This window comes from Lipophrys pholis, assembly GCF_963383615.2.
Source record: "Lipophrys pholis genome assembly, chromosome: 8".
In the NCBI taxonomy this organism is placed as follows: Eukaryota; Metazoa; Chordata; class Actinopteri; order Blenniiformes; family Blenniidae; genus Lipophrys; species Lipophrys pholis.
Window position 1 is genome coordinate 5,420,950 of NC_137630.1, and position 118,112 is coordinate 5,539,061.

General features: G+C 42.7%; 3 protein-coding genes across 13 annotated transcripts; all 3 read left to right on the forward strand.

Moving 5' to 3' along the window:
- Window positions 1-20,509: 20,509 nt before the first annotated feature.
- Window positions 20,510-42,107, forward strand: rbbp8l (retinoblastoma binding protein 8-like). 9 transcript variants are annotated; one of them, XM_080469326.1, is made up of 15 exons: window positions 20,510-20,824; window positions 26,231-26,301; window positions 26,422-26,464; window positions 28,958-29,053; window positions 30,199-30,311; window positions 30,467-30,542; window positions 32,049-32,111; window positions 32,672-32,826; window positions 32,916-32,956; window positions 33,587-33,675; window positions 36,467-37,187; window positions 37,278-37,374; window positions 38,573-38,637; window positions 38,742-38,871; window positions 39,162-42,107. In XM_080469326.1, exons 2-15 carry the CDS (start codon window positions 26,241-26,243, stop codon window positions 39,218-39,220), a joined length of 1,809 nt encoding a protein of 602 aa, XP_080325452.1. In that variant the 5' UTR covers window positions 20,510-20,824; window positions 26,231-26,240; the 3' UTR covers window positions 39,221-42,107. The 9 variants fall into 9 exon arrangements, with proteins under 9 accessions (XP_080325452.1, XP_080325450.1, XP_080325455.1 ...); XM_080469324.1 differs by having other exon boundaries at window positions 20,556-20,824; window positions 30,175-30,311; window positions 39,162-42,101; XM_080469329.1 differs by having other exon boundaries at window positions 20,557-20,824; window positions 38,576-38,637; window positions 39,162-42,101.
- A 15,354-nt stretch (window positions 42,108-57,461) lies between these two features.
- hck (HCK proto-oncogene, Src family tyrosine kinase) lies at window positions 57,462-90,598 on the forward strand. Of its 2 annotated transcripts, none has more exons than XM_080470302.1 (13): window positions 57,462-57,656; window positions 72,370-72,508; window positions 77,005-77,038; window positions 78,628-78,721; window positions 78,867-78,962; window positions 80,451-80,554; window positions 83,432-83,581; window positions 84,335-84,487; window positions 84,566-84,748; window positions 85,933-86,009; window positions 86,733-86,886; window positions 87,257-87,388; window positions 88,376-90,598. In XM_080470302.1, exons 2-13 carry the CDS (start codon window positions 72,389-72,391, stop codon window positions 88,576-88,578), a joined length of 1,500 nt encoding a protein of 499 aa, XP_080326428.1. In that variant the 5' UTR covers window positions 57,462-57,656; window positions 72,370-72,388; the 3' UTR covers window positions 88,579-90,598. The 2 variants fall into 2 exon arrangements, with proteins under 2 accessions (XP_080326428.1, XP_080326429.1); XM_080470303.1 differs by lacking the exon at window positions 57,462-57,656 and adding an exon at window positions 69,006-69,134.
- Window positions 90,599-93,475: 2,877 nt separating this feature from the next.
- On the forward strand, window positions 93,476-114,706 carry tm9sf4 (transmembrane 9 superfamily protein member 4). Of its 2 annotated transcripts, XR_013935525.1 has the most exons (19): window positions 93,490-93,527; window positions 99,058-99,168; window positions 99,595-99,694; window positions 99,780-99,936; window positions 100,064-100,208; window positions 100,936-101,059; window positions 101,537-101,658; window positions 102,345-102,456; window positions 105,615-105,685; window positions 105,835-105,967; window positions 106,311-106,392; window positions 108,957-109,032; window positions 109,105-109,188; window positions 109,602-109,777; window positions 109,882-109,945; window positions 110,027-110,146; window positions 110,633-110,722; window positions 111,690-112,288; window positions 114,108-114,706. XR_013935525.1 is itself a non-coding variant. In XM_080468942.1 (18 exons), exons 1-18 carry the CDS (start codon window positions 93,510-93,512, stop codon window positions 111,837-111,839), a joined length of 1,935 nt encoding a protein of 644 aa, XP_080325068.1. In that variant the 5' UTR covers window positions 93,476-93,509; the 3' UTR covers window positions 111,840-114,706. The 2 variants fall into 2 exon arrangements, 1 of the variants encoding a protein (XP_080325068.1); XM_080468942.1 differs by having other exon boundaries at window positions 93,476-93,527; window positions 111,690-114,706.
- The last annotated feature ends 3,406 nt before the right edge of the window (window positions 114,707-118,112 follow it).

The following is a 118,112-nucleotide window of genomic DNA, read 5'->3' on the forward strand; positions in this document are numbered from 1 at the left end:
ACGACAGCAAGGTTTAAAAAAAAGAGGGTTAGCTTAGCAACCTCTCATTTGACATTGCCATGGGCCGAAGTGTTGCAGAGAAAGGTCAGTAAAGTGTGAATATATTGACAACTGGTGAGGAGAATCACACTTCCCAGTGGTGCTGGCAAGTTGTGGAGATGATCAAACATGCCACCAACTGTCACTTTCACACTGAAAACCATGACATCAGACTGAATACCTTGCCTTTCCGGATTAAACGTCGGTTCTAGGTCCAGGAATTTGTCAAATAACTTTCCAAATAAATGCGATTTATAGTCAATTTTGACTTATAAATGTTTTTTTCCTCTTCGTGATGCATTTTTTGACTGGTTTGACTGGTAGTTCGGAAAATACGAGAGTCATTCTGTGCGTGGATGAGTAACAAACTTGGCGACATCCATAGTGGCATGACTCCAAGTCCGTATTCTAGTTTTATAGTCCATATTGGTACTTTAATATTTAACCCCAAATAGCATCCAATTCATCATCTGTCCATACAAATGTCAGGTACTCGCCATTGTGTTAACATTTATGGCGCATTATTCTCTGCATACGTGTATGTGTGGCTTCATCACAAAAACAAGCAACAGCGCCCACTTGTGGCCCAGCATAGTAACTACATTGTTGTCAGTATATGTGCCGCTGCAGTGTAAACGCAACACTTTTCTTTAATGGACAAGGTGCCGTCACTTGGAACGTTGTTGTGTAAACGGGTCCTAATATAGAGCTGATTGCGTTGTTACAATTGCTGCTCTCTCCATAGCCGCGGTTCCAATACGCAATACGCGCAGTACGCGCAATACGCGCAGTACGCGCAGTACGCGCCGAAGCGAGGCGGGGCGGGAGTGTACGGTACGGCAAAGCACACCGGGGCCCAAATCTGTAGCGCGGCTCCACCGCAGAAAGTACGGTTAAGATGTCGGCGGGGTTGTGAATGACGCGGGGATGTGTCGGGCGAAGAACACGGGAGCAGCAGGTAGCAGCCGGCTTCACTCAACGGGGGGAGGGTTTACGGCTGATGAAATATTTAAATATTGCGAGCAAGTCGAGAGTGACGATCTTCACTACCAATCAGGAGACGGCTGCGTCGTTGCTCCCACTCACAGACCTGCTCCTCAGTGCTCGGTACTTCAATGGAGGGGTGACGGAAAATCATAGTCGGTGGTCGCTGGTCCTGTACCATCCATAACGTTTTCAGCGGGACCACGCGAAAACCCGTCCCGCTCCGCTCTGCCCCATCCCAACATAAAAAGTGCGGTGGGACCGCGGCTCATGACAGTGTTACTTGTTAGTGGATGTTAACAGTTTGTGTTGAACCACAACGAGCTGACAGCTCAGCTCAGGAGGTTGTGGCTTTCACGACCTGGATGCACGTCAATTTAATTTAGCGGTAAATTGAAAAACTGGATCATTCGTTCCTAAAGGTTACAGACCCCTGGTTTAGTGTTTAAGATCCAGTACACGAAGGGTCAAACACATCCAGAGGCTTATTTCTGATCTGAGTTCATATTCGTGTGTGTGTGTGTGTGTGTGTGTGTGTGTGTGTGTGTGTGTGTGTGTGTGTGTGTGTGTGTGTGTGTGTGTGTGTGTGTGTGTGTGTGTGTGTGTGTGTGTGTGTGTGTGTGTGTGTGTGTGTGTGTGTGTGTGTGTGTGTGTCCATCCTCCTGCCTCTCTTCCTTCCTCTGGCCTTTGATGTGCTTTTAAAGTGGCCCGTCCTCGATCTGCTTTCCCTCTCACTTGACAATTGTTTATTAGTTCTGAAATGCTCTTTGAGGACCTGATGTGCTTCTCAATGGCATACTTAAAGAAAGAATAACTGGCTCGGAAACAAAGGGACTCCGATGATATGAGAAGGGGCAATAAAAAAAATTGGAAAAAAGAGGAAAATGTTTACGACTTCTATTTTGAGTTATGAGGGTGAGTTTTCGTGGGCAGGAGAGGTGCACTGTGCGGGTAAGTGACCAAAATGGCATCGTGGCGAGCAGGAGGCGAGTGAGCAACGAGAAAGTAGCGTTAGTGTGGAGGAGAAGGGAGCGGCGTCGAGAGTGGAGGAGGAAAAGAAAGACATACAAGGAGAGAATGAGTGAGAGAGAGGTGCCTGCAGACCACCCAGATGTCCAAGATTGATTCCTGCTTCACTGCCAGCTTCAGGTCCGATTCAAAGACTCAGCATTCACACCCTCATGACTCTGCACATCTAACGTCTGCTTCGATAAAACCAGACAGCAGGACTTGTATTGGGCCCTTAATACGATACGTGAGAGGTATTGAAACGCACATGGGGGTGGAAGGTCACCAAAGGAGAAAGTAGCAGGGCTAAAGTTCTTTATTTGTTACTCTAATCTGGTCAATATAGAAATGTGGAATCTTATCTTCCATTTCTCTCCTCTCCTCTTTGGGTAAACATGAAGCAGGATAGTACAACTCAGGCTGAATATCTTTGTGAACTCTGTTGATATTGGGCTGATTCATAAGCCTTCAACACACTCAGTGCAGAATGAGTGCAGTGGGATGTAATGCTAACGGAGGTCAGAGTGGTCAGTGGGCATTCCTCCAAGGAAGTATAACGTTTATCTTCTTATGCTGATTTTTATCTACATACGTCATCAATGAGGGTTTTTTTTACCAATGAGTCCACATAGAGCTCACCCTGGAGAACAGGCAGTACATTTCCAAATACTTAATTATTCATATCATTTTGAAGTGAAATCTGCAAACCTTCGAGGTGTTTTGATTTTTCATTTACACAACAATAGTGTTGGGAGTCACTGCAGGTGGCACATTTCAGGAATGGTTTTCAGGGTAACAACATTCTGGAAAAGCACCAATAACAAAGGAGGATTCTGCTCACTCGTCTTTTTTTTTACAGCAAATTCACCAACCGAATACAAACTACACCATCATCTGGCTCACATACAAAGACACACGTTTCTACATGCCCCAGATACTGAGTAGGGCCAATTCGATGAAGACAGTTTGAAGGAGCTTGAACGTTCCCATCGCACTTCTCATAATGCTGAAAACCCAACACCAACTAGTGGCCTAGCATGCAAACTGCAACGTTTTCAGCATTTGTGGCATTGCTGCTAGTTTGGAAATGGTTTTCGTGCCGTGTGACAGTGAAACTTTTCTGAAACGAAAATGGACAAACAGTCGGTTGTTGTCGTGTAAACAAGGCCATAGCGTCCTGATCACATCCTGCACTCACCTCGTGGGTCACTCTGCCAGCTGGCATTACCTGCCAACCGGCGCCATACGAACCAGTCGTAGTTAAGAGTTGGACACGGTTCAGTGGACACCCGTGGGTCCAAACTATTTTTCATCAGCATTTCAACACACAACCTTTTATTTCATCCATCTTTCTTCCCAAACTTTCTCCTGTCACCTCCTCCCTGAACTCCATTCCCTCACTTTCCTCACTTTACTCTTGTTACTTCTCCTCCTCTCATCCCTCTCCAACTCCCAGCCCCCCGCCCATCCTTCTTCCCTTCCCATCCCTCTTTTCTCTGCCATCCTCTGCCTTGGCGGCGGCCCTCCCTTATCGGACCGTGAAGAGGCTAAGAAAACAGTGTGATTTGGGATCTTTATAGTACTAGATGGTGTAATTGCCTAATTGCGTCTTCTTCTTTTTTTTTCCTCCTCTCTGTCAAGAGGGTTCTGCTTTCTGTCAGCCAGGCAGGACCCCATAAACACTGTCCAGCCATTCCCAGCATCTCCCTCAATGTCACCGTTTAGTGCACTTTGATTGGCTTCACTCCGAGCCCGGGTCCATTGCTCATTGGCTCCCCCCAGAACGAATAGCCCGACTGACAGCCAATGGGGCCACAGCAGGGTGAGAAGGGCCAACGAGGGAGTGAACAGCATTTTTCTGGAGTCAGAGATCTGCTTGGGTCTCTTTGTTGGGAATTCTTAGTCACTTCTATCTCAGTTAACCATTAATGGTAACCATAGTCAAATCTAAGCTGTATTTTTGGGGTATTTTAAGGTAACATTTCCTCCTTGAAGTTTCCTGAGGACAGGGAGATTGAATGTTCTAGGGTGCTACATGAAGGCCGTGGCCTAGAAACACAGCATAAATCAGGACAGAGTTTCTGCCTCTCTGTGTTTCCCTCCTCCAAACGCTCCGTCAGCTCGAGCACACTCACTCCATCCAAGGCTAAGTCATCCGTCTGCCGAAGGCAGAGCGGCGTGAGTGAGCGAGGAGCCCGCTGCATCGAGTGGAAGAAAAATTTTGACGAGCCTTCGCCTCATATTGGCCATCGCAAAACAATCCTTTACCACCCCTCCCCTCCCCGCCCTCAGAGAGCCGCTCTTCAGTGAACACGTCTGGCTGGAAACCCCCACGTGATAGATAGCCTCACTCTCTCTCTCAGACCCTCTGTCCTCTGTCCATCTCTATTAGCTTGAATGAAGATAGATTTGGACATTGTATATGTTCCCATGGTCATCCATTCTCAAGCCGTTCCATTGGCTGCGGCGTTGCGAGTGTGCAGTCCTAAAAATGGAGCCGTGCTTTTTATCAGCAGGAGCCGCGCTGGTCCAGCAGAGGAAGCCTGTAGGCGTCCTGTCATGGACGCAGTCAGGATACAGGCTGGTACAGCCAGGAAGTCTGTGGCAACACAACAACAGGGTTCACACAGTCCCCGCTGCAGCGCTCGCTCCACGGTCAACCACTGACAAACAGCGTAGTGCAGTACACAAAATGTTGGGAAAGTCCAACTGTATTTTCAACCCCGATTCCAGAAAGTTTGGCTAAAAATAAATAATAATAAAACATCACAAATATGATCGTTTTGAAAAAAAAAAATTGAAGAGCAGAGAAGATACAGATGAAAATGTATGAATATCGTGTGTATTAAATGTATGATGATGATGAGTGTGTGTGTGTGTGTGTGTGTGTGTGTGTGTGTGTGTGTGTGTGTGTGTGTGTGTGTGTGTGTGTGTGTGTGTGTGTGTGTGTGTGTGTGTGTGTGTGTGTGTGTGTGTGTGTGTGTGTGTGTGTGTGTGTGTGTGTGTGTGTGTAAACTAAATACACTCGTCTGCTTGTTAACACAATTATCTTATCAGTCAATCCCACTGCAGCAACCCAATGACAGAAGGCAGGAAGACACGTTGAAAACAAGCTCCGGACGACGAAGGTCGTCTCTGTGTGTTTGAAGACTGTGGTTGTTGGTCTCACCGCTTCGTATCGGTGTTGATCTTCACACAGAAACTGTAGCGTGACGTGAGGAACACTTCTTTGGGTAAAGATGTCTGTCAAAGGAAGAAAAGGTCCAAACTGCAGTCAGCAGAAGTTGGCAGACAAAGACAATGAACTGTGAAGCTGATAGTGTGCATCAGCAGACACCGCAGTGTCACTGCTGTCAGTGGAGAACAGGAAACTGAGGCTCCAACTCACACAGGCTCACACAAACAGGTCGGAAAACATCTCCCGGTCTGATGGGTTTGAATTTCTGCTGCTACATTTAGATAGTAGCCTCCGAATTTGGTCATAATTTGACCTCGTAAGTTCCAACGGAGCATAAAATCCACAGATTTAATAGGAATTGTTCTTGTTCATCTCGATGTGATCACAGTGTTCCAGCTTCTGATGGACACTTGGAGCAGAATAAAACACCGTGTCACAAAGTTTCAATCACCCTGAACTGGATTCTTCAACATTGTAATGAGATCAGTGGACTGAAATGTCCTCCACGCTCTCCAACAAACCAACTTTGTGATATTATAGAAATAAGATATGCACATTGAAATGCACAGCTGAAGAAATGTGAATATGAAGCTCTCAAGAATGTTTCTAGCACCATTTTGGATCAATGTTATGAAGAATGGAGGATTTTAAGGTAAGATACAAAAAAATTATGACATGATGATTCTGACGACAATGTGAAGCGTGTGTGTGTGTGTGTGTGTGTGTGTGTGTGTGTGTGTGTGTGTGTGTGTGTGTGTGTGTGTGTGTGTGTGTGTGTGTGTGTGTGTGTGTGTGTGTGTGTGTACTCAATAGAGGTCACACAATAGGACACCTTGAGACGTCCTATGACTTCTCAGTTCTTTCCTGTATTTTTACTGTAAACGTCAATATTTCATATCTACATATGATAAGAGGAAAATACACACACACACCCACGCAAAATTTAAATGGTTTGTCAACACCTGTGGTCTTGTGTCATAAAAACCCCAGAGACTGGCTAACCCTTTAAAACACACACACACACACACACACACACACACACACACATACCTGTGTACACACAGCTAGAGGATCCCCGCACACACATTCGGCCCCACTGGCAAGTTCCACCACTGTTTCACTATAATCTTATTTCTATTAATGGTCCCTCTGTCCCCCGTCTGTTCAGCCTCTCTGTCACCATCTGAAATATTTATCCTGCCTCTCCACATGTTTGACGGTCCGGTTTATTCATCGCTGGTGGCCTGGACCGTTCCCCCAGCCTCCGAAGCTCTGCTGACTCAGCTGTAGAGAGGACACCGCCTCAGTCATGGTCACAACTTTGCCAGGGATTGTTTTGTTTTACAGATTGGGAAGCGATTCATACGTGTAGAAACTGTTTCTGATGGCGATCTGGGTTCAGTAAAGTCTGGGGTGGTCAAGTGCAATGTTTCTCCGTCTGAAACAAAGCAGGGGTACGAATAATACTTTAACTTCAAATGATTTAAAAGGGATAAAACTCAAAAGCAGAAGTTCACAATTTGAGTTGAGTTTGTTTTGTTTTCCAAGTTTTTTCTATCCTGATTGATAAAGCCACCAGCCAACCACCATTCATCTACTAAGACCTTTCCTTGAACCGCACAGTCTTATCGAGCAATGTCAGCAAATCTAATGACCTACCGGTCCAGTCAATTTGTTTCTAAAATAGAAAAAAGTGAAAAAGTTGAGGCTAAAACTGGGTTTCTATTTCAGAAACAAATTGTGTTTTTCTTTTAATGTAAAAAAGCGGCGTGTTGCTGCAACTTTTTTACCTGTTTTAGATGATGTGGATCTTTTGTATATGAACGCCTGAGCTCAGTGTCTCCATATGGTTTATACTTCTTTCCAATGCAGCCTTGAGGTTCATCACTGGTTGTAGAGCTCTGACTCACTGGTACTCCTTTATTTATAAGGCCGTTCTTGGTCTGCTTCCCTGTTATCTGTGTGTTTTTATCATGCAGAGAAGTACCGGACAGTATTCTTTGCGTTCCCAGCACCTTTTTATGCTCTCTGGCCCAAACGCTCGGACTGAAATCGGGAAAAGGGTTTTGGGGTTTTCTGCACCTTCGGCCTGGAATCTGTTTTCAGAACGACTTAAAGCTCAAGGAGCTGGTGTCCGTAAAATGTTTTTAAATCTAAAATGAAAGACTTGGAAACGGACTCTATAAGATGTCGATATTTTAGCTCAGCTGTCTGAACACCTGACATCTTTTATGACTCGTTGAAGGCTCTATTTTAATCCACGGTGATGTGCGTTTGTAATTTGTACTTTTGTGTCTCTTTGTGTTTGTGTCTGTAACTTTGTGTTTTTGCTGCTGCCTGTCTTGGCCAGGTCTCCCTTGGAAAAGACATTCTTAATCTTAATGGGACCAACCTGGTTAAATAAAGATTTAATAAAGAAATAAATTCTGTTAATGGATCTTCTAATGTTACGGAGAGACGAAGAATCCACTGTGGAAACATTTGACCCATCAATCAATCTGGGGATTCACAAGTTTTGCTGTGCATTGATTGGTGGTGGAGGGATAGAAGCTGAGCCCGTGAACGCTCTTGTTATGTTGTAGAACTTGAAGCAGATTATCCAGATTATATATCTAACATTAACTTCAAGCAACATGAAGTCTCGTAGCGCTCCAGATTTTGAACTGATGGGTACACTGCATATCTAACTGACTTCAAGTCCAGAACAGGTCAGGTTCAACAAAGAAACAGGTAAGGTAAGGCAGTAATAGGTCATCTAGTGGCATCTAGTTACATGATGATATTGACCCGTTGGGCCTAATTTATTAAAGTCCTACATAAACTGTGCTGGATTGCATGGTCACACAAATAGAGTGCACTTCCTGTTAGCATGTATTTTGTGGTTGATCCACCAGGAACAATATCATGGAAGCCATCACATGCGAAGAGGAGGAGCTACCATAATTTCCAGCCTATAAGCCGCTACTTTTTTTCACACGCTTTAAATCCTGTTGCTCAAACAATGACGCAGCTAATTTGTGGATTTTTACTGGTTAACCAGCTTCATGCCTCCAATACATGGGTGGTGCATTCAGGTAACTCTTTCTTTTCTTTCTTTTTAAATTTGGTGGGTGCGGCTTATAATCAGATGCGCTCAATAGTCTGGAATTTATGGTATTCAAAAGAAGTGTGTGTGTGTGTGTGTGTGTGTGTGTGTGTGTGTGTGTGTGTGTGTGTGTGTGTGTGTGTGTGTGTGTGTGTGTGTGTGTGTGTGTGTGTGTGTGTGTGTGTGTGTGTGTGTGTGTGTGTGTGTGTGTGTGTGTGTGTTTCGGTAGCGAGCCGTCCAGCCGCCATTTGGACGGTCAATTATCGGAAAAGGCGGCTGAAAAAATAGCGGAGGTGTTGCTCAAAGCCTTTGAAATATGTGTATAATGGTCATCTGTACTAATCACCATCTAATTTAGTCTAAAATCATCTTTTTTCGCCAAAATATAGCATATAGAGCACACAACTGGCAACTGACTTCCGGTTGGTATTACACCCAGTAACAAACAATGTGATTGGTCAATTGATACCATGTGGTCTACACCTTTTGAAGGGCGGTCTCTGATTGGTTTGTAATTCTCTGACTCATCCTGATGTTTCAAATGCTGAAGGAGAAAGGAGGAATTTGGAGGAATTTCCTTTCCAAGATGCTGAGGAATTCTATCTGCAGAATCCACCCAGGTGGTACTAATTCTATTGATCTGTGATCTAACGAATTTTTCCTTTCTAAAATGTTGGCAAATATTTGGATATCTGTATTTCATTTATGTTTTTCATTGAAGAATGAAATATTCTTTCTGTGAAATTGTTGATGTTGATATCAACAATGGGGGGGGGGGGGGGCTCCCACAAGCATAAAATTAAATGTGACTTGGATGTGTTGATGGAGAATATTTTCAAACATATCGGAACATTACAGATGTTTTTTTTCTTCTTTTTTAAATGAAAAAAAAAGCAAGTTGGTCAATGATTAGTGAAAAAGTCATGTTTCTTTAAAAGGAGATTTAGAGCAAAATTACAAGAGCTGAGAAGGGAAAGAAATGTGTAAGGTTGTTGATCCACTTGATAAAAAAGCCAACCAGTACATGTTCCTTTTTAGAAAATTGAGGAATTTTAACATTGATCAAATCAGTCAAATTGTTGTTTTATTGTTTTATGATTGCTGCCCCCTGGTGGCGAGCTTCCTGCAGGTAAACTTTTATGCACAATAAGTTTTCTTCTGTATTCAAAAAGGACAAAATAGGAGGAAGCAGGAACTCAGGCTTTAGAGCAGGTCTCTGCTCATAATTTTGTCCTGAGATGACGGCTCACTTGGAGTGTACAAAGGTGAAATATGGCACCTTTGTTTCTCAGAGTGGTCCTACTATTAGTGTGAGTTTCCTGGCCTATCTACACACACACACACACCCAGTGAGTGTTTGAACATGGGCATGGATCCAGCAGACATGCTGTAGTAGCAACACACTACCATCGCTCCACCCACCGCTCCAGTCTCACACACCCACGACTCAGAGGCCAATGACCCGGAGCAGGGCGACACGTGCGCACACACACCAGCCTGTGAACGCACAAGCGGGGTGGGGAGGATGAGGTCTGGTGGACCACTGAGGTGTTTCATGTGCTCACGCCCACTCGGCCTTATCTGGACACCAGCACAAGGACGGGGCTGCCGGGGGGACAGAGCGAGTCTTCACACTCTGATGAGTTAGAGATGGAGCCGGCTGGTGTCGGCCGCTGGTTTACACTCCAGGAGAGGCTGATGTGCAGGTTGTGCTGTTCAGAGTCTCTAATAAGACTGAAGGCGAGAGCAGCAGTTCTTCCTGCGTCACTGAATCATGAGTGTTAGACATCATCAACAAAATCAAACTGTTTATGGGAAAATATATGAATTTATTAAAGACTGGAACTATTGGATCAGGCTCCCTTCTGCTTCATGTGAAGTGGTAACGTGACCTGAATGAAGCAATAAATGAAGGTTTGGCTGCTTATTAACAAAGGTGAAGAGCAGAGCGCTCGCTGAGCATAAAAAAACACTACATCTCCAAAGACTAAAATGCAAAGAGATCCCGAAGTCCCTGTTTCAACAGTTTTCAGTTTTCTACCAGATGAAACAGAGCATAAAGTGTGAAGATGCTTCCTGGGCATGGAGCTGAGTAGAAACTTAGCGAAGGACGTGTGTGAAGGTTAAAACAGCAGTTGGACATCTAAAGAACTTCGAACTGAGCTGGAGCAATGTGATGTGCTTTTTTTTCAAACCTTAACAGACAGCAAACCTTCAGCCAAGCAGGGCTGTGTGGAGAGAAGCCAGAGATCACAGCACGACTGAAAGAAAAACACAAAAAATGTCTCAGACATGGACCACGTCGTTTCTGGAATCAGGTTTTATGGAGACATAAATCCAAAGTAAAGCTTTTTGTAAATCGGTTCATTTAAGGTCTCCAAAGTTGAAGCCTATAAAACAAGGTGGAGGTACCATCATACTGTGGGGCTGCTTGACTGTGTCTACATACTGACCTGTATCTAAGGAGCGATGAAGTCTGGAGATTTTAGAGAGAAATAACGACGTGACGTGACATAAAACTGGGTCGGAGGTGAATCTCTTCAATGAACATGACAACAAATCGAAGTTCCAACCTAGTTTGCAAAATTGTGTTTTAGAAAATGGAAAAAAACTGTAATCACAGTCATCATACAGCAGTGGTGGAATGATGTCCCCATTTGGAATTTTGCAATTTTGCTGTTGTGACTTTTGCTGTTGTGTTGTGCTTGTTGATCCTTCTGGACCACCGTATATTTCTGTTATTTTGTCCCGGGCAATGGGAATATATAGAACATATTGAAGGAATTTCGAAATCCGACAACACAGTGAAAGCAGTATAACTGGACAAACAAGTTTCGCCGTCAGAATATTCAGGCGATAAATCAAACAAGACTGCGAGGAATGAGGGAGGCTGGAACCCCGCAGCACCACCCCTGCATCCCAAGATCTCCTGAGTGCACCTGTACGACCGGCCTCCAGACAATTAAAGACGTTACAATGGCACCCTCTTCAAAATGTGAAGGGTCCGGTAGATTCATAGGCAGCTGTTAATTTTTTTGCGCCGCTCGGCCGTGCTCTCCTCCCCCTAGTGCCTGACATGGAGAGAGCTGCATAAACATTTATACAGCAGTAATTTTTAAAGGCCCTCTGCGGTGTCTTGTAAATCTGCCCCATGCTTTGATGCCTTATCTGCTCTCTCTGTGTGTGTGTGTGTGTGTGTGTGTGTGTGTGTGTGTGTGTGTGTGTAACGGAGACGCAGATCAGATCAAACTTTAGGACCTAATTGTTCAAAAAGAGGATGACATCACAACATACTTTTCCTTCATTTGTTGACTGTTGTTTGACTGCGATGCCTTAACACACCCTCAAAACTATTTAGTCTTTGAGTAAGATACGGAAAAACCGTGACCATAATTTACCTGTTAGGCTGAAGAGGAAGAACAAGCTCGCACCCGGGCCGACACATTACAAGGAAAGATTTTATGGAGACACGTCCTCCATCTGGGAATGTTTCCTCTGAAAACCACCGATTCTTCAGCCGTCTCTCTCAGTCGTCTCCCTGTTGGATGAGAAATAGATGAACCCGTTCAATGAATTGAGGCCGCTAAAACAAACTACACGCTTCAATATTTTCTCAATATTCCCACAGAGACGGGGACGGTATCTTCCTGATTAGCGCCCCTTAAGGCCCGTGGTCTCCTCAGCAGATTTGTTAAATGCTGTTTATATAACAGAAAGAGAGCGAGAGAGCGACGGCAGTGATTTACAAGCCCGTGAGTGTTTTAGTGATGGCTGGTGCAGGTCAAGGTAATGATCATAAATAATAGGTGCAGGAGAAGAAGTGGGAGGGGGCGGGTGAGGGATAGAGGCTGCAAGAACATCATAACAAGGACGGGTTCAAATTCCTGTGGCTCGTCCGTGTCGTAATTTAGAGCAGCGCGATGACCCAAGGAGAGCCGTGGAAGTGGCTGTTGACATTGTAATCCGTCGAAATCGGGATTTACGAGGCGGAAATTTATATACTGCAGAGAAACTGGTGCTTTGTGGGCAAAAACATTCAAATCCAATATGATTTGCTGATATGAAAAGAAAACTTCTGCCGTTCAACCTTAAGTCTCCACTCTACCTGAGCAGAACCCCACCACCCACCACCACCACCACCACCACCACCCACCATCACCACCACCACCACCACCATCACCACCACCCACCACCACCACCACCACGCCCAGCTCACTGCAGGTTCCTGTGGCTGCCACCTCAAAGAGAAAGTCAAAAAGTATTCAAACACAGTAGAAGAGTGTGAGTGTAAAGCTCTTCCAAACATTGCGTGTTTGCAAACCGCTTTGGATTCACGCGGACCACAAATGTGCAGTTTGTGCACCCGGTTCCAATCATTCCACATTTCAAGGTTAAAACATAAAGTAACATAACGATCCCGAAGATATTTTGACTTCTGGTGGCGGCGTTCTCCTTTCATAAAGTTCTTGATATTTCACTGCAGCAGTTCTGCGACTATCTTTATATTCTTTTAAATTGGGATTGTTCAGACGGAGACACCGGCAGATCCGCTCAAAGTCGACGTCCATTGTTGTCGCTCGTTGTAACGAATGGGAATTGATAAGATTCTTAGGATTCTGATTCCATTTTCAATTCTGCTTAACGATTCGATTCTTTGCCAATTTTCTTATCGATTCTCATTTGGAAATGAAACCTGCAGTGTTAACAGTGGAGGATGTGCTGCTGCTACCCAGTTGAGACTCACTCCAGAGCGGATCAGAAACATTCATTCAAACTTATCGCTGCTGTGCGTGGAAATGTTTCTGCATATTGCTCGCATTTCCTCCCTTGGATGAAACATCCACTTTGCAAGTATTGCAAGTTGCCCTTTCGTCATCGCTTCACCTGATATGGAACCAAACTCTGGAGGGTTTGTTCTGCTTGGGCGCCATGTTTCCTGCTGGCTGCACTGGCGAATGACGTCATCGCGCACGTTGTGTAGCTTGCGTAAGTTACGCAACGCGTGGCGACGTCATTCATACCCATCGGAAAAGGTTTGTCAAATTTGGCAGTTGAAACATTAGAGAAGCAGTTCTCGGTTCCCCCCCCCTATATAACTCTGACACATGCGTGGTTGGTGGGTTCAGGCTGACTGGTCACATACATTGTTGGTCTCTGGTCTCACAGTGAGAATATCCACAGATTTATTCCAGGCTCCGGGGCCTTTGTGCTCGGAGTTTGCATATCTTCACTGTACATGCATGGATGTCCTCTAAGTACTGATTTACTTCTATAGTCCAAAAGCATGGTGCGCTCTGCCTTTCCTCATTGTGGGCTTCAATCGGCTCCAGAACCCCCAAGACCCAGACCTGGATGAACCTGTATCCAAGAGGGAAGGACAAATGGACGGATATCAAGTTTAAAGTTCTGACCTGTAGCACCACGGATCTAGTAATGAATGGGTATAACTATGTCGAATGGCATTAATTCCAGAGCGGATTGCAGAAAATTAATAAGAGGAAGTTTTCATTGGCATGTTGACCCAAACATTATTCATGGAGCTGTGAACATGCAGTCATCCAGGTCAACCTTCCATCTTAAATATGCACATAATTCAACTCTGAGTGGCAGTGAGCTGGAGTTCATCCCAGCTGACATATGGCAACGGCAGGACAGACCCAGGACAAGACTTTCTAACACGCTCACTGCTCACAAACACATCTTCAGGCCTTCCAGAGGCACTAATTACCTAAACGGCATGTTTTATTTCATGGGAGGACCCAGAACAAAATGCAAACAGAACCACCGCGTTCTGACTGAGATCTGGTCCATCTCATTCCACCACACCGTCGAGTGAAGTTCAATCAAACCTTCAAGACAGAATAATGTAGTTATTCCTCATACCTCACATACAAGATCAGATTTTAGAATTCAATGAGGTCCAAATTCAGGAAGTTAAAAGCGTTGATGGATTTTGTCGGCGACTGTGTGCGGGGCATCGAGAGAGACAGAGAAGAGACCCGACAGAACTCTGCTTGAACCCTCAGTCAGTTTTCTTCAGTCCCAGAAGGAGACCCGGCCGTTAATCCATCAATATATTCATCCATTCATTACAGAGAGTTTCCTAACAAACATTTACGTGTTTGTGGATCTGAAGTCTCTTTGCAACTCCTCCCACAATCCAGCACCTGGCAGAGGAAACGCTGAACTCCAAGTGTTTCCGTCAAAAGGTTTGACTGAATGCATTGACTCAGACATGCAAACACATGATCGCACCCGCGTCCATACACCTGCAGACCTCTCCAAAGTCTGAGTTATTGTTGCAGGAAGCTTTCGAGACAGGCTCTCCCAGGAAAACACACAGGCCTTTCTGATATGATTGTGTGGTTTGTCCACGCTCTCAGATCAGGGCTGAAGCAGCGACACAGCGCCTCCCCTTCTCCAGTCACTGAACGACAATCTAAAAGTGGAAGGAAAATGAATGCGACACCTGAATTAATACGACACAAAATAACACCCAAGACCAAAAATCTGAGATGTTAAAGCTTTTACTCCTCGTGCCAAAATCTAAAATCTCAGTCAGGTGGTTCTGTGGGACTTTCTGTTGTCATGGTCTTCAAACAGAAAACCAAAGAGCTCAAACGGACAGCCATCCTGCCGAGACGCAAAATAAATCAAACAAATCTTCCTTATGGATCCTAAAATTGTGAATGCAGCGCTCCCATGTGGCCAGAATGAAGTGATATTGTAAAGCCTCAGTGGATTCAGTAGGTGATCCTGTAGAGATGACTCAGTGATTCTCACTCACGTGCTTGAGGAAATCCACCACACAAGATAAAACAGTTTTCTTCCTTTTGAGTCCCGTTGACTTTTCAGAAGTTTTCCGTATGAACCTAAACGTGAACTCTTGTTCAGTGTGAGGTCTTGTGCACAGTCGATCCATGACAGGCGACGGAGCCTTTTACATCTATGGCCAAAACAGTACGATTGAAAAGTTCTTGCAAAAGAGGAGCATAAATTAATTTAAATCCATAAAATTGATTGAACTTCCTGCAAATCCCGTCAGAATCACTCTTCCCCGTCACTGCAGCGTCAGGCCTCGAGAACAATTCATCTCTCAGACTCTCCTGTTGAGACACGTTGTGCCCTCACCACATCAGGCCTGCTCCCACTCCTGCTAAAGTTAACTGCTCCCTCTGGTGGAAGAAAACAGTCATCGCACTATTAGTTCACCTCTGTCCTGCTTTAAGTGAAAAGAGGAAATAAGTGTTTCCTTTTACATGAAGTATTTCCCGTCGTGTCTTTGTGTTCTTTTTTCTCTCAGTTTTTTTTTGGAGGGGTGTAAGTTGGTGCTTCAATGTGATTCATAGATATTTTCTATATATTCTGTGTACTTTCTGCAGAGACTTTGTAGTGTTTGGTTACTGTGCCTCAGCAGGTGACTGTCTGTAAAAAAAAGATTGTGCTTGTTTTTCCCTCCTTCTGGTCGTTTCCAAGATTTCCTGTTGATGATCATTCGCTGTTTTGTTTTAATCACTTTCATTGTCTTTGTTGTCATTTCCTGTCGCTGTGAGGTCTTTTCGGTTGTGCTGTGGCTTTCTGGTGTCTCTCTTTCCCCACCGGGCTTCGTGGATGTTTAGCGATGTTCTTTGTTTGTTGGATTCCAGAAGAAAAACACACTGAGCTTTGTCTTTTGCCTCCTCGTTCTTTCTGCGAATGACGTCACTTAAGTTCAGCCTCCTGTCTGTTTGCTTTGTCTCTTTTCTTTCATGGCGTCCTCAGAAAAGAAGAATGTATGAGGCCTGCTTCTTCCTCATATCTTCCTGAATCCATACTCTTCAGGTCTGCTTCTTCTCGTCGTGCAGATTATCCGTCTAATGGTGGAATTTGACACGTCTTCCTGGATACTTGATACTTTGGGATGTTGAGGATTTTAAAGCAATATCTACAATTTGTGTTTGTTTTTTTCTCTTTAGATCATTTATTTTGATCACATTGGAATGTTCAAAATATGCTCCACTTTTCATTGTTAACTATGTCCAAATACTTTCAGTTTGTACTAGCTTCAATAGCACGCTGCAAGTTTCCAAAAGTATACTTGGCCTACTGCTACAAATTTCCACAAATTAATTTTAAAAAAAATGGATCAAAGTCAAGAATCACTACCCATGTGATTCATCCTCTTTCACCTTTCAGCATCGATAGTGACACAATCCCACCACCTCGTCACTTTTTTAGCCGTTTACTAACAACTGTCAAGTCATTAGAGTTTATCTTGATGTTCTTTTTCTAATATTAAAAGTTTAGACCAATTAGTGTATCAGTATTAAGTGATGTAATATGTTGTAGTGACCTGGTTTTACTGCTATTACATGAACTAACCCACTGAGCAAGCAACGTCCATAGACGTCCAAAACACGTCCGTCCGTCCCGGCCGTAATCTGGACATCTATTCAACAGCCAGAACTAGTTATGACCTGGTTTGAAATCCATCATTGATATATTTTTTTTATTACATTTTTAAAAAATTTTTTGGACCGGCTGTTTCCAAGGCTCAAGTAATGTGCGCACACTTTACTTTGGAATTCAGCGGCGTCACAAAACCTGAAATAAAATCTTGCCCCACCTAGTATTTACATCGAGAAACGCCACTGGCTATGTGAACTGTAGACTGTAGAGCGAGCGCCTGAGCCTGCTGAGTGGCGCCACACACTCCAGCTCGCTGTTAATGAGTGTAGCAGTCAGACTTAATCATGATTAGCATGTAGCGTCGCTGGTGTGTGAGCCCGGAAACCTTTTGGCATGTACACATGACGTCACATAATACTCAGCAGGTTATATCAACAAACTTATATGAGTACAAGTACTCTGTGCAGTATCAGACAATACCCGATACTGGTATTGGCAAAACATCCCATCAAGAGAGCAGGCAAATTGAAAAATCACCAGGTCACTCCGGGCTTGGCTTCTTTATCAATGTTTGAAACTCAACTAAGCCCTAAACTTCAAAAATATTCACGTCACCAATGAAGTCAACGATTACTACGTACCAACATGTCATAAAATACCATTTTAGCACAATAAATGGTCAATACCTTCATTTGCTTAAGGTTAAAAAGTAGAGTATGCTTCTGCAGGGTGGGTGGATAGCATAAACCAAAAATAAAAGCTGTCAAACAGGATAAACCCGCTCTGTACAGAAAACACTAAAAACCTCCTGAACTAAAGCAAATGGTCGGAGCACAAATCAGCAGGTGAACCGCCACCGCACCGGATGCAGTGCAAGAACAAAATAAAACTAGTTAAATTCCATAGATAATATTTGAATAAGCAAATAACGTGTTTTAAGCATGCACAACCAGAACTTGGATCAAAGCACATATTCAATTTCAATTTACTGCTTTATTTTGAAGAGACAACCTAATACCGTGCAATTGTCACTATTCTTAGATTGTTTTACAAAAGAAAAAGGGAATTGTTCAGCAAAGATTCATTATTTTCATATTATATATATATAAATTAGTTTAGCTCAAGTTAGTTTGCACCCTTGCATTACCCAAGTAAATGCATAACCTTGAAAAAAAAATCTGCTTGGCTAACTAAACAAGCATGCGCACAGTTTTCTCCAGAGGGGCTATAACTCCAAAATAGACATTTACCATAAAGTAGTGTTGTGCCGATACCGATACCAGTATCGGGAGGGGGGGCCGATACCGCACAAAAAGCTGGTATCGGTATCGGCAGGTACGAACTATTAACTTGCCGATACCCAGCGCCGTGTGTTTTCCTCTCTCCTGATTCTCACTCACTGCTGCTCTGACTCCTGATCCATGTATGGTGATGTATTCAGTGCATGCCAAGGAAAGCCTCATATCTGTATTATTTGTCATTTTAATTGAAATTTAACTGCGGTTGCACTACTGTTTTACATGTATTTACCTGTACATTGATATTGCACTATTGTTTGGCATTTGTGAGCTAAAACTCAGGTTTAAGAAAAGTTTATTCTTTTTTCAGTTCCACCCATACCAGGTAGGAAATAAAAAAGTTGTCCTACATTTACTGTGTTGGTGTTTTTTTCCTGATTGACAAAGGTTTAAGCAGCCAGATGAAGCCATGATAGCAATGATTTATACAACCAAGTGAATGTGCAGTTATTAAGATTTGGAAGAAAAACAGGCCATATCTTTTTTAAACACTGCGGTATAGGCAAGTCTCGTTATCGGCAAGTATCGGTATCGGCCGATACTATACAACCGGGTATTTGTATCGGTATCGGGACAGAAAATTTGTATCGGAACAACAGTACCATAAAGCAAGCAAACATGTATTAAGGAATCGCACCAGTGTATTTACAGAAATTAAAACAACAAAAGCAACATTATCATGTCATGTATTGTTCTATTTTTGGTACATACATTTTATATAATAATAATAATAATAATAATAATAATAATAATAATAATAATAATAACTGTATTAATCCATGCTGGGTCGGATCTTGACGTTTGAAAAAGGAAGCAGGCAAAGCAGGACAAAGACCGGCTGGACTGTCTCCCTCTGTCTTTTGACTGCTGCTGGATTGCGATGTTTGGCTGATCAGGTCTGCGCTCTTTGACGTCGATCTTGTCCTGATATGTACTCTCTCCTACGACTCGACCCATCAATCAGCCGCACTTTATGACAGACGGCTGTGACGTCAGCCCCAGCTGCATTCAGCTCGGGGCGCAGGAGATCTCTTGCATTGTACAACTTGACGAGCTACTGCGCATGTACAACTTTCAATTAGAGTCTATGGCCATTTCTTATTTATGTATTTATTTATTTATTTTTAATGTCTTATTGAAGGTAATGTGATGGGGATGGCGCCCTAGCGCCCTCTTTTGGCCAGCCACCACTGGTTCTGAGTTGTATCGAAAGCTTTCACCAAAAGTTCTTTGAAGGCACTTTTGAGATGTTGGGAAACAATGGGATGGTCGCCAATTCAACACCACATCTATTCCAGCCCATGACGTTCCTCTGGCAAAAGCGCCACAGGAGGAGATGTACCTGTACATTTGGGAGTAGTTGGGTACATTATGTACTCTTCTTGCCAAACCCACAAAGGCAAATTTGTGATTTGAATGCAAACAAGTGTCGCTAAATGCTATGAATGGGATTGCAGTAGATTAGCACTGTAGTGACGTACGTGTGTGTGTGTGTGTGTGTGTGTGTGTGTGTGTGTGTGTGTGTGCGTGCGTGCGTGTGTGTGTGTGTGTGTGTGTGTGTGTGTGTGTGTGTGTGTGTGTGTGTGTGTGTGTGTGTGCATGAGGCCATTAGGCCATTCCTCTTGTACTGTGAAAATATCTTTGTCACATGAAGCGAAGCATGACAGTGATGTCCTGCACTTCACAGTTACTCCATCAGCAAGTAGATTGTCAGGTCATTCTTTGAAAAGACGCCTTCCTTAGTTAATAGCAAGAGGGAAAAGTTCAGGTTTGTAACTGCGGGGTTGCAGGGATTCACAAGGACTCCCTCTTGTTGGAGAAGCACAAAGCTCATTAAAGTCTGTAGACTTGTTGGAGAGTCACCACGGTGTGTGACTGCAGAGAGCAGCAGGCCGCAGAGGCGCAGTGACGAGGCAGATGACCGAATCCGGCTGCATCAAACTGGTTGTGAGGAATCTGGTTCAGGCAGCTCTCTGTGCCGGATGAGCTTCTTGCATGATGCGTGTGCCATGTTGCTTTTGTCTCTGTTGTTGACCCGTCGAATTTGCATGCCATCGCCGCACTCGTCGGGTCCACCACACCCTGCTGCTCATTTTACACACACTGCGGCCCTCGTGCACACTTCTTGTCCTCGGATACCGGGCAAGCGAAGAGTTCCTCATTGTTCGTTGGCACAATAGACACTTTGATTATTATCGTGCCAAATGTGTAATCGCACTTCGACACAGGTCAAAAGAGGCTCGGATAGTCCTGAGACTTCCCTCTTAGCAAAACTCCTTTCAGGTTATAATTCATACATGGTTATATAAATATACTTTCTATTAGTGTAAAAATCCCATTTCGCCCCTCAGATTTGTATAAAAGGACGTTTGTGCAGTGGAGACTTCTTCTTCTCAGTCAGTTCTGTCCCTCTATCACCACAGGGCTTTATGCAACCGGTTTAACCGGTTATGTGGGATTTCAGCAGAACAGGAATATCAAGGGAGAACTTGCCCGGGCCTCGATGTTTGTGTTCCTCAAGGGGATAACCACTCCGACCGGTTTTCTGGGGTGGAGAGATGTGAGAAAGAGAGAGAGACAGAGAGAGAGAAAGAGAGCGAGGGAGAGAGAGAGAGAAGGTGGAGGAGGGTGTACATGGGGCGTTCTCCCTCCTCACCTCGTTCTCCTCTCTTTCTCGTCTTTATCCTTCTTGCGTGTCTCTATCACTCGGTCCATCTGTGAGCAGCACTGAAAGTTTGGCCAACGGGACGACCGACACGAGTGGAGGGTGTGATTCTCCTCACCCCCGCCCCCCCATTGTGCATGCTGAGCTGACCGCAAGGACCTGGGGAGGACTGCTGGCAGGTTGGTAGAGCGGTGGGTAGGTCAACTTAGAGGGGACAGTCATGGCCTTATCAGCTCGACGGGACTTTAGAGTGTAATGGTTGGGTTCCATATCTTGTTATTAAAGTTTAATTGATCAAAGTGAGACGTAGTGGATAATCTGTATAGATTAACCCGAAGCTACTCACCAGTCGGCCACAGAGGCCTCGAAGTATTCTATTTTGAAGATATTACATTTAAAATTAGAGCTCAAGTGTGACAGAGGAAAAGACTTCTATTGAAAACTATAGGCTATCATTTGTCATCACTCTTGCCAAGGCCACTTTATCTCTGTACACACCTTGCTGTGGTTGTCATAGTGAACCTGAAGGAGTGACAAGAAAGTTTAGCCGAGTCCCACGAGTCGGACACATGAGGCTACCGTGTTCCTCTGAACAGCATCAGCTGATTCTGAGTGTCCACTCTGACGGCTGGAGCCTCGTCCAACATCCCCCAGGTTTCGATTGAAACTAGTTCCAGGTGGGAGGTGTTTGAGGAAGTGTTTCTCACACTGGAAGGTGTGTGTGTGTGTGTGTGTGTGTGTGTGTGTGTGTGTGTGTGTGTGTGTGTGTGTGTGTGTGTGTGTGTGTGTGTGTGTGTGTGTGTGTGTGTGTGTGTGTGTGTGTGTGTGTGTGTGTGTGTGTGTGTGAACAACGATCAAGAGATAACGAAGCAGACACATAAAAGCAGACAGGTCTTTTCTTGCTCTGCTGAGATGATCTGAACACTCGTCTGACGTATCCTGACATGTCGAGGAGTCGAATCCACACAAATCAAAATGTTAAAAAAAATAATAATAATTGTATCACGCCCGTGTGTTTGCATGAACTTCTAATGCTCAGGTGACATAAACCTCTGACAAGGGCAGACTGACTGAAACACACAACTTCAAGGTTAAGTTGCCTCGGGATAACTTAGATTGCACAGAGAGTAACTGGAGGGAAAAGCAATAAGGATATAAAACCTCGTGCAGGAATGGAGTGGGATGGTCGGGTACGGTTCGGGTTTCCACAGCAATATATCCGCTGCAAAATATCCGCTCCAAAGGTGGACTCTTTTCTGTCACCCTTCTATTGGGGTACTCAGGACGACAGAACGGGTCTGATTTTGACGAGCTGTCTGCTGATTGGTCAGTGTTTTACTACACGCCCTCAATATTTTAATATGTCGACTGTAGGAATCCTCTGTTGTTAACATGTTCAGCTTTGCACTGGTTGTTTTTTGTTTGTGGGTTATTTTTGCTGTGCAACTTTCATGTTGGTCCAGAAAAAGCAGACGCGAGGCAGGGAGAGACAGGGACAGAGGCAGGGACAGAGACCGGGACAGAGACCGGGACAGAGACCGGGACAGACGTTACGGCAGTACACCGATGCACTACTGCTGGCCGGTGCGTAATTGGGTGGGCCGGTGGGCCGGTTCTCCATTGCGTGGGCCACCGCGTTTCGGCCCACACTGGTCGGCTCTGGAGCTCCAGTTCCCCGACGCTGTGGAGTTCCGGAATCTGCCGGTGTGCGACGTGATGCAGCACGACCATCGGACTTGGACTGTGTCCACACACGGTGCTCCAGGACAACGCGAAGTTGCGGCTGTCACATCCAGCGGCAACATTCGTTCTCTCGTTACCAACACGGAAGTTGCGGCTGTCAAGTTGCCGGTGGGGGACACCGCGGGACCGGAGCAGACAGGCTCCGGTGCACTTAGCCGGGGCCGGCCGGCGTTCACTCTCTCTCAACCAACACAGAAGTTGTTGGAAGTTTTAGGGATTTTCCATCAAAAACAACCAGGTTCTAGTTCAGGGCCAGTTCTTAAATGAGAACCGCCAAAGAACCGGTTGATTTTCTATTGTCAACGGAGCCAAGTGAGAGCCACCTCATTGCGTCACTCCAAAATGTGATACGTCACTGATTTCACCAATGCAGCGCTCATACAAGAACCAAGAGACGGCCTGTATTCAATGGTTTGGTCCGGGTCGCTCCGTCTAGTCTGGCCTGAACCTCGGATGCAGAGCAAAGAGCCAAAAAACATTGAGTCTCCTTGTCGCTCTATTGCTGTTTTTTCACGTCCGTTTTGTTTTAGTCCGGACCCCCAGAGTGGCCACTGAGGAAAAAATAATAATAACGTATGAATGAGCTTGGGGCTTATTTTTCAACATTTTGATATTACACAGTGAATTTCTGCTCCTTTCACTTTATTTCTGGGCGTGTCTGAATCAAAAGCTTCAACATGGAGGAATGGAGGTGTAGAATGATAGAACGCAACTCTTCAGCCGTTTCTAATGGCAACCTCCGTAAACACACTGATCAACAACAAAAGTTCTTTTTCACATGAAGCACCATTAAAAGGCTCATTTTATGGCTAAAAAACCCAAGCTTTCATTTACAGTAGTATGTAGTTTGTTTTGTAGTTGCTGATGAACCAAAGGTATGGCTTCATTATAAAGAAATTCTGTGGGTAGAAAATAACAATGGAGCGTCTCATAGTGAAGTAATGCAGCCTCATGCAGATCTCTGGCCCAGCTCTGGCCCAGCTCTGGCCCAGCTCTGGCCCCGCTCTGGCCCAGCTCTGGCCCCGCTCTGGCCCCGCTCTGGTCCCACTCGGGTCCCACTCTGGCCCCGCTCTGACCCCACTCTGGCCCCGCTCTGGCACCCATTTAGCCTCTGATAGGCTTGCGGTGGAAACACCAAAAAACTGCTGCTAAATTTGTCCCGAGTTCCGAACTAGTACCTGGTTCTTTTTGGTGGAAAAGCCTCCTTTTGAAACTTCTGTTACTAAATAAATGAATACAACTGTAGCATTTCAGTAGTTATACTTGTTTTGGTTTTGGGGGGGGGTTTGGCCAGAGCTCCTTCATTGTGAGTTGAGAATCAAAGATAATGTGGAGGATAGCCCTTGTCATTCAGGGTAGAGTTAGGTGGAGGCGGGGGTGGAGTGAGGCGGAGGGGTAGAGTGATGATAGTGTTAGAGGTGAGGGTAGGCAGAGGGAGAGTGTGAGAGTGACTTATTAGATTGATAAAGTTGTACAGTTTGCAGGAGCGAGTGTGGGTAAAGTTATGGGTAGGGGTAAGAGGAAGAGGTATGGATAGGGACAAGGGTACGGCTAGGGGTATGGTTAGTGTTAGGGTTACGGGAAGCCCAGCTAATATGTCCAAAATTATATTCCTCTTAAGCCAATCTGAATTCATTGAAATTGCAGTTAAAATGGTTATGGGTGACGTTTATCACTGCAAATAAAAAGAGATTAATGGATAAAGATATCAACGCCATTTGTGGTCATTTTAGTGGATGATGATGACATGAGGAAATGGGATTTGCCACATTGTCCATAAAAACAAGTCTTAGGATTGTTTTTCACTGTGGTTCACAAGTTATCCTCCTTCTATCCTGGACTTGAGCAGCTGATCTTTGAGAAATGAGATGATAAAAGTAAGAAATATTTAAACTATCCAAATTAATGTATGTGTTCTGTTTTTAACATTGTGTAGCATGTTTGAAAAGTTCCACATGTATGGATCTGTTGCCTTTCCACATTCCTTACAAATAAGTCAAATGTGAGGCTAAACAACAAGATTACTGCCTGCAAACTCCGGCATTATATGACCCATAGTCAGATTAACTACGGTTCATTTAAATGGCAAATTATGACTTAATTGTCTTTGTTCTGAAATGTTTTTAAAGAATAAGCTGCATCAGAAGTTTGTCAGTTTGTGTGTTGTTAGGGTTCGGGTTAGTTTCTGCACATTGGTTTTTGCAGATCATCAAAATCGTAATGAATCTTATTCTCCACTGGATTTGAGTTGTGTCGCATGGAAACGCCGTTGTTATTTGTGCTTCTGGATTCACATGACATAGGATGAGAGCCCAAAGTTTGAAAAAACATTTGGATTCTGCACATGAATAAATAAACTTGATTATTTTTCCCGATTGAATCTAAATTTCACACACATTCTGAATGGCATTTTATTTACAACACTAATATTCAGTTATCTGCAGCTCTCGTTTTCATATAGTAGTACTCCATATACTTGTAATGAGTAATAGCAGATCTGTGTTCTCATGGAATAGCTTATGTTACTGTACGCATGTCCGCAAGCTACGCTCATTTGACCTTGGGTCTGCAGTCTGCACTACTCTCTGTCTCTGTTGCAAATAACTGGAACAAATCAAACTGTTGCCCAATTAAGGAAATGAAGACATGAGGATCAAGGTTGTGGGTTTTTGTTATATCCAGTGGGATCATATGTTGTTATTTGTCTCATGAAGGAGGCTGGAAATATCTGGGAATATGTTTCACGCATTTTGAGAAGAAGTACAAAATGTGACGAGAAACCCAGATGCTTGCTGAGACCGTGAAGACGTTGTTTCTCATGCACTTGATTCACAAACTGCAGACATGGAGGTCCGACCTGACAGGACTGGCCCTACCAGTTTTTATCATCCGCAATATAACAACAAGAAATTTGCTCGCACATGTGAGCGGCGGTAAAGTTCACGACGCCGAACATAATCAGACGGGCTCCCGAGTCCTCGGGCTATAACGCCTGTGTACTTAATAACTGTCAGATTTGCTTTCCACTTCAAAGTTTTAGTGTTATTTCATGAAAGCGTCGGGTGAGGGCGTGGAATGTCAAGTCCAGTCAAGCCTGATTTGTCTCCACTTGAAAGTATTCAAATCAACAGCGGTGTCGCACACGGCAAGTCCAATTTGACCTCGAGCAGGCCGGAGCAGCGAAACAGCAGCACAAGGATCAGACAAAACCACAACTCTAAGTATCACAACTTAAAAACTGCAATTCGGTCTTTTTGCAAAATCCCAAAAGAGTTTGGATTTGCAAAGACAAATACGACAAATCAAAACAAAACACGCAACAAATCCTTTTTTTCTCTTTTATGCCTCATAAAATCTTCTTAATACACAAGAATTCTGCAAAGCCGGAGCCATGAAGTAACGGCAGAACTTTCCATTTCTTTTTAAAGCAGACTGTTTTACTGAAACTTTCATTTAATTAAAAAAAAAAGGAAGTGTTTCCCATAGATGTGTCATATTTGCACGTCAAACATTTTGCATGAATTGTTGCTCAACATTTTGTTTATCTTAAATAAATAAAAAAAAAAAAAAAGCAGCTGTCAAACAAGTTCTATGCTGTCGCATCAGATGCAACAAGTTTTTTTCAGGAAATAAAAAAGTCAGTCATGCTATAGATGACTCAGTAAATTATATATGAAATATGATACATGTTAATAGAGCTAATGTTTCTTTGCTCAGGATAAAAAATAAATATAAATCCAGCTTATGCTTCACAAGGTCTCGACCCTCTGGTGGTTTGGTGTCATCTATCCATCGTCTATCAACCAAATAAGTGATCACCGTTTTTTGTTTTTTTTGCACAGCAGAAACACAATGGATTGCTTCAATGATTTCCTACTCAAACTGCGGGAGGTCCACGAGCGAGAAGTGGAGGGTGAGCAGAAGTGACCGGGGGGGTCGGGGGGGGGGGGGGGGGTCAGTGTGTTTCTGAGAGAGTTCGGATGAAGGATTCCACAACTTTTCAGCAAATGTTTTATGTTTTTTGAATTCGCAGGGTGGCAGGTGAAAGTTCAGGAGCTGTCCAACAAGAAGGGCTGGTGAGTGGAGTCTTGTTTACACGGCGCCAACAAGATGTTCAAGCTCATCTTGAGAAGGCGCGGGTTTCTTAGTGAAGCAGCAGCCAGGCAGGTCCTCCACCGAGGCCCGAACCCGTTCAGCTTGACTGGAAACTCAAGTTTCAACAAGCCGCTGCGGTCTGAGGCGCCAAAACCTTTGTCTTCGTTCGCCTCCGAATTCAGGAAAGTTCTAAAACTTTGAATAACTGCTTTGAATTCTTCGCCAAAGTCTTCAGGTTAAGTGAGATTGGACAATTAATCTTTAGACATAATGTAAAGACACCTTGTAATCAGGGGCCACTGGTCATGAGGGGCAGGAGGGGCTGAGCGCCACCTGGTGTCATCAGAAAGGACTGCATGCAAAGTATGCGATTAATTTTTTAAGATTATCCACAATATGTCATATTCTGTGAATAAATGAATAAATCCAAGAGTGTAGCTCGCCCCTCTCTCACCATGCAGTGTGTATTGCATTAGTGTGGCTCGCCCCTCTCTCACCATGCAGTGTGTATTGCATGCAGTAAAGTGTAAGTGTGCATGCTCAGGCTGTGGCTATGTTCACACAGATCAAGTAATTTTGATGTTAAGTGGCGGTTGAAGCCCGAAGCCTAATAAACAACGTCATTGGGAAGCTCGCCGTTGGTTGGCTGGCACTGATTTAGAGCAACAGTTAAGAATCAAAATGAATTAAGTCCAATATTTACTGGACTACGAGTTTGAAACTCTTACTTTAGCGGAAAAACTGGAGGTAAACTGGATGACGCAGTGACGAACTCTTTCTCAGAATCTCACATTTAGGTAACTTTGCAGGTGGTCTAGCGTAGAATATCCGTCTAGGAAACAGTAGGCCTTGGTTCAATTCCTGATTCCTGCTCAACCTCTTCACAGGATCAGAACCTATATGGTTGTCATAATGTCGTGGCAAAAACGTTGTGCATCCACTTTACTTTGGCATTAAGCAGTGCCACGAGACCAGGAATAAAATCTTGCCCCATCAAGTATTTACATCTAGAAACGCCACTGCTTGTAATAATAACAGTAACACCCTCTAACCTGGAGGTCGATAAACCAGAATAATGAAGATGTGACTCCCACCAGAACAACACTGTGATCCACTCCAGTCTAAACCTGAGGCACGATGAAGGTACGAGCCAGTAGAGTCAGAATGTTGTTATGACAAATTAGCACCGAAGCAGGATCTTATTTGTTTGCAACCTTTATATCCGACTATTTACATTAAAGTAGTCAGACTAGTTCTAGACTCGCTTTATTCTTGGAGGCCCTTCAACTTAGTTCTAGGAGAGGTTGAAGTCCTGTTTTCTGATTATGATGAGCAAGAACGTTGATGGAGAAACTCCCCTCTCAGCAACAGACTCCAGACTCTGGAAAGCATCATTTTGGGCCTGTCTTCGACATGTGCAAGTCTGATTCTGATGACCTGAGGTCAGGCAACGCCACGGGCCCCAGTGGGTGTCTCCAGTGAAGATAGCACTGGATTAGGTTGTTTCAAAGACAAAGATCATGAATGAAAACAAGTGGTGGACACATTCCAGGTCAGATGACAGTTATTGATATCAAAGGTTGATCCATAAACCCATCTTGACACCGATTCCTCACCACCAGTCCCATCATGTAGAAGTTGGAGAATCGTTGTTGTGACTTACAATCTGTAGTCTGGTGGGGTATGGCGCGATGGCGTTGTGGAGGTCCAATGTCATGAGACGACTCAAAGCCGACTCTAAGATCTTCTGTCAGCGTCCATGGCGGCCTCACGACACTGCACGGCGACTCACCAGCCAATCGCGATGCAGCAGAATTTTATGTGACAATAAGTGTAACCATGGCACAACTTCCAAAGACAGACTGACAGATTGTGATACCGGGCACCTTAAAGCAGAACAGGCTTCCTGGAAATCTTTGATTGTAGCAGGAGACAAAAGGATCGGAATCAGATTCCGTTCACAGATTCTATGCAACAAGTTTCATGGGAGTTCCTTCAAAAACTTTGCTCAACAATATAGTCTGCTGTGAAGAACGGATGAGCGACTGAATCCTTTCGATAATTCACATTGTAAAAGCTTTTTTTAATCTCAAGCTGCATGAAAGCTGTGCACAATGCTGTTGGAGTGTGGATGAACATTGGTGAAGGAAAAAGGTTATAGTTGATCCAACAATGAAGAGTTTTACAATCCTTGAAGCCTTCAAACATTTTAAAAAATATATAATTAACTGTACTTCATGAATTCATTCCAGTTTGCTCCGATACAACAAAGATCCATTCATTCATCATTTGTCTATCATTGCTTTCAGTGTCACCATTTAAATTCCACGCATGCCTTCTTGTTACTGAAAGTCCCACTCCGGTGAAGCGCAGTGCGCTGTGAGCGGATACAGTGCAGCACTGGCACCGACGCTAAGACGGAAGCTGAATATGTCTGCTGTAAAACTGGAAATGGTCTTGTTTCATGTCGACAGTGACACAAAGCGAATGGAGGAACTGTTCACCAGAAACCAGCAGATGAAAGAACAGCAGAGATTACTCACCGAGAACATCAAGACGCTGGAGAACAGGTATCCTCCTCGTTTACGCTCGGCTGCTTCTCACATGTTCACTTTCCTAAAGCATGTATTTAGTTTAATGGAACCCAAAGACAACATGTCAACTGTTGCATTTAAAAAATGAACACTCATTTTGATTCAGCGATGAGTGGCAATTTCAAAAAGGTTTGGACACGAGCAACGAGAGACGGTCTCCTTTGTCTGGAAAGAAACCCTCAGCACACAGCTTCAGAAGTTACCGGCAACGTTGTGCATCTCAGATCTGGCAGAAGTCAAAAGGAGGCTCATCCGATTGTAATTCAAGACAGTGGTGAAAAAATACTGAATAGTGATTTAAGTAAAAGGTCTTTTGAGCTGAATCCATCCGTCCATTCATTGGTTAGTGTTGGTTCAGTGTCTGTAGTTCCAACTCTTCCTCGATGTTATTAAAACTGGAGCTGAGTGCCGACCAGAGCTCCGTTCAGAAAAACCTGGCACGGGTTTTAAATTCTTTTAGTGACTGTCGATGCAATGATTTTCATACAGGTGCATTCGGGAAACTATGATGCAACATACAATGTGAGCCGACAAAATCCATTTAACATCAACATACCAACAGAAAATGGAACCAATTGATGTGACACCCTTTTTTTTTTTTTGTTCTTTTTGCATAAATTGATATATTTGAAGCCTTTTTGTTGTTTGGCTCATTTGAACTTAATCAAAAATATTGTATTGCTAAAATAATTGAATATTTCACAATATTCACTGCAAGGTTTTTTTCAGTTTTTAAATGAATGAATGAATGAATGAATAAATAAATAAATAAATAAATAAATAAATAAATAAATAAATAAATAAATAAATAAATAAATAAATAAATAAATGAATGAATGAATGAATGAATGAATGAATGAATGAATGAATGAATGAATGAATGAATGAATGAATAAATAAATAAATAAATAAATAAATAAATAAATAAATAAATAAATAAATAAATAAATACATACATACATACATACATACATACATACATACATACATACATAAATGCTATGCTATGAGTATGTGAATCAAATCAATGAACTTCTCAGTAATATTCTACTTTTGAAGATGCTGGCCTGGACACGTGTCGTGTGTGTTTGCGTCAGTGTGGTTGTGGTGTTTCTCTGCAGGCTGCGGGCCGGGCTGTGTGACAGATGCACAGTAACTCAGGAGGTCGCCAAGAGGAGGCAGCAGGAGTTTGAAGCATCACAGATCCAGAGCCTCCAGCACATCTCTCTCCTGGGTATTCCGCTCATTTCATCCCCTCTTTCTCTCCTCTCACAGCGTTTTCAACTCCCGTGGCCTTGACTGTCGCAGGGTTCACCCCTTTTTTTACTTCCACTGAAAGATTTCAGGAGGGTCTCCCCGTTTCCTGTTCTAACGGTGACTCTGTTGCAGCCACGGAGATGAACAACCTGAAAAAGGAGAACAAGAAACTCAAAGATGACATCAGGAATTTGAAATCAGCTTTCGAGTGAGTATAAAACGTCCCACTGTTCTACAATGGACAAAGACATGAGAGCAACACTTTAGTTTTTTTATCCTCCCATTTTTCATGAGCTTGAACTCAAACCTCTAAATAAATTTTATGCCATTCATTTATTAATTCATTCGTGTACACAAAAGGCCCATTTCTCTCAATTATTGTGTGTAAATCTGTTAGTCAGCACTTCTCCTTTGCCGATAATCCGTCCGCCTCACAGGTATAGAATCTAAAGATGCTGATTTTACATCAAGATTACAGCACAGGTGTGCTTTAGGCTGGCCACGATAAAATGAAGAACACTTTAAACTGTGCAGCTTCAACACACAGCATGATGCCACACATGTTGCTAGAGTTTTGAGGAAGAGTGTAACTGGCATCCTGACAGCAGGAATGTCCACCAGAGCTGTTGTCCAAAGGTGTTTCAGAGAATTTAGCAGTACCTCCAGCCGGCCTCACAACCACAGACCTCGTGTAAGTACACCAGCCCATCACCTCCAACATTGTCATACGACAGAGTCACCACAAGCGATGATTCCTGAATACCCCGGCCACAGTGGAGAAAAACACTGTGTCTCTGTTTGCATCTAAAGTGGGGTCGGTGGAGATTTACGTGTTGGTTTTTCCAGCATTCTGATTGGCTATCATGGCTTCATGCTTCTCGTTGCACTGCCCCCTACGGGTTTGGCTGCTCATAGCAGCTCTGACCCAGGTGTACATTCGGGTCTGTGTCAATGAAGAATGAATGGCCTTAGAAAAGTTCAGCTGATAAAAAAAAGTGTAGTATTTATGTTTTTGTTCAGTATAGTTCTAAATTAAGCTTTTTATTTTTATGTGTGTATTTTCTGCGAACTAGTATTTTTTGGTACAGAGTATTTTAGATAAAAATTGAATCAGGTGTTAAATATATGACCACCACACATGCACCATCCTAAAAGCAGTACACACTAATGAACATAACTTAAAAACACATAAGTGTTGTTGCGATCCGATGCGATGTGATGTGATACAATATTTTCTCTCCTAAATGTCCTTAATTTTTTTGTCATCTTGTTGGTCATGCGGTTTAAGAAGTGTCTCATATATCAAAATATGTATGATCTGTGACCACTAGATGTCACTGTATGACCACAGAAAGATGCTACAGTGCCACGACAAAACCTCCATTACTGCTGGATTTGACTGACAGAGCAATAAGATAAAATATCCACAGAGAAAGGGAAGCAAAGGGTAATTGTGGGCTGAAAGCTGAGGAACAAATTCAAGCTTCTGGAGCTCTCTGTCTGCAGAGAACTACTTTCTGATCCCAGCACGGTGTAATGGAATATAGAGGAAACTGCTATACTGATATAACTGCTGAAATAAAAGCAAAGCGAACACACTGTGTGCATACCATAAATATGTTCCTCTTTTGTCCTGCAAACACCTGCCAAAAGATACGTCCTCTACTTCAGTAACTACAAACATCCATCTTCTATTCTGCTTTATCCAATGCAGCATGGCGGGGAGCTGGAGTCGCTCCCAGCTGACTGCGGGAGAGGGCAGGTCACACCTGAACAGGTAGGCAGTCCACCACAGGACACACACACACACACACACACACACACACACACACACACACACACACACACACACACACACACACACACACACACACACACACAGAGTTGGATAAAGTAGTAAATCTGGGCAGCTGAAGAACGCATTCCTGTAAATTATTTAACTGCAACCACTTCACGTCAGTCAGTTTCAGTCAATAATTAATACTTAACTCCGTAGTTCTCAACCACTGTTGTTACCTTTAGTCGTGAGCTGAAACGTTTTATCCACAGCGGCTCTGATGCACTTGCAGCTTTTCTTTCCAAAAAGTTGCCTGCATGTTGGTGGTTTCATGTGTTTTCTTGCTTCTTCTTCTAGTATTAGTTGATCCAGTAATCAAATTCCTTTCCAGATCAGTTGTTATGTTTGATTCTGCCCGGCTGCCAAACAGTGCCGGGCCCCAGGAGAGCACTTTAAAGCTTTCAGTGACTTGTAAAGGAAATCTTCTTAAAGAAGTGACCAGCAGCTGTGGTGTTTTTGAAACCTTCAGAACACGGGTGTTTGTGTGTTTGTGTTTGCAGCAGAGGAGCAGAGGTGAAGGGTCACAGTTCCCCCGACAGCTCGCCCTCTTCGGGGCCCGTGGCCCTGATCAGCACTGCAGCCAGAAGGGCCGGCGAGCAGCCGACAGACGCCGACGTCGTGGCTGTGAAGACTGAGGCAGAACAAAGATCTGAAGGTCTGAATGGAGAGAAAAACCGTCTTTACTTCTTTTGTTTTGTTGGATTGCTCCTTCTTTCATACATGTTTTCTGCTTTGATCAAACAGAACTTGAAGGCCGACAGTTAAGACCGAGCCGCAGCCACTTTGTAAGTTCCTCATTTGCTTTTTAATTCTGTGTTGAATTTGCATTATGTCAAATGTATGTCATGCTTTGCATCACCTGGAGGCAGTGAGTGCATTTCACTTTGTTTTTAGTTTTTTTTTATTAATTATTGATAATTGCTAACTAATTACCTGTAGGAGAGAATGTGACTGCATGCGTGTTTATTAGACAACCTTTCACTTATTATTGGCCCTAATGTTGAGTTGAAGTTTGTTTTGTACAGCGTTTTTTGATAAATTCGCCATTCACCAAAAGTATTTTTTAGTATTTCTTTATTCATCCTACAAGAGAGCACCACACAGACCCATCCTGCAAACAATAGAAATGATCAATTATTGCTTCTGGTGAGAACATCTCACCACCATGACCAACAGGACCATACAGTCAGAGGTTGGCCTGAGGATCTGAGAACAGTTCACTAAGAGGGCTTCTTAATTATTACCTTCACCAGCAAAGTTGGCCGAGAACGTTATGTGCTTGTATGTATGTATGTTACCAACTTTTCACAAAAACTATTTATTCAAAATGCATTAAATTTTCAGGGATGATACCAATGGAGCCTCAGCAAATGTAATCATTTATTATTGCTTCCTGCTTTTCTTCACTCTCACAGGACCAATACAAGTCGCTTCTTCTGCCCGGTATGTCATTACCGTCACCGTGGAAGACGGAGCGCAGCCCGACCCGAGCCGTGGAGAGGAGGTGAGACAGTCACAGTGGCGGCGCCAGATTTTGGTGGTGCTATGGGGGAGCTCGATCTCTCAGTGACGTGCTGGGGAGTTTAGGGATCTCGAGTTTATTTTCTACTGTAACGCCGACATTCTGCGAGCACCGTCGCACACATACTGTAAAAGTGCCGCTATTTAAAACAATATTATGCGACACAGTATGCAAGATATTTATCCAAAGTGATCAAGATGAAAGGTTTACTAGCCGGCCACTTAAACACACTGAATGGAAACTTTAACACAAGAATGTCACTGATGGAGCCTCAACAGCAGCGGGAAGCAAAACACACAGCAGGTTTTCATTCAGGCCTCAAACACAAAGACACTAACTCCTGCTGCCAGTCAACAAAACCACAACTGAAAGAAAATATTTGGTTCAATGGATCTAATGACATAATAATAAACACTACATAGAGAGAACCAGGCGTCAGCTCTCAAACACAAAACAGGCAATAATCATCCCTCACCATGAGATGTTATAATAAAACGATATGTCGGTTGTTGTGGTTTAGAGCAAAGGCGTCAGGGATTTTGGAACTTTTTATTTTTTTTTATTGCAAAAAGCGCTCCATGTTTCATTACTATTAGTCAGTTCCACAGTCACCAGGTAAACTGCACTTATAATAACAGGAAGCTGTACGTTCAAAGGTAAATGCATGCACTGCAGTGATTGGCTGAATCAGATTACACTGCTTTTTAGTTAAAAAAAACAAAACATAAATACATGTTTTGTTGGTGTATTTATTAATTAACCTGGCAACAAATTCTAATCTTAACACATAAAAAAATATATAAATAAACCACATTTTTAAAAAAAAAAAATTTCTTGGGGGTGCTATGGGAGTGCTTTTGCTATCCTAGGGGGAGCTGCAGCACACTCAAGCCCCTGGCACCGCCTATGGACAGTCAACACATTGAATACACAGATTTGTTGAGTTTTTCTGTTTTCTCTGCTAACAGCATGTAGAAATGACTGTGTTGTATTTGGTGCTTTATAAATAAAGTTGAATTGAACTGAATCCTGCACTCTCAGTCAGCCCACAGCTCCTTCTCCAGTCTCAGACCAAGTCAGAAATCTTCTTGTCATGATCTCTGGCTTCATTTTGAATGATTAATGATGACAAAATCAGTCTCTCTCAAAATGATACCTGAATAAACATATTGTCTGGTTTTGATTGTATTTATGCACACAACGTCATTTTTCTAAACTATCATTGACATTGAAACATGAAATCCATTTGTAACAGCAAAGAGACAAACAAAGCCAGCAGGCTGCTTCACTGTGGCCCAACATAAATAAGCCTGCTGACTATTTCACTCGTGCAAGAAACCAAACTACACATTTACTGCTTACAGCAACAAAACAAACATTTCTTATCAATATAATTTCGGTTCATCCATACCAGCAGCTCCTTCATGGTTTGACCCAAGCTGAGCAGCAGTCTCTCCTCCGTTGTCTGAAGCCACGCTGGAGAGCAGAGTGGCCCAGCTCATCAGCTGGTGTTAGTTTGGGGTGAAGTCCTCTCAACAGGAAGGCAATGCACTGCTCCACTTGTCCTCCAGGTGTCATGGTTTCTTTGACTTCAACTGATTTGAACTTTGACTCAACACACATTAATCACAGAAGAAACATATAAATGCACCGAGCACATGCTCCTAATGCAATATATACACATGAGAGTTTAGTTTTAGTTTAACACAAAGATCCCAATCAGGATGGCATCTATGAGTACTAACATCTTTGAGTACTAACATCTATGAGTACTAACATCCATGAGTACTAATATTTATGAGTACTAACATTTATGCGCACTAATATCCATGAGTACTAACATCTATGAGTACTAACATCCATGAGTACTAATATCTATGAATACTAATATCCGTGAGTACTGACATCTATGAGTTCTAACATCCATGAGTACTGACATCTATGAGTTCTAACATCCATGAGTACTAACATCTATGAGTACTAACATCCATGAATACAAACATCTAACATTTGCTGTAGCAGAAACCATTGAACAGTGTGGAAACACCAGCCCTACCTTTCTCCGCCTCACTTTCGCGCTGCCTGAGCTGCTTCACCAGACGTTACAATAAACATCGCGAGAGGGAGGACGTCAGGGTTTGAGTAAAGATCTTGAAGGCCCTTTGAGGTGTTGCTTTTAATTTTGGATTTGATGCAGAGGGACTGGTGTTCTTACAGGCTGGTTGAATTGAAGTACCGGCAGTTGTTGACTATACATGTGGGAAGACTTTGCAGAAGATATGGTGTGACGCTCCTGCCGTGGTACAGGACAAACGACATGAAGAAATGTTATGATTTATGTTGGGTTCACATTTAAATTGCAGTTCCTGCAACCATTGAATCATGTGTCGAATCGGACATTTTCTCTTGTGGGGGGTTTTCCCAGTTGCTGACTTTAGTTTAACAAAGAACTGATGCTGCAGTAAAACTCAGCAGTAGTCCCTTGATTGCGCACATCAGCGATTCTGCTGCAAACATTTACCTTCAGAAATATAGTCCAATATATGTCTCAATGGGTCAAATGCAAACCTGCAAGCCTGGATCATGAACGATAACTTAACAGTCTGAGGTTTTACTTGTTGAAAAATAAGTCTTGGGAACTAGAATCTTTAAGCATGAACGACAGGAACATATATTTGATTCTTCAATCCTTGTACAGATTGGCTGATGATGCATCAGTCACCATCTGCTCTCCTCTGACCTTAATGCGCGTGTCTGTGTTTGTCCCCTCTAGAGTTCCCAGCGTTGACGGACTTGACCCGCGTCCTCCCATCCTTCCTCAAGTTATTGTCCGGGGCTCTTCTTCCTCCATGAGTGGAGAGATGAAGCCCAGCAGACATGTGCTTCACGTTCCGGTCCCCTGCCATCCTCAGCCAATCAAGAGCAGCCCTGTTTCCCTCCCGTGGCCCTTATCTGAGCACTCTGAGTGGGGGTCTATGGCTTCTGCTGGCACCAATTCGGCCATCCCACCTTCCCCCAGGCTGAACATGCCACGCTTTCACAACCTGATCCCAAATAGCCAACATTTGGCTCCTCGAAGGCAGGTGTTCAACCCGTCCTGGCCAACGCAGAGCGCCCCCCAGCCCTCTGCCAAAGAGCCCACAGTCGTCTTTACGCTAAGCAGTTTGCCAGACTACGCCGAAAGTCAAAGGAAGCACCAGGACAAAAGAGAAAATCAGCCGCCCAAGGCTGAAAGTGCCTCAGAAGAAGGGATCAGCGAAGCATGCGATGCCCCTCTGGACCTATCGGATCGAGGGAAGTCCAAATCCAGCCAGACCCCGAGAACCAGCTCACCCACGGCGCCACAAAGAGCAAGCGTACAGAAGAGCCCAGATGTTGTTTTGAGCGCAAGTTCGAACACACCGGTATCGTCTCCTTCACCCGTCATCATGTACTCGTCCTGCTCCTCGCCTCCGGTCAAACAGGAGCGGGAGTCCTCCAGCGACCACGACAAGGTAGCCTCAAGCCGTTCAGCCGTCACTTTCAAAGGTTTAAGAGTACCGATCAGAAACTATATTCATGAGACGTTGATGTTGTGGCGGCAGGTCGACAAAGAGCAGGAGCAGAACGAGGAGGTGAATGGAAAGACGGACGAAAGCAGCGATAAGAAGGTGCCCGTCCTCACCATCTCCTTACGTCCAGGTAAGAAGTTTGGTTCGGCGCTCATCAGAAGGTGCTGTATGACAACGAAACCAGCAAAACTCTGAATATGTCGGCTGGTGGTGCATTTCTTAGGTGGAGCTCGTCATGATTCTTCCATTTCAGCCAGCGTTTATTTAGTTTGTATACAGTGTGTTTATAAAGCACATTTCAACAATCTCGCCTTTGGAGTTAACTCGCTGCTCATTGTCGCCATCGCCACACGACGTAGAAACGTGCCAGAACAAACCAGAACTGACTTTAAGCCAATCACCGAGCAGGTCTGGCCATTGGCGGTTCAAAAAGCGCCCCAAAACACATATATCAAGTTGATTGGTTTAATTTAATGTCATTCAGTTATATTGTTGATCAGTGATTGGTGAAACTGCAACGAAACCCCGCCTCCCTGGGACGAGCGTCCAAACTGCTCAAACACACACTACAGAGAGAGAAATCAACAAATCTATTTGTCTATCAACAAATTTATTGTAGATTATCAATAGAAAATGAAGCACATACAGTTCAGGGCCATTGTTAGTTTGTAGTTTGTTGGCCCAAACATATTGGACATTATTAAAATTTATTAATTTATTTTATAAAAAAGAATTGGCGTTCTGGCTCGGGGGGGGGGGGGTCTTCTATTGGCCTGAGGTGGAAATGTTAAAAACTGGGACTTGTAAGATTAGAATAAATTTAATTAGATTAGCGCCACACAGTGGTGTAGAAGTACTGTCGTCGTACCACAAATGGTCAAGTCAAAATGTAACAAATGATGAGCAACTAAAATCCATCATGATGTCAGGAGAGAAAACCTGAAAAAAAAAACGGTGAACTAATTTCTCTAAATTAATTTCTCCTGCGTAGCTGATTAATCTCACCTTCTTCCAGACACTTTTCTCCAGGTGATCGCTGTATTGCTCCATCTCTAGGCTCAGGTTGACTGTTATCTGTATGTTCGGGAGACTTTTACTTCTTTGTGGAAAACAAACTGTATCAGATCCTGTTTATTGACAATGGAAAGACGAGTCGAAAAAGAGCCGATATCTCTGTTTCCTTTCACCCTGAATTAAAGTCCAGCTCATTAATTCAGACCGTCTTCCTAGAAAAGAAATCCTGAGACAGTAAATCTGGATGGAGTCATGACTTGTTGGGCGTTGTTGACAACATGTGTGTATTTGAACCCGGCATGTTTCCTTTACAGTAGTAGTGTTGGAAACGCTGAACTCTGCTCTGCAAAAACAAGAGGCCTTATCGTCCAACGGCAAGGTAAGCCAAGCCGCCACGCAGACGCAGTGGAGGTTTCATTTCCTCTTTCGTTCTTTCAGTATCACTACCAGTGACGTGCCTCATTTGCTTCTGGTCGCCCTCAGCCGTCGTCACCGGGAGACGGGCCGGGGAGCAGCACGGACGAGAGCGGCTCGGGACAAGAGGGCAGCCAGGGCAGCAAGAGGAAGAGGACGACGTCGGAGACGGAAACCAACAGGGACTCGGACACAAGCAGTGAGAATCTGATCATCACCGGGATCTCCCGCTCTGAACGTGGCCCCCAAATCTTCTTTCTCCCTATAAATCCTTTCCCAGCCCCCACCTCATTCATAAAGTCTGCAAGGAAAAGTCATTGGGCGGCCAACTCCGGAAATGTCTCTCACCACCTTTACACCGCTCTGTGTAGCTTATATACATATGGACATTATATACATATATATATATATATATATACACAGCTCTAATATACAGTATATTTTAGCAAAAAGATCAATTTGGAGCATTTAACTTGTTTTCTTTTGCAGACCTCCATCAGGAGAAGAAAACCAAGAGCACATTGAGAGCCGAGAGGACGAGCCCCTGATAAGGAGGAGGATGCTACGTTGATGTCCCAGAAATCTGCATGAACTGACTCCATTGGACGACACAACGAGTCCTGAGCACTTTATTGGACGTCTGGATCGCCCTGTAAACCCGATTCCAGTAAAGACTCATACAACCAGCAGACTGGGAGCGACCTCCGCTTTGGTTTGGAGTTTCTAAGGATCCAATGAGAGGACTCTTGCTTGTGGCTCTGTTTCACTCTGATCGGCCTGATTAACAGCTATATTATATTTTACAACACTTTTCTGATCTTGACTGTCTGCTGTCTAATGAAATGAGCCAATTAAAGACAAAAACCTGCAGGTTTCATGAAAGTAGATATTTTCTAAATCTGCATTTACGCATTTTATTCCTGTTCAGCGTCAGCAGAAACGAGTAAGCACTTGCATTGTAGACCCCCGACAAACATAAGCTGACGGTTGTTTATATTGTCCAACAGGGAAATAAAGGACTTGAAAATGATCGGATTGGCAGTACGTAATCTCTGTAAAGCTCAGAGGTCTGTAGTACGATGCTGGATTTTCTCTTATCGATATAACTTCAAGGATTAACCCTGGGTTTTCTGTACTGCGATGTTCGCGCACTTCTCACCGGGATAAATCACCTGGTAACTTAAGATGAAGGTCTAACCAGGTTATGTTCTCGATAAGAGGTCAAAGCCCCGCCTCCTGACCAATCAGATCCCTTGGAAAATGACCTTCCATTCTTAAATTGATGGTGATTGGTGGGGAGGTTCAGCGCTGAGCTGCAGCGGAGAGGAGAAGATAATTCAGAGCGATCGTTTTGACATGATAAAATAAATCCTGGTTACTGAGGCTTTGAAAGATGTTTTTGTTGTTGACTTGTTCCAGGTCAGTTTATCTCCACGAGGGTTGATGTGGAATAATAAGGTTAATGAATTTATGGAACGCACATCTTCTCATGCTGTAGCAGTGATGAATTAACATTCCAACACAAAACACTGACATGAGAGAAATTTTAAACAACTGGATGGAAAATCTAAAGTAAAAGAAGAGCAGTGAGGAAGTTCAGCCCGACACGTTTCTGCTCACAGTGATCACAGTGGCGTCCGATTATATCGCAGATGAAATAATCTGGTATAATCTCACTAAATCAGCACAGTCAGGAATGTTCTGGCTTTGGCTGCCGCAGCAGAGTTGCTTTTATCCTGGTGGATGAGTTTCAATTCTTCATTTTCTCTGAGAGTAATTTCTCCTTCAGTAATCTGTAAACTGAGCTGCAGAGTGTCATCGTGTGTGTGATTGGTCAGAGGCCGCAAACTCCGCCCCTTTCATGTGAACGAGCACTCGTAGGTCTGGGTTGAACCAGTGAGTTGATGACCTGCTTTGTAGTAACGGTGATCAGGATGGTGTGTGTCTGGATCAGTCAACCCAGGAAACAGAGACATCCTGGGTATGCTGATGACGGTTCATAGTACTGGTGAACTCCGGCTGTGGACTTTTCCAGGCCAGACTGTGTTGAAATGGTGATTATATGGGCGACATTCTGTAAATGACTCATGTACTGTGATATGGAACTGCAGCAGAGCGATAACAATATCAAAAGAGTTTGCATTAGGAGGAGAATATAGTGGATGGATGGATCACACACCGGACTATAACTCAGCAAACTGGGGTTCTGGTCAAGTGTGGATATAAACGTCAACAAAAACTGAGAAGCAATGTGAAACAATGATCGCCAACAAGGTTTCGGACCGGAAATCATTAGATTCTGTCCTATAATATGAGGATGTGCTGCTTATTTCACATCCAAACAATCTTTTAATTGAACATTACGGTCTGTTTGAATTAAACTGTTTTAAAGTTGGACTTGAAATCATTTATCGAAGACTGTGGCGGGGGAAACGGGTCTGGAAGCACAAATGATGACAAACACTGTATCCACAGTTATCACCTCTCGGTACACAGCAAGAATGTTGCTGGTTCCAGTTCTGCTTTGTGGCCTTTAGCTGTTGAGTTTTCATATTCTACTTGTGTTTGTGTTGGTTTTCTCTGGGTACTACAAATCCCTCGTACATTCTCCAAACTCTACGCTGGTGAATTCACTTTTGAGATGTCACAGTTTTGAGAAATGCATGAGAAGCATCAGACCAGACGCTTGAAAAGACCGTGTTTTTAGAGAAAACTGTTTGCATGTTCTCTCTGTTGCATGTGTGGGGTTTCTTCCACATACTCACGTTTTCAAGTGAAAATTCTAAACTTTCGTTGCATTTTGGGGGTCCATTTACAAGACAGTGGTGGTTGGAGCCACTGAAAGCACAACTTTCTGAAAACAGCTTCTCAGGTGGAACTTTTTGAAAACGCTTCAACTCAGCTGTCGTGTAAAGGCTCTCCATGTAACACTGTTACAGCACATGCGCACCACAGCCGAAGTATAGAGTTCTCTTGCACACACCCAAAAACATAGACAATAACAACAATGGAGTATCATGATTCCCAGTCCATATCCTCCGGGAACTTTTTAGTTTTATAGTCGACAGTCACTGGAATAACAATCCAACTTTGTCATACATCTGTCCATACGAATATCTGTGTACTGCCATTGTTAATGTTGAGAGTGATTTGTTCTCTGGGCGCATGTGTGTGCAGCTCCCACTAGTGGCCCAACATTAAAACTACATTGTTTTCAAAACGTTCCATGTAAACGCCAAATTTTTCTGAACCGTAAACGCAGTAACGATGCGTTTTCACTTGAAATGTTGTGTAAACGGGACCTAAGTGTGTGTGTGTGTGTGTGTGTGTGTGTGTGTGTGTGTGTGTGTGTGTGTGTGTGTGTGTGTGTGTGTGTGTGTGTGTGTGTTTTGGAGCGGTATCAAATAAAGAAAATCTTGTTTTCATATCAAATTCACTCCATTTCTCTTCATGTTTTGTGTTGTTGAATGAGTGACGGCTCATTCGACCTATGAGAGCATTTACGAACTGTCATCCAGTAGAAATGTGTTTTTGTTTTTTTTTTGGCGACTCATCATTCTCACGGGCGTTCAGTATCTGTACTTCGGAGGATGGGGTGGGATTACTGTGTGTCTCTGCGAAAAGGCCTGCAATAGTTCTGTGTTCTCGTCTTCAAACCAAACCATGAAGTATTTTTGTTTCACTTTCCCGGCATCGCTGTTACTGGCAAGCTATTTTTTGTTTCAGCCACCCCCCCAGTCTTACATGGCTAACAAAGAAAGACAGAAGAGGCGAGAGAAAAAAATATGTTCCTCTTCCCCTTTTTCATTTTCGGCCGGCACATATTTTGCAAGTTTTTCCATTCACACCTGTGACAGCTTCTTGTTAAGCTGCTGGTTGGGCACCGTTAGGTCTCCAGTGTGTGTTGATATAAAGATATGGATGCCAGGGTCGGCCAGTGAGACGTGATTTCACCTAATAATTTTGTGAAAAAGCACATTTGATCCTGACCTCTCAGCCATATGAGTCCTAATGCTGTTGTATTGATTCCTACTGTTTCTCTCTGATGCCATTATTGTCCATTAGGCGCAAAATTTTGTCAATGTCCCGGGGATGAAATCATCTTTCCATTCCATTTGCATCTGTGTTAATTAACACATGATTGACTGTGTGACTGTAAGTCCTCTAAAGCTCTGCGACTGTCACACAATGCCCGTCCGTCAAACTACACACTCACCTTCTGCTCAGTCTTCTTACCAATATTTATTCAGAGAGGGAAGACACACATTTGAGAAACTGGACAAAATACAGAAAAATAAATATTAGGGGTTTTTTTGTCTTTCATGTTGCTCTTACAGATTAGCTGAGTCAGCACAATTCAGTCAATCAAATTCACTCTTCATCTGAATTTACATCAGTTAGTGGAAGAAAGATGCTCTATAATCTGGACGTTAGACGAGGAAGATGCTCCAAAGTCTGGATTTTGAGAAAGAAAAAGCTGATGATGAAAAGAAGCAGCAACAAAACAATAAAACAGCTGATTCAAAGCAACAACATGCAGAGGGCTTGTAGAGGGGAAGCTCATGGTTGCATAAGGTTGTTAATGTATCGCGCTGATCAGGCTAATTTCATCTAAAAATGTCACAAATTTAGATACTGAGATTGTTCACACAGATAAAATGTATGAACTTCAGAGTTAAAGCCCAACTACACTTTAGAGGAATACATATTGTTCATGTGGGTGCCACAACCCGCTGATAATATGATTGTCAGATGGCTTTTGTTCTGGCATACCGCCCATGTAAGGTCAAATTAGTACAACCTCTTTGCCTCTTTTGCCTCTTTTGCTCTTTTGCTCTTTTGCTCTCTTAAAGGATCAAAAGCAAATACATCAACCTTAGATGTGATGTGTCCCACATCAGTTCAGATACAGTAGTTACTTTGGTAACTAGACACCAAAGTGCAGGTCCAGGAACCGCAGGTGACATTTGCAGTACAGTTCAGCAAGAGGAAGTGACAAATGAACTATTTATTTATTTATTTATTATGAAAGAACTTCTTGCTTCCTTTTGTGAAATCTTTTCCATTTTCATGCTTTGTTTCTAAATATAAATGTAAGATGATTACACAATAATCAGAATAGAACTTATCTTATGAACGACCTAAACTGAACTTTCCATCCATTTATTCAACTTCTCTACTGATGTCTACGATACTTGGTCATGAGGTGCAGGAGCTGCTCACAGGCAGGTTAGACCATGGACAGGCGAGCAAGAACAGGATGGCGTTGTGTCCCAGTGGTGACAATTCATGTTTATCCTCATTATAGGTTTAACATGGTGGCATGGCTTGATTGGTAGGGCGGTTGCAGCCTCCACTGGTGCGCGAATGTGAGCGTGTGAATCAATTAGTCTTAAATGAGTGTTTTCAGCCTATGAGAGGAATCCAGAGATAATCCATGCTCAGTTGCACACACAGTGAGAACATGCAAACTCGAAACAGGAAACCTCTGGGACGGACGGGGGTTGGTCGGTAGGTTGCTTGAGTTAGTTGGTTGCTTGATTGCTTGTTTGGTTTATTAGTTGGTCGGTAGGTTGCTTGGTCTGTTCGTTGGTTGTTGGGTGGCTGGTTGGTTGATTAGTCAGTCGATAGGGTCAGTCGGTAGATCGGTCATGTAGTTGTTTGGTCGGTTGATCAATGGATTGATTGATTATCAACACTCCTTTGCCATCTGACAGTGTTCTTCTGCAGGCTCTGGGTTTGAATCCAGGAACTGTGTGTCAAGGAGGGCCAGGCAAAGCCTTTATTACGGACCTCTGAAGTCTGGAAATTATTTTCTTTCATATGACGGCAGTTGTGTCCTCTAGTGTTTGGCTTCACTGTCAGGTTTTCGATGAAGTAGAGGGGACAGACAGGGTCTTCAGCCTTTTATTAGAGGCCATCTGGTGAATGTAGGACATGTCGTCCACAAAACTGCAACGCCGGACGACTCATCCATGGATGAGATTTCAGAATTCTTTGGAGAAAATAAATCCTGTACAATATACTTTTACATATTATTATTTGTAATTGATTTTTTATATATTTTTCATATATCTAGTATATGTCCATATGGCTTTGTTTCTCTTTGTTTACCATTCTCTTAATGGTAAACAAATTGAACAAGTGCATGTAAATACATTTTTTGTAATTACATATAAATATCTTGAAGTCAAAATTAGCAAAAAATATTGGCATAATGTGTAAAATCAGATCAGTATTAGATAAAAATGCACTCAACTTATTACATAACGCCCTCATTCTTCCATATCTGAGTTATGGTGTGGAAAGACGGGGAAATAATTATACAAAACAAACATTGATCCAATTTTTTTAACTTCAGAAGAAGGAATCAAGCTGATTATTATTATGCTCCATCTGTTTGCCATATCAAATACGCTAAAAACACACAACATTGTCAAACTTAATACACTACCTGTAATGTATACGACGCATAATTATAATCTTCCACCTCATATCCAGAAGTTATTCAAACATAGAGAGAGTTGATATAACCTCAGGGGTACTGGGTTTTTTGTTAAAAAAAATTAGACAAGAACAAATAGAAAAAGTAGATTTTTGTGTCAAATATACATAATAATCCTTCCAAACGTGTCAAATATACTTTGAAGTCCAATTTTTCAAATCAATAATGCTGAAAAAATTTGTTCACATGACGAGTTGTCCGGGTTTGCAGTTTTGTGAACGAGTCGTCCGTGCACCTCATCTGGTTGAACCCCAAAGAAAATTAAAGCTGCAAGCAGCGTTGAATGGAAATGGGTCTTCGTCGACCCACGCACGTTGAAACATGATGCATGTTGAGGTTTGGCGCACGTCAGAGGACGACGATGGAAATGTGGGTTAACTCCACTGCTCAAAGAACTAAAGGGAACCCCTAAACAGCACAATGTAACTCCAAGTTAATCACACTGGTGTGAAATCAACCTGTCCAGGTAGGAAGCAACACTAATCGTGAATCAATTGCTCCTGTTGTGCAAATGAAACAGACAACATGAGGAAATGAGAGGCGATTATCAAGACAACTGCTATTAAGGAGAGGTTCTGGTTGAGCAGCTCATCCGAGATGGTACATCAATGTGAGCTAGAAGGTTTGCTGTGTCTCCGGGCACAGTGTCCAGAGCATGGAGGAGACGCCAGGAGACAGGCCAGGACACCAGGAGACGTGGAGGGGGGCATAGGAGGGCAACAAGCCAGCAGCAGGACCGCTACCTCCTAACTGATTGATTGATTGAAATGTTTATTTCGAATAAGGTGCGAAAACAAATAAGAACAAACAGAAAATTAACAACAGAGTTTTCCTCTCAAATAAAGAAAGAAATGAATAACAGTGATAATAATAAAAAAAATAAAGGAAGAAAAAACATCATCAGATGAGTATTCGAAAAGGAGTGAGAAGAAGTAAAACTTATTTACTCTCACCCCTTGTCCCAAGTCAATAACATAATTACTTCCTTCCATCTCTTACACACACACACACACACACACACACACACACACACACACACACACACACACACACACACACACACACACACACACACACACACACACACACACACACACACACACACACACAGGTGTCCTGTGCAGTACACAGAATATATATACATACACGTCCATTCATACATATCTACAGACATAAACACCTACACCCACACACAAGCCCACAGTGCAAGGAAAGAAACGAACAATAGAAATAACCAAAATAAATGACCAGACATTTGCCCCTAAAAATAGCCTAGTGATTGGCCACACCTTCTTCTTCCTCGTACCTTTTGAAAATCATATTTTCATATAGCATTTTAAACTGTCTCATGTTTGGACATTCTCAACTCAAATACACAATGGGCCAAAATGGAAAACTTGGACAAAGTCGTGGGCCAACATTGATATTTATTGAATAATCTTCTTCCAGAAAACATTGAAGGTTTTCATAAGGGTCCAAACTAGTTTTGCTTTGCTTTACATTGAATTTGGTACAAGCAAAGTTTAATACTATACAGACAGTATATAAGTTAATATTTCAGACATGCAAAATAGAATTTCAAATAAAAAAAACTACAACAATAGTATTCATTTCATAAATAAAATTCAAATTAAAGATCATATGCCTCTTTTGTATTTGCAGCCTTCTGGTTTAAATGTAAACAGTAACCTTTTCCCACAGGCTAATAACCATTCCAAAAGTAAAATAACAATAATAAACCAAATAACTAATAGTAGTATCTTTCAATGAACATGCAACCATTCAAACTCATTCCTTGAAGTGGCACAAAAAAGTGCATAAAGAAAACTTTCATTGGAGCTCAGTTTGCTCCACACTGATCTAGTCTGATGAGTTAGAGCCAGATACCTGGCGCCTCCGTTCCTCACTGTCTGGTCTCAGGCTCTGAGCTGAGGACATCCTGAGGATCCGGCGAAGGTGTTCATCAGTCAGACGTCTCCTGTGAGGTGTTTTCGTCTTCATCGAAGAGAAGAGCTGCTCACGTAGATCAGTGCTGCCCAACATGGAGGGCGTCTGAGCAGCTTCGGTGCGGAGCTGAGGCTTCGTGTCAGGGAGGAAATGTGGAAATTGTGCAGCGACCACCGCATCATACTTTGACTTCAGTGTGTCACTACACTGGAGTTCAACCCGCTCCATTTGGAGGTTGGTTGGTGAGTTTTCCACGTCAACTGCAAACGGATTGCTGAGCAGTTCAAACCTCCATTTCTGGACATCAAAATCGGCAAATCACCGGCGAGTTTTTCAGCAAACTGCACATGGGAACACGGTGGTGGAGATCTGTGTTTGCATGGTTTGGCAGCAGGGAAAATGGCCCAGGTTTTGTCGCAGCATCTGAGTCTCCCGCGGGCACAATTCAGTTTTGAATGCCCTCCCTGCATGTCCGCGATGATACTCTGAAGCTGCAGGTTCATCGAGATGGCTCGAGATGTCACACAAAAAGGCGAGCTCACACAGAGACTTTTACTCCCAAAGAGCTGCCGTGTCTTTCCCTTTGCTTTCTAGAAACTGACATATTTCCTCATGCAGCTCGAAACGTCTGTTCAGAACTTTTCCTCGGCTTCACCGTCTCACCTCTGTGTGATACGTCTGTGTATTCCGAAGCACACTCCTCCATAAAGACTGGAACTGGAGGTGATTCAGACCTTTGGCTCTGATAAAGTGAACTACTGGTGTTGCTGTGGTCATAACATGTTCCATCTTTAGGGCTTTGCCACACACTGATTCTTCATGTAAGATGCAGCGACAAACAGTTCGCTCACCTGCACAGTTCTCCTCTCGCATCTTTTCCTGACCCCTGCCCACCAGTCCACTCTTTTGACCGCACATCGCTGGCGCACCATCACTTGTTAATCCCACCAGTTTGTCCAACGGCAGCTTCATTTCAGTTACACATTTGTAAACCTCTCCACAGATTTCCTTTCCGGTGGTTGTGCCATGCATTGAATCCCAGAAGTTCCTCCGTAACACACCGGTTTGAGTCCACTCGGCGGATGAGGACGGACAGCTGGGCAGCATCAGATTGTGTCACTGCTCTCGTCCACAGCGAGGGAGAATGCTACAGAATCTTTTCCTTTTTCCATCAACTGCTCTTATAGATTGATGGCCAGATCACATGTGTTTCTGCTCAGGCTCACATTTGAAAATGCTTTGTCACTGGGCACACAAGCTCACAAACTTTCATCACGCACTTTTTCACGAACTCTCCCTCATTGAAGGGTCGGGCTGATTTTGCGATCTCTGCTGCCACAGTAAAACTAGTTTTTTTTTACAGCAGTTTCACTTTGTGATGTGACTTTTTTGAACATAGTGTCTGTTGTGAAACCAAACTTCTTTTCATCTCTTCTCCTTTCTGGCACCTTTTCATGTCCAGGACCTTGTAGTTGAAGTGGATTGGAGTTTCTCCTTAGGATGAAATCGCTCTAGAAAATGTGTAAATTTGGGCAAGAATTCACCAAAATCCATCCATTTTCTCCCACTTATCCGTTTCCGGGGGTGGAAGTCTGAGCACTGTCACCCAGATCACATTGCACCGACTAAGAACCTTCCTGCGGGTGGTGAGAACACACGAAGGTGGCGCCCGGCGTGGGACCAGCGAGTGATGACGTTGGACCTGTGGTCTTGTCTTTGGCTCACAGTGGAGCAAACAGCTATATTTTGACCGTCTATCAGAATGTCTTTGCTACTGAAGAAGTCCATGACTTGCTGCTTCAGTGTGTGGCGTTCAGCTCTTGGTGCAGCCTTACCCTCCCTGTCACCTGCTGTAGTCCATACAGAGGTACGACAAGTTAGGTCAAGTCCAGATGTAACAGGTGTGTTTAAACAATTGATCTATAACTCAACAAAAGTCCATCCTCAGCTCTTATTTTCATCTTGTATTATTGTTTCCATGTTTACTTATTTCCAATTATTCATTCATCCATTCGTTCATTCATTCATTCATTCATTCATTCATTCATTCATTCATTCATTCATCCACTCATTCATTCATTCATTCGTTCATTCATTCATTCATTCATTCATTCATTTTTTATATATATTTCTTTATGAAGTCTGCTGTGTCTCACTCTTTCTTTTATAGGTGTGTGTGTGTGTGTGTGTGTGTGTGTGTGTGTGTGTGTGTGTGTGTGTGTGTGTGTGTGTGTGTGTGTGTGTGTGTGTGTGTGTGTGTGTGTGTGTGTGTGTGTGTGTGTGTGTGTGTGTGTGTGTATGTGTGTGAAACCCAGAGGTTCCTTTACTGATTTAATTTTATTTTACACCAATAGGTGAGCTCATTATTTAAAAATGTTGTTCTTCTTGCATTTATTTTATATTGTTCATTATAAAACATAGAAAAATGCGACTGAGCCTGACAATCTATTTTTGTTTCCAATATTGTAATGTTGTTTGTGTGAAAACGTGCATTAACTGAGACGGCAAAAGATTCCGCTGAGGAGAGAGGTGTGTGTGTGAAACCCAGAGGTTCCTCTACTGCTTTTAGTTTATTTTACAGTGCTGGTTTGGAATAAATCCTGCTCCAGTGGCAACATATGGTCTCCGTCTCATCCCTTCGTACAACACAACTCAGAGAACTCAGTGAGACGAGAGTAGAGGGTCGAGCCCGACCCGGCCACACAGATATTACAGGGTTATTCTTCCATTCATGCTGCAGGAAATGTTTTCCTTTTCTTCGTCCTGTTCTTCCTCCTTCTGTTCCTTTTCTTCTCCTTAATTTTCTCATCCTTTTCTTTCGTCATGGCCGACAGTTGTTTCACTTGGTCCCCACTGCTCGGCTTAGACGAAGGACGTTTCCTGGTCTGATGGACGCTGTCAGAGCCAGTGGTGATGGAGGAAGATGGCTGAATATGTTCCTCTCCATCAATGCTGCAGTTGCCGCAGACCTCCATGTTTTTGACTGAAGATGTCTCTAGGTCTTCGTCTTCAACGTTCTCCTCTCTGCCACAGGATATGGAACGTGACAAGATATTCTCCTTGTTTGGTGAGCTGAATTCTGAAAGATTCAATGACATTTGTTTAGTTAAACAACGCTGGTTAAACATCTCATCAACCGAGGTTGGTGCTGCTATCTAAGTTAGCTCGATGTCAAATAAAGCCCGTCCAGCTGATGAAGTAATTTTTCAATGATTTTCCCAAGAGGTTGTCTTGTTATTGATGTTCTTACTTGGGTCACTGTCCAATGGAGTATTTTACTTCTCGGCAGAGGTGCAGTCAGGAGTCATGTTGTTACAAACCTTCATACATTCGGTAGAAGATTTCACACTGGAAGAGAAACGATCATTAAGCTCAAAACTACTTCATATATTTTTTGCACGATGACATTGAGTACTTGTACACACACTTACTAGCTGTGGTAGCTCTGATGATGGAGGTGGCTCATGGTGATGAAAGGATGGGAGAGGATCTGTTCTGGTGTGATCCTCTCCATAGCATCCGTGTGGAGCATCCTCTGCACCAAATCAACAAAGGAGAGCCGGTCGCACTCAACAGCTTCTTCATCCTCTGCTGGAATTGCAGCAGCGACCTTGAAGGGACAGAAAAGCAAAGTAGAAACGATTCAGCAAAAGAACTGAACTTGTTCAGAAACAAAAATGTTTTCCAAGAAAATTCAACTACCTTTAAAAGATCGCTCAGTTTCATGTTGGGGCCCGGGGGATATTCTGTTGACTCTGATGACTGAAGAGAGGAATGAAGAAATAATTAATTTACCTCCGATGCAGAAGGCAACAGAAAAGACACAACTTTCACTGATCAAACAGTCGAAGAAGAGACAACAAATAGTACCTTGAAAACCCAACCCTGGGTCGGATCACCTGAGCCTGTCTCATTGAAATAATAGTCACTATACATCCCGGCCTTCAACACGTTGTCTGGTGGCTGACCAATGAGTGATACGATCCTTTCCATCTGTGGAGTCAACACAGTGTCAGAGCATGCTTTCAAAAGACACACCAATAATACTCCAGGCAATACGTATTAATTGTCGAAGTACTAATTTGAGTGGAAGATGTATTACATCTATATCTATGCAACAACTAAGTGCTTAAAACTACTGACTACAAACTGTATCATGAATCACTTATTACACCTTCCTGTCAAAGAGGTTGGAATGACTATTTGTGTTCAGTCTGAATTGTATTACTGACCAGTTCAGCTTCCGACCAGATGTTAAACAGGAGGGTTCCTGTCAGCATTTCTCCAGCGATGCACCCCATAGACCAGACATCAATAGCGTGGCTACAAAGAACTCCCAGGACGACCTCTGGAGATCTGAAACAGACACAGAAACAGGGAAGTGGTTATGAGGTGGTTTGATAAAGAAACTGAGAAGTCAGCTCACAGTGTGGATCCAGATATGTTCCAGATATGCAGAACAGATGTGGTTTTCATACCTGAACACCAAAGTCTGGATAGTTCTTCCCACATATTTGTGCGGCTGACGCATCACCTCCCCGAAGTCAATCACTTCTATTTTAAGTGGCTGTTGGAAAGTGTCGACCAGCATGATGTTATGCGGCTTTAGGTCCGTGTGGATAATGCCATTGTTCTTCAGTAAACTCAGAGCAACGGCCATCTGAAACAGAAGACACAACAACAGGAACAATGAAATGCATTTCAGAAACTTCTATATTGTTACTATCAATTCAAAGAACTGAAGATCCACATGAATCTACAGTAACTAAACACGGTGTTAATCCTTTACTGTGGATTTCATCATTTCTTTTCTCTTACTTTAAAATAGCATCTATGTTATAATGAAAGCTGGGAATTTTACATAACTTAAAACATGAGATCAAGAGATATAAAACAAGATAAAAAATAAAAAGCCAAAAGAAGATAAGAAGGTGAAACCTGTTGGAGCATTGGCCGAATCTCTTTAAGTTGAAGAGGCCCCCGAGCGCCGATGTACTCCTTCAGACTGACGTCCAGCTTCTTGAACTCCAGGCACAACAATCCTTTAAACATAAAGGAGTCGCTGCAGCTCACGATGTTGAATTCTTCTGCGCCTAAAGCCGTCAAGGTGTTCAGCACCTCCACCTAGAATCACACAAGATCACATGAAATCAACGACTGATAAACATGAATGTGGTAATGAGTGTTTTAATGTGTCTCCTCTGCTTTTACCTCTCTGGCGTGTTGATCGTCTTTGATGATTTTCAGCGCCACTGTTTGATTGGAGGGCTTTTTAAGACACTGGACCACAGTTCCAAAAGCACCAGAGCCCAGGACCTTCTCCACTTCATACTCTGAAGTGGAGGACCAGATCGTCTCGGTGGAGTTTTTGATGCTCTCCAGCAGTACATCCACCTGAGGCTTCACAAAATAATGAGACATGCAATGTCAGGTTTGATCTGATCATCTATGACTTGAAACATCAGCCCAAATACAATGTTTAATCATACAGTATATCTATATGAAGTAGAAGTGAACCTGCCCTGACTAAGGAAATAGTACACATGAATAACTGAAGGTTTGCACTAAAGTTTGACTTCATATTAGTATCGACTGCTTCTGCTGTAAGTATGACTACATATTTTCAGTACTGAAGGAACAAATCTACAGATACTATAAGTTCTTTTTTCATCTCACTACAATCTCAGTAGCTTCTTCATTTACCTCCTTAGAAGGACGAAGATCCTTGTTATCTGTGAAGAAACAGAAAGTTTCTGATCAGTGTCCGTCAATGTGTGAGAGGAAATCTTTCTGTAAACTCATGATGTCAACGATCACATACCTTCAGACCACACACTGGCTTCAGGCTGGTCTTCAGACCACACACTGGCTTCATGATGGACTTCAGACCACACACTGGCTTCATGATGGTCTTCAGACCACACACTGGCTTCAGGCTGGTCTTCAGACCACACACTGGCTTCATGATGGACTTCAGACCACACACTGGCTTCATGATGGTCTTCAGACCACACACTGGCTTCATGATGGTCTTCAGACCACACACTGGCTTCACGATGGACTTCAGACCACACACTGGCTTCATGATGGACTTCAGACCACACACTGGCTTCAGGATGGTCTTCAGACCACACACTGGCTTCATGATGGTCTTCAGACCACACACTGGCTTCACGATGGACTTCAGACCACACACTGGCTTCATGATGGTCTTCAGACCACACACTGGCTTCACGATGGACTTCAGACCACACACTGGCTTCATGATGGTCTTCAGACCACACACTGGCTTCAGGCTGGACTTCAGACCACACACTGGCTTCATGATGGTCTTCAGACCACACACTGACTTCATGATGGTCCTCAGACCACACACTGGCTTCATGATGGTCTTCAGACCACACACTGGCTTCAGGCTGGTCTTCAGACCACACACTGGCTTCAGGCTGGTCTTCAGACCAGACACTGGCTTCATGATGGTCTTCAGACCACACACTGGCTTCAGGATGGATGTCAGACCACACACTGGCTCCATGATGGACTTCAGACCACACACTGGCTTCCGGCTGGTCTTCAGACCACACACTGGCTTCATGATGGTCTTCAGACCACACACTTGCTTCAGGAGGATGTTCAGTCCACACACTTGCTTCAGCATGTTCCAGCAGTTCATTCACATCAGTGACCTGTTTTCCAAGTGACTGGATTTTCACTTTCTGGTTGCTAAGCGTCTCCATAAACTTTGCTGCAACTCCCATCAATTTTGTTGCCAGTTCTGGTCGGCTTAGTGTAGGAGCAACCATAACATACTGTAAAACACAACCAAAGACAATTATTAAACCTTCCCAATTCTACTTTTTCAGAGTACCTTAGTAAATGTCTTCAATATCTCTCTCTCATGTCTTTTAAATCCAAAATTACATGGTTCCTCTGGAAATACGTATGACTTATAAAATGTATTTAACAACAACTTACATTCAAAAGCTGCACCACCTCGTGAAGGATTTTTCCTTCTTCATTATCCAGTTGTGGAACCAGTGGTATTGACATCAGGCTTTCCATTCTTCCTGTATTGTTATCGGTCCAAAAAGGATCAGGTCAGCTGGTGTAAAAATAAAGCCTTGTCAATTAGAAACCTCGGTAAAACTCTCCGGTTTGCCTCTCACAGGTGAACTCGCAATCAAACTGAAATGAAAGAGAAAAAGAAAAGGATGACGTTCAAGTTCCATTCTTTCATCACAAAAGAAACAAGCATTATGGAGGAGAATGAAGGAGATCAGCATCTGTTGCCATGGAGTTGCTGAGATCCAAATAGTGAGAGAGACCGACACAAAAAGTTTCCTCTGGTATCTAGAAATTTTAGCTTCACCACTGAAAGTTAGGGCAAGGTTATGTTTTTCTCTGTGTGTATTTATTTATTGGTATGTATGTATGTATGTGTGGATGTTTGTATGTATATTTTACCAACTTTTCATAAAAACTATTTATCATTCAGGGATGATTTGTCATGTTAAAGACTGAAATATTTTAAAAAGTTACAACATAGCATGAATTTCTTAATAAAAAAAAAAAAAAAAGCATATTTTCATACTTGAATGGTTTGCAGGAGCCGAAGTGAGTGAAAAAATGCAAATAGTTGTCAGAATCAGGATTCACACAATGAAATGTCTATAATTACCTGCGTGAAACTCTGTGAAAATCAATTAAAGAAGATTAAACTGGCAGAGGGTCGTCTTTGTAGTGTCACAATATCTGCGCTGTGGAGATATTTGTGTATAAAGTCGTCACAAAGCTCGTTCTTCTCCTTCTTCTTCCAGAGTGAATCTCCTGTGTAAGTGAAGTCTCTTAAAGACTACAGTTTAGTCTAAACTCTAGTCTTTAATGTCTTTAAAGTCTTTAAAGTCTTTAAAGTCTCTAAAGTTTCTTTATGACATCATGTGATGTCATCAACCTTTCATCTGATTAGCCACTCCTGGTACATGCCCTCACCTGTGATCCTCACTCACCACAGTGCCCCCTACTGGTCACTCCATGAACTGTTGACTACTTAAAGCACATCCATGACCCCGGCCTCTGCATTTCCTGTCATCAGCACAATTCACCACAACATCCCCAGACACAACAACATCAACCTCAACAAGCACATGCACATCCCCTCAGCTCCACCAGTGACTAAACACAAACATACACAAATCATCAGTATGGTTCTTTAGAACCTTCCAGCTCTTAAGCAAAGCATCTCTTAGGGACCGAGCACAAATCCCACTAAACACGGTCAAATGCTCACCAAAATTGGCAAGGTTATCAAGCCTGGCGAAAAATTTAAGTAAATGTAAGAATGAACCCCCAGAGTGCCAAAATGTGCTCTCTAGCGCCACCTCCAAACACTAAAACGGCCACCATGGCCCGTAGAAATGTCGTAGTGAGATCACACCAAAACTCAATTGTTTGTCTCCTCAAGACCTAAAAATCACGTATTGATACCCCTGACCTAAAATCAACAGGAAGTCTGCAATTTGCCTTTCAAAGTAAGATTTTCACCCAAAAAAGTCCCTCACGCAAATGCTATTGCCTCTGAGGGAGAATACTTTTTACCCACTAAACGCGCTCAAATGCTCACCAAATTTGGCACGCTCATCGAGACTGGCAAGAATATAGGAAAATGTAAAAAATAACCCCAAGAGTGCCAAATTGTACTCTCTAGTGCCACCTAGAAACACTAAAATGGCCACCATGGCCCATACTAATGTCACGGAGAGATGAAACCAAAAGTCCTCTCATGAAGACCTAAAAATCAGGTGCAGATACCCCTCCTCTCCTCTGAGGGTGAATATCATATCGGCTTCAAAACACTATTTAAATATTATTAAACTCTCCTGCTCAATAATTCAGTTCAACTATTTTGATTAGTCGAGTGGTTTTGTTTTTATTAGCCATCAAATTTCCGAACGCCGAATCTCGCTGCCTCCCTCTGCTCATTCAAATACATGGGAAAACCAAAAGTTGTTTTGCCAGTCTTGATGAGCGTGCCAAATTTGATCAACATTGGAGCGCGATTAGTGTTGTCAAATTTGGGCTCAAGAAAAAACAAGAAGAAACATTAAAAATAAAATAGAGTCCTTCGGAGGCCAGGCCTTTCAGGCTTGGTCCTTAATGATAGTAAGATGATGATGATGATGATGACGATGATGATGATGATGATAATTCCTTGAATTTCTATAGGGTCTCACCCAGCTGTGTTTGGGCTCGGACCCTAATAATAGATTGGAACGGGTGTTTCCTCCAGCCTGCTGTGCATGATATTATTTAATAGTAATATGTTGGATACATATCTTAAACCTTGCTCCAGCTTCCTTTTACAATAAACTAGATAAAGTGTGAGTATAACATGTTTGATGGATGAGTTATTGGGAATATTACACTGAAATACTGTTGAAACGACACAAATCATTTTGAGAAAAAGTTTCAACATAAACTTTTAATATTTTCTAATCTTCTTGTGTAACGACTGAACTGAGTGTTCGCCCTGTTAAATGAGGAACTATTTTCTGTCTCATTTACATAAAAAGCGTAAAAAAAAAAGAAGAAAAAACTGAGGCCTGCGTTTGGACGTTGAAACACACGATGTCTTCAAACTGCCTGTGAATCTTTCCTGTTTGGACATCCAATTTGAACCCTGTGTCGTCCTCCTGTCCTCCGCCTCTCATACCGTTACATGTCACCTTCTCCTCCTCCTCCTCCCTCCTCACGTTATCCGCCTCAGAGCGTGATCCGCTCCTCCTTCTCCATCACATGGAGAATTTTATTTCTAATCTCGGTCGATGATTACGGATTACAGGCTTTGTCTCATGTGTTAATACCAAGTTGCCTGCTGTGACTGAGGGGGAATCCAAATGCCCACCATGCCTCCCGCACCACCAGCCTCCCTCCACCCGCCTGTCGTGACCTGCGCGCGCAGCGCGCGCTCAGCGTTGCGAGAGCTGCTGCTGAATAATATCTGCATGTCACACCATGCATGTCACATCTGTCCACACACCCGGTGTTTCCCGAAATCCGACGCGAATTTAACCACCAAGTTGCAGAAAAGCGGACAACGTGTCCAGAAAAAGGAGGCTGGTTATCTGCGGTGCGCTTTTACGCACAACGTCGCGTTCTTTCTCTCTTTTTTCCATTTAATTGAGGCACCGTCGGAACAATCAACAGGCAATCAAAGGAGAAAAGGGGGCCGTTTCAGCAGGTGCCATTCAAGAGTGGACTGTTTGACGTGTGTTTGTGTTTGTTCCTCTTTTTCTTTTCACCGCCTCGGTCAGACGCGCAACGCTCCAACTTCCTCCTCCGAACAGTTGATGAGCTCTGCTCCGCCTCGCACAGCCGCCCTGTCCGCGTCTGAGCCCGAACCCGGAGCCTTCAGGGAGGGATGGAAGCTACTTAGAAGAAACACCAGGGACGGGGCTATTCTTCACACACACTTCCCAATCTAGTAGATCTTCCTCTACCCAGGAGCAGAAATATTCCAAAAGATCGGATCAACGGTGAGTTTGTCCTCCTGCGTGTGTGTGGGTGTGGAAATAGAAGGAATATAAGGGTGTAAGACGAAATACAGAAGTTCTTTTGGACAAATAACGCGCTGTGAATCAGCATTTGAAGGGAAAATGCTACAAAAAGATGCCCAGGACGGAATAAGAGGAAATAGAGTGTTGCTGTGTTGCAAACTAAAGAACAAGGCTTGAGGTGATGGAAAGAACCAACTCATTATTTCTTTCATTAATTCTTTTAAATATGCAGTTTGGAGAGCTTATCTTCACCCCAGCAGACTGTGTGAACGTACAGCAGTTATTTTTAGAGCGCCCATCTCACCTAAACCAGAAACTAGACTAGTTTCAGTTCTCACTTGTGAAGTGAAGACGCAAGCTCCACAAGAACATGGTTTTCTCTTGCACTGTCTGGTGGGGACCTGAACCTACTGCACACCGAGCCTTGTGGATCCTGTAAGCGTTAGGAGCATGGATTTTGATTTCGGTTAGGAAAAGGGATGGCTGAGTTTCAAGTGAGTCTCCAGGAAATGAATGGAAGTTAATGTGTTGGCATAGAAACGTGTGTGTGTGTGTGTGTGTGTGTGTGTGTGTGTGTGTGTGTGTGTGTGTGTGTGTGTGTGTGTGTGTGTGTGTGTGTGTGTGTGTGTGTCTTTAACAGTGCCTTCCTGCTTTAATCCCCCATAGTCTCACTGAGCGAGCCTCAGTGTTACATACACTGCAGAAATGCCGGTATTACATCATCACGGTGACAAATGGTTCAATTCCCCGTTTAAGCTTGCATTAGTTTCCTCCATCTGAAATGTTGTAAACACAAAAAGTCAAGAAGTCGGTAGTTACTGCAAACCAAAACTCTCAAATGACACAATTCATAAGAAGCAAAATGACACAAATAGTGTCTTAAATATTTAAAAAAAAACATGCATCAATTTTGTTAAATCACTCTAATGTAGTCATCTTGTGTGTACACATGAGAAGACTGAAACTTTGTGATCATTAAATGAGAGGGAAAAAAACCATGTTTCATGAGTTTATAGATGTTTCTGCCTCTAAAGGAGAAACAATGGGAAGCTTGATATGGATTCAGAAATAGAAGGTCTGTGTCATTTCCACTGCTCATGTGACTGCCCGCATATATTTCATATGGAGCTTAGTTTGAAAATAATGTCTAGAAAACGAAAGCACAATCTGAATCTTTATGAATTCCGAGCGTTACATAACATCTCTACAGTCTTACGGCTTATTGAGTTCATTTTACCGTCACTGGAATAATTTGGACTCCTCAGTTTTTTAGTAACGGGACTCTCTGAGTCATGAGTTCAACGTCAGAGATTCCTGAGTCCAGTCTCGAAGAAGACATCCGAGAAGGTATTCATGTGCGTTTAGAGCTCGATTGAGTGGCGGCGCCGTTGGCGTCTGCCTCTCGTCCGGCTCCCAGAGTTAAACTACCAACAACTTCAGCCATTGTTCCTCGTTCGTCTGGTTCTGCTTCTGTCGCTGGTCTGCGAGGAGACCGGATGCTACAACACAAAGTATCTCTGTTATGCTGGTGGGTTTTTTCACCTTCTGCTTCAACAACAAAAAATAAGATAAAAAGCTGAGAGACTAGTCAACTAGGCAGAACAAACCCGTCTCTGTGCCGGCAAACCATCAGTGCTGTTTCCTCACCATTCAACCAAAGGCTTGTTTTCCCTAAAGCAGGCGGTCAAACTCATCTCAGTAACTTCAATTTCATCTTGAGTGAGACGGACCAGTAACATAGAGCCACAATAATCTTTAGATTTAAAGTTTTTCTTTGTCGTGGTGCAGACTCTACATCATGAAAATGTCTATGTTTTCACGAAACCAAACAGTTTCCACAGAAAATGACAACAAGCTCAACATAAAGACAATTTTAATGAAACGTTCTTGTGCAAAAATACAGTCAACTTTACTTTTTTTAAATTTATCTTTATGTCATTATACAATGAAATTCTAAAAGTCTTCTGTCTTAAGTTTAAAGATTAACACGTAGAGTTAAAATCAATTTGAAAAGATAATAGATTTTGGCGCTGCAAGCTTAAAATACCTTCGACTTGACGTTATATCTTTACTAAAGACACCACAAATAATAAATGACCATAGCAGCGTTATGGCAGCGTTTGGTTCTCCTGCCCTCAAGGGAAAAGATTCAGGACCCATTTCCTGTATAATTCCACCCAATCAACCTGCAGATTCTTACATAAGTGTAATGAAATGTCTTTGTCAACTAACAAGATATTACAGTACGTCACATTTTCATCAAACATCTTCGTCTTCGTTGTCAGATTCCTTCTACTTCTTGCCACAGAATTTTATTTGTTTATTTCACAATGCGAGTTTTCCAACAAAGCCAGAAACATTTGGCGTAATTTTCCTCAGACATGCTTGTGTTTCATTATTTAAATTACTTTGACGCCACTAACAACTCACAGCCGTATTGCTGATGGAAAGTTCTATGAAAGCTAATAATAAAATAGTCTCTGCATCATCTGGGAAAACTTCACTTCTGTTTTCAAATAAAGAAGTGATTCTGTTGAGCTTTCAGTCACTTTAGAATTCCCGACCGTCCGGTGGCGTTCGCACGCGGCCATCGCCAGCGCTCACAGGGAAGGATCGAAAAAACCGGTTATTTTTTATCATTAGTCGACTAACTTTCTCCGTTTTCACGAGCTCGTGTTTGTGGTTGCATGAAGTCAGTCATTTTTTTTAAAGCTCATTTTTGTTTGACCATTTTACAAAGACACTTTGGACTCCAGGCTTTTCCTGGTGACAAGTTACTGAATAACAGAACTATGAGGACATTAGATCTTGCTTTCTTTCTTGTTGGCCTTATTCCAGGCTGGCAGGTGAAAATGTTTTGGCCTCAAGCAGGGAACGCACACACACACACACACACACACACACACACACACACACACACACACACACACACACACACACACACGCACACACACACGCAGCGCATAAATTATTCCCGTCCTTCGTCCCCCTGAGAGCTCGTCAGCGTGTGCGTCCTGCTGTTGGAGGATGAAACAGGGAACTTTCCTGGGATCTATTCTTATTATGTCTTTATATATAATATTATATCTCCGGCAGCTAAATGAATCCAGACGTGAGCCTCATCAGGCCCGGGGGCCTAATGTGGCTCTTCAGCTCCTGCTGGACCGGCTCTCAGGGCGTCCCTGGGGAATCCTGAATCAAAACAAAATGACTGTTTGTTATTGGTATTACGACATCTAAAATAGTCACTTTGTGATGGGCTGTTATTGCTTTATCGGTTGTGTTTGATTAGTGTTTCACAGTGGAAAGTAGATGGTGGATGAAAAAATAAAGTTCTTATTCACTTATTTATTGAACTTGGAAATTTGGAAAAATCTAGACGAGGAATCAGGAGTAGCTCATAAAAACCTGCTTTTTGATCAAGATATTATTCTTATTGGGCGAAGCTCAAGTCACTGTATGTCCCGGTCCCCAGTTGTAGTGTTAATTCTTCATGTCTAAAGGGAAAATGAGTCATGAGAATTACCTGTGGTCGGTTAGAACGTGTTGTGGTTTTGTTATCCTGGTTTGTTTGGGGGGGGGTTTTGCCTTGTTTACATGTTTTATATTCTCTCGTGTTTCCTTGTAAAATGTTCTGTTGTTCTGGCTTTATGTTTTATTTTAAGGCCACGTGTTTCCTTCCTGTTCAGTTCAGTGTCTCGTTCTTCCTCATGTCCTCCTCTGATGATCATCGGCTGGGCCTCATTTCTGTCCGCGGGTCTTTTCAGGCCATCGGGCCTCGAGACATTTTTGTAAAAGCTTTTTTTTTTTTTTTGTTCTTCATTAAAATCCACTGTCTGTTCTTTTCTCTCCCCAAAACCACAACGTCATGCACCGCCGCTGAGCCCTGCAACGGGATGTGGTTCATACCGGAATGGTCTTTACATCCACTGCTGCACAGGCGAAAGTCAGCATTGCCGTCGATTTGCATGATATGGTGTGATGAGGCTGATAGTCATGAAAAGGTTCTTATCTGAAGGCGAACCGGAGACAAAGAGACATTATATTTAGTATTTACAAGTGATGAAGTACCACAAAGAACGCACTCATCCATCTGTCGTACCACTGAAAATTCTACCCCATGTCTTTTAAATGAGGGCGAATCTTTCCGATACGACTCGTCTTCTCGTGAAGGGAAGAAGATCAACGAGCCGCAAAGCAGCTCTTCTTAACAGAGATTAGGGAAATTAGTTTTTTTTTTTTACTGGTGATTGTGTTTACATTGGGTAGATGTTCCCTCACAGGTTCTGTAGTTTTGAAGTCAACTTCTCAGTTTCACTTTGATGCCGTTAAACCTTCCCCACATTTTCCCGTTCTGTCCAGTATTTCTGTCACTAATTAAAAATCATTTTAGGTTCGTACCGTTTTCTCCTTCAAACATAAGTCTCTCGTTATAATAATAAAAGTCATCACGTTATAACATTTAGAACACAATGAATAGTATATTCTTATGGTTTTATATTAAACCAAAAAGTTGTAACTTTAGTTGAAGAGATAAGACGGAGCCTCTTCTCTCCTGTCATGTGCTTTACTCACAAGTGTGTGAATTGACCTGGATATGAAGCGTCCGGGGCGCCAAATATTATAACTGTAGTTTCTACGGAGCCAAGGCAGAAAAAAATGAATAGATCAGCAGCAGCGATGCACATCGAGTTGCACGTCGGGGAAACGCTGCTCCTTTCATGAGACTCTGGTTTTCCCGCTGTTAATCTGTAGGTCTGTAACAAACTAATGTCAGCTTATCGTGATGAGACGCTGCTCTGGGAGTCCCGATTCAGCTTTTTCTCATTCTTCCACTGCATCGGCGATATTATAGTCCGAGGGTGCGCTCTGTTCTTCGGGGGTTTTTTTTGCTTTTAGTCCTGAACTGTGTTTGTAACAGTTTATCCTGATGGAGCCTCAGTCATGAAGCAGCAAGATTTTCCATTGTACAGCTTTAAGTTGTCTGGAGGGATTTCGGTTTGAATTTGAATGAATGGATGAATGAATTTTATTTTGAACATGTATAAAAAAATATGTAACTATTTGTACATACAAAAGAAAGAAAAAGTAAATAAATAAATAAACACAGAACACTGCACATTGTTCAAAAAAGGAGTGGGAAGAAGTGCAAAACTTTTTTAATTTCCCACCCCTTATTACCTATTTTTTAGTTTGTACACAGATATCCTTATAATTATATAATACAGCTATATAGATATATACCATATATACATTTTATACATGTCTATATAAATATAGAATTACAAAAACATAAATATACTACATACATATCCTTCTAAATATATATATATATATATATATATATATATATATATATATATATATATATATATATATATATATATATATATATATATATATATATATATATTTAGAAGGATATATATATATATATATACACACACATATATATATATATGCACATACATATACACACACGCATTTATACACACATTTATACAGTTTCAGCTCAGGTGTAACGGTGTGATCAGTCAGCGACATAAATGGTGTCATGTTAACTGACGACCACATATCAGTTGTGAGGGAATACCTGTCAGTCCTTTTTTTAAACTTTATTATATAAACCTGGGATGGAAGAGTTTTTCCGTCATGGCAGTTCGTACAGGGCATCTCGGGTCTTTGTTAAGATCCTCTGGCTTGATGTGCAGCTCATTTTTATTTACTGTCATACCTGAAACAATGGTCAAGAGTATATTTATATTTGGCCTATATGTGCAGATGCAGCAGATTTTTATTTTTTCATGAAAGTAATGAAACTGATACCGTTGCTATTTTCAGGTACCTTTTTGCAGTGCTATTGCTCAACCCTAGTCCACACACTGTGTGTCCTTGAGAAAAACAGCGAAGCTCAGGTTTCCCCAGATTAACAGTATTGACCTTAAACAGGCTCCCTGCGTTTCACTGTCATGTCAGATTGGTGCATATGAAGTTCTTGGAGTTCAGAGATGGGTTTGAATAGATCCAAAGTTTGTGGATGGGATATAAGTATTTATTACCATTACCTGACGTTTCACAGAACAGACAAAGAAACACATCAGGAAGAAAACTTGTGCTTCAGAGGTACAACTCTTTACCAAGTTCCAAGGCGTTCCACTCCGAAAGGTTTTAAAGTTTTCATTTCAGCCTCCTCCAGATTGTCATTATCAGTGGTTTACGATGGCGCAGTAACAAACTGGGAACAGATGCTGGTATTAATCAAGAAGTAATAATTTCAGCTCCCTCTGGAATATGAGACAAAAAGAATTTGCAGACTGTCGAGTCTTCAGAGTGTCTTCAGAGCTGGCTTGTCCTCCGTGGGACTCAGAAAGATGGTTGACAGAACGATTGTCTCTGTAGGACTGTGACAACAGCAGCTGCTTCTGTATCGTCTTCCTACACGGAAAATCTTGTTTGAAATCCCCCGAGTTCAGACTACAGAAGGCGCTGTGAATGGACGCAGCTGGAGCAAGGCCTGGGGCGGGGGACAAACCGCAAGATCCAACATGTAGTTCAACTACAATGTTATTCAAGTGTTTACTAGACCATACAAATACACTCACAGCAACAACGCTTCAATACAAGGTGCTCAACCTCTTTCAGGAGCAATACGGTGTTCAATGTTATTTTAAGACATTTTAAGGTGCTTTTGGTGTCATTTACAAAACAAAATGATGTAAATCTCTGATTTAGTAATGTAAACTAATGTTGAAATGGTTTAACAAGCCAGCTTCATGCTTCTGAAACACGTTTAGAAAATGTCTTTCAAGGTCCGATATTATACAGTTTTTCAAACAATTTCACATCGGTGTCATTTCTCCAGCATTTTATTCAAAGTGTATTTCCCCAAATCCAGCCGTGGTCCTGAATCCAGTCCTCCTCCAGTCTAAAAGTCCCTCTAGTGAGTTCTACTGAGAACAGGCTGTTTCCTATGTCCGTGTCTGTCCATGTCTACTCCATGCTCCTCTCAGGGAGAAGATCAGTGTTGCCAGATTGGGCGATTCTCCATCTAATTGGGCTTCTTGAGGAGCCTGTTTGTGTTGCCTATTTTCTTTGTTCATTTAGTACAGTTGTGTGTCTATGATGTGTACTTTATTACTGTTTCTACAGAGGTCGAGATCTGAGCTGGTTTTTATTGAGGCGTACGGAGTTTACGTTGCGTTTGAGCCGAAAACAGTGAGTCAGATTTGGCAACCCTGGAAAAGACGCGACTTTCTAGTACCATGTGTTATTGTTTACGGTGGATTTATCGCTGTGGCTCGTAGGAAGACTGTTGTTCAACCAGTTTGAACCAGAATCTGACCCAGAAGGAGAGGCTTCTGAAGATGGTGGGTTAAAAATATTGTGTGTCTGAATATATTACTGAGTTTGGTCGTGTGTGTCGTTAAAGTTACTACCAAGTTGCTAACGCTAGCTCCTGCTCACTGTAAGGGGAACTGTTACGGTTTTTCATATTACACTGAATTTATTCAGTATTTAAATAATAATTGTAAGTTTTCAGTTAGCCGTGGGGGGGGGGGGTCAAAGTGACTATCCACTACCAGGGGGAGTGGTTATTTCACCACATGACATCATGAAGGGAAAATATCTGAATCGCCTGTTTGTGCACACGTTCACTAAAAGGTGAAGCCTTTGAGGCACTTTTCTTCTCTTCTGGGGCATCACACACAGGCTACGGGTCTCAAGTTACTGTTAGAAAAGCATTAGAAAATGAATTTTGCACAATTTTGGACCTTTGATGTCACTCGCTATGCTATAACCTCTGTTTCTGACCAATGTCATTAATGGTTCTACAGATATTATGGGATATGATAATGCATTGGTTTTATATAGCGCTTTTCAGGACACTCAAATACACTTTACATTGCATTATTCAGTCACTACTCAATGGTGGTAAACTACGTATGTAGCCACAGCTGCCCTGGGGCAGACTGACGGAGGAGAGGCTGCCAATCTGCACCATCGCTCACGCCGACCACCACCACCAACCACTCACTCTCACACTGCATTCCCTCAGGCAGTTTGGGGTTCAGTGTCTTGCCCAAAGTCGCTTCAGCATGTAGGCAAGCAGAGATGGGAATCGAACCTGCAAGTTTCCGATTGGAAGACGACCGCTGTACCAACCGAGCCATGCCGCATATGCTCCCATATCCTGCTTGTTATTAAATAGAATGAAGTATCAGGTTTTGCATTAGTATGGTTCATGGTGTGGCGGTAGCTGCAGTTTATCTTCTGAACTGAGCTTCAGGACATCAGATTAAACGTGTGTGTGAGGATTTAACAATGGACAGTGTTTTAGTTGCTCTGAACTTCATGTGCAAGTGCCTGTTATAGAGATTATTGCTGAATCAATTCTTGCTTTATTTAGGAAGTTAATGTTTCTTAGCCCAACTTGAGTTGGTTAATTTAGTTGATGTGCTTACTTCCTTTATACTTTCAGATTTAAATTGATAAAGTTTCAGTGACGAGTTAAAACAAATGTCTGAACGTTATTCTGTATATGGAGGCCTTGAACCATCTAAACCATCTTCAACAGAAATCACAGTGTTTCTGGGTCCAATAGAGCCTCTCAATTTAAAAAAAGACAACCTGAATCCACCTTCTCTGACAAGGACGTCATTAAATCCAAGGCAGACGGACAGATGTGAATCTATGCTCTGACACGATCTATTCAACACAGAGTAGTATTGAGGCCAGTTTGTGTTTATCTGCTTTAAATGTTAAACTATTTGTAATTCACTGAGATAATGAAAATATAGAAAAAGTGAAGTCTTTCAAAAATGTTATTTCCATTTCTCCAATCCCAATTAGATGTTTCTGAATAGTTGATAAAGTTGTTTAATGAGCAGGATGACTGTTACATTACATATAACATAGAGGTGCCTTTTATTTGATTATCAAATTATTGAACGTTGTCATATTATTTAGGATCAAAAACTATTGAATTGTCATACTGTAACATACATACATAATATATACATACACATGCATAATGTTCTGGATTCACATGTTATAATGTGCTGTATATAGAATAAGCATATTCACTAATATGGAAATTAGTCCATTACTCCAGCCTTCCATCTTCATAGTTAAATTTATATCTTTATTCTTACATCATTTTGCAGCTGCATGTGTCCAGCAACAACAGCTTCAGCCACAGGACAGAAAAATAGGTGGGGGGACGTCGATTTACCTGGTTTAAAGCGTGTTACTGACTAATTTACTGTCCTTACACATCAACCTCCTTCATAATACGTCATTCAGCACATTAGTTGAGTAAGAACCGCATGGTGACAACACTAAACCTGTTTGTAATATCCTCAGAAGGGTTTAAAAATGCTCGTGTGGTCTAATGCTGCTTAAAATATCTACGCGATGAAATGTTTTTATTATTTTCAGATGTTTACCCAGTTTGTGTGAATGATTCATTTATGTTCTGCATCCGTGTAATCTATCTCGGTAAACTGTTAATCATGACAGGATGACACATTCTGCTTTATAGTGTATATGGCTCGTATCTGCAGCTTTCGCAGCTACTTTTATGGCCCTTTTTCAAAAAAGGAGGACTTCTTAGTGGATACCGGCACCACATTTTCCTCAGGAGTTTTTCTGTTTTTTTTTTTTTGTTTGTTTGTTTTTTTGTAGTCTTCAGTTTGGATTCAGGCCTCGATGTTTGTTTCAGCTGCTCTACAGACGAGATGAGATGAATCAATGACTGCAGCATTTTCACCGAGACGAAGTAGGCAAAATCTGATCTGTTTGTACCAACGAAAAAAAAATAAAAGAGGGTCATAGTTCATCCTCACTTGTTATTCACAGAAGGTAAAACTGTCCTAATAGTTGAGATCAACTGTTGTTTTAATATCTGAAGATGAATACGATGTCACAAAGTCACAAACCTTCTCTTTTTTACTCAAACAATTGAGCCAAAAGTATCTCTGGAGGTGAGAAATGAACGGTGCAGTGGCTCAACCTTGTTTGGATTCCACTAGTCAGCCAGTTTACATATTTTACAAAAGTTGCATGATGCATTGGACTTCCGCCTGTCCCGTCTCATTTCCATAAAGTTGCCTGGATTCAACGTTTTGCAAATGAGCTGAGGGCACCTCCTGGGTGACTCAATGCAACAGGGCTCCAAGCATGCCGCATTGGTAATCAGCAATATTTGGTTTTCAAAATATTTGGATGTTAATAAACATCCAATATTGTGCATCGTAGTTCAGCCTTTTGAAAATGTGCAGCGTTTCTTTACTTGGCCCAGTTTTACGCCTTGAAGAACAGATTTCTCCCGTAATGTCTTCAGAAGTCATTGTTCGTTAGATTTGTTAATATCCTCCAGTACCAGAGGCCCACAGTATTACAGTTCCTGTGGTTTATCTCATACTCTTGTTGCCTTTTGGTGCCTTTGGTTCAGTAGTGCTGAACTTAATCTTGGACCCGGTGTTTGGTGTTTGGTTTACGGTACAGGCTGAAGGCAGAACGCCATATTGTTGAGGCTTAGCAGGAAGGCCACTCTCCTCTTTCTTCTTCGCTCCACATTCAGAATGTCATGGTGTTGATGATTTTAAGGTTGGCCAGAAAAGGCCTAAAGAAGCAGATGTCTTATTTAAAGAATTAAAAAAGGAAACATGGACTGTAGCCAGAAGTTCAAACCAGAACAACAAGAAAGTGACTTGTTTTCCATAAGAGGAAAACAAATTGATGGAAAAAACTAACAAACAGGAACCTAACCTCATAGACAACAGACCCTAACAGATGATGCAGTGTTGTACATATGCATACATTTGCATTTATATGCTGCATCCTTCTACACTGAGGAATCATGGTTACACAGTATTTCTGTGCTTCGTATGCGAGCTGCATAAAGAACGTTGAGTACTATAATCAAACTTGAGTAAATTATATTGATTTGTCTTCTAATTGAAAGTGAACAGAACCTAATGTCTAACCGTAAACAACGTGGCTCCATTTGTTTGTTGTTTTGAACCACATGTGCATCCACACAAGAGCATTTGAGAAGCAGAGCACTTGTTGCCTTGGTCCTTTTTTCTAAATGTGTCTGCTTTTTTGGTGTCTTCTCGTCACAAGGTTTGATCTATGCTGAAATAATGAAGTCAAATACGCCGAGATATCAGCGGAACCCTTTGCAGTAGGACTCAATCTGATTGGCCAAATGTGTCGTTGACATGCAGAGCATGAAGGCGGTAGAGGAGTCACACACGCTCCTTCCTTGTCAGGCACACAGAAAAAAAAACCAGTATGTTACAGATGCATAAGGTGGCCGGTGATGTAACAGTTGAATCGCTTCAGGACATAGAAGAAATTACCTGGAAGGGTTTTGTTTTGGAACATCTGGAAATCCTGACATAGGATCAGCAGCTGTGCCAATATGAATTATTCAGGATGAACACCGACGCTGTAAGTAGCACAGATGAGTCGCACATTCACTCACGGTTTGTCTTCACAGTCCTCTCACTGTTGTTGGGTTCATGGAACAACATCATGGGATTTTCACGCTTCCTCCACCCTAAATTACACACATTTTTAAAATACAGTTACAGTAACAGCTGCAGGCGGGGAAGTGCAGCGTCTCAGCTCAGTTGGTGTTACACGGTCTGCACAGCTTTGACATGATGACGAGGAAGCTATGAAATGGACTTTATGGTCATTCTAAACTCAGACTACCTGCTGGTTTTCTACTCTGATGTTGATGCAGCTCAATTTGTTTCATGTTTGCAGCTAAAATTAAATCTCATAGTATTTTTAGACAGAAGCACTTACTTTTCCAACAAGTGGTGGAGATAAATTTGTAGTAATAAAATCAGGTCTGTCTTTATAATGTTCTTGTAGATGCTCCATAATCTGTACGTTAGTGGAAAGAAGGTCCTCTATAATCTAGACATTAATGGGAAGAAGCTGTTCTATAATCTGGACATTAGTGAAGTTACAGCAGTTAAGAGGAGGAAGATGCTCTAACCGTCGCTATAAGTCGGGAGATCTGGGTTTTTAGAACCATGAGTGGGAGTGGTGTGGCTTTCAATGTCATTCAGGATTATTTAGCTTTAAGTGAATAACTGCTGCTTTCTGTGGCTGTGAGCATGAAGCATCGTTCCTCCACGCGTCTGCTGACTGGTCGTGAGGATCGAAACTCTCAACAAGTTGGCAATATTAAAATATCTCCTCTGTTGTAAACACTCCCGTTATTGTTCGCATACGCCGCTTTGCACACACTCATTGCTTTAATCACTGGGTTTATTGAAAAGTCGGTGCTCCACAGCCTTTTCACGAGGTTCAGACGCTCCTCTCAGTGACGGAGGAGGAGATCCAGCAGGAGACGGAATCTGCAGTCCAGATTGAGAAAGTTTATCTAACCCTGTGTCACAGATACAGGAAGCTTTGGATGACCTCGGAGCTGCCGTGAGCTGCGGCTGCAACTTCCACGTTTTCGCACCACTAATGTTGCCTAATGACATTACCGCCCTGCCTCGTTCACAACCCCGCCTACATTTTACCGCACTCTCTGTAGTGGGACCGTGCAACAAAGTTGGGTCTGGGTGTGCTTTGCCTTACCATACTGTCCCGGCCGGTACCGTCATACAGTTCGACGTCAAAGACGTCGAACTAACTTCCTTTTCCACTGAACAGTTTAGATTTGTGAAATAATAATAATTACACAGCTGCTTCAGCGAAAATGAAAGCTAACGGTTAGCCCACTGAGTCAGCGATAACCAAAGTAACAAAGTAAAAGTAACTTCTGTCTGGAAGTGATTCACTTACTTTAGATTTACTGCTCATGGAATAAATTAATTGTCAGAAAAACCTGTTTTGGACATCAGTTCTGGGGCTGGGTGATATGGCCTTAAATTTAAATCTCTATTGCTTGATAATTTGAAGCAGTAATGCTATGTATTGTGATGTGTGTGCGTCTCTCTCTCTCTCTCTCTCTCTCTCTCTCTCTCTCTCTATCTCTATATATATATATACATATATATATATATATATATATATATATATATATATATATATATATATAGATAGATAGATAGATAGATAGATAGATAGATAGATAGATAGATATATATATATATATATATATATATATATATATATATATATATATATATATATATATATATATATATGTATATATATATATATATAGAGAGAGAGATATATATATATATATATATATATATATGATGCTATATTATGATTATTAATTGTGCAAAGCTTATTAAAAAGAACAAAAAAAAGACTTTCGACTGTAAGAAACGGCACGTTGTCCTGACACAGCACCGCGCTGGGGGGATTGCAGCGATTATTTGGATAAATGATTAAGATAAATTAATATCCAGATGACACCACAAGGACCAAATATTCAGATAATTGAGTCCAGCCCAAGTATTTGGGCCCGTTTAGTGTCTGCACAACTTGAAATTTGCCAGGAAAAATCTGTCTGTTGTCCGTGTTTGGCAGGTTGTGGGTTCATCCAGGTGTGTTAACAGTAAAACCTGGGGTGTTCGCTCTTTTCAGTATAGTTATCTGTAGTTTGCGTTGGTACTCGCGAGACTCCGACCCAGTGCTGTGAAGGCGAAGACTTAAGGCGGTGGTGTATTTGCGACAATTAAAAAAAAAAAAAACAACTAAAGAAAGAAGTTTAAAGGATTGGATTTAGAAATGGCGGCCCTCCACTCCCTAAATGAACGTAGAGGAAACCCTGGATTATGTTTCTCTGTTCAACATCCAACTCCTTAAACCCAAAATCAGGTCCATATGACAAACATTGCACCGCTCTTCTTTACGAGCACCTCCTTGTCCTCCTGTGAAGTCGACTTGAAGCTGCTGCCATTGCTTTCGACCAAAACAGACGTGGCTTGATGACATCATCAACATGCGCTATCCTGGTAGGCTGGTGTGGTCAAAATCTCTGTCGTGGGCCAAATTCATATAGTTTCTACAGTATACGGTTTATACCGCCCACCCCTAATCAGTTCATCAGATGATGTGACACACACACACACACACACACACACACACACACACACACACACACACACACACACACACACACACACACACACACACACACACACACACACACACACACACACACACACACACACACAGCCTGTATGGTTAGTGGTGAAGTTCCTGTCGACAGCTTCCCTTTCAAACAAATAGAACGTCCACCCTCTTGACGAGGAAACAAATATGACCTTGATTTAAATTGTATAGAATAGCTGACACCTGAAGCGCCTGTGTTAGTTGTAGTGAACTGATGTTTATGTGAGAAACGTTCAACTTTTTCTTTAGCAGCCTGGTTTGAGTCTCCTAAACCTCACTCAATAAATGACTGCCTACTGCAACATTGTTCCTGAACAGCAAATCTCTCCGCTATTTCCTGGTTACATACAATTTGAATAAAGGCTCCATTGTCCTCAGACCATTTCTGGCACAGATCTCCTGTCTCGTTGGTTTTGCTCTATGTTTCCTGTCTGTTCAGAGACATTGAGATGCACCATCGTGGTAGCTTGTTTGCAGCATTGCCGAGTACCGGTAGCTGCCGTCCATCCCCCGATCTCATCAACAAGTTATTTGATATTTCAGCTCATCTTCTAAAGATTGACATATTGCTCTTCCTCCTCCGTTGCAGTGGTCGTGCAGAAGGCAGGATGGGTTGTGTCGGCTCGAAGAAAGAGCAGGAGCCTTTCAGCAAAGGGACGGGCAATGACGAGCAGCAGACGACCCACTACGTCAAAGACCCCACAACAGGAACCTCCGGGAACAAAGCTGTAAGCAAGAAACGTCTGTCAGACTCCAATAGCCCGGCTCACAGCTTAGCAGCGTCTTAAAAAGTGCATGCAAATAAACACATGTGGAACATGAAGGCAACGTGAAGAGAAACACAGTCGTGCACAATCACACTCACCCCTATGGGACATTTATGGTCACCAGTTACCTTCAAATGAGAAAACCAATGTACAGCTCATCAGTAGTGTCATGATGGTCAAAGCCCAGCTCTCGTTCTTTATCAGTGTGTGAACAATGGAATGAGCCGAAGAACAAAAAGTGGATATGAATTTGGCCATCGAAAAGCCAGTAGTCCCTGTCTTAACATTTATATACCTCCTGCTTAAAACCTAAAATTCAGAATGATCATAAGGCCGTGCTTCACGGCCTGCACTCATACTGAAAGTCAAGATCAAGCAAACTTGTGTCACTCTACTCTACAGGAAGTTTCTGTCCTTCCTGGACTCCGCTCAGTACTTCTGTATTACAATGTGAAGTTCACACAGATAGACCCGACTTCTCCAACCCACAACTTCCTGGATATGAGACAGGACTGTTCACCGCTACACCACCGTGCAGTCCACGATCTAAACACAATGATCACAAACTGACCGTGAATCCAACAGAAACACGACTCTGCCAGCGACCAGAACAAGAAGATGTAAAGCTAAAACATATTATCTAGTGACTGGATCAAACCATGAGACTTCGATCTGTTTAAAACATTTTGAGAGCAGACAGACGTCACTTAACTGTGCAAAACTTCTACACTTGACCTGGATTTTCTCTTATCGAGGTAACTTCATGGTTATCCCTGGGTTTTCTCTAGTATGACACGGGTTCACGACTTCCCAGAGTAAGTCACCATGGCAACCTACTCTGGACCTCTAACCTGCTCCGGAGCGGTTTGTGTTCTAGATAAGAGATCACTGAATACACCAATCAGATCTCTTGGAAAATGACCTGCCCAATCTTAAATGATCTAAGATTATCTTACTCAATACAATAATCTTACAAGATCCTGATTGGTGCACGGATAGGAGAGAAAGAGATTGTAGGGATAGATGCAATCCTTTCGACATAATAAAATAAAGTCTTGTCTGTGAGGCTTTCAAGTTAGTTAGTTAGTTAGTTAGATAGTTAGATCGTTTTTTTTCGGTTGCACTCATACAAAGCAGCAATCAAGAACATTATTACAAAAAATTAACTGTCCAGCAACTGAAAAAGAAATCGACTGGCTTATTTTCCCGATCCCGTACCATCAAAAGATTACTACAAACAAAGATCAGTAATCAAATACAAAACTAAATGACAGTTTAAATTAAAAAAAATCACTTTTCGGATAAAAAGTAGATATCAAATTAACAATTCACAGCATTCCCTTCAATTATTTTTCATCTTAAACTCTTTCTGAAAACACACAGAGAATCCCACCTTTTCAGTTCAATATTTAGTTGATTCCATAATCGTACTCCCAAAACTAACACACATCTATATTTCACATTTGTTCTTATTTTACAGGTTACAAACATTTACACCGCCCCTTAAATCATAAATTGCCTTTCTTTGAATTAATAATTTTTGAATACCATTTGGAATGCTTATATTCATCACACGGAACATAACTTCTAATGTTTTTAAATATATCGTATCCATAAACATACATTTTAATGTGGATGATTGTATGTATGTTTTTGCTCTTGACTTAGCTCCACGAGAATTGATTTGAAATAATGAGGTTAATAATAATGGTCACACATGGAATAACTGCAGAAACATGAATTTAGCGAACACACTAAATCTTGTGCCGTCATGGTGAGGAGTTAATATCCAGGAGCCCAGAGGAAGCTCTTCCTAAAACCTCTGAGTTGTAATAAAGTCAAATTGAGTGATCACAAAGTTGTCCGTTTATGACTTGTATTTGTTAATATTAATATTGTATAATCTCACGACGTTACACATTAATAGAGTCGGCCGTTCTCTGCAGCATCCCTTCCTGCTTTGGCTGCAGCAACAGTGTTGTTCTTGTCCTGGAGGATGTGTCTGAATGCTTCATATTTTCAGATAATAATCTTCTGATCCTCCATCACCTAAGCTGCTCTGCAGGGTTTGTGATTGGTCAGACGCTGCAAACTTTAAGTGAACGCGCACTGATCCCGATGCGAAAACCCTGGGTTGAATTAATGAGTCGATAAACTGCTTCATAGTAACGCTTGTCAAGAATTGCTCATGTCTGAGTTTGTAGATCCAGATAACGGAGAGATATCCCGGGTATGTTCAGCCCCCTTCCTAATTACAGGCCTGTGGACTTGACTCAATGACATAGAAAACCACAGTGGAACTTCATTACCTGTAACAGAATTACAAAATGAATTACATGATGTTGTTGAGCAAGCTGGTTACTTTTTACGAGGAAGCATGACATTTGGTCATTAACCACATTTTATCTGCACAAAGAGTTCTTTTTGGAAGGAAAGCTTCTTGAGGACACTGAAGTGTTCTGATGTAAATAAAGACAGAAGTCTATTGCTGTGAAATAACACCTTTCACTTGCTCCCTCCACAAGCCTGAGCGGTGAAAATCAAAGAAGGGTTGAGACATTCTGCTGGTGAGTTTTGCGTTTTCGTCACGGTCAGACGACCGTGGCTGAAACGGTCTTCAGTGGCTGAAAGTGGTCGCGCTGCTGTGAGTTAATGTTCTTCCCCAGGCTGCAGCTTCCTGTTTGCTGAGTGTAAACTGTCTGTCACACTCCGCAGTGAAAGAGGAAGCCACAGAGCGCTCGGGCGAGAGGCGTTCTGGGCTCACTCAAACTGTACTGACACCCAGCCGTCTAAACATGTAGATGGTTTGTAGAGCTACGAGATCTGCTTAATTTAACCTTCGCCACTGCCATAAAAATCAAAATTGAAATCTAAAGATAACTGCAAATTTCTATGTTTGATGCGACGGGTCATACATTCGTCAATTCGAAACTATTAAATGTTCTGTTTGTGTATATCGGACAGACAGGAAGCCGGTCTTAACTTGTATTAGGCTTTCAAAAATCAAACTATTGGTAAAAATAACTGCTTTAAAACTGAAGTCTAATTTTATGTTTCCCCAGCTTGTGTTCATGTTGGATTCTCGTCGTTTGAATTTACATCAATGTGTTTGTGTACAAATTTTGAACTTAATGAACCTAAAAGTGTCAATTGGTGCAACAAATTGTATACTTTTCCAGAGAGGATGAAGTTTTTGTTGTACTAAATCTATCACCCGTCACAGAAATTGACTGTCAAACTGACTAGAGTAGGAAAACTGCTGTAGTTCCTGGATGGCCGTCGTAAAGTACCGTGGCCTGTTGCTGGTTTTTCAAAAAACCACCCTGGATCATCTGATATGACGGGAAACAATGAGGTGGTGTGTTCATGAAAGAACTCAACATTTACACTCAGTCATGTCCATACTTCATAATCTTTACAAATACAATACAAACATTTGAAAAGTTAAGATCTCCATGTTGTTGTGATGCAATACACATGAGTACAGACATATTGATTTATTGTTTGAGTGAATGATTGATTTACCCCAGAAGGGCAACAGAATGACATCAAATTACCAGTGTAATATATAAAGACAAATTAAGCAGACATTAATTTGTGGTATGGGATCATAGTTTGAGGTTTAATCAAACCTCTTTTAAAAGATAGTATTGATTTGTTAGGTTTATCTCACGGGATAAAAATTACATCAATCACATATCATATTAACATTATTATGTAAATTACAATACAAATTTTGTTACATTTTATTGTTTATATTGTGATTAAAATGCTTTGATCTGCTTCATTATTAAAAATAATTTTTAGTTCAAACAGAAGTCATTATTTAATGCACAGAAGCATATTTGTGGTCAAACATAACATTTATTCATTAATTTTATATAGCATCCACAGCACCGTCATAGCAAGCACAAAACAACAACAACCCAGGTTTGTTAAGAAAGCTGAAAGAACGCACTTTGAAATAAAAAATGTATGGATTGTATAATAAATCATTTGAATACAATATAAATAAAGTGAACATTTGTCACTAGAAAAGCTATTTAAGCAAAACTAAAACCATCATCTATCTTAAAATATATTTAAATTTCCACCAGAAATAGAAGGGGTGTCTTCCTGTCTGGATTAACTCGACAGTCGTGTGACCTGAAGAAAAGAATAGACTGTTGAAATGTCCCCATGTCACAATCAGAGCTGTTTCTGTGAAATGACGTTTTGTTTTTGTTTTTTTACTTCGCTCTGGACAAACGAAGGTATTACACAATTTGGAGTGACACTGGGTTGTGAGTTCAAGTACATAATGTCATCTATTCTTCTGGTTGCACCTCTTTTACATTGAGGCTCAGCCAACGCTACTTTTTGTACAAAAGTGTGAAAATGTTTTCATTTGAATTCACAAAAACAGTTTGAAGTCATTATCCTACACAGTGAGTGATGTTTGTCTTTTTCCTCGACAGACCAAACCTCTTTCCAATGCTGCATCTTCAGATGGTGAGTTATAACATAATATACATACTGACACGTCTCGGCTCACCTGATATCGTTTAACTCCTGTGTCTTTTCACTTCTGTAAAAAGTAGTTGCCATCTTTAGCGCTGTTGAAGTTATCTAAAAGTCAATCCTACTCCTACTAACCCAAATGGACTTCAGACATTTCACCCTCTTTTTGATAACGTTTGTTAAAAATGTATCGATCCAATCCAACACTTATTCATAAATAACCCAACAAGTCCGTCCTGACATCACCTCAGAGGTGTGTTTATCTTTCAAAGAGCCTAACATGGGCGGGCTCACCAAAGATAAGGTATATAGAGTAACTCTGGCCTCTAAGTCTCAGTCAAACAAGAGATTAAGAAAGTGTTTGTTTCTGCCAAGTCTGGAAATCAGGACGATCAGCTCTATGATATTCAAAGCTCTGGAGCCGAGCTGAAACTTACGGCTTTACACCGGAAAGAGGCATCGCATGACAGGATGAACTGAACTACTTCATACCGTTCATGTACAGTAATGGGAATAAGGTAAACACCATCGTTCAGAGTCACTACTTTTGACCGGAGCGTATTTGTCGATTTTTACCACAATTCAGTCATTGAAGTTTCCATGACCTCACTTACTTCTGGTGTATATTTACCTTCTATAGAGGACTCCGTAAAATATCTGCAAATGTTCTGTTTCACCCCTTGTCCCAGCCATTTTAGGGATATTTTAAAATCAGTGTCAATAAGCACCATTTTCTGTGAATGAATCATTCTGGAAAGGCTGAAACTGAGCAAAATGACTGAGAACGTGACAAGTTGTAAGCTAAAGTATTTCTAAATGGGACAGAATTCTCTCTAGATTACCTTAAAATGTACACACTAGAAATGATATAGTACTGCTGTCCTACAAATGTGTTTCCTAGTTATGAATTCATAATGGTTAAGAGTGAATGCAGAAAAATGTATGTACAGCCATTTTCCCTGAGGTAGTTCAAATGTTCAGACAACATCCCAGATTTTAGAGCATCTTCCTCCACTAACTGGTGTAACTTCAGATGAAAGAGTAAATCTCATTAAACTGACCTAAAACAGGTGCTGATAGATTTAAAATGGTGTTATTGTTGTTACAATGACAATAAAGAATCTACCATGTAATGTTTTTAATTTGTATTGACCGTGTGGATCCAATGTTCATTTGCCAGAATTTGTCTGTAAAAGACGTCTTCACCGTAACCCGGAGTTGTTTTAACCAGCATTATGGAGGTCAGCGGTGGTTAGACGGAGGAAGGAGAGTCAGTGCGTGATAGCCCCTCACAAGCGTTTCACCACACGAGGCCTCCGGTAGCTGTACAGCAGGAAGTCGGACTCTCGCTGGTAGATGGGGAACCCTGCGTTTGCAACACAGATAAGCTCCGCTCAGACCTCAGTGAGGCGTGTCACATGAAATGGAAACGATGAAGCCACATCCACCTTCACGAGCCTTTTCTCACCCAACGCCTCTGCTCACGAGCTTTCGCATGACAATGCAAAGAGGGCTTCTATTTTAGACTGCTGGTCGTGACCGCTCGGCGTGAACAGGAGGCCTTCTTCTGCTTTCCACAGGAGAAAGTATCGCTATGGCGCTGTACGACTACGAGGCCATTCATGACGGCGACCTTGGTTTCAAAAAGGGAGACAAGCTCAGAATCTTAGAGGAGTGAGTAGACGCCCCCCCCCCCCCCCCCACCCCCACCCTCACCCCCACCACCCCCATTCTGCATTGCTGGGCTGTATTAAATTCATGCTGGTTTTATTAACACACACACTCTCTCACACACACATACACACCCCTCTCTGTGCAGATCTGGTGAGTGGTGGAGAGCGACGTTACTCAGCACCGGGAAGGAAGGCTACATCCCCAGTAACTATGTGGCCAAAGACACTCTGGAGGCTGAAGAGTAAGTTTCCTCACCCTGAAAACACAGACAGAAACTGGAGCTCCTCTCGTCCCAAATATAAGCAAAGACAGTGTTTATAACAAAATATATTCAGTTGGTAATGTAAAATGACTTTATGAACAAAATGATCTTTGTAATCAGATTATCTGAAAAGAGAGTAGAAGGTTAGGGAAAATTAAAAGCAGGTATTTAATTTAAAAGAGGTCCTCACCAGAAAGGCAAATCTGCAAAAGTGAGTTTTAAGGTTTTTTTATTTTTATTTCCACAGACTGGAACTTTTTATACTGTGAAATTCTCCTATATGAGATAAATCTTGTGTCCAGTAGGAAGTGAATTTAATTTCTTTATATCTGAATGTGAATCATTCAGTTTGAACCTAAATCGATCACAACCGCTTTTTAAATCTGAATCCGAACGGTCTGATTTGAAATTAAATCTATTGGTTTGAATGTGTATCACGATAAAATTAAAACAGTATTTTATTCAGTTGATAAATTCTGTTACATAAATCCTTCTCACTGTTCAGTTTCACACGTGCCGCACGTCGGGGACCTGGCGTCAGGCAAAACTAAGTCGAACGCCGATGGGAGGACGTCCATATTATGAGGCTTTACAGTGTCTTTACCGAGTGGAAACACCTTCGATACATAAATTGTTGGAAATACGACGGCCCAGTGGTGAATAGTGGCACACCGGACAAATCCCAGCGGTCTCCGGTGCCAAAACACTGAAGTTCAGCCAAGCCGATACTCCGTCATCACCTTATCTATACATGCTTTCGCTCTTCGGGCATCACTTTAATTTACAACACATTTACACCAATAAAAACAAAAATGTCCACTTCCGAAAAAACACTGAAGGAAAAAATAAAAAAATCCTTTTTTCAATACAACTTCAGTCCTACACAAAACTACCACACATTCAGCTATTTTAAGGAATTTAACTCTTTAAATGTCATTTTCATTTCTTTACATCACTACTGTGATTTACTTATTTTAAAAACACCAAAGAATTTGACGAAAACATTAGTCACAAGGCTGAGGGACTCTGGGTTATCAGTTTCAAAGCCCGTTTGATTCCATCACACGACTAACAGGCTCCATCTTGGACAATGATCAGCCAAATTATTGACTTTGATGTATAATTAATAAAAAAAATCTTCGAGGCCCATTGAAAGCACATATTTAATCCCATAGTCATTAAGAATAGAATTCTGTAAAGTTTGGTTTAGGTTGGCGCTGCGCTGCTGAACGAGGCTCAAACGGCTGTTAAACATTCACTTCCTGCGTCGGGCCGCACCGTGGATGAATATTACACATGGTATCAGGTCAGGAGCGTACGTGGTCAGCTTTTAAAGTACCGTTTGTCTGTTGCGGATGGCTTTGAAAGCGACATACAGAGTTTTACAGTTTGCTCCTTCTGGAAAACACAGACTATGAATGGAAAGCGAGGGTTTGTGAGCTAATCCGTCTGTTTCCCGTTGTTGAGGTGGTTCTTCAAGGGCGTGAGCAGGAAAGATGCGGAGAGGCAGCTCCTGGCGCAGGGCAACAAAGTGGGATCCTTCATGATCCGGGACAGCGAGACCACCAAGGGTGAGTGGGACACATCCATTGCAAGGTTCACCCAGAATCAATATAGCTTCATGTGAAGAGAGGCAGAGTTTTTATCACAAATATTTTCTATGTGAGGACGCACAGATTTAAACATCTCAAATAGCACTTGAAAGTCAGTGTACACACCTGGGATTATTTGGGAAATATATTTCTTCATTTTTTCGAATGACTGAGCTTATATGTGTAATTTTGGGTTAGACTACATGTAAAGAAAGCAGACTTTATTAACCCCTTAAGGACCATCGTCCTCAATCAGGAAGGGTTTGTATTGTATTTTTTGTGGAGATTTCCCTATTTTTCAAGCTATATTTCTCCACAAAATGAATATTAAGTTCATTTTCTGACGCAAATGGAACCCCTGAAGTAAAAAGCAATGATACTGTGTAAAAGCCAAATCAGTAGTCCACCGTTCTGTACCTTTTGTCCATTTCTGCAGGTCCTATACAACTTCAGTGTGGTGCTTCTTGTGCTCATTCTGTTTGTAATAATCCACCAAATCAGAATATCACAACATATTGTCCATCTGGTTTTCCATGTCGCTGAAATGTCTATGTTTAATCATAGAAAATCAACCCAGAATAGGTGCCCTGAGGGAAATTCCGTCTCTGCATTTAACCTTGCCTAACCTTGCTGGAAGCACATCAGCAGCCGCAGCGCTCGGGGCAGCTGACGGGGGTCAAGGGTCATGCCCAGGGATTCAAACCTGCGGCCACTTCTCTACATTTCATACAAGTCGTATACGTCGGTGGCTTCTTTTAGAAAGTATATAACTCACATGTCCTTGTGTGTTCTGATCACTATTTTTAGTGCAAAATGGCCGGAGGGCCTCACAGAAGCAGGTCGCCGGGTGTAAATCACAGGAATCAGATCGGCTACATCTGGTGTAAAGTGAGAGACTGCCAAGTTCTAAAAGTTTCTGACTTGATTTAAATCCTTCACCTTGAACTTAAATCATAGTTAAATACCACAATCTACTAATACATTGAGTGAATTGTACAACAGATGTAAGTTAAAATCTATAAAATAGACTGTAAGATCATTTATAAGGTTAAAAGGGAGGATCATTTTCAATACTTTCAAAATATGAGCACATGTCGGAAAGTCACCTTCAACAATAAAAAGTGTCTTTTATTGTGAAACACAGGAAGTTCACCCACGTAAAAAGTAAACAACACCAGCGCTTGTGTCACTGATATGGATACCAAAGTGATTCCTACCTAACGTGTGAGGTTGAACCTAAACGAGTCGCGCAGTGTTTCTTTATCGTCCATCATGTGAGCACATCTCCGCCTCCAACACGATGATCCGGAGCTCCAGCAGCGGTGACACATAAATGCTTTCATATGCAAATATTGATCATTTAATGTGAAAATTGATCAGAAAAGAAACATACGAGGTACCGGAAGTATCAATATTTTGGTATCGATCGGCACATCACTATATAGGTCATTATTGCAGAGGTTGAAACAAGTAAAGAGTTGTTTTTTTATCATCTCAAGAGGATAAAAATACAGATATTTACGTTAAAATTTTGGGAATAAAATTACTTAAGTAAATCACAGATTTAAGAAAAATTTACTATAACAAAGTATTTCACTTTTTGTGTCTGTGTTGGTGAGCTGTAGAGGACATCACACCAGGAGAGAAGAGGATCTTTTTAAATGATCCACACAGCTATATATTTATCTATCTGTCTTACCTTGGATTTGGAGTAGAGGCAGAATGAAAAATACAAAACATGTGATGATTGGTTTGGTGGCATGTGCTATGCATGCTTTTTTTGTTAAAGATTTGAGAGTTTAGGTATTTTCTCTCCAAAGAGTTAAAGCTGAGCCTCCCTTCAGATCATGCAGTCGCATCCAAACAGAGTTGAGTCGGTTTCTTTCTCACTGACATTTATTCAATGTTTGACCAAAATTCAATTCACTGTTTTCAATCTGAAATAAAATGATGAGAGAAGAGGAAGTCCACCGGTCAGTACCTCTGCATCACTGAAGGGGGCAGTACTGAGCGCACAAGTTCCTCGTTTTCTTCTACAAGGAAACCGTGGACGTCGGAAGACTAAATCAAAGGTTGTCTCCATTAAAAAAGATTTCAATCAGGAAAAAAAAAAGAATAATAATTCCATATATGGCTTTTTAAGGCCAGGTTGAATTATTATTTTTAATTTTTTGGATTTGGGATTTTTCAGATAATCAAAAAGAACATTAAGTCATTGTGATGACTCACCTCGTGGTACATTTCCACTTCCAGTGGCTCATAATGCTGCTGCATGTTGGAGTTTATGAAGGAAAGGGAAAAGAGGAATATTCCACCAGAAGAATGAATCATTAACGGACCACCGGAGAGCAAAGCAACGGCCGGAGTGACGAAAGCTGTGTCCATCCAATGAACGGCTTTTTAACAATCAGAACGGGATAACGGGTGTCACTTCAATCAGCCAATCAATCAATCTCATACAACAAATATAGCACAAAGGTTTTATTTTAAAGAGCCCCACTTCTCACCTGTCATATTGTACACACACACACACACACACACACACACACACACACACACACACACACACACACACACACACACACACACACACACACAGTATTTGAACTCAACAATCTGCCTAAATTGTCTAATAATATTTGTTTTTCTAAACCTCACAATAAATCATTTTTAATTATTGTAGGGTTTATTTATTATTGTAATAAAAAGATGTCACTTTTTATTACGAGACACGGTTTCTATGACGACAGGAACATTCGTATTAAGATAACTGTCCTAACAGAGGACAGAAGGGGTTGGAGTGTGTTTCATGCTGTTATGTAACTGATATTTATCTCTTGTTCTTCTTCCCTGCAGGCAGCTACTCTCTGTCCGTCAGAGACCACGATGCACACGCCGGCGATACGGTCAAACATTACAAGATCCGCACGCTGGACAACGGAGGATTCTACATCTCTCCTCGCATCACCTTCAGCACCCTGCAGGAACTGGTCGGCCATTACAAGAGTGAGTTACTCCTGGACTGTTTCTGCCTGAAGTTAAGTTGAGTTTAGATAAACCAAGGAATCCTCGGTCACTTTGAAGATGTTTACTCATTTATTGTGACTGACATATTAAATCTGCAGCCATCAAACATTATACTTAGTCCAGTTTTGGCCAACACAGTTATCAGTTGTCAATATATACAGTATATATGCTCATTACTATACATAGTCTGCTGTCAATAAAGTACAAAGGGTTAATTCAGTGTGGGTGGTAAATATGGTTCAGAGAGTGGCTGGAACAAACCTTTTCTGTCTGAAACACAAAGTAAAAGTCAGCTGTCTGTGTCAGGATGAGCTTAACTGTCTAGTATTTATCAGTTTGAATGACTCACGTTACAGCTTCTGTTTCATAGTGGAGAACTGACAACAATTAAATAAGCTTATGGTTTCATATGGAAACCATTTTCACTGTTTGTTCACTTATGAATGTGTATGTTGTTATTTAAAGCAGTTTTTACATATTATTTTGGAGTCCTTTGAGATAAACTCAATTCATATTTTAACCCTGGTGATGAGAAAAAAAAACAACAACAGAAATGCAGGAATCTCCTGCAGACTTAGGAAACTGTCCACAGCTTTATTTTTTTTTGTATGTAGGAAGGTATTTCCACCATATTTAGCTTCACTATAAGACACTACCTGAAAGGTTGAGAGAAACATTGCCTGAAAACATGGCGTCTTTTTTTTTTTGTTCCGTTTTATTTTGTAAATTCAGAGCATGGAGATGGCCTGTGCCAATCCCTGACGAGCGCCTGCTTGAGCCCAAAACCGGAGAAGCCCTGGGAGAAAGACGCCTGGGAGATTCCAAGATCCTCGCTCAAGTTGGACAAGAGGCTGGGTGCCGGCCAGTTTGGAGAAGTGTGGATGGGTGAGACAGACCAGCGCACGACACCTGACGTGGACGGTCTGCGTTTCAATTCTAACGGTTGGGTTTTCTGTTCCTAAGCCATGTACAACAAGCACACCAAGGTGGCGGTGAAGACGATGAAGCCTGGCAGCATGTCCGTGGAAGCCTTCCTGATGGAGGCCGACCTGATGAAGAGTCTGCAGCACGACAAACTGGTTCGACTCAACGCCGTGGTCACCAAGGAGGAGCCCATCTACATCATCACCGAGTACATGGAGAAAGGTCAGCCAGTGGGCAGCCGTGCACAGCACGCATTTTGAGATGAAGTCGGTTTAATTTGACATTTATTTGGGCCCGTTTGCACAGCTTCTTGTTCTGCTTTTTAAAACTGCACTTAGTATTTGGTTAAGTTTGATAATCGTTTCATCTCCACACACAGTTTGTTCCACAGTCTTTACACCCCAGACACTCAGACAGAAGCTTTTCAAGGTGGTGCGGACTTTATGAGCTTTGAACTGAATTTTTCTCCTTAAGTTGTAACCTTTGTCTCTTTCACAGAACGATTTCTGAATGTTGCCCGGCAATAAGTTATTCTTTGCTTTAAACAGTATTTGAATAGTTTTTGCTTGTAAGAACAGTGGATTGGTGTCATCACGAAAGCCAACGTTGTAATTTGTGTTGCTCTTTTTAGCAGAATAATGAGTCTTTGCAATGAATTTACACAAGTATTCCCCCATACCTCTACACCGTATGTTAAATTATAATATAAAGGATGTGAGGGGATTTTTGGTCCAGCGTGTCTTTAGCTTTGGCCAGGACCGAGATGCTTCTGGAGAGTTTGTTTGGATGTTTTATGTTTTATGTCAGGTTTCCAGCAAAGTTTGTCATCGATCATTACACCAAAAAATATGTTTTGATTCACCCATTCTATATCTACACCTTCTATCTACCCTCTATCTGATTATTTATTTTACATTTTCCAAAAATCATGATTTTTTTTTTGTTTCGCATAGATTTAATAAGAACTTATTTTTATAAAACCATAATTAATTTTTCTTTAAATCTAAGGTGATTAAGTCAGAAAGTTGCTGCAAATCCTCACCAGTTCCTAAAATATTTGTTTTATCTGCGAATAATACAAATTTTACAACTTCAGATATTTTACAAAAACAACACCGTCAGGTTAAATGAATGCATAATTTAATGACTACTAATAATAACTAATAATGACACTAATGACTGACTTTCCATTAGCTGATATTTCTTTAATAATCGACTATTATCAGTGACGGTTGAACGAGCTCAAGTAACGAGAGCAATAGCCGACAATAACAGTTGCATTATACGAATGATAACAGCTGTTTGTCCTGCGACCCTGAATGAGATGAAGAGGTAAAAAGATGGGTGGAGAACGTTCATTGGTAATGAGAGTCACTCGTTTCATATGTTTGTCAATGTGCCCGCAGGTAGTTTATTGGACTTTTTGAAGAGTGATGAAGGAAACCGTGTCCAGCTTCCAAAGCTCATCGACTTCTCTGCCCAGGTGACGATTCCCTCCGTCCTCCATTACACCCGTCACGTCTTTTCTTAACCGGATCTCATGGACGTTTGATTGTTCATGAATCTTTCACTTGATACTTTTCTGGTCGTCGACACATTTCTCAAGAGGATTTTTATCTTATAACTGAGAAATGATTTTTGTACGAATCCCTTTCCAGCATGTCATGATGGAAGCAGACATATTGTATTACAAGACAACAGGCAGAGTTTGATTTATTTGATGACGTTTCCCAGCAGATTCTTCTCGGTGCCTCATTGATTCAAAGACCTTCATTTCAATACCCCTGTTTGTGCAAGCTGTCGCTTGAGGTTATTCTTAGTCGATCAAAGCAGAAAACGATTTGCATGACCTTAGTAAACTAAACCTAAATGTTATATTAAACTACTTTATACCATTGAGGACAACTTAAGGGATTAACTGCTTTGACAATTGATTAAAACCCTCCAGCGTTTTACAAAAAGAATGAATAAGTTCCCAAAGTCATGGAGAAGCACAACTCACAAAAGAATTCTACATTTAAATTCCATCTTATGATGACATATGTTGCTCAGCTCACTAAAGATCATGACAGATCAGCCTCATCTCACTACAACTTCACCTTCTCTATTTCCGTCCTATTGGACCCGTTGGCAAGTTGTCTGTCGCTACAATCACCGGGTTTGCTTCTAACTTGCCGAATGAGTAAACGCAATGTCTTCTCTCTAGATTGCCGAGGGGATGGCTTACATTGAGCAGAAAAACTACATCCACCGAGACCTGAGAGCTGCCAACATCCTGGTCAACAAGAGCCTCGTGTGCAAAATCGCTGACTTTGGCCTCGCTCGTATCATCGAGGACAACGAGTACACAGCCAGAGAAGGTGTTGTTCTATCATGTGTTTTCCATCAGGCACCACCAGTAGTTCTGAAACACTATTGAACTCGACATGATACATTGAGGACTCAGTTAAACTTGTGGTCGGACTGGAAATAGTTTGATTTTGTCGCCATCAATCCAGACAAAAGACGATATCCAGAACCAGACTTCATAAAAACGTCCGATTGTGACAGACTATAAGAGGAGATGTTCTCTCCTGAAAGAAGTGATGAAATAAAGCAGTCAGCATTTGATGCGATATCTGTTTAACACAAGTTTTATCTAAGTGTGCTTGCTTCTTGGTGTGGTCTCTCATGAGGAGCCAACTCTTCACAAATTTCACCTGGGTTTTTCTATTTTTACGTAATAACCAGGAGCCAAGTTCCCCATCAAATGGACGGCTCCCGAGGCCATCAACTACGGCTCTTTCACAATCAAATCTGACGTCTGGTCCTTTGGCATCTTGCTGACTGAGATTATCAGCTATGGACGCACACCGTATCCAGGTAGGTGGAGCATTGATATCTGGTGCCAATGATCCACTGCAGAGCAGGTCCAGGTTTCTCCAGTTGGATCATGACGGCGACAGGACTGAAGAGGTTTCCCATGTCATTTTAATTTATACAGAACTAATCCATTTAGAGCAAATTCCCCTTTATAGATTGGAGGCAAGCCCAGTAACCTTCAAGATATGACAAGACATATCTTGGGTTTGTTGTCTGGCAAGTTTTACAGATAGGTCTAATTTTCAGTTGTACTCCGGCTCTGAGTCAGTTTTTAGGCAATTACAGGATGGATGGATGGATGGATGGATGGATGGATGGATGGATGGATGGATGGATGGATGGATGGATGGATGGATGGATGGATGGATGGATGGATGTTCAGGTTCCATACTTTATTGTATCTGGGATGGCCAGTTTTGAAACATAACACACCATGAAGTACTGCGCTTTCTGGCAGGTTTCTGGCAGAATCTCTGCAGTGGTTTAGAGGAGTCAAAATTCACTTTAAAATAGTTTTCCAACAGTACTAATCGTCCCCATACTTGGAATGACACCCCAGAAGTGAAGAAAGTTTGTCCTCTCTCTCTCTGGATTGTTTCAGTTTTTAAAAAGTGTGTTGCTCCAACCAGCCAATCAGAAATCAAACCCTATATAGTGTCATCGGGGGTTGAGCCAATCACAATCAAGGTAGTTCCTCCCTTTGACCCTCCTACAGTTAGGCAGCTCTGCTCTGGCACATGGCACCACAAAAGGAAGTACTTTCTCCTCTTCCCAACATGTGTGGGCGGAGCCAGTCCAGCTCACACGGACACAGCAGATTCTGAATGCAGCTCCTATGATCCAATATTCAAATAGAGGAAAATCAAGGAAAAGCTGGATTTTGGGCAATAAACTTTGAATACAGTGTTTTTGGATCGACGAGGCACATGTGAAAGTGTTGAAAAGCTGTATAGTAGGAGACCTTTACCGGGTTCTCTTTGTTTCCAGGGATGACCAACCCAGAGGTGATCCGCGCCCTGGAGAAGGGCTACCGGATGCAGCGTCTGGACAGCTGTCCAACCGAACTCTATGAAATCATGCTGGAGTGCTGGAAGAACAAGCCCGAGGAGCGGCCCACCTTCGATTACCTGCAGAGTGTCCTGGAGGATTTCTACACAGCCACAGAGAGCCAGTACCAGCAGCAGCCATGAATAACACACACGCACACACACACACACACACACACACACACACACACACACACACACACACACACACACACACACACACACACACACACACACACACACACACACACACACACACAGTAAGAAGGGACTGTATTGTAAATTATTGATGAGGCAAAATTTCTCATTTTCTATAAAAAGGCCTTTTCTAGACTTTTTTCTTTTAATGTTACAACCTATGAATTTCATCATAGTAGCTTTTTATTTTCATTACTAATGTATTTGTCTCTTCAAATGAATGTTGTCTTACATTTGCAACAATTCCTGCACAAACCTTTTCTACAAAAACCTTTATCTGCAGCAGCAGATTAATTTTTTTTATTTTTTTTGCATAAATTAGTGAATCCACACACACTCTGGGGTGAAACACAAGCAGAAATCATGTCTGGAGACTTTTCCACTGTGAAGCATCAGTTTCTGCTATGACACCGAACCAGCGCTGTTGTTTCGTTGATGAAGCTCACATTGTTTTACAGTCATATTTTCTGGTTTGAGAGCTTCGATCATAACTCATACGTATCTTTTATGATTGAAACTTTATTGGAACGAATGACTTAAGACTAACCTGATGAGGAAATATAAATAGCATTTGTTTTTAAGAAAATCGAATGCTGCTTGAAATCGAGTCAGGTGGATGTAAGCGCAGGAGTTTGAAACTCAATCACTTGGTCACTGTTGCTGATAGATAGCAGCACTTGTGTCTAAGATACTGTGGTTCCATTCCCTTCCTTTTTTTTTAACCATGCAACAAGGTGAAGATGTGTTAGCTACTTATCTATTAAGGCTCAACAATCCCTTCTGCTGCGCAGGCAGTTTAAGCGAATACAGCACTTTATTTCATTTTGCAATATAGAACTCTGTCCCACTTCTCTTTTCCCACCCTCACTATAATTTGCACACAGTCCCTGATCTTACGAGGCTCCGTTTCTCAACAGAAGCCTACACACATGCTCATGATCACAGGGCGTCTGGATGTAGTCATTATGCGTCTCCAGCACACAATGTGCAGCCATCAGACACAATACAGATGTCCCCTTGGATAAAACCGTCCCGTCAACAACTATCACGAGCTGCCCCGTCCACCTCCTGCCTCGTCACTGAGGAAATGCCTCGATCAGCATCCCCCCCCACTGTGCCTTTCAGCAATGCTTCTCTCCTCCAAACTTAACGTGTACATTTAATTCTACATGCTTCGTCTTCAAATGCTGGCATACATGAGCACGGTCTTTAATTAACAATGCTTGATGATTTTTGAATGTTGAAATGTCTTTATTGTTCTGACATTTCTTAAATTATTTAAAAAGGATCGCATTCTCTTTGTTTCCTCCAAGCAGAAAGTCAGTGACGGCTTGAATTTGAAGATGAGCAAACTTAAGTTGTCTTTTAAGTTTGTTTTTCAATCTTACATCAGGTTTGTTCAAGTCTTTAGTTTGTGTTTGTGGCTCGTCTTGTTTGGAATGACATTCAGAGACACTGACAAATAAAAAGGTGGCACAGTGGAACAGTGGTATGTGCTGTTCTCTCCCAGTTCGAAGCCGCTGTGTGAAGCTGCGTAAGCAGTCTGGTGCCATTGTTAGATCACAACATGAACACAAACTAAATGTCTCTACATCCTGACGCACTGAAATGAGTTTGTAAGATTCTCATGTTTTTTATGTCTTTCTAAAAAATTGAAGGCCTTTTGTTTTTTCTCTGAAGGATTCATAGTGGCCCACACTTTACCTTTAAAGGGAAAAAAGTTGTTACAGGACTAATTTATTAATGACGTCACAAAAATACCCTACAGATAATAGATGCTACGAATGTGACAAAGTGAATCATCGCCCAGCACTGTATATAATGATGTTCACAGGGTTTAGACTATTTTAAGAATATTTTAGGTTTTTCTTCATCTAAAAAAAATCCTTACCATATTCTATGAGATGCTTGTTTCAACACTTCTGTAATGAAAATGTTTAAATAAATAAATTCTTTTTGAAGCTTCAAAATTGTGTCCATTGATTATTTTGTCATTTGCCTGGTATTTCCAAATACAAGTAACAATCCAGGTGAAGCATTATGACCCCCTGCCTATGGCGCTTTTTGACTAGTTCCTACTCAGCCCTACTTGACTTGACTATTGACGCTTTTCCACTACGTGTTAGTTCCCGCTACCAGGTACTTTCCTGGTACCCGCTAGACCGAGGTTCCAAGCAAGCGAAGACCAGTAGAGAATGTGAGGTAGAAATGTGAGGAATTTGGAGGCGGAGTTAACACATCAGACTGGATGTTGCGTTCCTCCAAACATTCACCAACCATTTTTGCTTTGTGGCAGGATGTGCTGCGAATGGCTGCCGCTAACGGAATACTGTTTCTGGGTCAGAGAGCCTGTCACTGGTTCGCCTCCTCTTTTGGACCACTTCTGATAGATACAGACCGCTACAGACTTGGAGCATCTCACAGAGCAACAGATTTCAAGATACACTTGACCCAGTTGTCTCAACACAGCACTCACTCTCACACCATGCAATGATTGGGTCAAATATAACGATACTGGTCCTTAAGCCCTGTACAAAAGACCCTCTTCAAGAGACATTGTCTTTTTATAATTGTCTCACATCACTTTCAGTTCCGTTTCCAGGTCTTTGCACTGGTTCCTGTCATATAAATAATACTGTAGATTTCAAACCTGATGAGAATGAAGAGGAGCAGGTGACATACAGAAACCAACCCCGACATGGCGTGGGCCACTGCCAGATCGAAGAAATGGCTGACATCAAGATATACCAATGATTAGAAAAAGCTGGACTGACAGACAACAGGGACACTCTAATATTGGCAGCACAAGAACAACAACTGAGCACAGGGGCCATAGTGGTAAGGGTCTACCATAGTAGATCAGATCCAAGGTCTAGTCTGCGCACAGATGCAACAAAGACGGTCCGGCACATAATAGCAGGGTGTAAGATCCAAGCAGGATCAGCATACATGGAGAGACACAAACAAGTGGCTGGGATAGTGTAAGAAATCATCCGCACCCAGTATGGATTCAAAGTTCCTGTGGGATCCTGAGTGGACTTCAGCCTCCAGACTGGCAAACAGCTGCTGGCTAACGAACCAGACATTGAGGTTGTTGACAAAAAGAAGAAGAGGCAACCGTGATAGATGTGGCAGTACCAGCTGACAGCAACATCAGAAAAAAAGAACAGGAAAAGGTTGAGAATTACCAAGGGCTGAAGGAACAGCTGGAACAGATGTATAGGGTGAAAGCTGATGTGATCCCTGTAGTAGTAGTAGTAGTAGTAGTAGTAGCACCTGAGGCGGTGACTCCAAACTAGGAGAGTGGCGGCAGAAGATCCCAGGAACAACATCTGAAGCCTCAGTCCAGAAGAGCACAGTCCAAGGAACATCTCTGATACTGCACAGAACCCTGAAACTCCCAGGTTTCTGGTGCAGGACCTGAGGATGGTACAGCTATCACCCTAACCACAACCTATTTGTGTCTACTGTGTGTCTGATAGTCATCACTTTTGTGTGTTTGGCATTGTGTTAATGATAGTTTTGAATCTCTGAGGGGTTTTTTGGTGATTTTCTGTCTCTATTGTGACGATTTCTTTCTTTGTGAAGCTTCCATTTCTTTGTGGCAAGTCTCTTTGTAAGAATTTTACACCAAAGATCATTTACCCTTCCTGGCCAATGTTCACTGGGTCACACTCCTTGGAGTCAGGCCTGGGGATGGTGTTCACTGGTGAGCACCTGGTGACCAGGTAGCCCACACGTCCCTAACAAGTAAGTGAGAAGGCTACATGGGTCCACCACTCGCAAAATCCAACATGTGGGAGCAATGTATTGTTCACGAAGTGCGAGAGAGCTGGGAGCCATATGGCGTCATGGGCCCCTGCAGCAAAAACTGGCTCTTGGGATGTGGAACGTCACCTCACTGAGAGAGAAGGAGCCAGAGCTGGTGTGGGAGGTTGAGAGGTACCGACAAGATATAGTTGGGCTCACCTCCAAGCACAGCATTGGCTCTGGAACCATACTCCTTGATAAGGGATAGTCTCTCTCCTACAAGGGCATTGCACAGGGTGAGAGGTGCCTGGCAGGTGTGGGGCTATTCACGAGCCCCCGGCTGATGGCCACACAGTTGGAGCTTGTCCCCATGGATGAGAGGATCACCTCTGTGCAACTTAAGGTGGTGGTGTACTCTGACTTTTGTTTGTGCTTGTGCACCACACAGCAGGTCAGAGTACTTGGCCTTCCTAGAGCGATTGAGTAAGCTCCTGGAGATCGCACTGCCAACAGACACAGTAGTCACTCTTCCATAAAGCCCACCTCTATGGAAGGTATGGTTTATTGTGGTCCCATGGACACATACTCCAGCCTGTGCTGTGGAACTTATTTTTGTTCTCTGTGATGCCTCTCTGATTAATGTCCTCCCTGCCCAGTCCATGAGTTTTCTCTCGGCAGGTTTGTTGTAAACCCATGTTCTTTCCATTTGATTATGATGGATTTGATGGCACTCCTGGGGATCATCAAAGATTTTTATAATTTTTTTTAGAACACAGCCCTGACTTGTACTTTTCAACAACTTTGTTCCTGACTTGTTTGGAAAGTTTCTTGGTGTTCATGGCAGTTTTAGCAATGTCTCTTGCTAAGGTGTTGCAGCCTCAGGGACTTAATTTCTCTAATTATATATATATAATGCAGCAGTTAGGCATGGAAAAGAAAAAAAAGTATAATAATTATTTGTATTCCAATAGAGCCAGTTTTTGCTCGGACCCTAAATATACACAAATCTACAAAAAATTACTAAATAACCCCTACAAATCACTTCAGCATACATCTAATTAAAAACAAAGTTTATGTCCCAAAATGTCACGTCACTTCCTGAACGTCACCAATGACACGTATTCAAAATGGCGGCCGCGGCTAAGGTAAGTGGAAAGCGAAATCTTTTCCCCTCAAACTCCACATTTGTCTTTCTTTGTGTGCGGAGTGAGTCACGCAGTGCGGTGTAAAGGCGGCGGAGTGCGGGTCCGGGTCAGTTCCGGAGCTGCCCGGTGGTCTGAACCGGGTCATGCCGCGCTGCTTTGGGACTGTTGACGCTCCTGCTAAATGAGTTAGCATGCTAACGCAGTTAGCGGCTGTTCCTCCGGGCTGCTGTGGTCGGAGGAGCCGTCCGTGTGAGCGGCGGCTCCGCGGGACGGCTTTGGCTTTTACCTCCTGTTTTGAAGCGATGCCGTTGGAACTCGGGAAGCCGTCGCGCCCCAGCTGTTGGGCTGTCACCCTGAACAACGCGGGGGGAGACCGCGGATGTAACTTTAGCTGTTAGCCGGCTGTGTGAGAGCCAGATCGAGGGTGTTACCCGGTCCCGTGAAGATGTGAGGGTGACAACACGGGATCGGATATATCCGAGTCCCTCGGGGGACATTTACCAGGTTCTTTATCGTTTATTTCCCCGCAGAAGATCACTATTGGAGTTCATACTGAGAGCCATGATCGATAACTTCCGGCTCTTGTTCACCACCACGTTACACACACCTGGTGTCAATGTAGTGGCTTTGTACTGAATCATCACTTTTATTATGTCCAGTATCAATTATATGATTAGTGGCGTGAATACCAACATTAAACCACTTACCAAAAGGGCCCGGATTTCATTGACTCTATTGGTGCTCCTGCTTTAATCATCATCTAATTAACCTATCAAATATGTAATTCTTTATAGGAACCGGAAGAGATAAACAAGTTAGGCTGTCACAATTACTCAGAGGAAAGGAGAGAGTAGACTGATCAATAATGCAACCAGGATCAGGTTACTTAGTACTTGCAGAGGCAGGTTTGTCTCACAATGAGTTGATTACATCGAAGTTCACACTTTGAACCCAAAAATGGGTTAAAAGTGTCTCGATTCTGTGGTTGGTGTGCACAAAAGGAGACAACATGAACACCAAAAAGACTCAATATCAAGCCAAAGACATGTCTCGTAATCATTTCAAGGTAGACTTTAAATAATCATATTAATTCCTGTGCATTGTGTGCTCTCTTCAAATTAATTTTATTTCTTAAGCCCTCTAAAACACCCACAGCTGAAACGCAATGCTTCAAGTAAATAATCACAAAAAGCACAACGCTCTAACAAAGTGCCCAACATAAATCATCCTAAAACGTTCTCAGCATGTGTATCAAACACATCTTTTGGGTCGTACCAGCCCGTGGGTTGACCAAAAAAGACATTCAAAACATTTTTCAGCAACATGTGTTCTTTTGTGCACTGTAACGAAGATTCAGGTCCCGTTTACACGACAACGAAGTTATCCACAAAACTTTCTTCACTTTTGGGGTGTCCGTTTACACTACACCGGTGTGCGGATCCACTGTATCCGTTAAGTTTTTAATCCGGCTCCCAAGGTGGAAAGATTTTTTCACAGTCGCTATTCCCTCCTGCAGAGACTGCCGGAGGCTGTGATTGCTCTTACAGCGCATGCGCATATCTCTCCCCCTCCTTTCTGCTCATCCACTTGTAAACAAACATGGTGGACCCGTAGTGGTATTATTTGAGACGTATTTGAGTTTTATCTCCATATTAGTAGTTTTATAGTTGAGACTCTCCCCTGATAGCATCCGATGCGTCATCAGTCCACTAGAATGTCGGGTTCTCTCCATTTTCTTCACGTTAATAGCGTAAAGAGAACAAATTGTCTCATGTACATGAAGACTTAATAAAGACTTCATGTACATGAAGACTGAAGAAAGACCAGATTGATTTGAGTTTATAATCACTGGGAATATCATCCTATTCGATAGCAGGTCAATCTCATCATGCTTTGCACTGTGATTTTCCCACATCCAGCTTTACCTGAAAGTGTTGAAGCTGGATTTGTTGGATTAATGAAAATTCTTTTGAAACTGAAACACCAAAGAACCTTGTCCTTGATTAGACTCTGATCATTATGTTTAAGGCCAGGTTTAAATGTGCCAGAGTATTTAAAAAACGAGGACATTTCTCTGCATGTGGGCCTTGCATATACACATAAACGCAGCTACGAGTCGCCACAAACATTCATTCATTCATTCATTCATTCATTTTCTTCCGCTTATCCGTTTCCGGGTCGCGGGGGTGACAGTCTGAGCACTGTCACCCAGATCACAATGCACCATTTAAGAACCTTCCTGCAGGTGGTGAGCCCACGGGAAGGTGGCGCCCGACGTGGGACACGAACCCACTACCCTGAGATTGTGAGTCTCATGCTCTACCAACTGAGCTCGCCACAAACAATGATACCTAAAAGCTCCTGCCACAGTGGAGATTTTGAAAAACTCTGTGGTCCATCTGAATAGTCCCTCCTTTCTCCTATTCTATCTACTTTTCTTTAAACCCTTGGATGACGCCACAGGGTTAAGGAAAGGTGTTATGAGGCTTCCTAAAGGCGTTAGGGAAAGGCGATCATATTGTGACCGTCGGAAAGCACTTTCTCTGGGTGATGTCATAATCCGACGGCAGCAAAGGTTGATGACGTCAGTTGTGGTAAAAAAAAACTACAAATTTCCGAAAATGGACTACAAAAAGCACATTTATAACACTTTCCCCTGTGCCTGTAACCACTGATATCATCTCAAATATCACAAAATCTGAATGGAAATCAAGGGAAAAGAGGCTGCAGGTGAATAAATAACCAATCAAACTGAAAATAGACTGCACAAAAAGTTTACTGTGTTCGTATTACAACATCTGCATAACATTCATAGTTGGGAATTAAGTTTGTAACTTAACATGATCTGCGTTGAATTATTGTGAGTTTCCCTGAACGCTCAAATGAGCGGGTCCCTTTAAATGTTGTCGCTGCAAGGAATTGTGGGGCAGCATGAGCTTGCCTCCTTTGGTAAAGGATGCATCAGTGTTTCCTTGGCTAAAGGGGGTTCTAAAGGAATATAGTTAGGAAAAGAGAGAGGGGGGACTATTCAGATGTACCCTGTGTCTCCGGTTGCATCGAAAGGGGAAGGCGGAGAATCACGTCACAAGTTGTGACTTCGTGGTTTTTTTCCAGGATTGTGATTGACTACCATGGCTTCATGCTTCTCGTTACACTGCCCCCTACAGGTTTGGCTGCTCCTAGTGGCTCTGAACCAGGTGTATATGTGCAGCCCTCCCCCCCGAGTATGATCACAATGTAGGACACAACAGACGCAGATAAGGAGCAGTAACTTATCAGTACTGCTTTTTGATACACAAATCTGGAGGGATGAAGAAGAAAAGCTCATCATGATAATGACCATTTAACAATACATCAGGAGCTTTCTAACATAGACTATGTGAAAATGTATTCATTTATGTATATGTATATGTATATTTAGATATTTTAAAAAATCACGTGTTGATGAAGACCAAACAGATTTATATTGGCTATTGTAATAGAATAAATGTATCAATAGTTATTTCTTATATTTAGAATAATAGCCTTTCATTATGATTATACTTTATTATATAGATTTTATAATATATATATATATATATATATATATAACTATGTATTTTAAAGATATGTAATTTGCTTATAGAGTTTCATCGAATAATTATTTTTAATATAATAATTCTAACATGTTTAAATAAATTGATTATCAAATAAGTGGAAGCTAAAAAAATATAATTTATATATATATATATATGTGTGTGTGTGTTTGTTTGTCTTTTTGAGAAGGGGTGGGATTTAATAGGTCATACTTCTCACGTCTTTTCGGACATGCAAACTAAATATATTGTTCTTCTGTACTTAGTCACTGTTTCCTTGGGGAAATATCTTTGGGTGATTAGTGTGCTCTGTTGACATTGATATCTGAGTTTGAGCTTGCCCCAACCCTAAAAAAAAAAAGCAAAGGAATGAATGAAACCTAACATTATGGAGGAGTCAGTTGTAGATGACTGTACGTGTGATCAGATCACAGCATTGCAGGAATACTAGATAAACACTCCACCCACTACTGTTATGATGTGCTGCCATATTAACTAACTAACCACTGACATCAAAGAGACATCTGCTGTTCGTCTGTATTGTTCAGTGACGCCATGCACTCCGAACACGGATATGTGTGTAATTATACCTGTCGACCTCCAGCAAACGGTCAACATGCTGATGAATGATAACACAACAGGCTCTTTGTAAAGAAATCTTCAGTGTCGGTGACTGTCAACTGGCCTGTAAGCATCAGGCCTTCATGTTCATACATTTGTATTTTGGTGTAGATTGTCCATATTATTATTGAGTTTTCAACATTGTATACATTCTCCTCAAGGTACATCAAACCAAGTTTTCTTAACACAATAACATCTAACACCCCCCCCCCCCCCCCCCCCGCGCGCGCACGCACGCACACACACACACACCCACACACACACACCCAAATAAAGAAATGTACAAAAGTAAACAAAAAATTCCCAAATAGACAATAGAAACAAAACAAAACATAAATCAGACAAATATGTAAAGATAAATGAAGTAAAAAATAATGAAAATACATAAAATATATTAATGTAAACATAAGTATCAGAAAAGATTACCGGTACAGTGATTTACTATACGTGATGATCTGTATAACCTATTAACATCCTGCTCTATGAAACTGTCAAATATATGTTTAGATGTTGGTGTAAATTAACAACAATAACTTTTTGATTCATTCTTTTGATGATAGAGTGTACATTTACAATCATTTACTGTCACAGAGTCTGTGTGTATATATACAAGAAACACATACCCAACTCTTTGGGGAAACTACTTTCTCACAATTCTGAAAGTTCGGTGGCGGTGTATTGAAGTGACTGTTTGACCATAAACGGTGTCACAGTCTGTTTGCATGACGGCTTTGATGATATGTGCCATCGCTACCTCGGCAGCAACTCATTGATTGTTAGTTTCATCAGAAATGTCTGCTCACTTCTTTACAGTTCACTACGAGTCTTTCACAAATAAGCTGCGAAGGCAGGACGAGCAGGCTCCGAGTTCGTTTGAAAGAGACGCTGGCAGCGTTTATTTGATCACGGCGAGATCGGCAGGTTGTAGGTCAGAGCGGGTCGGCTGGGATCAGAAAGAGTTTTAGCTCTTATTGATTGTCGGGAAGCTTAAAATCTTAAATCCATTCACACGGCCACACGACTCTCTCTGTCAACATCATGCCTTAGTCCTCCGTTACTGGAGAAACAGATGAGTGTCGTGGAAGAATAATTGCAACATGCGAGTGACACACAAACACATCGTGAAATAACTTCTGGACGAACAGAGATAGTAACTTTGTTCTTCTTGTGTGTGTGTGTGTGTGTGTGTGTGTGTGTGTGTGTGTGTGTGTGTGTGTGTGTGTGTGTGTGTGTGTGTGTGTGTGTGTGTGTGTGTGTGTGTGTGTGTGTGTGTGTGTGTGTGTGTGTGTGTGTGTGTGTGTGTGTGTGTGTGTGTGTGTGTGTGTGTGTTTCAGGAGACGTGGTGGGCCTTGCTGCTGTTGTCCTCGCTGCCCGTGGCCCCGACCTTCTACGTTCCCGGGGTCGCTCCAAAGAATTTTCGTGAAGGTGAAACCGTAGATATTAAGGTACGACTAAAATGTCTTCAATCGACTTGACAGTTAAGCAAGTTTTTTGTTGTTGTTTTTGAACAACTTCTTGTCTTGCAGAGTTTATAGTTTGGGTTAAAGATTTGAGCTGCACAATGAGTAGAAGTTTCTCGTATAAATAAATGATTTTGAGAGTCTGAGTGGTAATTTCTTCTAGTTGACTTGTGCATGAATCAGATGTAAAGATGTGAAGCTCAAGCTACATTTTGAGATTCCCCCCCCTTTTTTTTTTAACCACAAAAAAGTACAACCAACTACAGTATAAGAAACCCATTCCGCTGCATTCAGTAGCTCAAAAACATCAAATCTGCATCTTTAAACCAGCTGGTTGAGTTTCACAGCTAAACACTGTCCTTTGTGTCTTTTGCTCGTCTCATTTCGTCCACGTCTTCTCTTGTGTTTCAGGCAGTGAAGCTCACCAGCTCCCGCACTCAGCTGCCTTATGAATACTACTCCATACCGTACTGCAAGCCAGGCGATGTGGTCTACAAGGGAGAGAACCTGGGTGAGCGGAGGGCTGCTGCAGCCTGATTCTTTCATAGCCGTCAGAGCTGGAGAGGTTTAACTTTGCTGTGTTTGGCTCCTGGTAGGCGAGGTGTTGCGGGGAGACCGTATTGTAAATACGCCGTACAACGTGGCGATGAACAAGGAAAAGAAATGTGAGATTGTGTGCAACAAGAAAACACTAAACATCAAAGAGAGCAAGCTGGTGGCTGAGAGAATCCAGGAGGAGTATTACGTTCACCTGTGAGCATCATTTCTAGTTTTTTATTTTTATTCTTTTTCAAACTTTGATATCTACTTTCATCTCCACCCTAACTTCCAGCAGTTTTACCTCAAACTAACCGAGAGGCCTCTCATTGTGTCATTCCAGCATCGCCGATAACCTCCCAGTGGCCACCAGGTTAGAGTATTACCCCAACAGGGAGGCAGTAGGAGAGGAGGAGCAGAAGAGGGACATGGTGAAAGATATCCAGTTTGAGCATGGTTACAGACTGGGCTTTGTCGACAACAATAAGGTAAATACTGTCCTCTAGTCCTCCTTTTATAACAACACAGAAGCTTTATGATTGTTTTAGGCTGTAATCTTTACTCAGAGGTCAGGAGTCAGTCTGTTAAGCTTAGTTCAGACACAGAGAGAGGAAGTGTTTGTTTCCACTGCGGTCGGACGCCACCTGCAGCTCTTCAGCTCGTGTGCAGTGGAGCTTCCTCTTTTCTTCTTTCATTCCACTATCACAACATAAACTACAGTTTCATTACAAAGCCACGTATAAAAGCTTATGAGAGAGGTTTATCTTTGTTTTTGCAGCTCCAGCGAAGCAACATTTGATTGTTGGAGGTCAAAATGGTTTCAGGTTTCAGACCGTTAGATTAATTTAACAATGAGAGCTGGTGAGCGGCTGCAGTTTGTTCGCTGAAACATTTACAGGCAAATCACCTCTCCTGCAGCACACTGTCGTCTGCTCTGATCCCTGACTGACTAGGTCATGTTTAAACCTCTCACTTGTTCTCACATGCGCATGGTTAAGCTAAACGCAGGTATCAAGTTACACCAGTAAGACACATTATCTATCTTTAATAACTTAAAAAAAAAAAAAGAAGAAGCTGTGAAACTTAAATCTGCAGAAAATCACCCTGGAACTTAATGGTCATATGTTAATGTGCTGTGGCGTCACTGTCTGGTGTTTTAAACAGAAAAGTCTGACAGTGAACTGTTGTTCTGATCCCCTCTCATTTCCCTTGTAGTTTTACCTTCACAACCACCTGTCCTTCATCCTCTACTTCCACCGGGAGAAACTGGAGGAGGGAGACATCCACGACTACAGGGTGGTGCGATTTGAGGTCGTCCCACAGAGTGTGAAAGTAGAAGGTTGGTGTGGTAATGTTTCTGGCCTCTGGGCCATGTTCGCATCCCTGTGAGCCGCCAAAGTCTCCATTCTTGTCCTTTTGGCTTTGTGCTGGCAGGTTCAGCGTTGGAGCAAAAGATGGAAACAAAAACCTACAGACTATTGTGACGTGTGTTCACTTATGTAACTTTTTGAACAATAATGCTGTGTTAGGATAAAAGCAGCACAGTGTAGTGTGTGTCTGTGTTTTAACTATTTGAGAAATCTCTAATAGCATTTCTGTGTTGAACACCAACAAAAGAAAACCTGCCGCAAGGAGACTGAACTTCTGAGGGTCGTCACGTTCAGTGTTTTGCTCATTTAGTCGCCTTTGCGCTTAAATCGAATGACAGCAGCTCTAAACCTGACAAGAAGTTAGGGAAGAATAATGTGTCTTTAGAAGTGGTTAGGTGAAAGTCACCATGCACACCTTGTCATACCCGGGGTTTCTTTCTTCTCAGATCTGAAGGCTGTGGAAAAAGATAAAGCGTGCACCTTGCCTGAGGCCAGTGGCTCTGCTGCGCAGGAGATCGACCCAAGCAAGGAGAACGAGGTTCTCTTCACCTACTCGGTGCACTGGGAGGTGAGTGACGTGCAGCTTTAACCCCCAAAAATCCACCGAGCATTCATGCTGGGGATTTATTTGTTGGAAATTAGAATCCCCAGAACAAGAGAAGGACCTGTGATCCGACACAGACACTCCAGTATGACGAAACGCTTTCATTTCCTCCCTCTGACACATCATTTGAGGCAAATGAGCAGAAAACATGAGTCTGGTGTATTAATGTCTTGTGTACACTTTGTTTTTAGTGCCAGGGCTTTATTCTCTTGTACTCATCATCCAGCATATGTTTGCCATCGGTTTGGTCAGAATGGGACTGATCAACATGGTAACTAAGAAAAGTAAAAGTGTGTTCTCGCTGTGTGACGAGTAAGGCCTTTCCTCTGACCTCAACAAACCCAGCAGTGTTTACAGACTGACTTTAAAACTTATATCACTGCTCACTGCATCACCTGAGGGTTGGGAAGCAACTTGCTCTTTGTGCTGATTGGTTGTTTGGATTTCTGACAAGCAGTCACACCATAAACAATTACTAAATCCTTCCATCCAAACACAAAGTGAATGAAAAGAGTTTTAAGCAGATGGCAGCTCGCTCACATCCTATAGTACGTAGTGTCATTATTACCTCCAGGCCCGCGTTTCCAGTCGTTCATCACGGTTAACAGTCTAAATGTGTGTGAATGGCGGCTTGTCGTTCCTGTGTGCAGGAGAGCGAGGTGAAGTGGGCGTCTCGTTGGGACACGTACCTGACCATGAGCGACGTCCAGATTCACTGGTTCTCCATCGTCAACTCCGTGGTGGTGGTCTTCTTCCTGTCAGGTACGTCCGTCAAACCGCTCGTCTCATCTCGTTTGGAAATGTTTCTACCGTCATTTAAAATCTACATTCAGGCCATAGAAACTTCCCCAAAGTGTCAGGAGCCATCACAGGAACATTTTAGTTCTGGGGTCGTTTCTTTGACCCCCAAAAAAGTCTGTGGTGCTTTGAAAAGGTTCAGGACGTGTGGGGTGGCCTGCAGAGCTGAACACATCGGAGTTTCACCCTCCATGTTAAAACTCTCTCGTCGGGCTGAAGCCAGTGATTAAACAAGTATTCTGCTAAAACATTTTTTTGCCTAATTAAAGCCAGATTATAAATACACAATCGAAAATTAGACAGAGTAGTTCATAACAACAAATTTGTTTCCTTTATTTTATGCAAAGTAGTAAATAGTGTCAGTCAAACTTTCCTATATAAATAAAAATATTGATTCATAAACTGCCTTTCAATGGTACCTCTTCACATTCAGAATCAGAACCAATACGTTTCCATCCATCTTCTATCCTGTTGATTCTGCTGTGGGGCGCTGGAGTCGATCCCAGCGTACTGCAGGATACACCAGGTCGCCAGTCTGTCACAGAACCAATATTATGAACTGAACTGCTTGGCTGGAGAGTGGTGAACAGAAAAAGTTGGTCCATGAAAAAAACACAAAAGTCTTAACTTTGCTTTGCTGCACTTGCTAATTTTCGGGTCCCGACGTCTGACATTCTGTCGGCTCGCAGCAAAACTCCAGCGTCTCCATACAAGAACTGGTCTCTCTTTTCCAGGTTGTGTCAGTGAACCTGATGACACACCAGCGAAGCGCCTTCCTGTCTACACTCCTTCAGATGAGGATTTCTGCTTCCCCGCCCCCCCTTAGCTACTGTTGCTGACTCGGACAAGCCGTCGCAGCTGACTGGGTGTTTACATGGCAGCTGTCAGGGTAGAGACCAGAATGCAACAGGCCCTAGCCACAACACTTAGCCACGTTGATATTGAGCCACAGGAACATCGTTTGATCATTTCTGTGTCTTAACTGACTTGAAAAGCCCAGAAAAGAACAAAAGTGTCTGCAGCTCTAAAGCTTCTCTAAGGAGCCGTAAATGTTCTTCCATGTCGGGGCGGTTGGTAGTTGAATGCCATTGGTTCATTTGCGTTCGGGGGCGGAGCTTAGCCAAAGGTCACTAGGTCCTGAGCAGCATTTGTTGATATCCTTCAATCATATGATGGCGGTGTGGTGGATTTACATTCAGTGCTTTTCCTCTACGTCGTCAGCTTGATTGCCGTAAATCTCCTGAGGCTTCTCGCTGCGGTGGAAACAATGAAAACAAAACCCTTTTCAGTTCCTTAAAGAGAAATGTCTGGAAATTAAGTCCTCGTGCTGTTGGTGGAGTGAGAGTTAAGAACAGTTTCTCATTCATATCAGCTCAAAAAAACAAAACAAAACAAAAAAATGTGGAACTGGAGCGAATCGGGTAAATTGGAAGCTGTGTGTCTGCATCCTGCCCGGCTCTGCACCCAAAGATCAGCTTCTCAGAAAGATTTTCTTTTTTTAACTTTGCAGCAGAAACATGTGGAATTCCCTGAACATCTGCATTGTTGCGAAAGCTTTCTCTTCTCTGTGCGGCGGCAGAACACGTTTCACAAGCCTGCAGGAAGCCTGCAGGTTTAACTGGACTAACACACAGGGTGTGTTCACACTGTTTCCAGTGTTTGGTCCAGTTAGAACAAACACAGCCTGCTGCGACTGCAACATTAGTCTGAGAGAAACATGAACTAAAGGGATGTGATGGGACCAAATGGCCAAATGTGACAGACTCTAGAAAGTCATGTTCATAATTATACATGCCTGAGTAGGGTTAGAGTTTCCTATACTCCTACACCCCCCCCCCCCCCCCCCCCCCCAACACACACACACACACACACGAGAGATAAAGTTTCCTATAGATTTTCTATCCGATTCCATCGCCATGATGGAATCCTGCTGATCTGAGCTGATTGGACAGAGCAGTGGAATCATATGAACTCGCTTTGAGGCTCAGAAACAGATTTGATGTGGTGGTTTGGATGTTAGAGACACAGAGACACAGTCATTCACTCTGGAGGGAAACTGTCCAGTATCACCTTAAAACACTAAATGATTGTTGCCAACTTTTACTTTGTTGCACGTTATTGCTGTATTTTATTAAATTTTTCTTAATGTGCTGTGAGATCTCAACCGTAAAGATGGCTCGACTTTAGACCCTGATTATAAACAACCAGAAACGTCACTTAATTTTTAACTTTATAAGCTCAATGTTATTGAAACACGTCTGTTTAATCTTGGTAACTGGACACGGGCGTGTGTGTGTGTGTGCGCGCGCGCGTGCGTGCGTGAAACTATGCTGGACTTCTCAGGTATTTCCTGGTGACAGGTGACATTTCCATAAATCCAGTGAATGAAGCTGCTTCTCAGCCCTCCATCGTCATCACAACATCAGGGTTGACTGAATCACATCCTGAGTGTTGGGCCAACCTGTTTCCACTCCTAAATTCTTCCATTTTAAATGTTTTCTTAGTTTTATCTAGTTTCTTTTCACTGGTGTGCTTCTCTTTGCCGCCTCATCAATACATTCTAAGCTGCTGTCAGTGAATCACCCACGACACGACAACACAAGTTATGTTACACTTTTGCTTATATTACAGATCCTGCAGACTAAAGATACCTTTTGAATTAAATGCTATTAATCTATAAGAATTATGCATTTAATTGCAGTTAAAATGTATAACTATTGCTCATCCCGCCATTTAATGAACTGCACCACTGCCTGCTGTTCAGTTCTGCTCTGCGGTACTGTGAAGAGTCGCAGTTGTAAAAAAACAACCATCAGGCTCCTTGGTTCAACTCTCATTAGTGCCAATAAGTTACTTTTGCTACCTGATGGAAAAAGAAGTAATCTTTCTACTTATGGCAGCATTGTCATCCTCTCATCTTTGTCCATCAGCAGCATACTGATGGACAACATAAACTGATGCCTGTTATTTAAACTTTTATTTCTTGGGTGTGAAAACGACTTTTTCCGGAGTCCTGGGAGTGAATGAAGTTTATAGTGATCGGTTTTTTTTTCACATGATGTGTAGTTTGATCTAAACATGACGTTGTTTCCATCAGCTGACTGACCCACTTTGTTTTCCAGGTATTCTGAGTATGATCATCATCAGGACCTTGAGGAAGGACATCGCTAACTACAACAGAGAGGACGACCTTGTAAGAACCGACATGAGTTTCCTCTGGTGGACAGTGTGCGATGAACTGTTTCAGTCCGGCTGCATTACTTCAGGAAAACAGGAATCAGGTGGACGTCCTTGTTCAGTGTATCGTATCCACCACACTGTGTTGTCCTGCTCTTTAACCAGGAGGACACCATGGAGGAGTCCGGCTGGAAGAACGTCCACGGGGACGTCTTCAGACCCCCCCAGTATCCCATGATCCTCAGCTCCCTGCTGGGCTCGGGGATCCAGCTCTTCTGCATGGTCCTCATCGTCATCTGTGAGTCCGCTTTCACTGATTATTCATTCAAAGTTGGTAAAACTCTGATAAGTTTATAAAACATGACTTTTCTACGTTTGACTTGTTGAGGCGCTCCCACGTGTCAACCCTCTGCAAGTTGTCCTCAAACAAACGCCTCGTTCATGAATCCAATCAGAAATAAATCCAGTCTGAGACTTTTCAAACCAGGTGTGTGTGTGTGTGTGTGTGTGTGTGTGTGTGTGTGTGTGTGTGTGTGTGTGTGTGTGTGTGTGTGTGTGTGTGTGTGTGTGTGTGTGTGTGTGTGTGTGTGTGTGTGTGTGTGTGTGTGTGTGTGTGTGTGTGTGTGTGTGTGTGTTTCCAGTTGTGGCCATGCTGGGCATGCTGTCTCCGTCCAGCAGAGGAGCTTTGATGACCACTGCCTGCTTCCTGTTCATGTTCATGGGGTAGGTGTCTCCATTAAGGCCTGTTTGTTTGCTTTGCAGTGTTTTCTGCAGACAAGAAATCAGAATAATATATTGATATATATCAGTGAAGCGCAAGATCCACAAAATGATTGTTTAATTTATGTCCTTTCTACAAAAACATGTTTATTTTGTAGGAAGATAAATAGGTAACAATGTAGTTGGTATTTCATAATGTCATGATGTGTTTGAAGAAGCAGCTGACAGTGAAACCGGTTTGACCAAAAGTAATCTGCAGTAACTCCTCGTGGATGTTTGAGACTGAGAACAGAATGAGTCTCGGGGAGGGAGCACCTTAAAGCGACAGCAGCTTTTAGACACATGCTGAGCTCCGGGGACGTTGTGCTGGCGCTCCATAAGGATCCACTGTTACTGGTGGTAAACCTGTACGTGTACTCAGGGTGGAACGATACACACAAGTCAGGGTTCGGCACGACGCAATAAAGCAACAAAAAGTCAGGCATATATGAGACCAGCTTTTTTTCATTTATTTTGAACAGACTGCAAAACTAAATACCATCTCCTGTTATAAAAAGTAAAAAATAGATCGAATAAAACAAATGCATTTAAGAGGGTCCCGTTATGATTGATGGCAGCTTCCAGGCTCATTACTGCCACCTGGATGGAAGGGAGGATTATTTAATACTCACTCAGACATACTGGCCGTATCACTTACACCCCTGATATGTACCCTGCTAGAACCTCTCAAACCAGGTCCATCAGACGAGCACTGTGATTAAATGTTGGTTAAAAAAGAAAAGTCGCTAATGTTGCATTTTTTTCGTCCTCAGGCTTTTTTTTTCATTTCCTGAGGTTTAATATCAGCTTGTTAAAAGCACAAAGCCTTTTCTGTGAGTGAAGTCCGGGTGATTTGTACTCGTCTCCGACCTTTCAGACACACTCGGACTCTGTTTGTCATATAAAACTAAACAAACTCATCCCGGACCCTCTTCAAACATGCAGCAAAACTCCACCTTTCACTATCAAGGTGTCACGTTTGGTGTTTATGTGTCAGTGAGCCATCTGATCTGAAACCAAACAGAACTTAAAACATGAAGGAAATGGAAATCAAGCAGTTTGAGTCCACTCACACGGTCATCAATTCTATTCAAGAAGTATCGATTCACGTAAAATCAAACCGTACGGTGCCTAAACACAGCCTTGTGACTGTGAGGGAGTGGAAGAGAAGGAGATTTTCCGAGCCGGACTTGAACACACCATTGCACACGAGCGTAATGACATCAGTCGCTGTGGGTTCAGCCAGCGGAAGGCTGACAGAAAGCGCTTAAAAGTACGACTCCACTTTTTGAAATGCGATGCAGATCTCGCTTGATGCAATGTTTGTGAGGCGAAGTGCAAGGCCAGCAGCAGGAATACTTCTAACCTGAGGAAGCTCCTGGTTAATGAGCACAAGATTTTTCTCAAGGCCGAAGTGTGCAAAATGACCAACAGGCTCAGATCTGCCATCACGACGTCTCCAGAGGAGAAAGGAATAGGAGGACCAGCTGGGTTCTAATTGGTGCTTTATTAAGAAAGAAACTGCGCAGTTCAGGGTTTTCATGTTGAAGAAATTTGTGAATCAACCGATATGTTACGATACACACAGTTGGATGTTGTTTTCATATATTTGTTAAAGTTTACAAATTGAGAAATAAATCTGTGAACTTGAATTTCTTTTTAGATTTTATTATTGAAACCACATAAACGCATGAAAAAGTGCCAAAAAATTGGTATCATTGAGTTTCAGTTGGAATGTGAGCACTCCCCACCCCTACGCCAAATACAACACAGTCATTTCAAGGCACTTTTACAGAGAAACACCAAACCGTCTCACACGAGCGAGCAGATAAGACTGGAAAGACAAAAACTCTTTTACGAGGAAGAATCCTGCAGAACCAGACTCAGGTGGAGACTTTCTGCTGTTCCAGTTGAGGTTCGAGGACAGAAAGAGAGACGATGAGAGGACGGGGAGCAAAAGGCAAAGACAAATAAATCCAGTCACTTACAGAGCACTTCAGAGTACGGTGTTCCACAGTGCCTCTTTTCTGCTTCCTGGACTTTTTAAATACAGCCTCCAATTTAGTTCTGTCCAATAATATACTAAAATAGTTTTTTGTTTGTTTTTGTTTTTCACTTACACTCAGCATGAATAGAGGTTTTTTTTCCTCACTATTTTATTTATTTTTAAATCTATTTAATGACTTTATTTTAATACAGCAAATGAACACACTTGGCGTGTTTAAGCAGAAGGGTTGAAAAGTAAAAGGTTCACTCCACGTAATGCATGTCGAGGACAGAAGAAACAATTGAATCGGCTTCTACACCCGAGGGACCGTGTGTTTTCCCTTCCCACCCACTCCTCACTACTGTGAAGTTAGATTTGTATTTAAGAGGTGAACAATTTGGGTTCAGCTTTAACTTTAATGTTTGAGTTTTAAGTTGATGAATGAACTTTCTCCAGTTTTCATGTCTTTTAGCAATTTAGAGAGGAAGAAAAGGATTTCCCTTCCGTTTTTGACTTTTGCCTCTCGACGTCTCTCCCGCAGTGTGTTTGGTGGCTACTTCGCCGGCAGACTATACCGCACCCTGAAGGGCCAGCGGTGGAAGAAAGGAGCGTTTTACGTGAGTCCATTAACTCTCGAGTTCATTAGTTTGTGGGAACAGAGAAGCTGAGGCTGCCGCGTTTCCTTCCAGACGGCGACGTTGTATCCTGCCGTGGTGTTTGGGATCTGCTTCATCCTGAACTGCTTCATCTGGGGAGAGCACTCCTCTGGAGCCGTGAGTACACCCAGTACAACTTAGACTTGCTCGAGAAATGAAAACGTCCCTGGTTACGACGGCGACGCGCCTCTACCAACATTCATGTGTTCGCCATCATCCCGCACGAGCTGCTGAACTCGCCCCAGACACGCAAAAAGCACCAAATGCACCAAACGGTGAAATATCTTTTATTATACACTTTTAAGTTTAATTCTGACAAAATTCTTTCATTTCCAAGTGAAATTGGAAAACGTCTGTTGTGCTTTGGATGTTGAAAACGCAAAAAAAAACCCTGATGCGTTTTTACTTGAAACGTTGTCGTATAAACGAGGTCTAAATTTCGGTCTGAATGCAGCAGAACAAAGTGAAGGTATGAGACGACGGAGAGGAGGAAAGCGATAGAAGCTGAGCAGAGGGTTCCTCTCCTACAGGTCCCCTTCACCACCATGATGGCTCTGCTCTGCATGTGGTTCGGGATCTCCATGCCCCTGGTCTACCTGGGTTACTACTTCGGCTTCCGCAAGCAGCCGTACGACAACCCGGTCCGGACCAACCAGATCCCCCGGCAGGTCCCAGAGCAGCGCTGGTACATGAACAAGTTCGTGGGGTACGTTGTTTGTTTTTGTTTTGTTTTTTATCATCAAGTCGTTATTTTGAATGGGAGGTCAGTTGGGGGAGTTTGAACTCATGAGTCTGTTTCCTTCTCTGCAGAATCCTGATGGCGGGGATCCTTCCGTTTGGCGCCATGTTCATCGAGCTGTTCTTCATCTTCAGTGTAAGTTCACAGCAGCGCCTCCACCGCCTGGCCGGACGTACATTCAGCATGTGATTAATGCGGAAGTGTCGCCACCCGCAGGCCATCTGGGAGAACCAGTTTTATTACCTGTTCGGCTTCCTCTTCCTGGTCTTCATCATCCTGGTGGTGTCCTGCTCCCAGATCAGCATCGTCATGGTTTACTTCCAGCTGTGTGCAGAGGTGAGCTGAACGCCGTCATGAATGTGATCGGTGTTAACCAACAGGTCAGAAGATAATAGATATTTAAAATAGATATTTTTAATAAATTGATTTCCATGTTTCAGTCCATTTTTGTAGGAAGTTTGTCTGCATTGACTTTATACTTGTTCTCAAAGCGCCCGGTCTGCGATCTGCCTGTTAGTTTTAGCTGCGTTGAGGCGTTTTATCTAATTGAACATGAATTTGTCTCCTTTTCTTCTGCATGTCGTGGCTTCCTTCCGCTCAGATTGTGACTAAAGCTCGATTATTATCTACACATGCACAGATCGATCGAGGTTATGGGAGTTTATACGAGCATGAAGACGTGACCAGACTGGATATTTAGTCAGTCATAGTGTGCATGCGGAGGAGTTCAGTGTCAGCCGAGTGATTCTCCGCCTCCCGTTCAGCTCTGAATGTTTCTTAAACGGGTACATGAAGTGATCACGTCTTCTCCGTCGCTGTCAGGACTATCGCTGGTGGTGGAGAACCTTCCTGGTGTCCGGAGGCTCAGCCTTCTACGTCCTTGTTTACGCCATCTTCTACTTTGTCAACAAGGTAAATACAAAGGGCTTCTTCAGACAGCTGAGTCTGTTTCGTTAAAGCCGCTGGACACCGTATGAAACACATCCAAGTCATTCATGTAATGCAGAGTAGTGAAATATCAGGCAGGAGGGACAAAACCAGCAAGAGGCTCCAATCTGGCCACAGAACCTCCAAGCAAATTTAAAAAAAAAATTTCAAGTGTCAAACAAAACCCTGAGAGCCGAGCTGAGAGATCAGTGACGCTGCCATGAAAACTAGCATTAGCCTCAAAGCCAATTTGTAAAAACACCCAGAATGCAACAGCGATGGCAGAAGTTTTCTGGACATTTCACTGTTATTTTGCGGCTGGAAGTTTCATTAAAGTTCTCTTCCTGTTGAGATTGTAGCCATTTTCTATGTCAATTAAAGTTTGAATTTAAAGGTTGATATGGCACTAGTTTAGAGGTCCCGCCCACTCAGGCGGCCTTATGTGGAACTGAACACTCTTGATGTAAAACTGGAACGTTTGTTCTGAAGAGCATACCGTTGCCCTGGCGCCCTCTAGTGGCCAGCCACCACTGATACATACATACGTACATCCAAACCAGTAAATACACACTGACAAAACCAGAACCTTCGCTCCAGCATTCGTTGTGGCGAAGGTTATCATCACTGAACACTGAAATAAAACCTGAGGAACTAACAATTCTACAAGAGTGATTATAAAAACCTCCAGGAATCCATGTATGGACGAAATATTGGAGTGTAATTGATTACTTTCTTCAGATTTCATTGACCGATCGATCAGCTGTAATTGTGTGTGTGTGTGTGTGTGTGTGTGTGTGTGTGTGTGTGTGTGTGTGTGTGTGTGTGTGTGTGTGTGTGTGTGTGTGTGTGTGTGTGTGTGTGTGTGTGTGTGTGTGTGTGTGTGTGTGTGTGTGTGTGTGTGTGTGTGTGTGTGTGTGTGTGTGTGTGTGTGTGTGTGTGTGTGTCCCCTCAGCTGGACATCGTGGAGTTCATCCCCTCCCTGCTGTACTTCGGCTACACCGCCCTCATGGTGCTCTCCTTCTGGCTGCTGACCGGAACGATCGGCTTCTACGCCGCCTACATGTTCATCAGGAAAATCTACGCGGCGGTGAAGATCGACTGAGCGGCCGCTCCTCCTCCTCCTCCTCCTCCTCCTCCTCTCTCCTTCTTCACTTTTTGTTCTGTTCTTTATTTTTAAACTGTGTATTTTTTATCCATGTCCAACAAACACTGACCTGCGTGCAGAGGGAGCGAGGGTGCGTTATGTGAGAGCGCCACCCGGTGGAGGACAGGAAGGTGGCTCCTCCTCCTCCTCCACTTTTTGTTCCCGCCAGAGACTCGGAGGCGGCCGTCCTCCACCTCGTCACCCTGCACACAAACACAGCGGGCCAAAGCTTTCTGCACGTTTTCCAGCTCTGTGTCGTCGTCCTCCGGATCGTCTCCCGGAGAACACTTTTGGTTTTGTTTTTTCCTTTTTCTTTCTTTTTCTTTCTGTCGTCGCTCGTCTCTTCTCTGCTGTGACTCGGTGTTGGATGAGGGAAGGACCGGGGAGTCTGACTGTGGTTGTGGTTGGTGAGTTGTCTGGACCTGATGCGGATGGGAATGGTTTCGGGGGAGTTCTACATTGTATCACCAGGAGAAAGAAAGAAGGTTAAATTAAATGTTCTATTATTTTTTACTCTACTTTAACGTTCCCTGTCATCATGAGCTTCTCGCTCCCACACAGCGCCGCTGTTTTACACGCTACAGATACAGGACAGCCATCGCAGAGCCCCCGCCGCCGCCGTCAGTGTAGCCTTAGCAGCGCTGGAGCTGCTGAACTATGCAGTACTGAAGCGAGAGAGTGCACACTGTCAGGATGGAGCCTCGTCTTTTTCTCATTTTAAAGAACCGACCCCGTTGATCACAGATACCCCCCACTCCTCGCTTCACATAAATCAAGCAGTTAATCGACAGATTGAAGACACTGACACACGACTCGTTATGAGAGCTCCTCCTCGATGACGCGTCTCGTTGATCATTTATGTCATTCTGATGAGAAACGGCCTCGGCGCCGGTGCAGGTACATGACAAGAGGTCGACGACAGGATTGATGCCACCGAGAGGGAAACCGATTAGCTTTGCTTAGACCTGGACTTTATCACGAGAATCAAACACGTCCCACTTTCTTCCTGATTCTGTTTGACCAAAGGCACCGCCAACTGTTCTACTGAGTCGGTATGAAAGTTGTGCTTTTATGGTGAATTAACTTCACGTCTGTGGTTCAGCGGTGCTTTGGCGGTCAGCTGTGTTTTCTAAATTGAAATCTAAAATGGCGGCACGTTCCCACTGACTAGACGGAGTCTCGTATCTATTGTACAAACTGAAGTGTGTCTGGTGACTGAGGCAACCAGCCGCTCGCGACGGCTGCATAATGAATGTATATACGAGTGGCTATGCTAAGCTAGCTCCCTTTGAGCAGCCGTCTTTAAAAAAAAAAAAAAACACCCAGACGTGCGCTAACCGAGCTAGCCAGCTACGACACGTAGCTTTATCATGAATTTTCGTGCCTTCGTGCTAACTAGCTGCTAGTAGTGGCTTCCTATGAAATATTATGGGATGTGCTGACTAGTTGTAGCCTCGTCTTGCGCTCAGATAGAAGACGAGCGTCTTGCAATAGTTTTTAGTTAAATGTACAAGTTGCTTCACTCATCACAACAAGCTGGCTTGTAGAATGCTAATGAATGCTAGTTGATGCTCCTTTCATTATGTTAGCGTTGCTCTGCAAAGCTGAAATGACTTCTTGGTTTATTTAAACGTGTGACATCATTTATGCTAAGCTAGGCTAGCTTGCTGCTCTGAATCTTGCGGGTGTATCTCATCACGCCGTTACTTGTACTTTATGTAAAATCAAGCTGCACTCGTTAGTTTTAAACTTCATGCTCAGACAGGAAATGGTTTTGCGCTCGCTGCTTGTGCTTTTTGTGCTAAGCTAAGTAGCTGCCAACCGTACGTACTGACACCACGGCGATTTGCATATCTAAACTTAATGCTCGGTTTAGCCCCGCGCTAGTTGTAACTTCTGTTCTCCGCGTTCATTCCAAGTCAACCAAACCTTTCGTGCTAAGCTAACTAGCTGTCAGGCGTGACTTTGAGTTGATGGATTTATCAGGTGTGGTATCAATCTTCTCCTCTAACTCTTGTTGAAAAGGGCTCTTAGGTGGAGGAAAGTGCTAAAGCGAAGCCTGGCGGACCGTACCGTCGGCGTCAGAGCGGTCGTAACCGTAACGTTCAGTATTTGAAGACGAACGCTCCCAGCATGCAGTGCGCTCTCAGACCTCCATGTAAATATTCAACGCAGTCCTATTTGTGCTGAAAAGTGGTTTTTTGGCGTCACTCGATGCGGTTCCAGGTGTTTTTGCACAGAGGGTTCGCCCCGGCGGATCCTGATTCTCCAGGAATGAGTGAAAGAATCCTCGTCCTCCTGTGTCCTCTCGCTCCTTCATCGCCGTCTCCACAACGCCAGCCTGAATCCACGTGCTCCCGATCGGCGTAGCGCGGGGGGGGGGAAAAGACCCTCCGGGGATTACGAACGAGTGGACCGCCATTCCTGGGATCCCCCGTCTTGGATTGAGAGCGCCGCCCTTGGACGATCCGTTTCATCCCAGAGTTCCTCCAGACGCGTCTCTCCTGCTGCTGAAGAGCGAGCACACGCCGGGGAGATTTTTTTTACAGACTCACGAGAGGCCCGAGTCACGCGTGTGTCACGTCTGATGACGGAGGCTTCTCCGGTGTAAATACAGGAGGAAGAAACGGCTTTGCATTTGTTGCGTTTTCGCTGTCCGTGGCGCTCTCTGTGATGAACCCAGTCATCGTTTTAGCCAAAAGCATGATGCTCATAATGACTCAAAAAAACCAACTTGTTACTGGTAGTTTTCTCTTGGTTTCTTTTACAGGATGTTCAACTTCAAATGTACAATGATAAATAAAAGTGATGACCAGTTGAATTTCAAAGGGAGCTTCCATTGTCTTACATGCTTTAACCGTTTAGCAAAGTGTTTTTCAGCTGATGTGATGAGAGTCTAGAACTTAGACATTTAATTCGCTCTTCCATGGAAACTATCCCGTCCTTCGGGAGGACGAATCACACCGTCTCAGAGCCAGAAGGCTTCAGGAAAGGTTTGAGAAACACGAGTTTCAACTGTTGATTTTCCTCCATTTTGTTAAGATCCGAATCCAACCGAGCGACATGGAGGTTCTACATCATTACTTGTGCTACAAACGTCTTGATGTGGGCGACCACAAGCATGTTCAGAGGTCTGGTGGAATATTTGTTCGTACAATATCGAGATTGACCCTGAACTGGGTGGACGACTGGATGTGATGAAGATGAGCTGCTGAAGGTCAAAGTGAGGATGACCATGATGAAGGAAATGTGATTTAAGTGACTTGAGTATTTGACAAACTGCTGATCTGCTGGGATCTAAACACGCGACCATCTCCAGAGTCTCCAGAGACGAAGATCTCCAGTGAGCTTCAGCTCAGGGACATAAAGATGGAGGGACTGGTTGGAGACGATAGAACCTCCACCCAGAACTGGACCAGAGAGGTTCAGGACTACAGTTCTACTGCCACATTCAGAATTTGCTGTAAACACCATGAGAGCTCAGATCCATCCTGCCTGCTGTTCCAGCTGCTCCTGCTGTGACGCTCTGGGCATTTTCTTCTTCTTACCCACTGAGCAACGGTGGACCAAATCACCTCATTTCCCTTCCTCCAGAAGACGTCTTCAGGGAAGCCAGATTTAGACTTTTATTTACGTCTTTCCTGGACCGTCTTTCCTCTGAATCGATGTCGAGGGCACACTTTGTTTAGTCACAACACTTTTTTAAGTTGTCATATAAAAGTGACATGCTTACAAAATGATTGTCTCAAGCGATGTGGTCCAGAGTGTGTTGTTGGTCCAGAGGACAGGAGTCTCGCCTGTCATGAAAGAGGTTTGGGTTTGATTCCAGGTGGAGTCATAGTGAATGTTTTTTCATTGCGTCACGTCATCCAGAGGTCTTTGTCTGGACGTTCATATGACGTCCAGGAAAGACGCACAGAAACGTTCATTCGGACGTCCCTGAAGACGTCCAATGGGGGTTTGGAAATGACGTCTTAAACACGTGATTTGGTCCAGTGGGTTGTGTCCAGCCCTTCATGACCACAGCGGACCAAGATCTTCTCACAGAGATCAACTATCTCAAACTGGTTTGCATGACGAAGAGTGTCCTGGACCCCAAACGTCTCCACAGTCTCAGATCTCAGTCCTGTGGAACTCCAGTGGGACGTGGAGGAACGGAACATTCACATCTCGGACATTCAGCCCACAAACCTCCAGACCTGTGAGATGTTCTGTCAATGTGCACCCAGATCTCTGCGGAACATCTCCAGAACCTTGTTACACCTGGTACTAGCAAGGTGTGTCAGGGCGCCTCGGTGGAGCCAAGAAGCTCAGACGTCTCCGTCCCCTCGTCCTCCAGTTTCTCTGTGGGACCCGAACCCCCCCCCCCCCCCCCCCCCCGAGACCAACCCAGACATATAAATCAGCTGGGCCACGTCTTTCCAGACATTAGTTCCTGGTTTGGTTCTGAACTGTTCAGCATCTGGAAGGATTTGGCGGTTGTGCGGTTGTGCCACCTCGCCGCCCTCCTGTCGTATTTCACCTTCCCCTCCGGCTTTTCCTCGGGGGGAATCCAACCGGACCGGAGTTTCTATTCCTGAGTTATGGCCCAGTTGGCATCCCGCAAGTGCATGTGTGAGAGTCTGCAGGGTTGACGTAAGTATAGGTTAGCGGAGCGCTGCTATAATTAGGGCCGTCTTGACACTCAGCGATGCATGCTGGGAGCACGGGCACCACTCTGTGGGACATAATCCCATTCTGGTCCGGCGTGAGGCTGAAACTGACCACAGGAGGCGCCACCAACACCGTCCAGATACATACTGCGGTCCAGACTCACTCTCCCTGAAAAACCTCTCCGAATTCATGAACGTGTGAGGATCACGTAGATTAGTCGTTAACACAGATTATCCTGCACATCGACCACAATGAATCTAATCTCCCTTCTGATTTCCTCCAGAGAAAGCCTGTCGATCGTCTCTCTGATCTTCGCGGTTGATTGTTGGCTTGGAGGCGTGAGTGTATGGTTGTACTTCCTGTGTCCAGGTTTTATTTTAACCCATCAGCTCTGGTCCAACGGAAAATCCTGCGTTGGATGAAGAAGATGGATGTGAAGGAGACTAGAGAGACAAGTCCTCCAGAAACACAAAAGGGTCTTATTGCGGTTTAAAATCTGCTCTGATCCAGCGCCGAACCATCTGATTACTGGTCCAGGTAACGGGTAAGGTAAGGGATTACTTTAGCAAAAACGGTAAATAGACACCGTTACTTTGCCGCAAGCAGGCATCATTACTGCATTACTGCGTTACTAAATAGTGATTTTGTCTCGTAACAATGTCGTTGCAGCCGCGTGACGTCAAAGCAAACGACAGGAGACTGTGACCCCCCCCCCCCCCCCATGTAAACTTTAATAATTTGGATTACAGTCGGGAGAGACTTAGATTTCTTCTACTTAGACGGCATTTATTTCCTTCATTTATCAATTCAAATGAAGGAGGACATACACAAAAAAAAGTGTTATTTTATTTTGTATACTGGAATATGAATTCAGTTTTACATGATAGAATCTGCAGGACGAATAGAATGAGGCTCTATTGCTTTACGTCGGATTCATGTTTTTTGATAAAAGTAACTAAAGTAAAGCAACAAATTACTTTTGAAAATAAGTAATCAGAAAAGTAACTGGAGTCCTTTCTCAGAGAAGTAATCAGTAACTAATTACTATTTCCAAGTAACTTGACCTGAAGGGAAAGTGACTCGCAGGCCGATTGACACTGGGTTCATGGGATGTGACGTCCTCGTGACCTCTTGTCCTCTACTATCCTGTCATGTCTTAATACTTCGTCTGGGGGTTCATGGGATGTGACGTCCTCGTGACCTCTTGACCTCTAGTATCCTGTCATGTCTTAATACTTCGTCTGGGGGTTTGTGGGTAGAGACGTCGGCGTGTTCCACCGGTTCCTCCGATGGTTCTTTGGTCCTTCATGTAAGAAAGAAACAAGCAAAGCAACATAGAAAAGAGATCAAATGATTTAAATATCCTGTCATGAAGAGTCCTGGAGGAGTCCTGGAGGAGACCTGGAAGAGACCTGGAGGAGACCTAGAGGAGTCATGAAGAGTCCTGGAAGAGACCTGGAGGAGTCTTGGAGGAGACCTGGAGGAGTCCTGGAGGAGACCTGGAGGAGTCCTGGAAGAGTCCTGGAGGAGACCTGGAGGAGTCATGAAGAGTGCTGGAGGCGTGCTGGAGGAGTCCTG

What these genes read in the sequence shown, in the direction of transcription:
- hck (XM_080470302.1), top strand. Translation starts at nt 72,389, where the DNA reads ATGGGTTGTGTCGGCTCGAAGAAAGAGCAGGAGCCTTTCAGCAAAGGG. An exon ending in GACACTCTGGAGGCTGAAGA is followed by an intron (nt 78,963 to 80,450) that starts GTAAGTTTCCTC and finishes CCCGTTGTTGAG; the next exon opens with GTGGTTCTTCAAGGGCGTGA. An exon ending in GTTTGGAGAAGTGTGGATGG is followed by an intron (nt 84,488 to 84,565) that starts GTGAGACAGACC and finishes TCTGTTCCTAAG; the next exon opens with CCATGTACAACAAGCACACC.
- rbbp8l (XM_080469324.1), top strand. Translation starts at nt 26,241, where the DNA reads ATGGATTGCTTCAATGATTTCCTACTCAAACTGCGGGAGGTCCACGAG. An exon ending in AATTTGAAATCAGCTTTCGA is followed by an intron (nt 30,543 to 32,048) that starts GTGAGTATAAAA and finishes TATCCAATGCAG; the next exon opens with CATGGCGGGGAGCTGGAGTC. An exon ending in ACCCGAGCCGTGGAGAGGAG is followed by an intron (nt 33,676 to 36,466) that starts GTGAGACAGTCA and finishes TGTCCCCTCTAG; the next exon opens with AGTTCCCAGCGTTGACGGAC.
- tm9sf4 (XM_080468942.1), top strand. An exon ending in GCTTTGTCGACAACAATAAG is followed by an intron (nt 100,209 to 100,935) that starts GTAAATACTGTC and finishes TTTCCCTTGTAG; the next exon opens with TTTTACCTTCACAACCACCT. An exon ending in TTCCTGTTCATGTTCATGGG is followed by an intron (nt 106,393 to 108,956) that starts GTAGGTGTCTCC and finishes TCTCTCCCGCAG; the next exon opens with TGTGTTTGGTGGCTACTTCG.